This window comes from Labeo rohita, chromosome 16, assembly GCF_022985175.1.
Source record: "Labeo rohita strain BAU-BD-2019 chromosome 16, IGBB_LRoh.1.0, whole genome shotgun sequence".
Taxonomy (NCBI): Eukaryota; Metazoa; Chordata; class Actinopteri; order Cypriniformes; family Cyprinidae; genus Labeo; species Labeo rohita.
The window spans coordinates 19508842-19630737 of record NC_066884.1 but is presented as its reverse complement, the minus strand read 5'-3'; the positions used below and the strand labels follow the sequence as shown (position 1 = coordinate 19630737).

Sequence of the window (121896 nt, the reverse complement as noted above, 5' to 3'; positions counted from 1 at the left end):
GGGTTTTAAGATTAAAGGACTTAAGGAACAGCGTTCCAGCTTTGTCGCATCGTGTTGTTCTACGCTCGACGACCGCAGTGTGAACACAGCCACGTATATATAGCAGAATATCACTAAATACGAAGGTTCATTCTCACAAAGATGAAATAACCAAACCCCACGCCTATCAGCTTACATAATGTAATGATCGCACTTAAATGTCATTCAATTCGGAAGCGCGTATCTGTCCTCAAAGATAATACTTTCTTCACATGTAGAATTCCCTTACAGGCGTTTCGCATCATCATTTAACGATTAACAAGATCATACACGATATAGCCACTTACCTGACGGTTCCAGCAGAGTAATGTCTATTAAACCTGAACTGTCATTAGAAGTAAAGAACAAACACTGAAACCCCACAGGGAAACTCAAGTAAGGTGAATAACAAGGTTTAACATACTCAATTGGTTTAGCTATTTAAATTATGAGGTTACCTGAGGCTTACAGCAATTCTAGACACAAAACAAGAGACGGTTTGGGATTTGTTGTTGTTGTTGTTGTTTTGGCAGTATAAACACAGTTCCAATCAGAAGAAGACAAGCTACAAAGTTCACAAACGTGTACCACAAATATACAGTATACCTGGAGGGCATAACAATTGTAGACATCCATAAAGTATGACATCTTATTCAAGACAGCGCTCTTCTTTCTTGTAAAACCAGCAAAACTGCAAAGTCATTCAGTAGTTAAGACGTGTATTCTTAAGAAAAACTTTTTTTTCCACCTCAATTGTCTAAAAAATGGCCGTTCAAATATCTTGTATGCAAATATTGACCATAACTATAAATCACACATTGCATTGACAGAACATATGACTACATTTTGCAAAATGAAATCAGTAAATGTAAAAAATAGCATCGAGATAAAAGTATAAAATATTTTATGAGCAGTCTAAAACAGAGGCCTTCATAAACTGGCCATCATACATTTTCCAGTGTTTGAGATGTTCAGAGATATTTTAGCTCATGTTTTATGTGTCTAACTGGACATTTAATACATACTGATTCATCAAAATACTCTCGACTACACACAAAGACTCAGTAGGTAAAAAAATAAGAAAGGTACATCCAAACCAAGCCCTTTCCCATCCTCTGTCCATTTCATTTCGTCAGTCCTCTCTTTACCCTTCAATTGTACTTAACCTTCTGCTTGGAGAGTCTAGAATCACTGTTTTGCTGGTACAAAGAAACACTGTATGTGGCCATATTCAGAAACTGCATACATGTTTGAAAAACTGTCCCTGGGTGTTGCTCTGACACACGCAGAAGACCCGACTCAAAGAACAGCAGATTGTGAATGTGTTATTTGGCGCAAATAACAAGGCTCACGTCTTTGTGTAACAGTAGGGCTTGGGAACAAATGACAGGGTTTTCCAACAAGATAGTGATTCTAGAATGTTCCAGCTGTGCCACCTGAACAAGAGTGTGCTTTTACTCAGAAAGATACAAAATACATATATATATGCAAAACACAGAAACCTGGAACGTCATATACAAGCTTAAAGAAATCATTTTTACACCCCATGTTCACACATATTTTTGGTTTTGAAAACAAAATGAAAGCTGCAATGAATGACAGTACTGATAAAAAAAAAAAAAAGATAAAAAAGATTAGCACTGTGACAACAGTGGAGAAAAAAAAATCTGGCACTGTCCCTCAACTTTTACCAAGTTTTCTTGTTTATCTCCTTGCTCTCAGAACTTAAAGCAATGGTTCATTCATTTCTGTGTGAATTATGAAAGTATAAAGTCTTGACATTTTTCTCTAAATATAAATAATGAAAATTTAGTGATATGAAAAGTGTCGGAAAAAGATAAAACAAAAAGGTATATTGGGACAGTAAGTTCATTATGATTTCTGCTCAGTAAGTATATAATTTCCAATCATGCTCAGCACTTTCATAATCCGAAAAGAATAGTAGAGTTGAGACTATAAACTAGTGAATGCCTTATTCTATTAGGAGGCATTTTAAAAGACAAAGAAGATAGATCTGACCTGTCCCCTTACTAACCCCTGTGTAATAATTACAGAGTTAAAAGTCTTTGAACATGTTTGGGCTGTCAAATGGAGTTCAGTGCAGTACAGAGGAAATTAGATGATTGAGTTAGTTCTCTAACTCTTCCACAACTCGCAGACTTGAGCTAAATGGGTCCCATGTGTTCAGATACATGGTTTGAATGCGATTCTCACACACTCTCTTTCTTTGCATCACCACTGGCTTTTGGTTTTAGCTCAAGACATATACGTGTGGGACATGTAGGCATATTTGACTATATGAAGGCTAATATGAATGACAGCTTGATTATTTCACCAGTGTTAAATGTACAGTGTGTATAATGGCACATCCATATGCTCCATGCAGATCATGGCTAAAGCGTATAGTGGCCTGTAGGGTTTACTAATTAATGGCACGTGTGCAGTTCACAATCAAAAATTTACACAGTAAGTGCACTTTGTAATGCACAAAGCGGCTGCACTGCACTATTCAACAAAATGAGCTAATCGACATAATCAGGGTGCAGCACAGCCTGAAGAGCAACATCCAGTGTCCACAGTGATTTTTCTGCTTTGTTTTGAGTAGAAGAACACTGCATTGAGCTGTGCTCTGTATTTAGGTGTTGTACTACAAAGATTGGCTTGATTACACAATCAGGACACAGTATGCACCCATATCAAAATGATATCAGATTTACATGTATTGCCCCGCCCACTTCTAAACTGAAACCCACCCTCAGTTTAACATCATAGCCCCTCCCACAACTTCAAAAAAGAAAACTGTACAGCTAAAATGAATTCATCTTCTCTTTTCTTCCATCTCCTCTCTTCTCTTCCATCAGACCACTCTTAAATCCACCGCCATCCTCTACGTCTCTAGAGATCTTGTTCTTATTCGTCTCTTTTCTTCTTTTTTTAGCACTGTGAAAGAGTAAGGTTGTTAATGAATGCATACTATTTTTACTGACCATTATTTAGCTGCCTAAAGTAATACAATTTTTCAGATTATTTGTCTATTTGAAGGGATAGTTCACCCAAAAATGAAAATACTGTCGTTAATTACTCACCTCATGTCGTTCCAAACCCGTAAGACATTTGTTTATCTTTAGAACACAAATTAAGATATTTTTGATGAAATCCAAGAGCTTTTTTGATGAGTGAGTAATTAATAACAGAATTTTCATTTTTGGGTGAACTATCCCTTTAAGGATCGATACTATAATTTTAAATCTTTACCTATTTATCCCTTTGTCAGCAAGACGTTTTCTTTCATTTAGAGAAGTTTTTATCATTTGAATTTAGTATGATCACTTATTCTTTTATTTATTTTAATCTTGAAAATAAAGGTTCTTTATTGGCATTAGTGGTTCTACGAAAAACCCTGAACGTTCATGGAACCTTTCAAATGCAGAAAAGGTTCTTTATAGTTGAAAAATGTTCTTTAGATTTTTAAAATGTTCTTCAAAATTGTTCTTTTAGAAACTGTTCACTGAAAGGTTCTTTGGGGAACCAAAAATGGTTCTTCTATGGCATCACTGCAAAAACACCACTTTGGAACTTTTATTTTTAAGAGAGTACACGTAAGAATAAGTATGTTGCTTTGTTTTTACATATAGTGAGGGGGGGGGGGAATTATTTGATCCCCTGCTGATTTTGTACATTTGCCCACTGACGAAGATCAGTCTCTAGTTTTAATGGTAGGTTATTTTGAACAGTGAGAGACAGAATAACATCAAAAAATCCAGAAAAACGCATTTAAAAAAAGTTATAAATTGATTTGCATTTCAATGAGTGAAATAAGTATTTGACCCCTTCGCAAAACATGACTTAGTACTTGTTGGCAATCACAGAGGTCAGATGTTTCTTGTAGTTGGCCACCAGGTTTGCACACATCACAGGAGGGATTTTGTCCCACTGCTCTTTGCAGATCCTCTCCACATCATTAAGGTTTCGAGGCTGACGTTTGGCAACTTGAACCGTCAGCTCCCTCCACAGATTGTCTATGGGATTAAGGTCTGGAGACTGGCTAGGCCACTCCAGGACCTTAATGTGCTTCTTCTTGAGCCACTCTTTTGTTGCCTTGGCCGTGTGTTTTGTGTCATTGTTTTGCTGGAATACCCATCCACAACCCATTTTCAATGAAGGAGGGAGGTTCTCACCCAAGATTTGAGGGTAAATGGCCTCGTCCATCATCGTTTGGTGTGGTGCAGTTGTCCTGTCCCCTTAGCAGAAAAACACCCCCAAAGTATAATATATCCACCTCCATGTTTGATGGTGGGGATGGTGTTCTTGGGGTTATAGTTGATGCCAAAGAGCTTGATTTTGGTCTCATCTGACCACAACACTTTCACCCAGTTCTCCTCTGAATCATTCAGATGTTCACTGGCAAACTTTAGATGGCCTGTACATGTGCTTTCTTGAGCGGGGGAACCTTGAGGGGGCTGCAGGATTTCAGTCCTTCACAGCGTAGTGTGTTACCATTTTTTTTTCTTGGTGACTATGGTCCCAGCTGCCTTGAGATCGTTTGCAAGATCCTCCTATGCAGTTCTGGGCTGATTCTTCACCATTCTCATGATCATTGAAATTCCATGAGGTGAGAACTTGCATGAATCCCCAGACCGAGGGAGATTTGACAGTTACTTTGCGTTTCTTCCATTTGAGAATAATCGCACCAACTGTTATCACCTTCTCACCAAGCTGCTTGGCGATGGTCTTGTAGCCCATTCCAGCCTTGTGTAGGACTACAATCTTGTCCTTGACATCCTTGGACAGCTCTTTGGTCTTGGCCATGCAGGAGAGTTTGGAATCTGATTGAGCAATTGCTTCTGTGGACAGGTGTCTTTTATACAGGTAACAAGCTGAGATTAGGAGCACTCCCTTTAAGAGAATGCTCCTAATCTCAGCTCGGTACCTGTATAAAAGACACCTGGGAGCCAGAAATCTTGCTGATTGATAGGGGATCAAATACTTATTTCACTCACTGAAAATCCAAATCAATTTATAACTTTTTTGAAATGCAGTTTTCTGGATTTTTTTTTGTTGTTATTCTGTCTCTTACCGTTAAAATAAACCTACTATTAAAGTTATAGACTGATCATTTCAGTCAGTGGGCAAAAGTACAAAATCAGCAGGGGATCAAATATTTTTTGCCCCCAATGTAAATGTATCTGTTATGCTGAATGACGATAGAACATTATTTCACAAATTTTGGTACGGTGTTGCATGGCCAACTGATGTCCAATGTAAAATCTCCTAAATCAACACTAGTTGGGAACCACCATGCTAAACTTTGCCTTTGACTCCTCACCTGTTCTGCAGGCTGTTTCTCTAGCAGACAATTATCTTTCGTCTTCTCAGGTGCTCTGGAAGGAGAAAATGACAGATAAATAAAATATATATGAATGAATATATCAAAATGTGAAGACATGACCTGCAAATGTTGGTTATCATGGTTCATGCTACTCACTCATCCTTCTTGTCCTTTTTCCCACAGTTCATCTTGCCCTTCTTACTAAGGAAGAAGAGCGCAGCCACCAGGAGGAGAAGCAGGAGAACGCACACCACCACGGCGATCACGACCGCGCTCGAACCTCCCTGCTGTTTCTCCACTGAGAAGATCGAACGAGAAGAGAGTTGGTGAGAAGTTGATGGTTAAAGCTGAGTGTGAAGAATTGATGAGTTTGGGTAGGAGAGGAAAAGAAAGGGAAACACAGTGGGGGAATGGGTGTAATGAGGAGGGTGGGGAGGAAGTAAACTAGAAGAATAAGTAATTGTTCTTTTGTCCACATTAAAAGTGAGAACCAAGTAATCTGTGCTAAATAAGGTCACAGTTTGAGAAATTATATACAAACCCACACAAAATCTCAAAGCTGTAAGCAAACAGACAGTGGCATACATACGCACTGTTTTTTTCACAAAGACAGAAAAGCAGCAGGGGTTATACAGACCTGTTTTATACACAGGGTTTCCTTTGAGCAGCATTATGGGAAAGAGAAAGTTGAGTCCAATTGAACAGCACACAGGGAAAAAAAAAACTCCACCATTAACCCACTAACACACACAATGAGGCCCATCACAGAGATGAAGACGAACTCACACACACGCTAATGTGACCGCACAAGCTAAGCACTTGACAGCACGTTTAAAAGATGAAAGGAAAGGACGGTGGTATTTAGAGACAGACACCCAGACACGTAGAGGAAGGAAAGAGAGGAAAGTAAAATAGAACAGAATCCTTTATTGTCCCAAATGAGGGAAAAGTTAAAGGTGCAGCATCAACAAAATAGAGGACGGACATCATACAAAGATCACATACAGAATACAATATACAATATACACAGTGTTTGGTAACAGTACATAATATACAGTGTAAAGGGCTGGAAAGCTAGATCACGGAGTATGTACAAGAAAGAGTCCTGAGAGGGAGAGGAGGAGCAGAGAGAGCTGGGATAAGTGTCTACCTCGGTTAGCAGCATTGGTATCAGATGGTTTGTTTGGATCTGCACAGAAGAAATAAAAGACAAAGAGGTAACATTTAAGTATCAAAATCTGAGTCTGTGCAGATATGATACTGTTATTCAGCAAAAAGCATTAAATTGACTACAAAAGATTTCTATTTCAAATAAATGCTGATCTTTTTAACTTTTTTCTTTTTATTAAAAATGTCATTTTTTTGCAGCCATTTTCAACTGATAAGAAATGGCTGTGTTTATTTGTTTAGGGTACTTTTTCAGGCTTATTTGATGAATTAAAAAAAATTAAAATTATTTAAATAAAAATATTTTTTTCTAGCAGTGTACCACTGTTTTGAACTACCGTTTAAAGTTTGGGGTCAGTAATTTTTTTCTTTCTTTCTTTCTTTAAAAAAAATATATATATTTTTTTATTCAGCAAAGATGTGTTAAACTGATAAAAAGTCACAGTAAAAACATATTGTTAGAAAAGATTTCTATTTTGAATAAATATTGTTCTTTTTAACTTTTTAATCATCAAATAATCCTGAAAAAAGTATCACAGCTTCAAAAAAAAAAAAAAAAAAAAAAAAAAGAATGGATTTTACTGTTTATACTGTATTTCTGATCAAATATATACAGCCTTGGTGAACTTAAGACATGTCCTTCAAAAAAAAAAAAAAAGAAGTGTCTACAAAGCTGTGCAACTCAAGCACATCTGCACAGGTCATCATTTTATGGTGAATGGCTTGGTTCATGAATATCAATTCAGTAACACGATTAGAGATTTGAATGAGCAACATCAGGGCACATCAATTAATATTCATAAGCATAGTGTCTAGTTTTTCTAGATATTGATGTCACAACCCTTAGCCCATAATCCCACCCTCATTATATATCAGGTCAGAATGACCAATTACATTTTCTAAAATGTGCAGCATACAGCCATAGCACACTGCAAAAGACATGGTGTCCCACAGTCCACAGTGCACTTGACCATTAACTTTCAGTGTAAATAAACAGAAAGCAGTGTCCATGATTTTTTTTTTTTAATCTTCTCAACTTACTATTTGACCAGATTGCCAAAAATCAGATATTTTTACACAAAATGGGATTTAAAAAATCATAATATCTGCATTAATATACACTGCCATTTTTTAAAGAAGTCTTTTCAGCTCATTAAGGCTTCGTTTATTTGATTAAACGGAAAGCAGTATACAGCATATAAGCTGGGTTGCTTTTTGTCCAAGTTTGGTTTATATGTACCAAGCTAAACAAAACTGTAAGTTAACTCAACATGTTCTGACCAATATTTACCCATCACTGAGTTGCAAGTGGGTTTATTTTTAACCCAGTCATTTTCAGAGTGTAGTATTCCAGTCCCAACATAGTCTCAGTCTATAAGAGTTGGAAGCACTAACCTAATTTGACGGACACCTTGAAGTTCTTGGTGGCTCTTCCAAGCTTGTTGTATGCTTCACATATCACACCATCCTTCAGAACCGCAGCAGAGGCCTCAAGAGTGACGGTGCTGATAACCTTATTCCCCACTACCGTCACCGACTACACAAAGACAAATGCACAGATGAAAAATATGATAAATACAGTTTTCTGATGTAAAGATAAAGTTCAGACCTAATCTATCTGAAGCACATTCACGCACCTCTTTGCCAGAAGGTGTCCAGATGAATTGTGGAGCAGGATGACCAAGAGTAGAGCAGTTGAGAGTGACCATCCCTCCTTCCTTGTCAACAAAACCATTCACTGGAGCATCAATCTCAGGTGCACCTTCAAAATGAAAACATATGTTTATTGTCATTGGCCAATATTCAAGTTGATTTGCATTTAATCTGTCTTTGAGTTGTAAATTCCCAGTCTAACATCTGGCTTTTTCTGAGGATTCAGTAAAATGTCATGTTCATATGACATTATATTCCATGTGCTCAGTACCAGGAAGGAATTTATGGACCATATTATGAATGCCCCCACCATCCTTTCTTGGAAACCAGGAAAAGGTGTGAACTACACCCATGAATACAATAAATGCCATGTGGGTGTATAGAACAAAACCAGGAAATTAACTATAGAATGGAAGTTTTTTCCAATAGCATAGATGAGATATATGAGACTTTGCTTGGTGTTACAGAATATGTCTCATACTGCAGGTCAACTGTTAAGTGTTTAACAGCTTATGTTTTATTATAGGAATTGGTTCAACAGTAACTGCTCACATTGTTAGTGGCCTTGGAAATATATCTCCCTTTGGCATTTCAGGAAGTTGCCTTGAACCAAATGAAACAGCTCTGAGATAAATCGCAACATTTGATTTGAAGCAAAATGTCTATGATAATTAGAAAAAGGATATTTTTGTGTACTTTTGATGTAGTTTTTTTATTATAAAACATCTCTTTCATGCTTCAATGCTACAGCATCCCGTATTAGCTAGCTACACATTCAGGAATTCTTATAAAAATAAATGTATTTACAAGTTAAATGTACATGAGTGGTTTAATTAAAGTCTAAAGGGACTTTATTTGTTGTTTTGTTTACACCCTGAGTTGGGGGTGTGTAAATTAAATTTGTACGGCGGAAGCAAATTGTTATGGATCATAATAAGCTGTAAATGTGAATGTTGACAGTGCCATTTAGGTTGCAAGCATTTTGTTTACTGCCAGAAAAGCCAACTCATTTAGCTGGTTTATGAGGAGACTAAAATTTCCCATCATCCTCCATGCCAGCAAGAATGATGAAATGCACAGATGAGCATCAATTACACACCTAATGTGTATTCTTTACTCTTCATTACGGCGCATTAGTGCTACAAAGATTCCTGACTTTGTCGGGAATTAAAAAAAGAGAGATAAATATGAAACTGAAAAAAATGACTTGGCGCGCACATCATATCGTAATTATAATTTAAACAGACTTCCAAAGAGAATTTGAATGCTGCATCTGTTCTCATTGTTCATGGTAACAGAGACTTTGATTATAGATTACTTATGACCTCTACCATGTGACACTGAGTGAAAAAAACAACAACATTAAAATAGAAAACAAATATTTTAATTTGCATTAATAAGAGCTCCACCACAGGTTTCATGTCGTATTATATGGAGATTTTGAATTGTGTTTTTACTTACAACTGAGCTTCACTGGTTACTCTGAGCAGCATATAAATATTTTCAAAACAAACACACTTCACTGTTTTTTTAAGGCACTGAACTCCTACCTGTATCCAAACATAATATCCACACAACGGAAACCAGCTGGTATAACAACAAGTGCCGACAGTTTGTTGACAGGCCATAGTTTAGTTCTATCTCTTGAATGCAAGCTGCTTTGATACTGATGACAGCTTGTATTGACACTTTGCACTGATAAAGCACTATAAAGCTGTGTATGTCTGTGTTTGCACTTAGTACCTGTGACGGTAAGGGTGACATTGGCTTGTTTTTGGAGACCTGGAACTGAAGGTACAGCTCCGACACATAAATACACACCAGCGTCAGCCAGAGTCACTGACTTGATAGACAACCCACCCATCTGCGACAGCACCTTTGAGTCCTATGGTATACAGTGAGACAGAATGAGATGCTGAGTAAAATGAGATCTAGTACAGCATACTATTTCCATTTTTGTGTTGCTCCAAACCCATTAGGCTTTGGTTCATCTTCGAAACACAAAATAAGATATTTTATAAGAAATCAGAGAGGGTTCTGTGCCTCCACTGAAAGCTCAGGTTACCAAAAAGTTGAAGATCTAAAAAAACGTCATATAGGTGTAGTAGCAGTTTAATCCAAATATTGTGAAGAGATATGATTGTTTTATAAGTCTGTTGTTCATATTAAGCAATCATATACAGTGCCTTGCGAAAGTATTCACTTTAGTACTTTTTTCCCCCACATCAATCTATACTCCATACACCATAATGGCAAAGCAAAAAACAGGTTAACATTTTTGCACATTTATTAGAATTAAAAAACCTAAATGATTCCATTGCATAAGTATTCATACCCTTTTCTGGGACATTTTAAATTTAGCTCAGGAGCATTCATATCGCTTGTAGATGTTACTAAACTTCGAGTAGAGTTAACCTGTGGTAATACTTATGCAGTGGAATAATTTCAGTTTTTTTATTTCTAATAAATTTGCAAAGTTGTTACAAACCTGTTTTTGCTTTGTCATTATGGTGTATGGAAAGTAAACTGATGTGGGAAAAAGAAGTTATTAAAAGCAGTTTAAAATAAGGCAGCATCAAAACAAAATGTGAAAAAATATAAGGGGTATGAATACTTTCGCAAGACGCTGTATCTCGTCACAAGACTTGGATTATACCACTTTGATTCATTTTACAAAGACTTTATGGCTTTATTGGACATTTGTTTTACCTGGACTTTCAACAGACGGACAGAAATCTCTCAGGTTTCATTAAAAATGTCTTAATTTGTGTTTCAAACATTAACCTAAGTCCTATGGGTTTGGATTCACAAGAAAGTGAGTAAAATGATGGCAGGATATTCAGTTTTGAGAGAAATATCAGCCAAAATGAAGGGAAAAAATAAACTGAAAACTCCAAAGGCAGACACAGTGTAGCACCATTAGAACTAAAAGAACATTATTGAGAAAAACATCAGAGAGAAAAACATCACAGTAAAAAGTGAGGAAAAATTGGCACGGGTATGGAGGCTTGTTGAAATCGATACATGCCTTTTGCCACTGCAGGGTGTAATCATCAGAGGACTTGGTCTTACACTGAAGGTCCACAGCATTTCCTTTATCAGTAACCAGTGGGCCTTCTGGAGTCACTGCCACAGGGTCAAGATCTGACAGAGCGACAAAAGAATGAATATACGGTTGAAGTCAGAAACGTACATACACCTTGCAGATTCTGCAAAATGTTAATTGTTTTACCAAAACAAAAGGGATAAAAGATGTGTACATATAGTCAACAAGAGAAAATATGCTTGACATACGCTTGATTCTTAATACTGTGTTGTTACCTGAATGATCCACAGCTGTGTTTTTTTGTTTGGTGATAGTTCATGACCCTGATATTTGCACATCTGCAATGCTTCTATAGGACATTTCATATCAGATATCAAATAGACATTTATTAGATGTCTTTAAGATGTCTAGGATTTAGAATGTATGTAAAACTGACATCTTAAAGACATCTGTAAGATGTTTGTACACAGCAGATGCATTCCAGATCAAGCAATCTTTAACAGACATCTTGCAAACGTACGTATGCTTTCCGGGTAGTCCCTTGTTTGGCCTAAACAGTTAAACAGCCTGCTGTTCTTCAGAAAAATCCTTCAGGTCCTACAAAATCTTTGTTTTTTCAGCATTTTTTGTGTATTTGAACCCTTTCCAACAATGACTGTATGATTTTGAGATCCATCTTTCCACACTGAGCACAAGTGAGGACCTAAAGGATTTTTCTGAAGAACAGCAGGCACTTCAACTGTCAAAAAACCCCACAAAAAACAGCTGTAGATCATTCAGGTAACAACACAGTATTAAGAATCAAGCATATGTAAACTTTTGAACAGGGCCATTCACTTTTATTTTCTCTTGTGGACTATATGCACACATCTTTTATGTGATATATCTTATTCAAGTCATTACTAAATAAAAAATAACATGCATTTTGTATGATTCCTCTTGTTTTGGTAAAATAATTAACATTTTGCAGATTCTGCCAGGTGTATGTAAACCTTTGACTTTAACTGTAACTAAGACGTCAGAGGAGAGAGGTCAACAAAGTAGCAGTTATGTGTGTCATTTATTAACTCATCTGATTTGTTATATTTATTATATGTCTGGGACTGATACTTACAGTGCACAAATAAGCTTAGATTTTTGACAAGGTTGACACCTGGTGAGGCATAAAAGTCCTGTGCGTCACACTCATAAACTCCAGCATCCTTTCGAGTAACACTCTTCAATCTTAACGTTCCTTTCAATCCTTGCAGTTTGCTGCCCTTCTGAGTTAGTAAGTAAACACATGAGTAAGAATAATATGGTCAAACCACTACTAGATCTTTTAGTTGTGATTTGGCATAGATGGTCTCTCACCTCCTTAGAAAATTCAAACTCTGGCTGAGGGTTTCCATCAGTCTCACACTCCATCAGCACATCGTCCCCCTCTTTGACTGGCCCCTGATTCTTCAGTTTGAAGAACACATTTTCTGTTGAATCTGATTGGAGGAGAGCACAAGATGGGGCGTTTGAGCTAAATGAGTGTACAGCTGACACACGCAGCAGGGGTTACAGTTTCATTGTGAGTGTGTGCACGTCGGACTTACAGAGCAGTGTGAGGTTGAATTTTTCAGAGCTCTCCTGTTTGATCTGGTTGTTTGGCATGCTGTACTCCACCGTGCAGTGGAAGACTGATTTAGCATCGGCTTTAACCGGCTTCATGAACAGCGTGCTGGTCATGGTGAACAGGCCTGAGGCTTCCTTCACCACACTAGGTACCATGTATATTCCTGAGAAAGAGAGAGAAATTAAAGAGAGAGATCAACTTTACTGTAAGATGTCTAAAAGTCTGCAAGGAGTAGTGGAATCCTACTATGCTAATTAAAAAAAAAAAATTATTATAAAAATTAGAGCCGTTTTTTACAAGGTAAAAAGGATGTTGTTTTACACGACGATTGAGGAATTTTAACCAAAGTATTTTGTAGACATTTCATGAAGACGCTACAGAACGATACCAACTTGTAAAAAAAGGACATCCGATGTTGCCTTTAAATATATTTAAGAATATATAAATCCTGTAAAAACAGTGATGCTGTGAAAATATTTTGTTCCTGTGATTGCAAAGATAAATTACTCCTTTCCACAGTGTTACATGATCCTTCAGAAATCACTATAATATGCTGATTTCATGCTCAGGAAACATTTATTATTATCAATTAGGAAAACAATTGTGCTGCTTAATAATATTTTTGTGGAATCTGTGATGCATTTTTTTTCAGGATTCTTTAATTAATACGAAGTTAAAAAGAACAGCGTATATTTGAAACAGATTTTTGGGAGGGGAAATACTTTCACTGTCAGTTTTTATCAATTTAATGCAACTTTGTTAATTTGGTAACACTTGACAATATGGCTGCACAACTATGCATTAATTTGTGCTTATCTAATGCACAAATAATCATGAGTTAATATATAATTCATGAAGAACTAAACCATTTATTAATAATTATTGCATCAGCAACAAATGAATATTCTATATGATTCATAGATTAAGTAATCAATAAATTGTTACTAGTTAAATGTGTCATAATGTATTACATCCTTAATAACATATTGTATTAACTAATAGTGTAAATTCATGTATTAATAACCACAATGGCTTGAAGCCATGCATTTCAACTTCCAGTTGTCAGCTTTAATTAATCATTAGCTAATGATTTCATTATGTTATGACTTTACTTGCTGAGGCACAGGACTAACTAATTCTAAATCCATAACCACAATGACATATTACTTAACAGTTTTGTGCCTCAACAAGCAAAGTCATAACATAATGATACATTTGCAAAACATTAGCTAATGATTAATTAAAGCAGACAACTGGAAGTTGAAATACATAGCTTTGGCCACTGTGGTAATTAACATTTGAATTTACATCATTAGATAGTATAATGTTGTTAGGGAACTAATACATTATGGCACATTTAACTAGTAACTTATTTATTACTTAATCTATGAATCATACCGAATCTTCATTTAGTTCTTCATGAATAAATGCATATTTGTGCACCCCTATTGTAAAGTGTTACCGCTATTATGTATGTATTTATTTAATAATAATATTTTTTTGTTGTTGTTGTTGATTTGTCATCTTGCTGTTTTCATGTTTTTAACTGGGTGCGGGACACTATTGCTCATGTAAGTGAGGATAGCAAAATAAAGTAAACTCAAAAATTCTTCTTACAGTGGACTACCAGTAAAACTGATAAAAAACTGATAAATCTGGGACCAAAAATTTTTCTGATTATTTTTTAATCGCTAATGCGACCTTTTTACTTCACAGACTGAACAAAATTAACCATTGCTTGGTAATTGGTCAACAAAGTATTGATAGTTGTGTAAATATTGCCAGTTGTTTGAATAATTTTTGATGGATTGTAATCCATTGCATATCTTTCTATCAAAGTTATCTGACATTGTTAAGATTAATTTATTCTGGCACAGTTTAACTCTCAGTCTTTTGTCATATTTTATTACCATTTTCTAAACTATAGCAAATAAACTGATAATGTGAGAAATGTTGAAGGTGTCCATATAAATTTTGGTTTGACTGTATATACCATATCTTTTTTTGGTCTTTGCAGAATTCAGTGGACAGGAAAGACATTTTAAATATATATATATTTTTAAATGTCTTTAAAAAAAAAAAAAAAAAAAAAATCAAAGCGCACTTTTTTGATTCTGCACTTACCATCTCGGTCTTGGTCCTTTCGTTCAGGCAAAGGGGTGGCGTCTTTAAACCAGATAATACGTGGCTGAGGGTGAGCGTTCCTGCTGATACACTTGGCCACCTAAACAAACACACCACACATGCTGGATATTGTTACTGATTTTTGACAAACTTGATTAATGAATTTACATTTAAAGAATCACAGCTATCATAAATAGCTATAAATATCTACTCACTTCAGAGGAAGTTTTAGGGTCATCACTGACAGTGATAGCCTGATTATTTCCTGTGATCACTGGCTTCTCTGGAGCAACTGTGATAGGAAAAGAGAAGTTCATTAATAAATTAAATTCAAGCCAGAGATATGGTTTCCTAAAAAATACATGCAAACACCCACTACAGTCAGCCAAATAAATATGAACACAATGAGGGGGAATTCACTGAAATAATCATGACAGCTGATAACCGGCTCTTTTAAATCATTTGACTACACCACCTTGAATACATACCCAGGATGCCTAGTTATAATGCTCCTCTTTATCATTTAATCTTTTTTTTTTTATGAATAACTGCTGCCAAGATCAGTAGAAGTATACACAGAAAGTTCTTTTAAATAATATCCAGTTTACCACCTGCTGTCTGTGGGTGGTAACATTAAATTGTGATGAATTTTGTAAGGCAGGAACAATATAATGAGGCTAATTTGCATGCAAAGGTGTGTTTGTGCTGAGAAAAAAACGTCTTTCACTCAATTTAAATGTTTTGCCAGCTAAAACCGGATTGCAGCTAGTTAGTGAATAAGAATCAGGGTTTTTGCTTTGAAATACTGTGTGCAAAAAATTGTTTAGTAAATTTGCCCTAAATTTTGCTAATGAAAATATGAAAAATTAGCTAAATATGTATTAAAATCAAGCATTAATGTGCTACTATCACACTTCAATTCGCTTTTCAAATCAAGCTGCAACCTCTCCCCCACCCACCAATATACACACGCAAGGTCACCGTATCACTGCTCCCAGCTGTCATCTGGTATAAAAATAAACTGAATCATTCTTAATAACATTAGCAGTCATGCCATTCTTAAAACAGCGCTTAGTTTCTCAGTCTCTCTTTTTTCAGTCGCCAAAGCATCTCTCTCAAGTCTTAATCTTTCTCAAAATATATACAGACACTTTAAAAGCAGCAGAGAACATGTGTGAGTTTGGATGGAGATGGATGTCTCTTTCTCTCTCTACATAAGGACATGTCCCTCTGGTGCAGCCATTAGCCATGAAGCAGGCAGCAGCATTCGTCTCCTGGGAGGAGATGCCATTGTTTTCCAGTCCCACTGCTCTCATTCACAATTATTACAGCCATTACTGCCTCTCTCACTCCATGCAGTCTGGTGTGGAAAATGAACAAAGAGTCCGTTCTGCTGTTTTCTCTGGGCTGTACACACACGCACACTATCCCACGCAGCCTACGCCCTCCTACACACAAACAGTTGTCTAGTTTTTCATAAAGTGTACCCACCAATGACCCCATCACACACAACTGGGGGAGGGTCTCTAAAGAAATAATGAATTGCTGAGCAGGGGGCTGAAAGTTCAATACAATATAATGCAAGCCAATTAGTAACACGCTAAATAATAATATTAATAATAATAATAATAAAAAAAGAAATCTATAAACTGTGAGAAATTAAATATTCTATAAATCATGATATAAATATATATAACATATAATATACATAGTATTGAACCATCTTTTATAGTAAACTCAAGGTTCATTGTATGAAATGAATGCCATTTCAATTTTGAAAAGGTGATGTCCAATAACTGATGTGTGCGCACGCACAAGGCTGCATTTGTTTGATCAAAAACACAGCAATGTAGTCTATGGTCTATGTAAGTCTATAAAGTAACTGTTTTCTATGTTTTACTTTTTTTTTCCTGTAATAGAAATAAATCATTCTAATATGGTTATTTGCTGTTCTGGAAACATTTCTCATTATCATCAATGTTGAAAACAGTCGTGCTGCTTAATATTTTTGTGAAAACCTTGATAATAGGATTCTTTGATTATAGAAATAAAACAGAAAGCTCAAGCAAAAGCAATTATTTGAAATAGAACAAATTTTTTGTAACATTGTAAATGTCTTTGTCACTTTTGATCAGTTTTATGCATCCTTGCTGAATGAAAGTATTAATGTCTTAAAAAACATTAGTTTGACAAATGTATTAATATGGTATTGATAAACAAAATAAAATACTGATTAGAAAAATACGTTTTCGCTGTGAATTCTACAGTTGTCTGCAAATTTTCAGTTAGTTCTGGAAAAAACAATCTCAGTTTACATTTTAGTATATATACAATTAGGAACACACAAGGAACATCTTTAGAATATCTAGCTTGAGGGTTTGCATTTTACCTCTGTGCCAGTACTAGGGGTGGGCGATATATCAGTAGACACTCTTAACCAAAGAAATCTCATTTACACACTCATGTGATGTTGCTGTGCTGCATGCTTACAAAAACGTACGAGTTTTTAAGCCGTTGAAATGCAATCAGCAGCGAAAAAGAACTTATATTGCTATATGCGCAAGTTATTTTTGAAGCTTTATATGCCTTGAATGGTTAAATACACACTTGTATGTGTCAAAGTAATTAGGGAGTTAAGTAAAAGAAAAAAGCTGAAAAAGAAAACACATATGTAACAGTACAGTTGAGATCAAAAGTTTATATCCCCCCTTCAGAATCATTAAAAATGATTCCAAAATAAGAGGGATCATACAAAATGTATGTTATTTTATATTTAGTACTGACTTAAATAAAATACTTCACATAAAATGTTTACATATAGTTCAAAAGAGAAAATTATTGTTGAATCTATAAAGATGACCTCATTCAAAAGTTTACATCCCCTTGATTCTTAGTATTGTGTTTTTTTTTTGTTGTTGTTGTTTTTTTGTTAAGTGATAGTTGTTCATTAGTCCGTTGTTTGTCCTAAACAGTTAAACTGCCCGCTGTTCTTCGAAAAAATCCTTCAGGTACCACAAATTCTTTGGATTTCCAGCATTTTTGTGTATTTGAATCCTTTCCAACAATGACTGTATGATTTTGAGATCCATCTTTTCACACTGAGGACAACTGAGGGACTCATATGCAACTATTACAGAAGGTTCAAATGCTCACTGATGCTTCAGAAGGAAAAACAATGCATTGAGAGCCGGGGGATGAAAACTGTTAAACAGAATGGAAATGTGTACATTTTTCTTATTTTGTCTAAATATCATATCGTCTTGTCTAGCTCTGTGATGCGATCTCTGTGTAATCTTTGTAATCTGCGATCTCTGTGTAATCTGTGTAATTGCCCGACATCACTGTTTTATCTTTTTTTGTAAAGGGTATTTGACCCTCCTTGCACGTTCTCTTTGTCAACACTGGGTCGGTACTTCTGCAGCGATGAAGGACGATTTTGAAGTTGGAGAAGAAAATGAGAAGGGAGTATTTCGACACACCCTAACTAGACAAGCATTTGAGGTATATAAGTTGTACTTTTTTTTTTTTTTTTTTTTTAAGAAAATAACAAATCGTTTCGCTAGATAAGACCCTTCTCGGCTGGGATCGATTAGAGTCCTTTGAAGCTGCATTTAAACTACATTTTGGAAGTTCAAACTCACAGGCACCATAGAAGTCCATTATACGGAGTAAAATCCTGAAATGTATATCTCAAAAAACATAATTTCTTTTACGACTGAAGAAAGAAAGACATGAACATCTTGGATGACAAGGGGGTGATTAAATTATCTGTAAATTTTTGTTCTGGTTTTTGTGAACTAATCCTTTAAGAATCACGTGTATGTAAACTTTTGAACAGGGTAATTTTTTAAAATTCAACTATTATTTTCTCTTGTGGACTATATGTAAACATCTTTTATGTGAAATGTTTTATTCAGTTTCAGTACTAAATAAACAAAAACATACATTTTGTATGATCCCTCTTATTTTGGTAAAATAATTAACATTTTTAATGATTCTGAAAGGCGATGTAAACTTTCGACCTCAACTGTATATTGGATCAACTTTAATAAGAAGAAATATGTCTTTGAATAGAGAAGAATATACACTGTTTTTATACATTTGAATACTTTATACAATGTATGTAGCATTTCTTATTTGTTCTCCTGTAGATTTTTTTGTCCTATTGCTTGTAATTATTTTCTTTTTTTTTAATCACTGAGTGTTTACTTGTCTTCAGTGAGCTTGAGGTTTTTATTTTTTAATTTTTTTTTAGGCTAGTATTAGTATTTTTTTGTGATATTGACACTGGTGACAAGAATTCTGAAATTTCTATGGCATCAAAATTGAGATATAATAAGGACCTTATTTAAAGCAAAAATAAATATATTGTGATACATACCATTACAGTGAAATAAAATTACTAAATACATAAAATATTGTGACATAAAATTTTGTCATATCAACCACCCCAGCCAGTAATTACTTTGTGCAAATTCAGCAACACACAAGCATGCAGACTCCTCAAAAAACAGACCTCATCCCATTACTCATTAGATGTTCCTCCTCTAAAAGTGTTTTTTTTTTTTGTGTAAAATCTGACTCCCAGATCTGGGATCAGCGAGGCATGGACAGGGAGCTCTGCTCTCAGGTCAGTGGCCATTAGTGTACTCCTTAATGCACATGGAGCTCTTTGACTCTCATAACCCTTAAAATGACATCCATCAAACATGACAAGTGCAATCACTCTATTAATCAATAGTGTCAAATGCAATCTGTACAGCCATAATTGACCCAGGGCAAACTCATAAACAAGACCCAAGAATAATGAATAGGGGTAAAAGTGGCTGGCCATATGTCTAATTTAGTTTATGGAAATCGTAGAGGAGTGGACAAAAGTGCTCAGACGAAACATGCTAAGCTAATAAAAAGGAAAGAAATATAATATGTATTCATTTTCAATCAGACTTACAGAAAACCTTGACCTTGGTCTGAGCTTCAGAGAACCCTACAGGTCCTGCGGACACTTGGCAGATGTAGGTTCTCTCATCTTCCACCATAACTTTAGAGATGGTGATGGACATGTCCTCTTCCATGATTAAGCGACCTGCCATTGTTGGGTCTGGATCAACGCCACTATCTTGGGAAGACTTGTAAGCAATTCGCTTTCTTTCACTTGGGGACGATGGGGGCGACTGAGGACGATGAAAACACATATACATCAATGTAGCACTGCTTTTTACATGAAGAAATGCAAAACAAGAAAAAGAGATCAAATGAAAAAAGTCATATATTCTCATAATATAAAGTCATGTGCTTACAATGAACCACTGGACCACGATGGCAGAGGTCGGTGCATCGGCAGTGTAGCTGCAAGGCAGTTTGGTGGTTTCTCCTCTTATCACTTCCACCTCTGGAGTCACCTTGACTGTGACTGAAGCCAGACATACTGTAAAGAAAAGGGAAAAGAGACAAAAAAAAAAATGACATTCGTGATAGCAATGATGGCTATTTTACTGGACAATTGGACTTGGTTTTGGTGGGAAGGATAGAGGGCTGGATAGGCGACTGTGAACAACTCAATGATTTGGCAGACGGCTTTTCACTGCAGCCGCCTCAGAGTCACACGCAGTGAGAAATGATCCACACGCTGTGAGTCTGAAACAGCCATTGTGTTCCCGCTGCCTCCAAACATGAAGCCCAGCTGCCCAGAACCAGGTGCAAAAGAGCAAGAAAAAAGACTGTCGATAACCCTTTGCTCTCGTGAAATCGGGTAGTAGGAGTGTGTTAGTTAGAGAGTCCAAAGTGGTACTGGGCAATATATTTTAAAATTCAATATATTTTTAATGACTGATTTTCAAGGCGATATAAAATTAAGAAACATCATGAATATTTAATTGAAATGAATGCAACTTTTATTTCTCCAAATTCTCTTAAAAGTGTGGACTGTGATACATGACAGTTAAAGATAATTTGTTCCTAAGAAGAAAAATCTTTTGTTAAAAAAAAACCTTTATATTGTAAATGAAAAAACAAAACTTGATTTATATTCACTAGATTTTTTTACTTGATGTAGCAAACAATTTAAATCTTTGGTGTAAATAATAGATCGAAAAACAAGCACACATAAATAGCTGAAAACTTGGCACATTTTTGATCTACCTACCAAAAAACCTTAAACTCATTTATGTTTTTAAAAACACTTCCAAACTAAGGATTACTTTTCGGTGTGTAATCCAGAATGAAACCCTGATTAAGAGTCCTTTTGTGCGTATGTGTAATATGAGCACGAAGTTGCCTTGTTTAGAAAGATCACAGGAGTAGTGTGGCATCTAGACAGACAATAATCTCTTCTAGGATCCTCCCTCTTCTCTAGATGCCTCTGACTGATAGACAACACACACACAAACACATTCGCTAACAGATTCTCATGACTCCCACAGAACCCAAACAAACAGCTCATGACCACTGTAATGTGTTATACAGGAGAGGATGCCTGAGGGGTTAAACCAGTTCACAAGACAGAAGAAACAGTTAAATAAAAAGAGGCTACTTTCCCTTTAAAACTAAATCAAAACAACACAGAAACCAAAATACACCAGTCAGATCCAGAACGATTGTTTTAGTAGATTGTTTGAGTGCATTAAAACTATCTCCATGTGAATTATCCTCATCTACACTACCAGTCAAAGTTTTTGAACAGTAAGATTTTTAATCTTCTGCTCACCAAGCCTGCATTTATTTGATCCAAAGTACAGCAAAAACAGTAAAATTTTGAAATATTGTTACTATTTAAAATAACTGTTTTCTGTTTGAATATATTGTAAAATGTAATTTATTCCTGTGATTTCAAAGCTGAATTTTTAGCATCATTACTCCAGTCAGTTGATCCTTCAGAAATCATTCTAATATTCTGATTTGCTGCTCAAAAAAACACTTATTATTATTATGCTGAAAACAGTCGAGTAGAATTTTTCTCAGGTTTCTTTGACAGATATAGTTCAGAAGAACAGCATTTATCTGAAATAACATTGTAACATTATAAATGTCTTTATCATCACTTTTGATCAATTTAAAGCATATTTGCTAAATAAAAGTATTAATTTCTATCATTTCTTTCCCCCCTTTAGTTATACTGACTCCAAGCTTTTGAATGGTATAGTGTATAATGTTACAAAAGCGTTTTATTTCAGATAAATGCTGATCTTTGGATCTTTCTGTGCATCAAAGAATCCTTAAAAAAATGTACAGAATGATTTCTGACGGATCATGTGACACTGAAGACTGGTGTAATGATGCTGAAATTTAGCTTTGATCACAGGAATAAATTACATTTGAAAATATATTCAAATAGAAAGCAGCTATTTTAAATAGAAAAAAATATATTTGGATCTTTGGATCAAATAAATGCAGGATTGGTGAGCAGAAGAGACTTCAAAAAAAAAAAGATTGGAACAACATGAAGATGAGTAGGCGAATAACTGATAATATATATATATATATATATATATATATTTATATATATTTAGGTAAGCTACCTCTTTAATAATATGTTTAAAACTCCCACCCCAGTTCCACTTTTCTTTTTTATTCTCACTGCTCTCATCTAATCAATACTACTTGTCCACTCGTCTTTTCTGCCTAGGGGAGCAGCTGGACAGACAGAGGGGCAATTAAAGGGCAATTAGTGCCTCCTCTGTTCAATCTCCACCTCAGCAGGGTCTAGATGGGTGCGGTCAAGGGCACGTGCGGGTGGGTGCGAGCGATAGCGAGTGGTAAAGATAATCGGATTTAAAGAAAGAAAGAGAGCACGCGTGATGAACGGCGAGAGAAGCAGATGGACAGAAGACGTTCTGACTGTGAGCAGCAGACACATCGACAGACACTCACACTGAGAGGAGAGACACACACACACACACACACACTTATTCACATTCAGTATTTATGAAGCGCATCAGGTCGCCACACTGCATTCTGAAAACTCAAGGCAGTTTTCAGACGGATGGATTATTTTAGTGCCGCCAATTTCTGGCAAGAGAGTTACAGACAGAACTGGGCCAGTCAACTTCAGAAAGACGGAGAGCTGCCACAGTCAAAGGCTGCTGATGTACAGTCCGCCTGAAGTTCTGGCCCAAAGTGTTAACTGAATACTATCCCTCACACGCACGCACACACACAGTTGGAGAACAGACGCTGTTGTGAAAAGAGCCAGCTGCCTCTTTACTTCTACTTTTAATGTCTGTCTTTTCTATATTTTTTCTCGTGTCACTTCTATTTGTTGAAAAAATCACCATGTCTCTTGTTATACAACAGTACTTGACCTTGTTTGCGTGTTCCAGACAAGACTGTCAAGACTGTCACTTACAACATGTTACATCATTATGCCAGTAGGTGTTGACAAGTAAACCTCATTTTGAATGAGTTATTGAATCATTCATTCAAAGGATTTGTAACCACTGACTCTTTCAGAGACAAAAGAAGTGACTGTCTTTATGAGTGAATTATTGAAATAATTCCCCTGCTGAAAAAAACAATAGACACCATTACAAAATGTGTAATGGTTTTACTGGTTATAATGGGACTTGTATTGGTTTTAATGGATACTGTAATGGACTCTGTTGGTCTCTACTGGTAATTGGAAACATTTTATTAGTGGCTTGTTAAAACTAATAAATCCTAATGGAATATGTCCCAAAACACACTACAGAAAACCATTTTTTAATGGTTTTAATGGTTAAAAGTTGATGGTTTGTAATGTTTGTAATGGTAGTGGAAACCATTAGATTTTACAGTAATGGTTCTATTGTTTTTTTCAGAAGGGTTCTTACTATTTAAATTCACCTTGAAATGAATAAAAATTCTGTCATTAATTACCGTCTTGTTTTTCGAAACCCACCTTCGTTTATCTTCGAAACACAATAAATTAAGAGCCCTAACAACGCAACTACCATGTTCAAGGTTCAGAAATATACTAAGGACATCGATAAAATAGTCATGTGACATCAGTCGTCCTATGCACGGCTCAAATGTCGGTTGCTGTCAGTTAATGGAGATTTGACAGATGAGCTCGTGGCTCGATTGGACTCATGTCGTGTCAGAAAGTGTTAATACTTTCAGTTTTATGAACGTCGCCATTTTTTATATTACTTTAGTCACTGTCGCTATGTTACTGGTAAGGAATACAATACTAGCTTGACTCCCGTTGCACTTTCCTAAGGACAGTATTCGAGACGCTGCTATAAGCTGCTGTGTGAACAGGACATTTTGAGACTCACACCTGTACAGTGGTTGTCAATCCCAAAAACTAACGATGTGGACGTAGCCTATTTTATCAACGTCCTTACTGTCAGCCTTGAATGTGCTGTCATAGAAAGTTCTCGGATTTCATCAGCAATATTTAAATTTGTTCCGAAGATGAAAGGTCTTGTGGGTTTGGAACGACATGACTGTGAATAATATTGACAGATTTTTTTATTTTTAGGTGAAATTTTACTTAAAAAAAAAAAAGATTTTAGTAGCAATATTTGTTTTGTAAATTTCAGTTTTAAATCGTAAAGTTTACATGTTGTTCTGTAAACATGTTTACATTCTAAGAAAAGAGTCAGACCCATTTTTAATCTAACAATGTACCCTCCCCTCTATTTTATAACCTGCTTTCATTCATTTTCTGCCTGGCGCCGTACAAGCACATACAGAGGTTATGATGTACTATACAGATGAATGGTTTGTATACAGTACTTTTCCACTGGGCAGACATACTGTACACTCACCCTGACATACAAACACACACAAGGCCTGACAGGCGGAAAGGTTATCTTTCCCTCATGGCCAACAGCTTCAAATGTAAACTCAATTTTCCATTAACACCCTGTCATTGGTACATCATCAGTCCTTTCTCTGAGTGCTCAAACAACAGAAGCAGTGGTTATTGCATGTGCTCTGACTGCTGCTCATGTGGACAAAGCATGTTTGAGTCGGAATGGCATGTTTGGCTCGCAATAGCTGATTTGTAAAATCCTAGTCTATTCAAAATAGCCAATGAATATCACTCATTAAAGCTATTTTGTGGAAAAAAAAAAAACAAACAAAAAAACATTTTGGGAAAAAACCCCTACAAATTTGTAGTTTGTTTGGATCCTCCACACAGAGGTTATGAACTATGAGAGAGAATAATGTCTCATGAGAGAGCATTTCAGACGTGGTGTGTGTGTGGTTGGAATCAAAACCAAAGACTGTCAAAGGAGCCCTGTGGCTGATTTTAATGTTAGTACAAAAAGTCACATAAACAGAAACATTGCTCTCCACAAACTGCAGTGTAAATAAAGATAAGCTACTAATATGTCCTAACACTGCTCTCAAAGAGTTTTCACCATGCTATTTCTATATCTGCTTGGCCACTTTTAGTTTACTTCTATTTTCAAAATAAATCTTGACCTTTTACGCCTTTCATTTTATATTGACAACCTTCATTATTGCCAGTCCTCAGAATAACCTCACTGTTTAGAGAAGACTGAATGGATGAACTTGTCTGTCTAACTGCTTGTGACAGTAGGTCAGCACAGCTGAGAAGTTTTATTAAATTCAAAGTTTCTCAAAGTCATTTACAGAACAGAGAACATTTACGGAGAATGCAAACAACACCAGGCTGAAATCAACCTTTGAGTAGTCGTGAGCAGTTGTGATTTTATGCCCAGCAAAAATTGTAATGAAAAATTAAATCAAAATACACTACCAGTCAAAAGATTTTGAACAGTAGGATTTTTAATTATTATTATTATTATTATTTTTTTAATTATCTTCTGTTCACCAAGCCTGCATTTATTAGATTCAAAGTTAAGCAAAAATATTTAAGATATTAAATAAAATATATTTAAATAGAAAACAGTTATTTTAAACAGTAAAAATGTACTGTTTTGTTGTACTTTGGATCAAATAAATGCAGGCTTGGTGAGCAGAAGAGACTTCTTTAAAAAAAAAAAAAAATTGTAAAAAACTTTTGACTGGTTGTGTACAACTTTCTTAATCAATACATTTCCTCTTTTTGGTGAAAATCAAAAAGTTTGAAAAAGGATCAATTTACTTGAGAAGAAAAACTGCATGAACTACTATCTTCAACTTTTCAGAGAAAATTCATTTATTATGAATTAAACTTTCTTTTTTTCCATACCCCACTGGCACACTTTTTTCTTCTTAAGCATGTATTCAGATTTCTGCTTTTAAATTCTCTAATAAGCTCTGGTTTAACTTTAAACTTCATTAATAATTACTTATAAAAGCAGATATATATACTTTTACCCATATAGAATTTTAATTACCGTCAGAAACTTCAACCTATTTAAGAAGTTTTTAAAAAAAAAATACCTCAAGTATGGCTTCTGGATACTAACCCAAGCAGACACATGTTTATATTTAAATGAAATACAGAAACGCATACAGACACAAACCATGCATGAATATTCATGAGAAAACAACCACCCACATGCATGTACACAAACAGGAAAAGTGTTAACCTTGCTGATTTTTTATGGAGGGCTGTAATTTTCAGTGATGATGTTATTACTATGGCAACAGGGTAGCAGGGCTGCCGGGGGGATGCAATAGTGAGTGGGAAGGAAGTGGGAATATCAGTAGTTACAGCTGGATGACATTCACTACTGCAGATGCTGACAGCAGATGTCAAGACTTACATTTCAGTCTTTTTGAGTTATTGCATGTATTCATAACATATTTGAGTCATTTGGACCACTTTTCTGCAACACTTTTCTAAAACAAACTATTAAAAATAGTTGTGGTTAATTGAAATAAAGCAAAATTAATTGAACAGTAAGGTTGTAATGTTTTATACAGACAGGAATAAAAGTGTAAAATAAAAACAACACCAACCCATAATCAGCATGTAGACTAAAGACTCAGGACTTCAAGAAAAACATGTAGCGTACTTCAGGACAGGAAGTGGGTGGAAATGTAGAACTTCCTTCCTGACATCTTCAAATAAGCTGCCAAATACGAAATGAGCAAACAGTACATAAAGCAGGCCTACTGTGAGCGTGTGTGTGTTTAATGAATGTGGAGGGTGGAAAGGGGCATGATGGGTCCATGTACGGCCTGACATCAGTCATCACTGCCGTGATGAGACAAGAACAGGTGCAAGAGCGCCAACAGCAGCTGCTGGCTCTCTCACACTCTCAGTCACAAGGCAAAAAGAAAAGATCAGGAGGTGCAGAAAAAAAGCAGACAGATATAGTAAAGCAGGAGAGAGAAATAAGTTAGAGAATAAGAAGTGAAACTTGGGTTGAGTCATAAAAAGATATAAAGGTTGCAGGAAATTGCTGAAAGCAAAAAAGACACAATGGAAAAATGAAAAAGTCAACTTTGTTTAACCTACCACTATTGTAGCTTAGTAATACTTAAAAAAAAATCTAATTTTTTCCATTTCCCCAATAGTCATCTATAAGACCAGCAAACTAAGACAAATTGAGCCCATGTGAACTTAAGGTACCCTAGTCAGGCCTTCAAAGCATTGTCTGCATTTCTGTACACTTCCAAGTGCGCAAGCCAGCCACACACATCAAACGGAGACATTATACAACAAAAGAAGAGAAACCTAGTGATCGAGTCAAGTGCATGACTGCCATCGAACAGAAAGTGGTCGCATATGAAGCACATCTGTTCTTGGTTACACCACACACTTTCACTGACATAAACTGAGGTTTAACGTTAGCATTTAGGGTTAACCGACTGAGGTTTACAGACTCTAGTCTATGTGTGTGTGGTCAGAGACTTATGCTAAAACAGGACATCAAAAGATCGTGGGAATTTATCTTTTGGCCCCCACCGAGTGCTACATTCCTTCGCCTCATGCATCTCTCCCTGCCGTTCTGTTTTCATTTTGGGACCGTGGACCTGTGACAAATGACACTAGAGTATATATTTACAGTCATGCTGTTATGATTTAGGCACATTATTGGTTGTTAAACATTCAGTGATGCCTTACATCATTCACTAGCCTTACATGCTCCTCTGAACTTCACACTATCTTCTTCCATTCCACTTTCTTTGCTTGCTTACACATTTCACTTCTGTTCTGGTGCTAATTTAAGAATAAGTTGCGTTTTTGTGAACTCATCTGAATGGTGTACAATCACATGAGAATGTACTCATTTCCTTTAAAGGAGTTATAATTATATATATATCTTACTCTTACTGGCTGCTGTTTCTGTAGATACACTGATAAAACTGATGGAATAACAAATTAGACAACATTATTGTGCTTTACCAGAAGAGACAATGGAAGAATCAATACCTGAAGAGCCAAAGAAGCAGAAAAAGCCTAAAGCTAGAAAGTCACACAAAGACAAAAACAAGCATAAACATCAGTACGGCATACAAACGGAAGAATGATTTGATGACTGAGAAAATTCTGAGTAGTGATGTGCAAGTTAGCCAGCATGGTAGGCTATCTGTATATACAGTACACACAGAACACTGATGCTAATGCTAGATAAAGAGCTACTAAATTTACCTTTAAACAAAATGGGGAAATGATTTCCATCTTGTTCCATGTCTACGAGGAACTTACTGGATTGTGAAAACTGGACTTTTAATCCCAAAATGGAGCCAGATCAAATGTAAGGTTGCTTAATGTCACATTATGTAATAGCCCATAAGACCTAAGTTACATCAGCAGGAAAGGAAACCCTTACGAAAATTAACCATGAATCTGTATTTGGAAAGGCAAACAAATAACGCATTCTGCGGAGCCACTAAAGGGACATGGTTAGCCGCTTGCTAGGTGTAGCCTGTTACATTACAGTACATAACATTTCACTTACCACATAAACAAGAGTAGGGAGAGAACAGAGTACAGCTGAAGTCAAAAGTTTACACACACCTTGTAGAATCTGCCAAATTAATTGTTAATGTTAATTATTTTACAAAAATAATAGGAATCATACAAAATGATGATTTTGAGATCCATCTTTTCACACTGAGGAGAACTGAGGGACTCATGTGCAACTATTACAGAAGGTTCAAAGGCTCACCAATGCTTCAGATCGGAAAAACAATGCATTACGAGCCGGAGGGTGAAAACTTTTTGAATTTGAAGATCAGGGTAAATTTAACTTCTTTTGTCTCCTGGGGAACATGTAAGTAAGAAGGATAGTACTAAATGAAAATAATATGATATTTAGGCAAAATATGAAAAATGTACACATCATTTTGTTCAATAGTTTACACCCCCGGCTCATAATGCACAATTTTTCCTTCTGAAGCATCAGTGAGCAAAAATACACAAAATTGCTGAAAAACTAAAGAATTTGTGGGACCTAAAGGACTTTTACTGAAGAACAGCGGGCAGTTCAACTGTTCAGGACAAACAAGGGACTCATGAACAACTATCACTAAAAAAATGCTATGGATCATTCAGGTAACAACGCACTATTAAGAATCAAGTGTATGTAAACTTTTGAACAGAATAATTTTTATAAATTCAACTATTATTTTCTATTGTGGACTATATGTAAACATCTTTTATGTGAAATATCTTATTCAGATCAGTACTATTTAAAAAAATAACATGCATTTTGTATGAACCCTTTTATTTTGGTAAAATAATTAACATTTTGCAGATTCTGCAAGGTGTATGTAAAATTCTGATTTCAACTGTATGTGTAATGGCAAATATCGAAAATTAAGAGATTTCAATGATGCCCACAAATTTATACAGTATAATTACGCAGCGATATAATTACGAAAGAAAGTATTAAAACATATTTTGTTTCCCTCGTCTTGTATTTATTCCCTTTCAGGGGTTCTGCAATACACATCATTTCCTTTCCGAACACGGTATAAGGATTCGGCGGGTTGCGGGAGGGGGAGTGGCGGGAGGAATCACGATGCCTGTCATCCCAATATACCACTTTTACCCAGATTTTTGCCCCAATTTGTAGTTTGGAGAAATCATTGGTAGTTCCTAAAGTTATAACTAATCTGCCAATTTCTAGTAGTTGAGGTTTGACAAATTTGCCAAAAAAAAAAAAGTGTAGTGTACAATGGGCACAGACTTTGTTTAGCTTTATATTATAATTCCATCCAGTTTGAGTATATCAAACATTGTTTGATACTTAGAAGCATTGTAAACACATTGCTTTAGGAACACGTTGGTCTCATTTGATATGTGACTCTAGGCAACAAGTGTTGATTAAAAGACAAACTTCTGGAATACCTCATACATTGTGCATAATAAAAGCAAGAATGAACCTTAGAAAAGTAAAAACATGATTTAAAATTTAAAATTAAAGTCACTATTTTCCATGCCCTCTCTCTCTCTTTCTCTCTCGATGATATATTGTAGTTTTCCTATAAATAGGTAAAGAGTCTCAGTCTCTTGATCAGTGAGGATAAACTGTGAAGTAGGCTACAAGGTCAGTTCACGCTCGCTCTTTTGTTCTACCGGCATTCCCCCCCGCTACTACGGTAGTCCTGACAACAGCGTCACGAGTCAAACACATTCAACGTGAGGGCCAACTACTACAAATGACATGAAAGAGGAAAAACAACTTGGGAATCACATTTACACAAATTACACGTTGCAACGTGAGGATCGCATTATGATGATCTGTACAATGAATTAATAAAATATGAGAGTTTATTAAACATGCACTTTATCATCCTACACTAAATCTATGTACAGGATACTTTAAAAGCTATCCGAAACTCTGTTCTACATCTATAATTTATAGTCTGGGTAGTTAGGCTGGTGCATTTTGTCTAAGAAGGTTATGCTGCAAATTCTGAATTAATAATTCAGACAAAATATATCCTCTGCAGCCAACACAGCTGATGTTTAATTCTTTTTTTACTTAGTTCTCAAGTAAGTTCAAATGCCTCTAAGAGGAAAATATCCTTCTCTATCTTGTGAGCTAGCACTATGAAACTAAATATAGAAGGGTATCTGTTTGCCAAAATGACACAAATTTTATCAATACATATGACGTATGTCATACAAATCCGATCATAGTGGTCAACAAGCGGGATGCGGCACAATCTCAGTGCCCGTCTCAAAAGTTTCAAATTACTCGTTTGGGAAACTCGATTTGAAATCGCCTCTAAGGGACTGGAATGAAACTCACATGACATTGACAAAAATGAAGAGATGGGATTCTTATTAGGGCATGTCAGCAAAGAGCCAGGGATGAAAAAAAGAGTTAATATTTAATGCTGAGGGACAACTGTGGCTCTCCCGATCACCTCTCCGGCCCCCAGGCGGTGCAATTACAGCCCTGTATTACTAACTCCGGTTCCCAGAGCAGAACTGAACGTGAGAATGAAATCTGGGGAGGGAGATGGGGTATTCATTGGGGGTTGGGCGGTTACATTTGAGCGCAGAGTGCAAAAAACCCAAAGATGGATGGATGTAAATGGGGGAATATAAAAAGAAACAGACATGTCTAAATGGAAGGAGTCTAAACGCTCCAATTGAGTGCTTGTCTGCACTCCCCCCATTTATTTTAGCAAAAAATGAGCATCTAAAGCAGGAGCCAGATATATGCATTGTTTGGCAGCGCAATCAGTCGGGCTAGATGGCAGTTAATGGCAGAACAGCCAGTAATGGACATCTAAAATGAAGTGAATTAAACAGGAGAGCTCTGAGAGAGAAAGGGATGGAATAAAAACTGAAAATTGAAGCAGGCTGCAATAAAACAAATAACTTGATTGACAGCAGCGGGGTGTGTGTGGGGGGGAGTGGGGGGTTATATTAGCGCTGACAGTTACTGTACGAGAGCCGGCACGCTGCTGGTGTGTTTTAATGCTACAGCTGCTGCATCCACAATGCAGGTTCTTCCATCCCACCGAAACTCATTATTGAGATGGAAGGATAAGGAAAAAAGGGAAAGAGAGAGCTGAGTCAGAAGATAAATAGTAGGGCCATGTGAGAGAGACATTACGGCTTGAGTTAATCTCGCTAAAAGGGTTAGGACAGCAAGCGCTGCCCCCTCACTCTCTTTTTCTCCCTCTATCCATCCAGAGCTACTTCTCTACTCCATCTCTCTCTCTCTCTGTCCCAACATTCCTTCTGTGCATCATGGTTTTCTCTGATGGATGATAGCAAGTTGCATTTTTAAAATAGACAGTGACAGTAGACAGTGGTGTGTTTAGGGGTAGATAACCAGAAGGAAAAGGGGTTATCCTGGCTCAAATGAGACCAAATCAACAGGAAGAAATACGCTTCTAAGGGATAATAAATGTGAACCCATAACACTAAGTATGAAGTATCAACTTCTTGTTTCTCCTCAAATCCCTTGATAAGGTGAAATAATAAATTAAAAAAAAAAAAATCTTCATTATTAAAGGGATAGTTTACCCAAAAATAATAATAATAATCTGTCATTAATTACTCAGCCTCATCTCATTCTAAACCTATAAGATCGTCGTTCATCTTCGGAACACAAATTGAGATATTTTTGATGAAATCCGAGAGTTTTCTGAACCTGCATAGACAGTAACGCAACGGACACGTTCAAAGCCCAGAAACATAATAAGGACATCATTAAAATAGTCCATGTGACATCAGTGGTTCAACCATAATTTTATGAAGCTATGAGAATACTTTTTGTTTGTATGTGAAAAAAACTAGATTAACGACTTTATTCACCAATTTATACTCTTCCTTGTCAGTCTTTGACACGCGCGTTCACAAGAAATGGTAGTTGCATTGAGTTTAGAACAACGTAAGGGTAAGTAATTAAAGGAGAAGTCCACTTCCAGAACAACAATTTACAGATAATCCACTCACCCCCTTGTCATCCAAGATGTTAATGTCTTTCTTTCTTCAGTCGTAAAGAAATTATGTTTTTTTAAGGAAAACATTTCAGGATTTTTCTCCATATAATGGAGTGGTATGGTGCCCCAAGTTTGAGCTTCCAAAATGCAGTTTAAATGCGACTTCAAACGATCCCAAATGCGGTTGTTAATGATCCCAGCTGAGGAAGAAGGGTCTTATCTCCCATCTCATGTTCTCCCTCAACTTCAAAATCACCCTACACCGCTGTTTTACCTTTTTTTGTTAAGGGTGTTTGATCTTCTTTGCATGTTCACTTTGCAAAGACTGGGTCACAACGTCTGCATCGATGTAAGATGATTTTGAAATGATTTTTGACGTTGAGGGAGAAAATACGATCAGAGTTTTTCAACATACCCTAACTGCAAGACAAGACGGGCGTTTGAGATTAAAAAGTATTTAAATTGTATTTTTTTATGAAAATAATCAACTGTTTCGCTAGATATGACCATTCTTCCTTGGCTGGAATCGTTTACAACTGCATTTGGGATCATTTGAAGCCGCATTTTAACTGCATCTTGGAAGTTCAAACTCGGGGCACCACACCAGTCCATTATATGGAGAAAAATCCTGAAATGTTTTCCTCAAAAAACATAATTTCTTTACGACTGAAAAAAGAAAGACATGAACATCTTGCATGACAAGGGGGTGAGTACGTTATCTGTAAATTGTTGTTCTGGAAATGGACTTCTCGTTTAATGACAAAATTTTATCCCCAACTATTTGATTTATTAGAAATTACTCATGAGTAACAATGAATGACCTCCTTTTGATTTCCATGCCTTGGCGAAACTTTAGAGATATTAAAACATATCGTTTTCTAGTTCTTTTCTTCTTGTTTTCTTACAGGTCATTATGAACTTATCAAGTTCAAACGAAGGTCAGTCAAGCAGGCCACACACAAAAACATTTCCCCTCCTCCAGTCCTCTACTGCCTATGTCAGCTTTAATTCTAGTCTCCTGACTTCACTTAACACTTCTCCTTTTGTCCGCTCTTTCCCTCCTTCTTTCACCCTACTTAAGCTCTACATTTCTCACACTCAGGTGCTTTATTAACCGGACAATGGTGCGGGTGACTTTTGAAGGGGTTATTGGGGGAACTGGTGGCGTGGCTGGCACACAAACCCCATATATTTGACTAGCTTTACTATAAATTGAGGAAGTAACAGAGTACTGCTAACAAACAGATCTGCAACTTTCAGCCCACACAAATCATTTCACTCTTCTTCTTTTATAACAGAGAAGAACTAAAATGAATCTAAATTATAGCAAGTTTTTTAAAGAGATGGTTATGCAGTATACAACAATTAGTTTTAGATCACAGCATAGCATTTTATACAATACACATAACCTTGTAGTAAAGGCCAGTTTTAACATTAGGTTCAGAAGTGTTTCACATTTGTCATTTTGAAAGGGGGTTGGCAGCATTTCTAACCCTAGGGTATGAAGCTCTGCTGAATTGCTTTGCCAAAACTGTACAGTGTGAAACAATGCGCCGCTAGAGTGTTAGACAGCCAATCATAAATGATACAATGCCTGCCTCATTAAATATTCATGAGGTCTGTACAGCCACAGAAACTTTTGTGCGCTGTGTTTAGTTTCAGCGTCTGAGGAAACCTGTAAAAAATGTCAAACATATTAACTGGGAGGATGACATTTCATGGAGAAGCAGATACTAAAACAGGTTATATGCTTGTTGCATGCTTGTCCATATTGTTATTAAATCAATATTAAAAGTATAAATATGTAACCAGTATTTACCGTGTAAAATCTTAACTAACCATAAACATAATATACCATCACTTTTTTATATATATATATATTTTTATAGATAGATGGACAGATAGATATTTTTGGATTGGATAAGATAACCCAACAAAAAATGATCCTAGTTTAATAAAAGTGACGATCATTTTAATTAATATTTTGCCCTCAATTCTACACAGTTTCCCCCTCTCTCTCCCTCATCTTTCACCCAGTCTGGCAGGAGCCCCATTGTATTTAGTCAGGAATCCCTTTTCCTCTAATGAGCTTCGGTTTGGCAGCGGAGAGGAGCGGAGGGAGGGAGAGTGACTCCAATCCCTGAGGCTGCTGATGTTTGACTGTACATCCCCGGGCCTGCTTTCCTGTCAGCCGGCATGTAGTTAAGATGGTGTAGTTTTCCTTTCCCAGGTTGAGAGCAGGAAGAGAAGGAAATGAGGGCAGCATATAAGAAAATGAGCATCTGTTGTGGCCCAAGCGATAAACGTCGAATGACTGCGCGTAATTACATCTGCAATGCGTACATTAACAGCTTCACCCATGAGCGAAAATTTAATCAAATGATACGGTGTTAATCCGATAGGATTAAAGGAGAGTGTTATCGTAACATTGCACGTCTCCATGGTGAAGTAGAATAAGAGTCATCTTGTCAAACCGGTCCCGTGAAAACAGGGAAAGAAAACACCAGGGCGATCTCATGAGGTCCACTTACCGGAGGCCCTGCCGCTGTAGTGACCGCGGTCCATGTGTGCGTGTGAAGAAAAGATAGCAAAACGCACTGGCCCGTGTAAATCTCAGCTCTGATGGAGTATTGCAGAATCTGAGGGAGACTTTTAAGAATAGGAGGGGAAGAAGGGAGGATGGAGAGCTGATAAGGACGATAGAGGGTGAAGGACAGAGCAAAGGAGTAGAAGAGCAGGTCAGGGTTTGCCTGTGTCCTGCTGTTTTCTGCACAGTGCTATTACAGTCAGTCCTGCACCTGCCTTGCTCTCCCCCCCTTCCCCTTCGCTTCAATCTCTCTCGCTTCACTTTTTCTCTGCCTCACGTCTCTCCCTCTAGATTTTTTCTTTTCTTCCCGCTGCTTCTGCCTATCTCTTATTTTTTTTGTATTTTTTTTTTCTCTGAGCCTGTCTCCGGTATAAAGTGTGTTTGTTTACAATGTTGACAGTGCTAACAGCAGACTGAGGGCTAAAGGTCAGAATCACACACATTATACACACATACTTTCTACACACCCTTTCATCTTTCCTCTCAACTGTTTCACTCACTCTTCTGCTGCAGAACTGAAGAATTTTTCTAGTGCCCTTGCAAAAAAAGAAAATAGAAGTACTGTGGTGGTACCATGGGACTTCAGTGGGAATGCACAATATACAGAGTACCATACCAGAATTTTAATATTTTTTTAATAGCCGTTGTTCTGATATGGTCAGTATTTAAATATAGATTACAAATAGTATCAATTCAGTATTATTTTCAGATCTGAAAACAGGTTTGTTTTCATAGGGTCATGAATAGCAAGGAAAAGTGATGCTAAATGCAAATAATAAACACTTAATTTAATCATACCATTTAATCATATAATCATCCATTTAGGATAGTAAAATAAACATTTTCTCCTCACTTTAAAAAGTTAACATGTCTTTACATGTAAAAATAATTAAATTTTTGAATAAGTTTAATATGGTTAATACAGGTTTAGTACTGTTTTGGGTCACTTAAAAGAACATGAAGAATATATATATATTTTTTTTTTTGTTCAGTAACATAACATGATTGTTGTATTAGACAATATAATATAATATATTATAATACAATATAATATAATGTATTTAAAGGGATAAAAAATCTGTCATTTATTTCTCACCCTAATGTCGTTCCAAACCTGTAAGATCGTTGTTCATCTTCAGAAAACAAATTAAGATATTTTTGATGAAATCCGAGAGCTTTCTGACCCTGCATAGGGAGCAACACAACTACCACATTCAAGGACCAAAAGGTAGTAAGGACATCGTTAAAATAGTCCATGTGACATCAGTGGTTCAAACTTAATGTTATGAAGCTATGAGAATACTATGTGCACAATAATAATAATAATAATAACTGATATATAATATAAAGCATATAATAATAATGTGAGGTTGTACAAATTTGTAAGATTTTTGCTAAAGCATACAAATTTTATGAGTTCCCCAATCCTTATGAATTTGTACGCATGACCTACCCCTAACCCCTCTCCTAAACCCATCCCTGATGTTTTGAACAAAATGTACAAAATCGCACGAGTGGGGTTTGTACGAATTTATACCATTTTTGCTAAATTGTACATATTTCAAGTTCCCCAATTCGTATGAATTCATACAAATGACCTACCCCTAACCCCGCCTCAAACCTACCTGTCACTAGGGTCTACACAAATCGTACAAAATCTTATGAGTGAGGTTGTACGAATTTGTACCATTTTCGCTAAACTGTACATGTTTTACGAGTTCCCCAATTCGTATGATCTTGTACAAATGATCTACCCCTAACCCTGCCCCAAAACCTACCCGTCACTGGGGTCAAGACAAATCGTACAAAATTGTACAAAATTGTACAAAATCATACAAAATCGTATGTGTGAGGTCAAATGAATTTGTACCATTTTTGCTAAATCGTATATATTTTACAAGTTCCCCAATTTGTATGAATTCGTACGAATGATCTACCCCTAACCCCATCCCTAAACCTACCTGTCACTGGGGTCTAGACATTCGCACAAAATCGTACGAGTACGGTCAAATTAATTTGTACCATTTTTGCTAAATCATACGTTTTTTTACGAGTTCCACAATTCGTATGAATTCGAACAAATGTGACCTTGGACCACAAAACCAGTCATAAGTGTCAATTTTTCGAAATTGAGATTTATACGTCATCTGAAATCTGAATTAAGCTTTCCATTGATATATGCTTTGTTAGGATAGAACAATATTTGGCCGAAATACAACTATTTCAGTTTATGGAATCTGAGGGTGCAAAAAAAAAAAAAAAAAAAATCAAAATTTTGAGAAAATTGCCTTTAAAGTTGTCCAAATTAAGTTCTTTGCAAAGCATATTACTAATAAAAAATTAAGTTTTGATATATTTACAGTAGGAAATTTACAAAATATCTTTATGAAACATGATCTTTACCTAATTTCCTAATGATTTTTGGCATAAAAAAAAAATTATAATTTTGACCCATACAATGTATTTTTGGCTATTGCTACAAATATATCCCAGTGACTTAAGACTGGTTTTGTGGTCCAGGGTCACAAATGATCTACCCCTAACCCCGTCCCTAAACCTACCCGTCACTGGGGTCGAGACAAATCGTACAAAATTGTACAGGTGAGGTGTACACTGAGATCTAGATCATGAGTGAGGTTGTACGAATTTGTACATTTTTTTGCTCCCCAACTCGTATGAATTACCTACCCCCAACCCCACCCCTAAACCTACCTGTCACTGGGTCTAGAAAAATCGTACAAAATCATACGAGTCAGGAATTATCCATTTTGTAAAATATGTACGAATTGGTGCTGACACAGGAGCTGGCATTTTCACTCAAATTTATCAAAAACATCCTAATTTGTGTTCCAAAGTTGAACAAAGGTCATACAGGTTTGGAAAAACATGAGGGTGAATAATTAATAAGAGAATTTTCATTTTTGGGTGAACTATCCTTTTAAAAGCATATAAGGTAAGGAACTCACATGGTAATACAGTACTACTGCACTTTATTGCAAGTGTCCTTGCCCTTCTCCTTTCCCAAGTGATATTATCAGTGTATTTCAGTGTTTGGAGAGGATTTTTGTATGATTATGGCTAGATTTAGACTGGCGGGACAAAACATGACATGCCATCATCATCCGAGACTGTCGGTACAGGTTATCAGTGTCTCAAAGCAAAAACACAGCGCTAAGCCTCTAGTATGAAACCACTCTTCCATTTTATCCCTCTATTTTGCTTGCTCTCCTTCACTACTATACCAAGTCCTCTGTTTCACTCTCTCTCTCTCTTTTGCCTATTAGGATGGATTAGCTTTATAATGCTTGAATGACCGTGAGTAAGTGGAGGGTAACGAGTCACAGTCTTACAGGCGCGTCTCTAGCTCTGTAACTCAGGGCATCGAGTGTGTAAACAAGTCAGAGAGTATGACAGAAGGATCGATCCAGCTCATGGCCAGCTAATCCATCTTATCCCTGTTAGCGCAGCGAGCTCTACCTTTAATGATTCCACTTTTTCTCTCCTGTGCAATTACTGCACAGATTCACATCTTTCCTCATCTTTCTACTGTACTTTCTGTCTTTCTTTCCTGTCCCAAGCTGTCAAGGTCTTGTGAGCCACTTTGATTGATTAAAACAGAGGGTCACCAAGCGTAGAGGACGCTAAAACACACAACCACACACACACAGATGTAGAAGGGCACTTGCAGGCCTTCATTTACTTCAGCAGGAAATTCAATTCGTTGTAAACTGAACGTAATTATGCTAAATATTAGCAAGAGAGCATGTGAATGGTGTGGAGTGAAAGCAGAGTTGCATGATTTTGCCTGGAGTGTTTCTTTTGAAAATCAGAGTAATAATGACTGTCTGACAGTTCATAATGTTGTAAAATTAGATGTATAAATATACAAACTGATACAAAATACGAGTATGAGTTAACATTTTAATTTGATTCCGTGAGACTACAGAGTGCTACAAGAAACTGTAGAACTGCACTGGTCTAATATTACATTTAAAAATAACTGATTAGACAAAATTAAGCATTCCAGAGTGCCATGTAATAAATGTAGATGTCTGTGTTTCCCCCCATGTCTGTGTTTTCTCTCACTTTAAAATTGTTTCGAAACCTCTCCATCACCAGCTTAACACGTTAAGAGCCTATAATGGGATTGCACATCAGCAAAAAATTTACTACAGGTTAAACAGTGTTAATGGAGCAGTTTCATCACTTTAACAATGCGTCTCTCTGACAAATGTATACGGAAACTGCACAAACATGATTTTAGATAATACTGGTGCCCATGACATCTGATAAAACAAAAAATATATACTTTACAGAGGAACAAGTGCAAAGCGAGAGAGGAAGAGGAAATGGAATACTTGGAGCGGTGTTAAAGTGAACCGATTACAGAATGCTTTTAGTGCGCAAGGTAAATTGGAATCACTCCACTTATGTACTCTTAATTAACGACATAACACAAAAACTGCTTTGTTTATGTACGTTGAGTGCCAGAAAGGCCTTTTGTTTTAACATCTCGCCTAATCTGTAATGCGCAAGCATGAGATACCGAACTTGCATGTTCAATACAAATGTGATGACGTGACTATACAGTGTGTTTTTGCATTACTTGCGTCAGTTCTGTGTTCTGCGTCATGTGAGCAGCAGCATTCCACAAACTACATACATGTATGTATGTATTTGAATTCCATGCAAACTGATGTTAACGGATAAGACTATAGCACTGAGACACAGATAAACTGTAGGTAAGTGCAGACGTGTGAGTAGCCCCACAAAGCATTTCCCCTGTGTATCTGTGTGGAACATTCAAAGCTAATCTGTCTAATTATAAGACACCTGGCATCTATCAGTCTGTTAACATACACGCACTCAAACACCACGACCACTTGCCCTTTCCATCTCTGTCACAGAGATCAGCTATATCTATACATACATAAGAAATCAGATGCTTCCCGTTTTTAATCCGCTGGGAAGAGCCCTAAAATTTGAAGGGCGGAGAGGACAACAATGGAATGTCAACAAGGTTACAAGCAGGGGGTAATTGTCTTTGTGGGATGGTCACTAAGGGGACAGAGATAGATGGGGGAGGGTGTGTCCCCTTAGATGGAATAGAGGATTGAGGAGGGTGGCAGGGTCTAGGGAGGGGTCAGGTCACATACAGGTCTGTCTTCATTATTTGCTTTAGGTTCAATCGGACACTGCTGGAGGTTATAAAGCAGAGTTCGGTGTTAGGACATCACAGAAAAGATAGATGATCTTACACCACAAATGACTGATTTATATAATATTACCACAGAGTCCTAAAAAAATCAAGAAAGGTAGAAGAAATTGGTGAAGTAAAAAAAAAAAAAAAATTTATTAAATAACTGTAATATTTATTTTATAAAAAATAAAATGGCTGCTGATGTATGGAATGCAGATGTATGGAAGCTTGTTTCTGCAACAGAATAAAAAAAAAAAAAGGTACTTGTAACTGTCTCACAGTTTCCTCGCAATTGTGAGTTTACATCTCACTTTTTTCAGAGAATTGTGATACAAACTTGCAATTGTTGCAATTGAGTTTGCGAGATATAAACTTGATATTCTCAGAATTGCATGATATAAATTCACAATTGTGAGAAAGTCGCAATTCTGACAAATAAAGTCAGAACTGTGAGATATAAACTCACAATTCTGACGTTTTTTTCAGAATTGCAAGTTTATTTCTCACAGTTGTAACTTTTTTCCTCAGAGTTTAGATTTCACAATTCTGACATTTGAGAACACAGTCTTTTTCTCCTCAGAACTGGACTTTATATCTCACAATTCTGAGAAAAAGTCAGAAGTGCAAGAAAAATAGTCAGAATTGTGATATATAAATTTGGAATTGCAAGAAAAATGTTTTATCTCACAATTCTGACTTTATTTCTTACAATTGCGAGTTTATGTCTCGCAAAAATTCAGTATTGCGAGATATAAACTTGGAATTGCGAGAAAAACTCTTTTTTGCAAGTTTATAGCTCACAACTCTGACTTTACAACTCACAATTGCAAATTTATATCTCAGTTCTGAGAAAAAAAGTCAGAATTGCGAGTCTGTATCACAACTGGGATAAAAGTTTTTTTTTTTTTTTTCTTTCCAGTGGTGGAAACAGGCTACCATAAGGATGAGAGGTAAACAGTCTCAAAAAACTAAAAGAGAAGCAATGTATCATGGAACAATGTAAGGAGTGATCTATAAAATATGAGTGAAAAAAATTAAAGATGTAACAGTTAATGAATGGTAAGATACTGTTATGAGTAGATTCACATGCTAACTGTGCCTGTACGACTCCACACTAAGTCACGTAGACTACCACAGTTTTTGAACACCCAGCACATGCTCTGAGCATTGCACAGCCACCTGCTGTTTCTTATATATTTTGGCTAAATATGATTTCTGCTACCAATGCACAATAGTCCTCTCAGCTCCAGGGTTTAAATCCATTCCATGGAATTCTAAAGATTTTCCTTATAAAATCAGCAGTAAAACACCTACGTTTTAGTGAATAATAAAAGCACTGTAAAAGTTTAACAACACAGCACAGCCCAACCTGGGCAAGCTGCTGTGCAGATTGGGATCTGCTACGTGAACCGCAGAATCGCCCTTATCTGCATTACAGACATAACACGTCTCAACCTGCAGGAGTCAGGAACTAGAAAGATGAGAGATAGGGAGGGGGAAGTGGAGAGTGTCAGGGATAGAGCTCTATAATTAATGAGCAGAGCCAGAAAAGTCTGTAAACACAAAAATGGAGATGAAAATGAAGCGTCAACACTCAAACACACACACAAAAATAGTGAGGGGAGGTGGAATAAAACATCCTGCTGAGGACCACACATGGAATCCATGACACCATCCCAGACTGACATAATCACACACACATACACTCTCACATAGCTATTTAAAATCCGTCACTCAATGTCGGATGTGGAGGCAGGGGTTCCTCAAGGCTGTGGAAGGGATATGAGGATCGGATGTACGTATTATTACATCTTCCTCTCTTTTTATGATCATACAAAGAGGTTTCTATGTTTCTGGGACGCTGCTTGTTGCTTACGCCACCTTCTAGTACTGCTGTTGTCAGTAAACACAACTTCATCTCCATATTTGACTTTCAGATTCAGACTTAGACATTCCACTACTTGCTGAAAAAATGGTGAACTCCTGGATTTACCTTCCTTCTTTTTGACTTAATATTGAGACTACATATAAAGCACAACATAGAAAATTGGTTGTCATGTACAATGGTCAAACGTATAAATGTTTAACACCAAACCACACATAGTATTGATGGTAGAATGTAGAATGATTGACCAATCGGAATCAAGTAGACCTTAGTTTAAACACCATATTGAATTTTATGTGGATGAAAACAAGGCTTAAGGTCCTTGCTCACTGTGTCTGAAATTTTCACATGTTAAAAAATAAATACGACCTCACATTGTGTTTGCACACTGCCTCTGAAACATTTGTTGGATTGGGTGCAATTCTCTCCATTTTCGCATCTGTAGCAAATATTTTGAGAGGTGTTTTGACACCTTGAGGTTCTGTACACAATGAATTTTGACGAATATGAAAAAATGCAAGGAAAATTTTGGACTCAGTGTGCAAGGACCTTGAGAGTCTATACAATGCCATGCACTGTATAAAAGGTCCTACACAATAAAAAAATAAATAAATAAATAAATAATAAAAACAATTTGTTGAGTCTACTTAAAATAATTTGTTACCCTGCAGACTTAAAATTTTAAGTTCAGTCAACCCAAATAAGTTTAGTACACTTGAAAAAAGTTGTACTAAGTAAAAACTTGAGTTGACTAAACAATTTGGTTTGCTAAACTTAAATATCTAAGTTGTCACTTAGTACAACTTATCATTTAAAGTTGACTAAACTTTTTGAGTTGACTGAATTTAAAATGTTAAGGCAGCCGGGTAACAAATTATTTTAAGTTGAATCAGCAAATTGTTTTTTACAGTGTAGATCATGAAATTTTCAAAACTGTTATATGGAGTTTTGTCCTTGAAGTTTATTTTCAGAAAGACTTTTTATCAGCTAAACAAACTGTATGTTGTTAAACAACAGTACAGTCCATTAAACGCGCTGTACTTTTACCCCTCACAGCCTTGTTTTTATTACTTTCTAAAATTAAATATGGAGCTACCATGACTAAGGTTTATTCCAGAGCGGCACGTAATAATGAAATATACATGTCTTGTCTGCTCATACAAAAGACAATGACAGACAAGGACAAAACAATAATCACATGTCTGATTTTCAAGGTTAGCTGCAAAACTAAGTCATCACTGATTCAACAAAAACACCAACATACAAACAGATACAATACAGCTCGTCATACAGATAGAACTGACGATAATGCATACAACCACAAAATCGACTTATAAATATGGGTGCGAAGAGGACAGACAGGAAGAGACAGGCCAGGAGTTCATGGTCTCCTGAGAAGCAGATAAATATAAAGACAAAGATTAAGAACAAAGACATGAAGGAAGAACCAGCACTGCATGATCAAAAAAAAAGAGATGTTTATCATTAGGGCAGCAGGTGACAAATTATCGCTTTAATCTGAATTCCAGCTGGACAGGGAATGAACAAGTGAGAGAGAGAGAGAAAGAGAGGGTTTTACTTACTCTAGAAAATAAAGCTTAAATCCCCTCAATGGAAGTAAAAAAACCAAAGGTTTTAAAATAATATAGCGTAACAATCTTGTTCTTGTAAGTTACATTGAATTGTATGTTATGAATACATTCCCCACACAGCTGACTCATGAAGTTTAGAGATAACACTTTAAGTGAATATGAAAGTAAATAAGCAGACCATTTAAGAGTAAAACCTTAAACAGAGAAAACAAGTAGTTTTTATGTTTGGGTGCAGCCATCCGAAACGTCAGCCCTCCAACCCCCAGAGCAAACCCCCTTGAAAGTCATTGTGTAATGAACCCATGTTAAAACTAAAGCTTCCAGCAATAGTGGAAGAGAGATCTAATTGTAAAGGGAAAACAATGAGGAGAAAAACTATGAAAAAATGCACAAAATTGAATACAGACTGCTCTGCTTCAACTGTTCTGGCAGGATGGACAGAACCTCGGGCATGTGGAGATAAGAGGAGGGATAGTCGGAGAGCCATAGTGGAGAGCAGTGAGCTGGAACCTTGAGTGAAAAAGAGCGATAAGAACAGAGGCTACTGCTGCCTCCTCTGTGTCCCATTATATCTTTTGTAATTCAAACACATGAAATCAGATGGGTGAAGCTGCTAAACAGTTTGCTTGCAGCTCAAAAACTAATTCTTGAGCCGTGTTACCTAATTTGCATACTTCCGAACGGCGCTACCACAACGCAGACAGCGCATGCAAATAAACGAGACTATCAGTGGGCGCAAATCCTTTCTAACTAAATTATTTTTCTAGAAAAAGTACCAAGAGAACCTTACATAAGAGCAAACATGACAACATTTCAAAAGCAAAAGAAGTGACGCAGAGCTCAAATATGAGAAATATGTGAAAAAACATGATAAAAACAAACATTAAAGGATGTAAGAGTGATGTAATCTCTGTCTTTCTTCTGCGTTGCGACTGATTGTCTGACTGGTGAGGGAGGCAATACGCACACATCTGACATGAAAAGACATGTCACAGTTTATCTGCTAAACATCACACAAACACACTGTCGAGGTGACTGGAGCTCTAGACAGTGTGTGGCAGAATGAGAGGAAAGTATGTGTCAGTTATGGAAAATAGTTCTCCTTTGCTCTATTAGACCTGTCACTAAATCTCTGAAGAGCTACTGTGTCATGAACAATTTGCTGAGGGCCCTGGGGGTAGCTGTTTGTAATGCCCAAACGATAACATAAAAAGTATGTAAAAATTGTAATATTTGTGTACAGTATAGGTTAAGCTAACAGGCTAGTAGGCTAACGTTGTGCTTGTAGCATGCTTAGCTAGTACACTAAGAAGTAAGCTTTTAAAAAGCAGTGTATACTTTGATTTTATACTATTATGTGCAACAACTGAAAAAACATCAATTATCAAAATGCCAAAATCAGTCAACATATATGATTCTAAGGTATTTTTTGCATCTGAAGTCACATACTGTTCAGTAAAACTTCTTGAATTTGAAGATCAGGGTAAATTTATTTATTAAATTTATTAAAACTTATTTTGTCTTCTGGGAAACATGTAAGTAACTTCTGAAGGGCAGTACTAAATGAAAAAAAAAAAAGATGTTTTGGCAAAACAAGAAAAATGTATACATCTCCATTCTGTTCAAAAGTTTTCACCCCCAGCTCTTAATGCATTGTTTTTCCTTCTGGAGCATCAGTGAGTGTTTGAACCTTCTGTAATAGTTGCATATGAGTACTTCACTTGTCCTCGGTGTAAAAAGATGGATCTTAAAGTCATACAGTCATTAATGGAAAGGGTTCAAATACACAAAAGATGCTGGAAAACCAAAGAATTTGTGGGACCTGAAGGATTTTTCTGAAGAACAGCAGGCAGTTTAACTGTTCAGGACAAACAAGGGACTCATGAACAACTATCACTAAACCAAAAAAAAAAAAAAAAAAAACAGATGTGGATCATTCAGGTAAGAACACAGTATTAAGAATCAAGGGGATGTAAACTTTTTAGTATGAATGCAATTTGGACATACTACATCACAACTTCATTCCCATGGGCTCATATTCAGATGTTGCGTGTAATTTACTAGGACTAAAACTCTAGGAGAAGTTCATTTCCAGAATGAACATTTCTTGATAATTTACTGATGTCATCCAAGATGTTCATGTGTTTCTTTCTTCAGTCGCAAACAAATTATGTTTTTTTGGGGAAAACATTCCAGGAATTTTCTCCATATAATGGACTTCAATGGTGGCCAACGGGTTGAAGGTTGAACTACAGTTTCAATGCAGCTTCAAAGGGGTCTACATGATCCCAGCCGAGGAATAAGGGTCTTATCTAGCAAAACCATTGGTCATTTTCTTAAAAATATAAAAATTAAGAAACCTTTTAACCACAAATGCTCATCATGCACTAGCTCTGTGATGCGCATGAGCACCTTTACACATTGCATAGTCACGCATGGTTAGTTCTTCTTCTGTGTACTTTGGTTAAAAAAAAAAAAAAGGTAGGGTAGGGCAAAAAAACTCCATCTCTTTTGCTCCTCCAAAATCAAAATCGTCCGACAATTTGTTTTACCTTTTTTTGTAATAGGCGTTTGACTTTCTTTGCACGTTCGCTTGTACGTAAACACTGGGTTGGTTTTTCAATTGGCTAAAAAGTATATACATTTGTATTTTTCTTAAAAAATGACTGATCGTTTTGCTAGAGAAGACCCTTATTCTTCAGCTGAGATTGTGTAGAGCCCTTTGAAGCTGCACTGAAACAGCAATTTGGAAGTGAACTTTTCCTTTAAACTAGTAGCTGTATTTTGGTTAACTGGTAGACCATCTTTGGCCAGCAACAAACCACCTTCATGCTGTTCAAACTGGTCCTCTGGAATATATTACCTGCAACCAGCAAATAACTAGCTTGAATCAACTTGGGCCAGCTAAAAATTAGCTACCGTGTCCCATGTTCCAAAACAAAGCTGACATCTTAGGCTTGTTCACATCTTCGGGAACACACCTGGAGAAGACCGCACGGCCCCAGGCTGTGTCCTAACTCTGGATTTTAGTATGTTTACTGAAGGTGGGGGTTTTACGAGACTGTAGAGGGGAGAAGACAGGGTCCATGTCCAGGCAGGTATGAAGAAGAGAGACCAGAGTGACAGAAGAAAAGAAAGAGAGGAGAAAACTAGCCATCTGTCACCTTAAAAACAGGGGGTGCAGAGAGAAAAAAGGGGGAAGGGTGTTGGGGCACTTTCTGCCTGTCTGTCACTCAGTCTGCACCCTCTAGATTTTCCATGTGCAATACGCTCCATTCTTTATGAATGAATGACACGGCAGGGGCTTGAGGAGTCATGCCTTTAAAACGTGTTTCCATTTGAATGTGTGTGTGTGTGTGTGTGTTGACAGGGGCTCATGGTTACTGCCCCAGAGCAGTTTCATCCTGTTTTCATGACTTCATTGTTTAGTTGTGTTTTTGATGTCAGGCTTGAGCTCCACTCTGGATAAACCAACACAAGCTGCCAACTCTACCTTAACACATAGCACCGTGTGCGTGTAGGGAGTTTGTTTGACTGAAACCGAGCAATGGTCCGAGCGAATAAGAGAAGTGGAACGAAAGAGACGAGGGACAGAAAGAGAGGGAGACTGCAGCCAGACATGCCAGTGATTTTGTGTAAGCTGATCTTTGGAGCCATGAGTGTCCAGCTGTCTCCCTACCTCTCTGTCACTCCATCCAGAGCTCAACACAACACTTTAAACTGTAATTCGCAAAAAGAGAAAGATGGAAAGCTCAAGATGCAACAAGAAAATGACACCTTTTAGCTTTAAATTAACCATTAAAATTGAGTTTTGATGTTAAATGTGGTGTATATTCTGACTGAGAGCTATGGTAAGGAAATATTTCTAAGCAGTGAGCTTCTGGAATTGGTACATTTTTGATATAGGACACCCACAAATGTTAGATGGAGCCTCAACCCATTTGCCCAGCACATACAGGAAGCAGATGGAGAGGTGGGTGGGGATTCTAGGAGGGGTGAGGGCAGATCATGGGGTAGAGGAGGTTGACTTTGACATTGATTACACCACCTCATGTGTTGGAAGGGGAGTGTAGTAGTTACTGCCAGGACATGTTGCTGGTTGATGCCACCTGGCCATATAGCAGAGATGGCACAAATGACATTGGTTGGCAATGTGGCCCTCACCATGGAAGCACCAACAGGCAACCCCCGCCTTTCCCGCCTGCTCTCGTCCTCCCTTTCTCACACACACAGATCCATGGCAGATCCAATCACCAGCTGGTACTGCTATCGCTACGCTGGGACCTCCCAAGCATTTCACTTCCTATTTTTAAATGCGGTTATATCCAAATTCCTCTCTGGAAAGAAATCAGGCAATTTTCTCAAGCTCCTGTTTGATGGAAATGCACCCCACACACACATTTCAACCTCCAATGTCAACACACGCATGCTGTAAATACTGCAGTATTAGTTCTGTCAATAAAAAACACATTCCTGACGCTCACACAGTCAACACATAAACTTAAAGGGGGGACGTTTCCCCCCAAATTAATCCTCTGTTATCATTTACTCACCCACGTATCATTCCAAACCTTTGACTTTTCCTTCTGAGGAACAAAAGAAGACTTTCGTAAGAAAGTTTCCATGCAATTAGTCTATGGGGAATGAAGCTTTCAAAAAGGTCCAGGAATGTATCATAAAAGTGGTCCATATGATTTATGCACTATATTACATGTCTTCTGAAGTGATCTGATAGCTTTGTGTGACAGACAGGGTTTTGAGGAAAACATTACAGGTTTTTTTTATTTTTTATTTTTTTTCCATATAGTGGACTTCAATGGGGATCAATGGATTGAAGGTCCAAAATGCAAGTTTCAGTGCAGCTTCAAAGGGCTCTACACGATCCCAGACAAGGAAATAAAGGTCTTATCTAGCAAAAACGATCTGTCATTTTCTAAAAAACAAACAAACAAACATTTATATTCTTTCTAACCACAAATGCTTGTTTTGCACAGGCTCTGTGATGCGCATCTATGATTTTGCACATTATGTAATCACTTTGGAAATGTCACGCTTGGTTTGTTCTTCATCTTTGGTTCAAAAAGGTGAGGTAGGGTGTTTTTCAATCAACTTCAATCTCGCATGACCTTTTCATTGTGACTATGTAATGCTTGAAGTTGTGGATGCAGAGCTAGTGGAAGATGAGCATTTGTGGTTAAAAAGTATAGAAATTTTGTTTTGTTTTTTGTTTTTTAAATCAGACCAGAGACCTGTCGTTTCGCTAGATAAGACCCTTATTCCTCGGCTGGGATTGTGTGAAGCCCTTTGAAGCTGCACTGAAAATGCAATTTGGACCTTCGACCCATTGATCCCCATTGAAGTACGGCTTCAAAATATTTGAAATATCGCATGAGTCACATGGGCCACTTTTATATTTGTGTACTTTTTCAAGCTGGAAAGCTTTAGTTTTCATTCACAGTACAGTAAGTGTATAGCAAAAGTACTGTGATACAGGTTTGGAACAACATGACGGTCATTAAACAATGACAGAATGTTCATTTTTGATGACCTATCACTTTAAGTGTAGAAAATCAATGTGACCTTTGACTCTCACTCACTTAGATTCCACTCCACAGTTCTGTTCTGCTTCAAAACAATTCTCCTTCTGCAATATGTTCCCTCAGTCTGTCCCACTCTAACACTCCATTCTCCTTTCATTTTTCCCCAATCCAGACCTTCTGTCCTTCTTTTTTTTTCTCTTTCTGTCACACCCCCCTCCTGTCTGTGCTCGTTCTCTCGCTGTGTCTAATCACTCCGCATTAATACCTGCATTCCAGCAGCCCCAGGAATGTCTTAACAATGTAGCCTTGTCCTTTAACTGCTGCACAGGTACAAGAGCATGTGTGTGTGCACGTGCGTGGCCACATGTAGACAGAAAGTGAGAAGATAGAAGTGGATTTAGACGCCCTGGGCCCTACATAACCAATAAATAAACTAAATAATAATACACTACCATCAAAAACTTTTTTTATTTAAAAAAAGTTTTTTATTTTAATGTATTTTTACAAAAAATTCTGATGGCAAAACTGACTTTTCAGCAGACATTTCTCCAATCTTCAGTGTCACATTATCCTTCAGAAATCATTATAATATGCTGATTTGGTGCCAGTGTTAATTTCGTTGACGAATAATTTTCGGCGTCAACGACATTTTTTCACCGACGATAACGAAAAAAATAACTCGTTTTGAATGACAAAATCTATTGACATTTTCGTCAACATATAAAAATGAGACGAAAAATTAGGGAGGGACGATTTGGGAAGATTCATTCAGAACGAATCTGCTGCGTGGTTAGGAGGTTAGACGTGTAAATTTGAACTGTATCATAGACTATTGATCTATCCAATTCAAAATGCTGTTGAATTGTCAGTTTTGACGAGTGTTTTTTTGACACGTAAACACACCCGGTTACGTCTTAGGTGAACGTAATGGGGAGAACATTGGACGTGTATCAGTACACTGCATCTGTGCATTCGGTTTTAAAGTGACGGCAGCCTAATTTAGTTGCTATTGTCTGTGGCATTGATGTTAATCAAGCAACAAAAGAAAGACAGAAAATAACTCACTCCTCTTGACTGAATCACTTTAGTAGCCCTAATACAAATTAATCTAAATATATTTATATAAATAAATATGTCTGCTTGAAAGAATAAAGAATGTGGTAAACAAGCTGTTATAAAGAATGCATAATTAGCCTAACCATTTGGTATTTCGTTGAAAAGAAGACCATGTTCTTGTTTCTTTGTGAGAAGTGGTTTCATTTAATTTTAATATAAAGGCATGTTGCATGTCACAGCACATTAAATCTGTCTATCATGATAAAACCTTAATATCAAACCTATATAATGAGTTATTTTTCATTTTAGAGGAATGCTTAATAAATGCATTACACTGTAACTAAACCCATTAGATTTTGATATTTAGTCAACTAAAACTAAAAACAATTCAGATGACTTAAATATTACTAAAACTAAATAGCATTTTAGTCAAAAGACTATGACTAAGACTAAATCAAAATTTGCTGTCAAAATTAACACTGTTTAGTGCTCAAGAAATATTTCTGACTATTATTATTTTCAGATTATACTGACAATCACTTCTATCTGATTGTATTCTCTGTGTTCTAATTAAACCAGCTTGTATGTATGACTTTCACTGTCACTACTTGTGGGTTTTGGCGTTTTATGCATTTCTATTTAGATAGGACAGTAGCTCGAGGGGAGTGGGACCAGGAAAGGTCCGTGAGCCAAGACTCAAACTCAGGAAGCCCGAAGCGCAATGGTGCTAGATCTCGGCGCACTGCCCACGAGGCCATCGGCGCCGACATGATGTCACTGTTTAGAGAATATAGTGACTGGCCAGCTAAAAACAAAGGAGATGAGAAAACAGAGAGAAGGACAGGGGCTTCCCCAAAAGAAATGGAGAGATGTTAACAAAGCGACTGAGACTGAATGAAGGACAAAGGAAAGGGCAGAGCAGTGTGAGAAAGTTGCCTTCAGCCCGCTGAGATACAGTATCACACTCACAAACCAGCAACACTAGCATTTCAAAGAGACTGGGAGGAAGAAAGGGAGGGGGAAAAAATCTCCAGATCCACCATCTGATCCAGGATGGATGATTTTAATGAACATGTGTCCTCTGTTCTCACCCAATCAGCCCTCCCCGGCGCACCAGTCAATATGTGCCCACACGCCCTCTTCTACTCCCACCCCGACTGTTAATTGACTAGGGAATTCCACGTGCCTGTCGCCATGGTTACTTGGCAATGAACAGAGGGGTTAGACTGACCGCTGTCCCAAAAATGTTCAGCCGAGTCGGGGAGCGACAGCCGCCGCTGTCAGCGGGCGTTCCACACCCCATACGGGACACCAGGAGGACCGAAGACACCAACAAAGTCCCTCAAACATATGCCTAAACAGATTCTATCTTCCAAAGCGTGACGACCTCTTCCCAAAATAACAGTCTAATTAAGTCCGTCTTAAAGAGTTAAAGCCCTGTGTGTCTTAGCGCAGAACCATTTCACGAGCTTCTGTGTTTTTAACGAACTCAGCTAATCCATCGTAAGCCAAATGCCGTGTTGTCTGCATAATTGTCTTTTAAAAGATTCTGGACTCTGCAAGGAATAGATGGCAAACAAAGAATTACTGGCCCTCATGAAAGCTTAATTTGATCGCACAAAGCCCATTTCCTTTGATAATACATAACAAGATTTTCATATGTGCTATGTTTTAGTTCTTCAAACTCGATAAACTGGTATATTACGATCTTCTGAGATTCTAGCGCTGGTAAAAATATCCTTCCCGTCAGAGCTGAAGCATAATACCAGTGTAACAAACTTCATCTGAGTTCTCTGCGAAACGTAAATTGCATTCTAGACTGATTACAGGCCATTAACAAGATTTCATTTTAGAGCAAATGGATGGATACAAACTATAACAACTGACAAAGTATGAAACTTGAAACTCAATAGGAAATGTAGCCATGCAAGCTGTCAGTCATGCTAGTACTGTACAGGGAAATCACTGATTGGTTGAGATTATGCAGTGGGGAACCAATGCTGGGGCCCCGCAGGCCTGAATATGATTATCAAGCTGAGTGTCAATCAGCAGGGTAACAAAATTAGAGTTGGCACTGCGCTCCTTGGGGTCCATCAGACCACCTTTCTGATTAGCTATCAGCCTGGGACACTCATTAACCACACACTAAAGCAGAGCGTTTGCTAATCTACAGGGATGAAGGGCTTCGATACAGAGGAACGAGGGAGGGAGAGAGAAAAAGGGAGAGAGCAACCCAGAATCTTTTTCTTTGTCATGTATGAAGACATAGCCTATAAACATCTTTAAAACCTGATTAATTAAAGAAGCGGAATTGCATAAGATTTGTCAAATAATTGGTTAAATTAAGTTTATTCCTTTCCGTATTTCTTTCCGTATTCCTTTTTTTGTTTTAAAGGGTTAATTTACTTCCAGAATAAAAATTTCTGATAATTTACTCACTCCCATGTCATCCAAAATGTTCACATCTTTCTGTCCTCAATCGAAAAGAAATTAAGGTTTTTGAGGAAAACATTCCAGGACTTTTCTCCATATAGTGGACTTCAATGGGAGCCAATGACTGAAGGTCCAAACTGCCAAGGGATAAGGGTTTGTCTAGCAAAACAATTGGTCATTTTATAAAAATAAACAAATAAATAAAAATTTATATTTTTATAGACATTTTAACCACAAATACTAATTTTGCACAAGCTCTGCGCTGCACATCTACAACTTCACGCATTACGTAATGAAGTTCATGCGTGGTTAGTTCTTTGTCTATGTACTTGGTTTAAAAGATAAGGCAGGACGAGAACCTACATCTCATTTTCTTCTCCAACTTCAAAATCGTCCGACATTAATATTTTCCTTTTTTTTTTGAAGTCGGTTGTGTAATCAGTAGTAAATCTCCAGCAGGTGCTCTCAGACGAAACATTTAGTACACAGAGCAGTATTTTACTGAAAAGCTACACTATGTCGCGTTCATTATCACAGCCGATTTAATTGCGCGATTATGAAATTGAAAGAAATTGTTCACAATAATGACAGCTGTTTGCGTAGCTTCTCAGTGAACTACGGTTCTGTGTAGAAATGCTGCAACATCCGAAAGCATGTGAAAAAACCACATTTAATAACATGATTTTATTCCAAACTCACTTCATACCATCAGTCAAGTGTTTGAAATAAATCTTTTTGTGAGATGATGTGGCTTTTTACACAGAATAAGGCACGCATAGTATTTGTGGTATTTTAAGCAGTGATAAAGGCATATTTATTATATATTGTATTATAAGGAAAATTATAAGAAGAACTCGGATAAACCATATAGTGTCGTAGTCCTGTGTTTATTAGTCATGTTGAATCAATGAAAGCAGTTAAATCTTCTGTTATTTCCGTTGCAGCGATCGTGATTTCTTGGGTGTCTTCTTCGGGTGTATTTGGAGTTTCAGCACGAGAGCGCCCTATGGCCTTCAGATGAAGATTTACTGCTGATCACAGAACCGTGCTTCACTGAAACATACGCATGATAATCGCAGCTTTTGATTATTCGCGACAGCAAATTCAATTTGATTTATCGTGCAGCCCTACTAGGTCGGTACTTCCGCCTACATCACGCGTGACCTTTCCAACGTGACTGTAATGCGTTAAGTCAAGCTAGTGCAAGACAAGCATTTGTGGTTAAAAAGTATGTTTGTTTTTTTTTTTAGAAAATGACCCATCGTTTCACAAGATAAGACATTTATTCCTCAGCTGGGATCTTGTAGAGCCCTTTGAAACTGCAATTTGGAACTTTAAGCTGTTGGTCCTCATTAAAGTCCACTATATGGAGAAAAATACAGTTTTTAAAAAATTCATTGTAATAATATTTCAAAATACTACTGTTTTTAGATTAAAAAATAAACTCAGTGATCACAAACAGCTGTACACACTCTAAAAAAAACCTTGCTAATCAGCACATTTATCTTTTATATCTTCGTTTTAATCATATTCTCACAAAAAAAAAACAAGACATATACTGATTAAGTAAGTGATTTTTTTAAAGAGCGAGAGCAAAACGTTGGCCATTTAGATCTTCAGCTCTTTGCTATATAACAACTACTGCTGGTCATATTCAAAGTCATGTTCCCACAGGTTTTACAACATACAGGACAGCAAAGTGTGTGTTACAGACACAGAGCAGGTCGTGGGGGTTGAGGTTGAGTAAAGCGAGAGATACTCTTCTCCCGCAGGTAATCACCTGAACATGTGTCTACTAAATGAAATGTGATCTGACACCCAATCTCAGCGTGTGAACGGGGAAGCCCCAATCTCAAATACTCAAACCTTCCCAAAATGTCTGTCTGACTCACACAAACACAAAATCCCTCTGGCCATGTAATGTGCAAATATTATAAATGTGGTTCTTTCACTCATTTGAATAGCCAGAAACTACCTTGCTACTATACATCTTTCATTCATGCACCTCAGACACAAACATACTCTCAAACACACTCATTTAATCCATCTATGTGAGGACATTTTTAAATTCAGCAGAGGGTGTTGCGGTGCTTCAAGGGTCAAGCACTGTTAAAAGAACAATGCAGCTCGTCAAACAGTGACCGTTTTCGTTAAAGAGGTTAACAATGCCTGGCTAACCATTAACTAGATTAAAAAACTGCAAAATACCGTCTCAAGGAAAAAACGTCCTTCCTGTTAAAGGCACACGCTGTGCAAATGGAGAAAGAATGATTGTAAAGGAGATTGCTGATGATAAATCACAGCCGGAAACACATACACAACATTTAGTTTCACCCACTGAACTATGATTCACCCAAACAGTATTTAAACAGTGTATGTGTATTACAGTGTATTACAAAAGTATGTGATTTGTGGAAGTGAACACCAAACAAAAACCAAACTTGTCTAATAAAAGCACTTTTTTTACATTTCTCGCAACTCTTTGTGTGCATATTTTTCAGGTAGAACGAGTGCAAACAAAGGGTCAGGATTACATATAGTGTTTGTGTGTGTGTTTAATCTCCAGCGAGAACACATCTTGAAGGGTCTCTCGAGTGCGGGGCAGTGAATAGCTCAGCCCGGGGGTGCGCTCGACTAACCAAACAGCCGTAAGCTGAGGGCTATAAAGGCTTTTCTCTCCCTTGCGTCAGTAGACTGTTCTCCGGGGAATGTTTGCCAGCTGATAGTATGAGGACAATGGGCATAGTCTGTGTGAGGAAAGGGATGTTTGAAGAGCACTTAAACAAGCACTGTTTCAATATGACTGTGTTTTCAGGCACATCAGGCAAAGCTGGCACAGTTTAAACCAGCTGCAACGGTGGTCCAACTGAGATATGACGCAAATGATTGAGACTAAGGGCAAGAAAGTAGCCTGGGATATACATTGAATGATTCAATGTCTCAACTCATGACTTAAGACTCTCATTCAAAGTTTGGAGGAAATAAGTGTGATTAATGTCTGTGAATGAGCTCTGGTTCAACATTTCGTATGCAGCCTATAGTAGGCCCATTTGTGACCCTTGACCACAAAACCAGTTAAAGAGCATGGGTATATTTGTAGCATTAGCCAAAAACACATTGTATGGGTCAAAAGTATTGATTTTTCTTTTATGCCAAAAATCATTAAAATTAAGATTAAGATTAAGTAAAGCTCATGTTCCATGAAGATATTTTGTGAATTTATTACCGTAAATATATCAAAACTTAATTTTTTGATTAGTAATATACATTGCTAAAAACGTCATTTGGACAACTTTAAAGGTGATTTTCTCAATATTTAGATTTTTGCACCCTCAGAGTCTAGATTTTTTTTCAAATAGTTGTATCTCGGCCAAATATTGCCCTGTCATGACAAATACATCAATGGAAAGCTTATTTATTCATCTTTCAGAATATATATAAATCGCAATTTTAAAAACATTGACCCTTATGACTGGTTTTGTGGAATAAAAATAAAAATAATATGTGGAAAACACATTATTACTTATGATTTGACCATTTAAAAAAAAATATATATATATATATATATATATATATATATATATATATATATATATATATATAAAATCTACTAAATGGATGCATAGTGGACAATATAATACATTTCGAGGCAAACGTGAAATATGTGAGAAAAAAATAAAATATTAATTAATTGAAAAAAAGAATAATATGTATATGTATATATATATATATATATATATATATATATATATATATAATATTTTTACATTAACAATGCAATTAATATTCTGTTTATTAAAGCCAAGTATGAATCTCATCATGTTAGTGTTTTAAGTATTTGACATTTATTCCAATATAAACTCAAGGCAGTAACAATTTAATTTTTAATTTTTTTAATTTTTAATAGTTAACTTTTAACTATTTTTGAGTTTTTCGGATCATGAGTTATCAAAGCTTGGTAAATATTGGTCACAGACACAGAAATTTTATTCGAAATTTCACCAAGCTGATTACTCTCTAAAAATTCCCTCAGATCATGTTTTTATTGCATTTTAAGTCTTGGTTATATCTAAGTGTGTGAGTTAATTACTAACTTTTTAAATTTGTCTTCCCATTAACACCATTATATTGTTCATTCAGACTGATTCACAAATGCAGAACACTCACAAGAGGTGGGATTTATCGCATGAACCAATCACAGTCGAACATGACCAGTCATATCCATTCATATCGCGATGGAGGCTTTGCCTTCTCTCATGTGTTTTTCCCCTATTCACTCTCAATGACCCCCCACCAAACTCACCGCACACTTTAGGGGTCTTTTAAAACTCAATGGGCTCAGGGGAGACGTGAACAAAGACTATTGGACAATGTTTCTTTAGAAAAACAAGTGATTTATACACTTTTTAATGTTATATTTTGTAATATTGGCATTGTTTTGTTTTTGTGCAACAGTATTTTTTATCATCCAATATTCTGAGGAGACACTGCCTCCCTTCATATACGTATTCATTTTTTTAAGCAAATGTGTGAAAATAGAGGAAAATATATTGTAAAAAATGTATTTACTGTACATGTATTTACATGTGGATTTTTAAGTATTTTTTAATCGCCCAGTCCTATATATAATCACACCACAAAACAGACAACCTATGACAGCAAACAAGCTGTAGAAGTGCGTCTAGATGAAGCATTTCTTGTAAGCTAAATCCCTAAACACTGCTAGGATAAACAAATCAATGCAGAACAACTAATGTCCATCTCCAAATCGATACGGGTATAATAGAGCTAAGGGAGACGCGGCGATGTATTATAAGATGGACGATAGTATAGCACGACCTAAGTTCCTCACTAAAAAGCGATATTTTCCCCAAAAGGAAAACCATCAGCCCTGAATCCATTAGGAATGCCTGAGAGAGGCTTCAGGATTTGCGTCGACCAATCACCCTGCCGATCTCCACAGCTAAATGGATCAGCCTCTCTTAACCTCGTCTCCCCAAAGAGCCTCCGAAGCGCCTATTCTTCAAAGCACTATAGCCCAATACACAGATGTAGCTTTTCACTGCGCCTCATATCCTTCTGCTCCCCACTTTAGTATCAGGCCACTTCAACATCCTTTACAGAAAACAGCCATAACGCACACACAAAATATCTTCCACATATTCTGTTTCCTGTACGCCACTAATAACAGCCTTGAAGCTGCAGCCTTGGTGAAATCAAAGGCCGGCGGGCTACCGGGCTTCCTCTATCTCTGTTTCTGCCTTGCCCGGATGCTTTGTAGTGTGGGCAGAGTGTTTGAACGCTGAAGATCTGGGCAGGGCCCAGATTTCATGAAAGACGCGAGGATTGGTGGGGGGGCTTGAGTGCAGACGGCAAAAACGAAGGGTGGAGTGATGGTGGGATACTGCAAAAAATGACTCTATCAGCAGTGCTGGTTATAAATTCTGAGTGAAAAAGCTCAGTGGGTCTGCATGAATAAATTCTTTCCTGCCAGCAGAGAATCTATAGACACACTGTCTGTCCTCCCAGTCAACCTCTCTGTGTGTACAAGGGACAGTTATCTATGCCGGAGCACGTACAATACCAACCGTAAATCACCCAAAACATCAATGGTCGCCCGCTGATCGCAAACAGCACCGCCATTACTGAAAACAAAGAGAGAGACTAACAAACACAGAAGCAACCCAGACAGAGCTAATCCACAGCATTAAAACTCTCTCTGTGGGTTGTGTCTGAGTGTGGAACATCTGCAGCAGCATCTGAACTCAGTCAATGTGTTTATGTGTACATCAAAAGTTCAAATTCAGTTGGACCAAAACAATTTGTTTTTCCGAAAACTTTAGCCTCACTGAAATCTTACTTAAACGCATAGTTCACTCAAAATTGACAATTCTATCATCATTTACTCATCCTCGTGTCTTTCCAAAACACAGAAGAATATATTTGGAGGAGCTCTTTTTGTCCATTTTAGCCTGTTAAACTTACTATATAAAATCTTATAAATGATAAAGCTTCTCCATGGTTGCCATCATAACTGTTAAAACTTGTCAAACGCAACTCAAGCTCAAGTGTCTCCTTAAAGACAGAGGAAGGCAATTGTTTTTTTTTTTGTTTAAAATTGACCTTCTGTAACCTTTCATAACCTAATTGTAATGCTTCTCAACTTATACATTATAAAAGTTTGAAAAGTAACACATTTATGGTTTGGTATAGACGAAAGGGTGCTTGTGACTAGACGGGGTTGTGAATCAGATCAGGGGAAACTTGCTTAGATGATATTAAGATGAACAGACAGACTGCTTAGTATCTGGGCAAGCATGTGGTTGCTGCTGCTTTGTACCAGAGCAGTGAGCAATGAGCCTTCCTCAAACCGGCTGCCAAAAGAACTCCTGCCAATCCAAAAACATGCTTTCATGATGGGTCTCAAAACAATTAAAACAAGCCCAAAGGCTCTTGATTATTATTTAAGGCGTTTAAGAATCATTCAGCTGTAATTCTATTAGAGTTTCTCATAAGTAACAAATATGCATACAGTAGTTCCCTACTATATAGTAGGTGAAAAACTGTATGTTGAGAATAGTATGTCCAAATTCACAGTATTTGCAAAAAAAAAAAAAAAGTAGACAAGACGTACACAAATGACAGGCGAGATTTTAAAATGCACATCCAATAGACACTTTACCATCCCAGGAGGCCATGGGAGAAAATCGCAATGACGTGAAGATGCAACTGAAAAATCTAAAAGCATTTTCTCTTATAAAAATTGCCACTTAAAATACAATTTAAAACAATTTGCATGCGTTTTGCCTGTTCGTTTACATGACAATAGTGTTTTGGGGACTGAAAACACAATTTTCAAAGTGAACGTTTTTGAAAAAAACGTTTCCGTGTAAACACCCCATATGGGAATCTTTGAAAATGGTGACATCATGCGCATGTGTAGTACACGTTAAAGACTCTAAAAAAAAAAAATGCTGCACTCTAAAAACTGCTGGGTTAAATACAACCCAGCACTGGGTAAAATATGGACAAACTACAAAATATTTTTGTTTTGACCCAGCGGTTGGGTTACTACCCAGAAGGATGGGTTAAACATTTAAACCAACCGATGGGTCAAAACAACCCAATTGCTGGGTATCTCCATATTTTACCCAGCACTAGGTTGTTTTTAACCCAGCAGTTTTTAGAGTGTGGGTTATTTTTTTAACCCAAATGCTGGGTTCAGCCCGTTGGGTCATTTTATTGGGTTATTTTATTATTTTTTCCCCAGGTCCTGGGTAGTTTTTCTGTAACTAAATTATTTTTTTCTACCCAACCACTGGGTTGAGCCTGTCTCTGATGAAACAACCCAGCTGCTGAGCTACAATCAGTCAGAGTGTGGGCTTTTTGAGTCCTCTTCAGGAGAGAGCACCAATTTTTCACTTTTTCAGCGAAATAAAGGTTTGTATACATTTTATTTCTTTTATAAGGTCTTTACTGTGCTGTAAATTGTATTACTTTATACAACAGAACATAAGGACAAGATGTCAGTCAGCTGTGTCAGCAGCAGTTGTTTCACAGGATGGAAATCCCTTTCTCCTTGCATAAAATAATTTTCTTCGTTATTGTTTCTTGAAATATGTTTATGAGCAGTTTTTGGAATCAGTAATGGCATATCTCAGCTACGAATGAAACGCGAGGCCGCGGTTTGAAGTTCGCAGTTAACCCAGCAAACAGAAGCCTTTAACTGGCTCAGATTTCAGTGATACACCAGCATGATTTAGCACTATTTCAGTAAAAAGCAATAATGGTTGAATACACTAAAATTAAAATATTACTTTTATATAATACATTTCTGTTGAAAATGCTTGTTAAACGACTTTAAATGTATGTAATATTGTAAACTATGCTGAATTCAGCCAAATAAATTCAATTTGTCTTGTATTTTGTCCATGTGTTCTTGCTTATTAATAAATGTTCATCTTTTGATTATTGCTGTTGCCTCTAGTAATTCTATGTGTTTTTATAAATTCCAGTCAATGTTAAACCAGCAATATAATCATTTTTAAACAATAGTTGACTTGAATAAAATAACCCAGCATGTTTGATAAAAACACATTTAACCCAACCAGCTGGGTCAAAATAACCCAGCATGTGTTCTGTCTAATATTTACTCAGTGCTGGGTTGCCAAATAACCCAAGTCGGGTTGTTTTTAACCCAGCATATTTAGAGTGTCTAGACATGCGCAGTATATGTTTATTTTAAAGGCACGCATGAACAAACTGGCATACATAATACAGTGTTTTTGCTGTTTTCATGGATATGTGTGAAATGTTTTGAAAATGCTGTTGTGTATACGTAAAAATTTCTAAAAACGCAAGGGAAAAACTTTTCAATTTTTGACTATATCGTAAACGTAGCCTTAATATCAATATGGCTAAAATAAAATAATGCAATAAAATAAAATAAAGTATGAAGAAAATTTAGTAAAGTATTTAAAAAAATAATAATAATACAATAACAATTTTATATTACATTACAACTACAAAAGTACAATCAAAATATCTACAACTGTCTCAATTTTCAAATCACTGAACTGGTATTTTGATGGAAAACAACCTAAGTTGATGAAAAACAGTCTTAGTTGTGTCAGTTAAGTCACTACAGTTATGTAAAGTCAGTCTATAAATGGCACACTTTGATTAACTACCACATGCTACTAGATCGGGGAGCTATCAAACCGCTAAAATGTGATCGACGTGTAAAAAATGCTTTATGATCTAACAGCAAAGTGCCATATTGTGATCTTGGATTAAAACCAGTGTGTTGTGGTTGCGTGACTTGCTTTCACTGGCAGCCAGCGTGTCCATCTGTGCCGAACGAAAGAGAGACAGGGAAATAGAGACGGGATAGAGAGAGAGAGAATCCGGGGGGGTTGAAGAGTCAGGGGGCGAGATGTAACCTGTCCCCTGCTGAATGCTTCTCATTCCAAGCAGTGACTCCCCTCCTCACGGGTATGAATCACAACGAGAGACTGGGGCCCACTGCAAGCCAGCCCAATCATACACTTTACCGGCTCTTTCCACCACTACCATCATCACCGGCCAAATTAGCACCTTGCAGTTGCACAACGTGTGGGCTTACACTGCGCACACACAGGTGTGCGTGACTAGGTTCATGCACAGGTGTGTGCGTGATGGATATCTATAGGAGCTCGCAGAAGCCACCTCAGACACAAGATTGGCTTTTATCTGCTGGCCCAGCACAAAGAGCGGGGTTTAATTTGAAGCCTCCTAATTCCATAATAATTACTGCCGGCTGCAGGGGGTGATGTGTGTGTGCGTGCTTGCGTTTGATGCCGCTGCGGTTGGGGAGGTTCTGCTTAGGAGAAATTTTAAGCAAGGAAATGAGCTGGGGAAATAGACAAAGAAGGCAGGAGCGTTGTTTCTGCGCGGCTCCTTAAACTCAGCTGACAAGCTGTCTCGATGATTCTTTCCGCCACCTTCTGACATCCCACCACGATCAAACGCAGTCGCTGAGGTGCTGCACCAATACCTCCTAAGACTATGCAACCAGGGTTGAAAATGCAAATAATGTTGTTTAAATGTCATCTGAGAGGGTATTGCTTTGGTATCAGCGCTGGTGGTTACAGTAACAAGGTCATGTGGCTCCAATGTGAGGCTGCAAGGGAACCATTTTAAATGCTAATCACTGAGACTTCCATTATAAGGCAAATTATATGAAAGCTCCAGCAGAGGCTGGCGTACCTCTGGGAGAGGTAGGCAACAAATTGAAATGAGCGGGCAGGGTTCCAGCGGCTGTCATTTGGCAGTTAAACGCTACAGATCAATTGAAATGTATGCCCGGAAAGAGGATAAAGTCATTAAAAGAGGTTTTCCTGTTGACGCACTCAAAGAAAAGAAACTGCAAGACTTTAGCCTTGCTGAGTTTGAAAAGTCACGGATCATGTGGTATGACACTAGAAACTGCCAGACCAGAGATAGTTTGGCATCAGAAGAGAGTAACTGAGGATCCCATGATCAGCCCAATTAAAGCATATGCAAAAACGAGTAAATTCTTAATGACGTTCGAGTTACAGAGAGAGGAAAAACAGCTACTGAAGAGAAGATCTCAGAGGACCTGCTTTCAGAGCAACAGCAGCATCACAGATCAGTGTATTAAACCCAAACGCAGCACCCTGGAGTTCTGAGTGAGCTCATCAGAAGAAACACTTCTGTCTGTTGCTCCACACATATTTTCACACTGGACACGAGAAGAGCCTCAAACAACAGAAGAAAGGCAGAGCGCAGAGAGATAAGATAGGCAGGTAAAAAAAAAAGACTGCAGATAGCCACAGTATTGAAAGAAGGTGAGAATTCTGGAAGAGCCAGATACACAGTAGGGGAGGGGAGCGAGACAACCTTAAGAGCAGATAGAAAGATAAAACACAAGTACCTCTGGGATGGTGAAGAATGTCTGCCTGGGAGGGTTATTTTTTAGAGAGAGATTCTTTATGTGAGTGTTTTTACTCATACAGTACAGTCAGTCAGTCATGCTGAAGTGGAAAACATGCACTTTCAATATTGACGAGTCAAATCGTCAGTTGTAAAATTTGAATTTTAAATTTGGTGACAAAAAGAATTAAACCTATCTACAAGTCAAACATGTGGTAATTTGCATTAAGGCTTCATTTTAAAAGTGATAATACTTTAACACATACGTGAAAAAAGTGGTACAGACGGTCAGTTGGAAAACGGGCGGAGCTAGAGGCGGGGCTACAGTCCCTCAATGCTGAAAAATCATTGGTCATACACTTCAAAGCAGAACAAAACTCTAACCAACTGAACCGCAGCGTGCAGCCAGTTTCTGCGCAATGGCCTTGATAGCTCAGAGCAGGTTCATATATCCTCACAGAATATTAACAGATATTCAACAATTTTTTCCTTCCATCACACGCTTGACGAATAAAATACTGGTACTTGAAAAAACATTTCGAGCATTTAATAGAGGGAAGCTGATATTTGGGTTCATTACGGAGGTGCAAGAACTTGATTCTACTGTGTCTGTTGAAAATTCTTGCATATGCCCTATTTTAACTCAATGTATGGTAGTTTTATATTTACACAAGATATCTATCTATATGCTTTTATATATTTTAATTGTAAAAATAGCTTGTTATGATTTGAAATTATCATATTGTGAACCCAATTGCTCAGCCTAATGAATTAACGAAGAATGTTGAAATTCAGTTAACGCCATTTTTTGTATTTCATAATCTTTCAATGATTGTTCAAACATAGTAATACCTAAGAATCCGTGCATTTATATTTCCACAACGCACATTTATACTGACGTGATATGAATTTGGACTCTCGCAGCCGCACACTTGAACTGAAACCAAGCGCGTCTGTCCGGCGACAGTGCGCACTGAGCAGCGCTGATACCGCCGCTCTCAAGTGCAGCGGAGCTGGAGCGTCCCTCCCCTCCTCAAAAACCAAGACCATTCCGGGTTGTTAAGCCTTGAACCATTCCCGAACTCAAACATGAGACCCTCAAAGACGCCAACAGCCACAAAAACCTGTTTCATTTAAGTAAGCGTTTTTAAATGTCTTCTGCGCAACGTCTCATAGTCCCCAAAGTTGCTTTCGACACTTGCGCTCTCTTATTCTCCATATAGGTTACAAGGTAACAGGTTGTTCCAAGAACCAACAATAAAGAAACCTGTTCTTAATTTACTCCACGTTCAAACATGCTATTTACTTTTATACGTACACACTACGAAGCTTGTGATTAAAAGAGAAAAAAGAACTTACGCTTTTAATTATTTAGTAAACTCTCTATTAAAAAAAAAAAAAAAAGTATTATCATTACTACTTACCTTGCAGCGCTAGAGCAAGCGAGGTGCAGAAAATCCCGAACCGTCCCAACATCGTTCTCTCCACAGTTGCGTCTCAACTTAGCGGCTTTGTTTCGCGTCGCGTCGTTGTATTTGCAGCTTCTCGTCTCGATACAGCTCCTTCACCCTCTGCTTCGCGCTCACACGCAGTAGTGCAGTGCGCTCCCTCGTCCTTCTTGGCGCAAGAAATCTGATGCGGATGGCAGTGACTTGGCTGATATATTTGCACAAAAGGTGACCGTGCGCCCCTCCCCTCTCCTCTCCTCTCCTCTCCCTTCCCAAACGAGTAAAGTGCTGCTGGAGTGAACGCATACGGCCAAGAGACGAGTGACGTTTTCGCGTTATGGACTAATTATTAAAAAGGGTGATGCATTGGATATCAGTGATACGGTTTAATTTTGAAGTTACTAAATTAATCCAATAAGTTTTTTTTTTGTATGATCTATAAATAAACCTACTCTTGCACAAAACTAATTGGTAAACATATATAAAACATATAATAAATATTGTAAATCAAGGTTTTGAATGATTGACAAGGATGCACTGGTACAGTTTCAGCTCTTCCACTGGTTTAGATCATTCATTTGTGTGTCCCTTTGGTAATAATAGGCTCTCAGCTCACACTGGGTTTCAAACAGGCATTCCTGGGATAGCTGGAGTAAAACAGCTGCTTCACTTTTCTCAGGGCGAGAGTGGGATGCACAAGAGAGAGAGAGAGCGTGTTATCATACCCGATAAAAGGAGAGAGGCTTGGGAAATGGAATAGGGCAAAGTGATGAAAGAAGAGGAGAGGGAAGACAGGAGGGTGGAGCTTTTGTGTTGGATATAGAGGATACGGTCGGTGTGATATATTCAGCAGTGTCATTACTGTAACTTTGGGCTATTCTTGGGTCATGACAGCACAGCAGTGTATTAAACTGCTCATATCGTAACACCAGAAGTGACTCTTTGCACTTCAAAGACCCTCTGGCTTATGCATAGGCACTGCTGTCCTCCAGTCCTGAAAATACAGTGCAGGAAAGTTAGGGAATAGTAATAGTATCCTCTAGGAAAAATGGGTCAATCAGTTAAAAAAAAAAAACAGCCATATACTGATAAGGGAAGCTTTCGGAAATTTCTTAAAAAAAAAAGAAAAAAAACACATTTTCCAGTAACAACTATAAGAGATGACTGATAGCCTGATATGAACAGACTGGCTGTTAAAGATAGTTCACCCAAAAATGACAACTGTATTATCATGTACTCACCTTCATGTTGTTTCAGACATGTTATCTTCTACTGAATCCAAAAAAAAAAAAAAAAGAATTTTCACACAGCTCTATGACAGTACATAGTAGTTTGATAGCAGAGAGAATAGAAGGTTTTCTGACAAGCCAAAATCCTCACTGTCTGTCCTTCAACTTTCCAGATCCCATTCCCAAATATATAATAATTTTATTAATATATATATATATATATATTTATTTATTTTTTTTATATATATATATACACTTAAATACACTTATAAATATAATATATATATGGGCCATTCTACAGAACTGGTCCAAAGACAGAGTTGGCAATGTATTGGAAAAAAATGTCTTTTTCCAAAAAATTGTATGTATGCAAATCATATAATCTCCAAGGTACACATTTCTAGTAATTGTGCAGTTAATTTTTATATTATATTTTCATGAAGTTTTGGAATATTTGTCCTCTCCCCTAATTTCTCACTACTGAAACACAGTAATAATAATTTAATTAGAAGGGTTACATTGACCTGTTAAGATTTTGCTTGCATCTATATTGTAAATACATATTTTTGCTATTTTATGACATTTTTTCAGAGGTACAGGTGTATCTCAATAAATTAGAATGTTGTGGAAAAGTTCATTTCTTTCAGTAATTCAACTCAAATTGTGAAACTGTATTAAATAAATTCAGTGCACAAAGACTGAAGTAGTTTAAGTCTTTTTTTTTTTTACAAAAACCCATCAATTCACCATCTCAACAAATTAGAATACTTCATAAGACCAATTAAAAAAAAAAAAAAACATTATTAGTGAATTGTTGGCCTTCTGGAAAGTAAGTCCTTTACTGTATATGTACTCAATACTTGGTAGGGGCTCCTTTTGCTTTAATTACTGCCTCAATTCAGCGTGGCATGGAGGTGATCAGTCTGTGGCACTGCTGAGGTGGTATGGAAGCCCAGGTTTCTTTGACAGTGGCCTTCAGCTCATCTGCATTTTTTGGTCTCTTGTTTCTCATTTTCCTCTTGACAATACCCCATAGTTTCTCTATGGCAGTGTTTCCCAACCCTGTTCCTGGAGGCACACCAACAGTGCACATTTTGGTTGTCTCCCTTATCTGACCAGTATATTTCTGGTCCTTGAGTCTCTACTAATGAGATGATGAGTTGATTCAGGTGTGTTTGATCAGGAAAAGTTGGAAAATGTGTAGTGTTGGTGTGCCTCCAGGAACAGGGTTGGGAAACACTGCTCTATGAGGTTCAGGTCTGGTGAGTTTGCTGGCCAGTCAAGCACACCAACACCATGGTCATTTAACCAACTTTTGGTGCTTTTGGCAGTGTGAGCAGGTGCCAAATCATGCTGGAAAATGAAATCAGCATCTTTAAAAAGCTGGTCAGCAGAAGGAAGCATTAAGTGCTCTAAAATTTCTTGGTAAACATGCAGTGACTTTTCAAAAAACACAGTTGACCAACACCAGCAGATGACATTGCACCCCAAATCATCACAGACTGTGGAAACTTAACACTGGACTTCAAGCAACTTGGACTATGAGCTTCTCCACAACTTCCTCCAGACTCTAGGACATTGGTTTCCAAATGAAATACAAAATTTGCTCTCATCTGAAAAGAGGACTTTGGACCACTGGGCAACAGTACATTTCTTCTTCTCCTTAGCCCAGGTAAGACGCCTCTGACATTGTCTGTGGTTCAGGAGTGGCTTAACAAGAGGAATACGACAACTGTAGCCAAATTCCTTGACACATCTGTGTGTGGTGGCTCTTGATGCCTTGACCTCAGCTTCAGTCCATTCCTTGTGAAGTTCACCCAAATTCTTGAATCAATTTTGCTTGACAAGCCTCTCAAGGCTGCAGTTCTCTCGGTTGGTTGTGTATCTTTTTCTTCCACACTTTTTCCTTCCACTCAAATTTCTGTTAACATGCTTGGATACAGCACTGCCAGCTTCTTTGGCAATGAATATTTGTGGCTTACCCTCCTTGTGAAGGGTGTCAATGACTGTCTTCTGGACAACTGTCAGATCAGCAGTCTTCCCCATGATTGTGTAGCCTGGTGAATCAAACTGAGAGACCATTTTGAAAGCTCAGAAAACTTTTGCAGGTGTTTTAAGTTGATTAGCTGATTGGCATGTCACCATATTCTAATTTGTTGAGATAGTGAATTGATGGGTTTTTGTTAAATGTGAGCCAAAATCATCACAATTAAAAGAACCAAAGACTTAAACTACTTCAGACTGTGTGCACTGAATTTATTTAATACACAAATTTCACAATTTGAGTTGAATTACTGAAATAAATGAACTTTTCCACAACATTCTAATTTATTAGGATGCACCTGTATATCAAAAACAATTACATTTTTAACAATATTTCAAGTGTGATTTATGAGATTTGTTGTATTTTGAATCCAATTTTTTTTTTTTTTTTTTTTTTTTTTTTTTTTGTAAAAGGCAAAGTGTTGATCATACTGATTTCAAACTTAAGGATTCATTAGTCTGAATATACATTGAACCAAAAACTATCATAACATCTTAGTTGATAATTCAATATACTTTTATTTTTGACAAAACATCCCATGTTTTGGTAGTGACAGTAATGCTTCGGTAGCAACCACATCACATTACAGAATTTCAACTTTAACATGTTTTACACTAATAAAATACAAAAAAAGGTGCATATCTGTATTAAAATTTAGTCTTGTTTCTCTAAAATAAAGGATTATGTGTTCCCTTTTGTCACTACAGAAACAATGATGACATGTTTAGGTCGTGACTGTTTCAGGAGTGACAATTTTAAACTTAAACTTAAAAAGACATTTTTAAAAATAACAATGGAATAAAATGCAAAAATGATTTCAATATATTTTTTGTAAGTTTAGGCATTTGGGACAGCCACCTCCCAATTGAAAGTACCCAATAAATGATGATTTATATTAAATGATTTATATACTGTATATATTACGCTTACTGATATTTTAAAGATTATTGTGGGTTTCAATAGATAATTGAAGGATCTTAGTAAACATCTAAGATTTGAATACTTCTTTTTTATTATTATTATTTATTTATTTGGTTGTGGGACAGCAGTTTGCACTGTAGAATACTGTACTGTAGAATGGCTCATACACAAATAAATACAACATAAAATTAAATACAATTTTACATTTTCTTAAAAAAAGAAAAAGAAATAAATACTACTTAAAAGTTGTTAATCTATTTTTTTAATAACCTTTTTTTTTTTTTTTTTTTTTTTTTTTTTTTTTTTTTTTTTTTGGTATAATAGGTCATCAAATACTTAGTAAAAACTTCAGGTGTCCTGATGACTACAAAGAAATTGTGCAACTTTAATTTCCTTTATTTCTTGATTACCCCCCATCAAACTCACACCACTCCAAATTAATCAGCTCTACAAGGGAGGTAAGATAGACTGCTGTTATTTTTAGTCTATTTCATTTTTTATTCTTAGGTGATTTTCTTATACTTTATTTTCTGCCTCCCTCGCCTCCCCTGAGAACATCTCACTAGACAAATGTAGCAAAAACTAGTGTGCACAAGCCATACAATAACTTCTAACAAACAGACTAAAACTTTACTCACTAACAATCACACCACCACTAAAGCTCAATAATTATAAAACAGCTTTGATGTTATTGATGCCAAACGGTATTGGTTCTCATGTGACTAATTACAAACTGAATATGAAACAGATAAGATTTAAAGGAGTTGTTCACTTAAAAATTTTGTCAATATTTACTCACCCCCCATGCTGTTCCATAAAAAAAATGAAGATTCTTCAAAATGTCTCGTTTTGTGTTCCACTGGAAAGAAAAAACAAACAAACATTTCAAGTTTGGAACAACAGATAGGTCAGAAAACAAATACAGTTACTTTAATAGCAGTTATTGCTTTAAAAGCTGCTGTACGGCACAAGGTTGTGAGGTGTCCTGTCTCAGCCTGGCCAGGAAAACATACTAGTAACTGAAACCCACTCTGTGACCTTTCCAAAGTCCAGATTTTGCTCTTTGAAAACATCAGAGCTTTATGTTGACCCAGAATATTCTGGTGATTTAAAGTGCGTGTGATTTTCACTCAAAGTGTCATTTTCCTCTGGAACAATACCATCAGAAGTACGCTGAGATGTCGGGTTGACAGTGGGATGTAATGATAAAATGATGAAAAGGGAGAGAAGAGGTTAGAAGAACTCTTTGATTTTTGTGTCAGGGTGTGACTAGCATGGGGCCTGGGGGAACAACGGGGATACAGAACAGAGGAGCGGAGAAGAGAGAAACAGAATGATAAATTGGGGCTTAAGGGAGAGGAAAGAGGACTGCACACCAGGCAAGTAAATCAGCAGAGAATGAGCAAAGACAGACCAAAGAGAGCATGGACAGAGAAGACGTATTGAATTTAATGTGCTTTTATGATTCTTTTCGCAATTATTGGTTGTTACGTAAACTGCTCTCACACAAGCTCTCTCCATTTTGTATTTGCCTACATCTTTTCAGTTGAGTTTTTGTTTACCCTCCAAATCAATTTTATTGCAAATGGTATTCCTGCAATTTTGTTTTCTGGTAGAACCGCTGAATACAGAGAACACGCTGGGATGAAAAATCTTGTTACCAGAGATGGCTTTTTAAAATGTCTTTTTATAGACAAACCTCGTATGGAAGCAGGGAAAATAAACCTATTCAGAGTGCAAAAACACCATGGAAAAAAACCCTCTTGGTCACTGAAAGGTTGTTCACATCAAAAATACACATTCAGGTCCTCAACACCCTGTTTGGGTTTATTTTGAAATAATGACCAGCTGATGTACATTATAGTCCAGAGCTAAGACAATGACACTTTGTGTTCATCATAACACTTTCACTGTAAGTAAAAAAGTCTATTAGAAATGTATAAAACAACCAGAAATGCAACAAGATAAACACGGTAACAGTATTGCATTAATATTACTAGTAAAGTCATTTGAAGTCATTTTAAATAAAGTCAATATTAAATACATAAGTGTCAGTTGTGTTTGTAGACAGTCATTGCAACACTGTAAAGTGATGAAACCATGGTGCCATGCGTGTTTTACAACCATTTTCATAGGTTTAACATTATATTATCTGCTCTGAAAATATGTTTAATTTGACTATAAACATCAGACTGGAAACGTAAAGCATTGTGTCAGTCGGGCGAGACTTCATCGTTTAGGAAAAAGGGGGATAAGAAAGGAAGGAAATGTTTCAGTTACCTGGATCTGAATATGACAGTGAATATTAGGAATTATGGCAGTTGAACCAATCAATTTCCAATACAGTAGAGAGTGCAACCATGTTTAAAAAACAAAGGGCCCTCACACACAGGCTCACCACTACCCGGTGGCTTTAGGAAAACGGTGAGCAATATGCATGTAAAGTGGTAAATACAGGAGGAATATGTCAAAGTCATTTATATGTGCCAAACTTCATGTGCCAGCTAGTGGTGCTATGACTATAACTGAATATTGGCATGTAAATGTCTTCAAGCCAGGACTTTGGCGCTATGACTATAATTGAATATGGGCATGTGTTCAGGGGTTGTGGCTAGAGGGGATAAGCTTAGACCAGAAACTAACGATGAAATTCATTTTTCTGCCTATTAGATTGCGTTTTATTAACGTCTACACCTAAACCTTTCTTTCTTCAGTCGTAAAGAAATTATGTTTTTTGAGGGAAACATTTCAGGCTTTTTCTCTATATAATGGACTGATATGGTGCCTCGATTTCAAACTTCCAAAATGCAGTTTAAATGTGGCTTTAAACAATCCCAAATGTGGCTGTAAACGATCCCAGTCGAGGAAGAAGGGTCTTATCTAGCAAAACGATCAGTTATTTTCATAAAAATAATATAATTTATATACTTTTTAATGTCAAATGCTCATCTTGTCTCACTCTACCTGAACCGTTTTTTTTTCCTGTTCATGAAAGTTAGGGTATGTCGAAAAATTCCCATCTCATGTTCTCCCTCAACTTCAAAATTGTCTTATATCACTGTTTTACCTTTTTTGATGAGGTTGTTTGATCTTCTTTGCACATTCACTTTGCAAAGACTGGGTCGGTACTTCTGCAGTGATGTAGGATGATTTTGAAATGATTTTTGAAGTTGAGGGAGAACATGAGATGGGAATTCTTCAACATACCCTAACTTTCATGAACAGGAAAAAAAACAGTTCAGGCAGAGTGAGACAAGACGAGCGTTTGACATTAAAAAGTATAGAAATTGTATTATTTTTATGAAGATAACCGATCGTTTCACTAGATAAGACCCTTCTTCCACAGCTGGAATCGTTTACAACAGCATTTGGGATCGTTTGAAGCCGCATTTTGTTATGTATGTGATATTGCCATTCCCCTCAGTGCCTGTAAGTGGCACCACCACGTTATTAATTATTAGTAGTTGTGTTCCTTGAAATAAATCAAGTGAAGAAGTTAAGTACCCCCGTTGTGGCTGTGTTATTTATCGTAGTGCATTCAAGAGTGTATTCTAAATGTTGTGATAGTGAGAACATAACACATTTAAACTGCATTTTGGACGTTCAAAATCAGGGCACCATATCAGTCCACTATATGGAGAAAAATCCTTAAATGTTTAACTCAAAAAACATAACTTCTTTACGGCTGAAGAAAAAGAGACATGAACATCTTGGATGACAAGGGGGTGAGTACATCATCTGTAAACTTTTGTTCTGGAAATGGACTTCTCCTTTAACCCTGTTCAGGACAGGTTTGTTATCAAACGTGAATTTTGGTGCAGATTGGTAATTGTATGCCTGAACTTCCTGTTTCATGGCAAAACACTGAAGTTTGTCAGGCCACCATGGACACGCCTTTTAATAAAAAAAACTCAAGATGTTTGCAATTCACAAAAAAAATAATAATAATAATCACAAAGGGCTATAAATTACACTGACCAAATTTGGTGCTGATCTGTTTAAATCTCTAGGAGGAGTTTGTTGAAACACAACGCCTGAAAATTCTAAATAAAAGACTTCCTGTTGGATTTCGGACTTCATCCCACTTGCCACAACCACTTCTGAAACCCATATCAGAAGTAAATTTTTACCACTTCTGGCGCGTATGCCAAGTTTCATGAGTTTTCAAACATGTTTAGGCCCCTTAAAAATACAATTCTTTATGGATAAGAAAAAGAAGAACTGAGCAATTAACAATATTCCAAAAATGACAAAAATTGCAAAAATGATAAAAATAACAGATTCCTGTGGGGTTTCGTACTGAGGGACTTTTTCGTAGGTATTGGTGTGTTACATGTGTCTACCAAATTTCGTACATGTACTTTAAATGTAGCTTGAGAGGGCACTTTGTTGAAATTTTATAGGCAGTGCTATTGAGACATTTTGCCACACCCACTCCTGAAACCCATATCAGAAGTAAATTTTCAACATATCTGGCGTGTGTACAAAATTTCATGAGTTTTGGAGCATGTTTAGGCCCTCAAAAATGTGATTTATTTTGGAGACGAAAAAGAAGAAACTGAGCAATTTCAATAGGGTCATCGCACCACTGGTGCTTGAGCCCTAAAAATAAACAGACTCTGGTTACCAGAGCCACATATAGGTACAAGTATCATATGCACAAATGAGTAACACACACACATAACAATGAAATAATATAATAATAAATAACAATAAAATATAATGTAATTAAAACAAAATAACTCTAAATTGACTCAAAATAGAGAAAAAAAAAAATTAAAATAGCTAATGTTGAACATTTACATCTAACGTTAAAGTTCCTGCACTGGTTTTACTTTCTATATCATGTAGGGTGATACTGTACTAGGTTCCTGCAGCTGAGGGTTTAGTCAAGGACAGATCCACAATCTGCTCTACTTTCCAGGAAAGACTACCACCATACTAAACCCACTGGCTACACGTACCCAGCCTTTAGATCTAGCCATAACATCATGGCGGCACAGTGTCGGAATCCAACCTAAAAAGTTTGCATATTTGTGCCAGTCATTTAGGCATGGCACGTGGGCGGACGTGCTGACATTTCAGCTGCAGGGTTCATCCTCATGAGGGCTTTCAGTAGAACAATACAGCCTATCATTCCTTCTGCCCACAGCCTGACTGAACATCTTTCTCTTCACACAGAGCTGATTATCATAAACTACAGACCACACAGATCAGAGCTCAGTGTGTGTGAACTGACCTCAACTCATGCCAGAGGTCAAAGAGCAACTGGGGAAGACATGGAAGCCGTTGATGCTCTCAGTAAACACAGCAGATTAAGACTTCACGATGGAAACTCAAGAACAGCCTCATTAGGCACAGTCAGTGTACTACAGGATTCATACGGCTCTGTGCTCAAAGACATATACGTTTACTGTAAACTGAGATGACTCACTCAAAAGAGCTGTGGGTTTTAAATTCGCTGCTTGTGAAACAATGCACCTTATAAAAGCCTTTGTTTAATACTCACATACATACTAGAGAATTTATAATGGGTTATGGGATCATTTCATTTCATTATGGTGCTGAACATTATGACACCCTGAAGACCTTGGAAAACATAGAAGCAAATTTTTAAACAGATCTTATGTTTATTATCAAACCGCATATTTGAAGTCTAAACAAGTCTAAACAAGTACAGTCTCAAAAAAAACAAAAAACCTACATTTAGTGAAGTGGAAACTATCATTTTGGATTTGGGTGTCTGGCATGACACTCGCTGCGAGAAATACTGCAAGCAGAGTGATACAAACATTGAAACGGTTAGAGTTTCGTTATCACTAGAATATCACACTCCTGGAAAAGGCTTTTCAGCCAATCAGAGTCAATGAGCAGAGATTACTTTTTTTTAATTACAAATATGCTACTGGAAGATATACAGTTGAGGTCAAAATTCACATAGACCTTGCAGAATCTGCAAAAAATGTTAATTATTTTACCAAAATAAGAGGGATCATACAAAATACATGTTATTTTTAATTTAGTACTGACATGAATAAAATATTTAACATTAAAGACATTTACATATAGCCCACAAGAGAAAATAGTTGAATTGATAAAAATGACCCGTTCAAAAATGTACATACGCTTGATTACGCTTAAAGGGGTCTTATTGTGCTCTTTTTCAAAGTCTTGATTGCCTCGAACATGCTCTCATGCTTGGTGGTTCGAAAAACGCATTATTTTTCACATAATTTAAATTATTAAAATACCTTTCTCCCAGCCTGGCAAAAATAGCTAGATTAGTTCCGGGTTTAATGAAGGCCCGCCTTCCAAAAAAAGGAAATGTGTTATGATTGGTTAGCTCTCCCACTGCGTTGTGATTGGCGGACAGCTTAGATGGTGTTTCAGTACTGCCACGCACCTTGTCAAAGCAGTTAGTGCAAGCTAGATTAATAGTGAATCTTATGTTTTAAATATGGATATTTTTCTTACTAAAACTCATCGATTCAATACAAGAGACCCCCCGGGAGCTGTGTGAGGCAGTTTTTATTATGGATGGATGCACTTTATTAGACTTTATTAGACTCTGATTGCATTTGTCTGACAGAAGGAAGTCATATACACCTAGGATGCATGGAGGGTGAGTAAATAATACGCTACAGTAGTGAAGTCCCATCCTCAGCCTGCGTAGGCGGGATTTAATTAATGATATTCTAATGGACCGTGTTGTGACAACAAAACAAACGCTATAGTCCAAAGGAGCCGTTCATTGTAGTTCTTGGAAAGAGATTTTTTAAAAACGAAATATACTAATTTTGTTTTCTGAGGAAACTGTAGCTTCTGAAGGGCAGTACTAAATGAAAAAAATATATGTATATTTAGGCAAAATAAGAAAAATGTAAAGATCTTTATTCTCTTCATATGTTTTCACCCCCAGCTCTTAATTCATCGTTTTTCCTTCTGGAGCATCATTGAGCATTTGAACCTTCTGTAATAGTTGCATACGAGGCCCTCAGTTATTCTCAGTGTGAAAAGATCTCAAAATCATACAGTCATTGTTGGAAAGGGTTCAAATACACAAAAAAGCTGAAAAACCAAAGAATTTGTGGGACCTAAAGGATTTTTATGAAGAAGAGCAGGTAGTTTACCTGTTCAGGACAAGGGACTCATGAACAACTATCACTAAACAAAAATAAAAACAGTTGTGGATCATTCAGGTAACAACATCGTATTAAGAATCAAGTGTATGTAAACTTTTGAACAGGGTCATTTTTAACTCAACTATTATTTTCTCTTGTGGACTAAAGATATCTCATTTAGGTAAGTACTAAATAAAACATTTTGCAAATTCTGCAAGGTGTATGTAAACTTTTAACCTCAACTGCATATAAAAGCTTTCTTTTAGGCTTTACTGTAGGTTCCACATTTTTTTCTGCACAAGAAAATCATCAAATGTAAGGGTGTTTAAAGCAAAGGTAAGATACTTGAAACCAACTGAACCTCTAATTTAAAAACTGTACTGCAAACTTTAAAAACTTACCACACGCTAAATTCCATAAATGAAATCATTTCTCTCTAAAAAAAACATATTGAAATATTCATGCACTGAAACAACATGCCCGGAGAATTTAAGCCTTTATCCATTTTTAGCACTGTCTCCTTCCACACACATACGCCTGCAACACGCCTCAGGTCCATTTCAACACAGAGTCAAGAAAAAGTGTGTGTGTGTGCTGGAGTACAGACGGGGGTGTTGGGGCTCAAGGCGAATTCTATGAAAAATTCCTCAACTTACTTTAAAGAGAAATAATAAAAGTTCCATGGAATGAATTAAGAGCTAATTATGGATGAACCAAAGCATGACTGTTTATGTACGAAGCATATTAATGAAGCAGCCACTGAGTGCATCAATAAGTCAGCACCAAAGACAGCAGTCTGATCTGTGAGCACATCAAAACATATTTACACCTACAGTACAGCTCAAGTTCCCACAATTGCACACAACGATTAAACCAGTGCGGTACGCAACAGAAACAAGAGTGCATTTTTACGACTCTGAGCTCAAATTTCTCGTCTCTAGAGTCAGATCATGGCGGTGTTTGTCCACCTGTGCATCCATTAGTCTATGCGTGGAGCTGGTTCATATCGGGGCCCCATCTGTGTGCAGTGAGGCCTGTTTCGCTGCCAAACCCCACTGATGTCACCTCCCCTGAGTGGCCTCCTCCTTTGAGGAGACCCCCAAACCAGCACACACACAAGCTTCTGCTCTTAATCGACCCAACCGGCATGCTAATCCTTGCCCGTCGCTCTCTTTAGCCTAGTTTTCTGCTCACAATCTTATTTGTGTCCCCATTTCCTTAACCTAATCTCCTTCCGTGTTCTGCCTCCTCGTTCTGTTTATTCTCGTTTCTGCTTTCTCTGCCACCCAAAAGCCATTTCTCTATCATTCCATCTCTGCTTTCACCCTTTATTACTCATGATGATGGCCATTATCTTATTAGCTGCTGATGACGGTGCATTCATGGAAAAGAACCTATGACACACACTAGCATAAATGCCTGAGAATGAAGAGAGTGCTGGAAATCCCAGCCTGCAGCAGTCAGAGCAACCGATCCCCCCTTACTGCCATGATTTAGCACTGTGATCTCTGCTGCCAAGCTCCCAGCATGCCCGCTCTTTAGGACCAGAGTGGCAGTGCAGCGGAATGCCCACGTGCTCCTTTAATCAACTTACCAGCTGATTTACTCACATCTGCTGGCGGAAATAGATTGACTGGATTGCAGAGATCTGCAAAAACATGACATTATTCAGGCTAAAAGGAAACGCTGTACAGTTTTTTAAGAGCCAAGGACAGCGTAATGTACGCGCACTGCAGTAATTTCTTGAAAAGGGTTGAGACTTCATTTAGTGCTTAGGCACGGGAGCATAAATCAATAGGAATCATAATCAATATTCAGCATATGGTGAGGCACAGCGTCCCTGGAGAGCGTGTGTGTGTGATTGTGAGTGTGTTCATCAGGCTCGGTTGGCTTGAGCTGCTTCTGTCCCTTTGATCAAGTAAGCGGGTCTGTCAGCCCCCCTACAGGAGCAAATGCTCACTCAGTCTCTGTCTCTCTCTTACTCACACATACACACACACACACACACACATTTTTAAATGCTTTAGTTGGATTTACAGTGAAGTAAGCATTAAAGGATGACGTTGGATGACGAATTATTAAAAGTTAATGCACATTGTGGTAACACATCAACTGCGGTCACAGCTTGGGTGTGCATTAATTATCAATAATTGAACAGTCAGTTATTTCGCTTACACTGCAGTAAGCACACTGACACATGTTGTGTATAGATTACTTTCTTACATCATTGATTTAGCATATTGCTTAGAAAAAACACAAACTTTCAAGATATGGAACTACTACATGCAGCCATTCTAATAAACACCTTAAAGGGATAGTTCACCCAAAAATGAAAATTGCCCCATGATTTACTTACCCTCAAACCATCCTAAGTAGGGCTGTGCAAAACATTGGATGCGATTATCATTCGCATCTCATCAGTAATGCCGGTTCTGTGATTAATTGGAAATCTCCATCATGTGCTGTCGTATCGTTCACAAGAGAGTGGCGTTCCAGCAGATGACGTAGGATGTTGGCATATTGTAAGCTCCGGTGAGAATATTCTAGTTTTGTTTTGTTTACAGTGAAGGAAAACCAGTCTCCTCGTGGCTGATATCAAAATTCTCAGAAGTTTCTCTTTATAAACCGACGTTTTGTACTTCTAATTCATGACTGGTGTTTTGTTTTGCTCTCTCCTCTGCATTTGTCACTTCTCATTGGGGCTTACACTATGCCTACATCATTTGCTGAAACGCCACTTGTACATGCATACAACAGTTAGTGGAAGCACATAGATTTACTTCAGAAAGCCTTTATTAACCCCCTGGGATGGTTTGAGGGTGAGTAAATCATGGGGTATTTTTCATTCTTGGGTGAGCTATCCTTTTAAATGTCTGTCATCCAATAAGACTCAAGGATTCAACAGTGGAATATACTCTTAGATAATCATACAGATTATATACAGTGGTAGCCACTGACTTTAACAGTATGAAAAAACATGAAGTCAGTGGCTACCGTCAACTGTTTGATTACCTGCATTCTTCAGAACATCACCTTTTGTGCTTGAAAAATTTGGACTGACATAAAGGTGATTACATGAGGAATCGCTTTAAAGTTGCAATAAAATAGAGCGACCACTGATTTCATTCACATTTTGCCATTTATCTAAGTAAAACTATCAAAAAAGAAAAGAGTAGGGTAGGAACTTTCAGAAAAGTCTGATGTACATCAGCAGAGAGAAGCCTTTCATTTCACCGAAAGACATGTTATGATATTTTTATTGAAATGTGAAAAAAGATATGCTTAACAAAAAGATAAATTGCCAACAAAAATATACAGTGTCGTCAAAACGTATTTTGACACTTAAACGAATAGTTCACTGCAATTAAAATTTTCTAAACATTTACTCACCTCTATGTCATCCAAGATGTTCATGTCTTTCTTTCTTCGTTCAAAAAGAAATTAAGGTTTTTGAGGAAAACATTCCAGGATTTTTCTCCATATAGTGGACTTCAATGGGGATCAACGGGTTGAAGGTCTAAATTGCAGCTTCAATGCGGCTTCAAAGGGCTCTACACAATCCAAGAAATAAGGGTCTTAGCTAGCAAAACAAGTGGTCATTAACTTAAAAAAAATGTATACAAATTAATATACTTTTTAACCACAAATGCTCATCTTACACTAGCCCGACTTCACGCAATAAGGGTCGTATCTAGCGACACGATTGGTCATTTTTGAAAAAAAAAATATATATATAAAATTTACACACTTTTTAACCATAAATGCTCATCTTGCACTAGCTCTGTGATGTGCGTCTACGACTTTGCGCATTACGTAATCACTTTGGAAAAGTCACGTGTGATTAGTTCTTCGTGTGTGTACTCTGGTTCAAAGGTAGGGTAACTCCATCTCATTTTCTCCTCCAACTAAATTGAATTTCAAAGTCATCTGACATTGTCTACCTTCTTTCGTCTACATCACATGTGACCTTTCCAATGTGATACACATCATCTCTTCACAGCTACCAAACAATCTGACTCACATACTTACTCACATCATCAACATCTCTCTGACGTCATCAACAACAGATCAACTATTCTGTCATAGTGGAAACTGCTCACCACTTCCTACTAGAATAATGCTGTTTGATGCTCTAAGGTTATGAGGAATCTGACTCAGCATCTCTCACTTTTCCCGACAGTGATGACTTCACACTGCAGTCCACAGACCGAGCGCTACCACCGGCAGGAATAAAAGAAAAAAAAAAGGGAAAATACAAGAACAATCGATCTGTTTATAAGTGGAAATAATAGATTTTTCTCTGAGTGCTTTTTAAAAGGATACAAACGAATACACTCTTTCTCTTTCTTTCCTCAGTTCTCTTACCCTTTCTTCTCTTTCACTCCTCCCATAATCCCTCGTTCCCTCCTCCTGTCTGTTTGCTCTTTTTTCCCCATGTTGGGCTGATCCATTCTTCATCAGCATGCAAAGCGGTTGGGTTCCAGCTGTGAACAAGGGATTGAAATGGAAATAAAGGACAGCAAAAAAGCAGATTACTATCCTCCAGTGCACGTGGTTGGAGAAATTGGAAAGAAGGGTCAGAAGAAAAGTGGAAGGAAAGAAAGAGTGTTTAATTTAGGTCAGAACTGGACTTCTTAGGCTGCTACAATGCAGGGCACAACACAAGTAGAAGGGCACTAATTGTGTACTTAAGCTGCTAAGAGCACAGTGGAAGAGGTTAAAGAATGAACCGCATTAAAAGATGTTCAGAATGGTAGTTTAAAGGTAATTGGAAACTCTTGAAGCAGAATTAAAGTTAGTGTAAACTAGTGTAAACATTTTGTGGCTTTAGGAAACTGTAATATCTAGCGCTCAGTGTCTGTCACTCATTTGTCACTAACAACAGCAATTACTATATATGAAATTAATTACTAGAAACTACCATTCAAAAGTTTGGAATTAGTAAGATTTTTAATAATTTTTCTATTAGATTTTTAATGTTTTTCTAATGCTCATCAAAGTTCTATTTATTTGATCAAAAATACAGAAAAAATATTTCATATTATGAAATACTGCAATTTAAAACAACAGTTTTCTATTTTAATATATTTTAAAATATAATTTATTTCTGTGATGCAAAGCTGTTACTCCAAATTACTCCAGTCTTCAGTGTCACATGATCCTTCAGAAATCATTCTAATATGCTGATTTATTATCAATGTTGGAAACAGTTGTGCAGCTTAATATATTTTCTGAAAACTGTGATACTTTTTCAGGATTTTTTGATGAATAAAAAGGTAAAAAGAACAGCATTTATTCAAAATATAAATATTTTCTAACAATATATGTCTTTACTATCACAATTTAACACACGACTGTTGAATAAAAGCATTCATTTCTTTCAAAGAAAGAAAGAATTTACTGACCCCAAACTTTGAACAGTAGTGTATATTGTTACAAAAGATCTCTATTTTTAATAAATGCTGTTCTTTTTAACATAATATGAAAAAATCCTGAAAACAGTAATATAATAAATCAGTATTATTAAAAATAAACAATTATGCAATTACTACAATTCTTTGCAATAATAATGATATAATGTAAAATTAATAAATAATCAAATATAATAGTTTCATACTATTAAAAGAGTTACATTTATTATTAAATTAAATACATTTTACACATTTAATCAGGACAGGGTTATTATAGTTAACTAAAACTAAAATTGGAAAAAAAAAAAATATATATATATATATATATATATATATATATATATATATTAATTTAAAAGAAATTAAACATGAATTCTAATGAAAAAAAATAAATAAATAAATAAACAACGTTTTTATTTCAGCTAGTTGCCAAGGCCACATTTCTTATTTCGTATTCTTAACTTGTTTAACTTGATGTACTTAAATAACTAAAATGAACATGAAAAATAAAATAAAATAAAAATTACAAAAATGTAACTAAAATTAAAATGAAAATGGAAATAAAAATTTAAATACTAAATTAAAATGAAAAAAAAGAAAATACCAAAATAAAAAAAATAAAAACAAAATATTAATAAAACTATGATAGCATCTCAGTGATACTAGAATAACATGGAATCAGGAACAAGTGTACTTACATAATAAAATATAATGCACTTCCACAAATACAATACAATATAATACTGTATTTTTAATAATCAGAAAAATTTAATCTTGAAGTACCTTATTTCATGATTTAGTTTGCAGTCAATACGCACCACAATTATGTTTTTAAAGTTAAATTGATTTTAACTTGATGCTTTGTTTTACAGTTTATGGCACTCATTATGACAATTACATGTTTTTTTTTTTAAAAAACTGCGGAAATCATTGCTACAGATTTTAAACCATTCATAGACTACTCACTGATTACAATAATGTAATGTCTAACATGATTTTCTTCACTTAGGGGCATTTCTCAAAATAAATTATTCATAAAAATGATTAATTAGATTAATTACCATTTACATGACATTTTTTAATCGACTGACAGCCCTAATAAACAAATTCATTAGGCTGTTTAAACTTAATAATCAAATGCAGTAAGTATAGATCAATTTAAGTGCAGCTCATACTTATGCCAAAGACCCAAAGAAACTCATCCTGCTCCAAAGTCCTGGCTGGAAATGACACAATGGGTCAACAAACAGAATAAAACATGTTACTGCATTAATAAAGAAGAAAATTCAGACAGCAAGAGCTGAGTGGCAGTTATGCTTGCAGGTTGCAGGACACTTTAATGGGCAGAGTCTTTGTACCCACCCAACCATCACTCCCACAGGGCAAAGAATAGTAGCAGTACATTGTTATTCATGAAATGCTGTGTGTGCTGCGCTACAGATTTAAAACACGGGCAGACACGAGACACAGCTGTAACAGAAGCACCACGTTTGTGATGAAAAATGAAAAAGAGGGTCATTCATATATCAAAAGACAGGGAAGCACGACTCCCCATTACTGTAGAAGAGAAGAGCCTCAGGCAAACGCATAATGTAACACTAAATGTCTGTCTGTTACATTTGCGCAGCCCTAAAGCAGCTTCAGGCCTTTCATCTGCTTCTGAGTATGCAGATGACAATCGGAATGGGACAAAGTGAGAAGCTAAGTTATAATCTCTAACATGGTTTGCTCTGGAGAGCGCAAAAATCATTCAGGTACTTTAAATCCACATATTACCATTCCTGTTCTCAAAGTCATGTTTCCTAATTAACTTGTGAAATCAAAGTGAGGCATTTGCTACAATACAAGTTCTAAAGCATCTTCTGTCCCTTTGAAAAGACAACGATACGGTATGCGACACAGCCTGGCATGCTAATGGATCTCAGAGCAATGACACAATGTCTCTTTGCTGGAACACCGTCCCAAAATTTCACTGTCCTGACTTTGACTGTAGCATTAGCATTCCATGTGAGCTCTCTCCTGAGCTTTCTCCTTCAAAAGCAAGGGGACAGTCAGTGTTCTGTATCCAGACAGTGGTCTCAATGTCCCACTGTGGCTTTGCACTACCTGATAGACAAGCTGTAAGACTGAAAGATAAAAGATCTCAGACCTGGTCTCCCTCTCTCTCTCTTTCTGGCTCCACTCTTCCACTACTGATGCAGCTCAACTGTACGAACGTGCTACTTACAGATTGTTAAGTAGAATGAGAAAAGGAATGAAACGGAGAGCTCTATTGAAAAGACAATCACTGATGGCCACTACTTTTTGTGGATGCTGGTGTTCCTTCCAGGACTCTGACACTATTTGGCTTCTCCTTACTTTTTGTAATTTATTCCCGCAATTTCAGCAGCCATTACTCCAGTGTTCAGTGTCACTTAATGCTTCCGAAATCATTCTAATAAGCTGACTTGAATTTTTATTATCAATGTAGAAAACACAATATATATTTTAGCACTCTTTCATTCATAGAAAATTTAAGAAAAGAATTTATGTGAAATCATGTGATTTTGTTTCTTATGTAAAATGTCACTTTTGATTAATGTAAAGCATCACTGATGTATAAAAGTATTAATTTCTTTTAAACAAAATATTGACCACAAACTATCAAATGTTAGTGTAGCTACCTTAATTAAACACAGGATGGTATCCTTAATGAATGAATTAATGGTGTAGAAAATTCTTCTGATGAAACAGCTAGTAAATTTTACAATTAATTACAAAGAAATGACATGTAACACATTTAATTAAAGGTGACATATCATGAAAATCTGTCTTTTTCTGTTTAAGTGCTATAATTGGGTCCCCAGTGCATCTACCAACTTAGAAAACATTAAAAAGGACAACCCAGTAACTTTGTTTTGGTAAGCCTTTCTCTGCAAGCTTGTGAAAAAAAAAAAAAAAAAACCACAAGTGACAACAGTGTGCCATGACCTTCACAGACATAACCGACTGTTTTTTTTATAACTTATGTGTGTATGTGTGTATGTTTTATGTGTGTATTTGACAGTTTAAGTGCAATAAGACATGAAAGAGAACTTCGTTTAATACTGACGTGCCGTGTTACAGCCACTTTCTGTGCACATGCTTTGGATGTGTGCGCTCAGAAAACAGTGTGTTTATGCTTCCACTCAAAATATTTGCATTATTTTGAGATGAAACGTCAGACATATTCTGGGGACACCTGAGACTTCTATTATATTTTGTAAAAAGGGGAATAATAGGTGCCCTTCAAATGTGAAATTTTAAAGTAAAAGCCTGCAATAGTATTTTTTTGTAAAATGTATTCTAATAATCTTTATTTTAATACAGGTTATGACTTTTTTTTTCTTTTTTTTTTAAACAGTGGATGAGGAGGAATACTGATATTCATGATAAAAACTATACCTGATTAATCAGTGAGACAGCAAGCAAGGAATGAGCTTTAGGGTCATTCTACAGAAATGTCCACTTTTGGTATGGCAAGATGTCTTAAAATGGTTTTTTTCTAACATTTAAACTTAGACCACATTATTAGATTACCTTTTGACTTTATGAATACATATAAGACAGCTTATATGTATTATATGTAAGGGTATCAATTGACCCTTTGCAAAAACCTGCCCTCTTTAGTTACTGTAGTGATGTATGACAAACAAAGCCACTCTCATATTACACATTTTCACGCAATAAAAAATACATCGCGGAGCAAAGAGGAAACTGACAACACGCCGACAGACAAGACGGAGCAGGTTACTTCTGGTATAAAACAAGGTCTCAGATTTAAAATGAACTCATTTTTAAAAGAAATTTTATTTCAACCGTGGAAAGACATCTATACGCACAATGTTTCGAGTTTAAGTCCACCGCAGTTAATGTACTCTCCTGTCTGATTTCTTTGTCAGACAGAATGGCAGATTTGGAGTTATGATTGGTCAGATCAGTCTGTCAGTCAAGCTGTTTGTGAAGGGTCAAATATGAGTGCAGTTGCGCTTTAGATCAAACATGTAATTGTGAGTGTGTGCAACCTGGATGCCAGTGAATTATGGGATTTTTTCGTACATGAAATGATCCTGCCAAAAGAATTGCGTGAAAACGTGTTCTGTCTGTATCATCCAAGTGAGCTTTTATGAGGTTTTACACATGCACAGTAAAGTGAATGTAACGTTTTCCGATATTTCAGTGTGGATGAGAAACTTTCGGAAAACGCTTGAAAACACTAATGTGGACGGAGAGCGTTTTAAAAGGCAAATGCTGTTTTCAAATGTCTCTGGATTAATGTAGACATAACATTAGCTATAGTGAACCCCCACCATCCTACATTTTGGGAATTCATGCCTTAGGGGTGTTACCAAGATGGCCATCAAATGAACTGAATTGCCTTAAAGGAATTTTGGTGGCACTCAATTTGTGTCAGCTGCAAAATCTAGTGACATGTCAAGGCTTGTCTTGATTTTCAAATATTTTGTGTTTTATATCATTCAAAACATTTGCATGTGTAAGTCATAATTGTAAGTTGATAAACTACCCCTTTAAGTGCAAAATGACATTTAAAAACATGCATAGGTCAACCACTACAATAAAGCATCTTTCTTGAGTCGGTGGGAGATTTAGCGGTCAGAGAGAGAATGTGGCAATGTTACAAATACACCCTGTCCACTACACATACTTCACGAACAAATCCTCAGCACTGCATCCACCCAATTATCAGGCACTCCAACTTTACAAACAGCATGCCTGAACTCTGAAGGGACATGAGGGGAGAGAAAAAATGGGAGAACTTTGCCCCACAGAAGAAGAAATGTATTATTCCATTCAACGCATTGCTAAAGCTAGAGTAGAACTATCACACCATCAGCACTGACCATTACAGCAACCATAAATAATCCATTCCTGTCTTTCTAGAGAGTTCACCCGCTCTAATAATCCTAACTCATGCGTGTCTGTTCTGGCTGCTCTTACCAACTGCAGGGATCTGGACTGTCATATGAGACTTAATAAATAACTGCAGGTATGTGCATGGCTTATGTTCACATTCCTCCGGACACTGTTCGAGTAAATATTTAATACCGGGGATGTTGCAAAATTCATATTCCTGCACGGAGGAGTGGGATGGTGGATGTGCATTGTCTGAATAAGTGAACGGAAGAGGAATGGCCTGATAGGAGTAAACGAGAGCAGGACTCTGGGTCAGACGCTGTTAAGATAAGACCACACATACTGGGGTGGGATCAGAACAGCTGAGAGCTTACAGTGCACAATGGTTTAAGTTGAAAGAGAGGTGAAGTGATGGGAGCCACTGAGGGGGGCCAGCACAGGTGAGAGAAATACGACGGAAATAGGAGAACTGTTGGGTTATCGGTTTGTGTGATTACATCTGGAGGACTTGTTTGAGTGCAAAGACAGAGACGGATCCTTACTAACCCCAAACAAGCTTGCGTGTGACTGTTGGGTATTTGAGTGGGCAGGAACAGATTATCCCTCAGAATGTAGATGATTCTGATAATAGCGTGTTGTAAGAAGACATACTGGGTATCACTTCAAACCTTTATATATAATTCACTTCGTATTAGAATTATCTAGATGTTCACAGTTATCTCAGTCAGCCTCACCTTTATGAATGTGTGCCTGTTTTCTAAGGAGTTTTCAAACTTGATGCCAAGGATCTGCGAATATAACAATCTCTTGCAAGGGATCCACTTGCTGAAACAAAGAAAGGTATATATTTATATGCATTAAGACCCATGTGTAAGGCAAATAGTGTGATATTATAATGGCAACAATTATGCAATATACTAATAACATTTGTTTTGCCAAAGCTTAAAAAAATCTTAATCTTACGAAAAAATAATATATTAATCATAAACGGAATCATAGAATCCAGTCATAAGAATGGAGTTTACTGTATAATGTGGAATGTAACGGAATTTGGGATGAATAAATCAAAAGTAGGTCAGTACACTCAAAACAAAACGTGATATGAACTAGTGTCTGTGAATATTAGGCTGCAAAAAGCATATTTAAATATGAATCCATGTTCTACGTGCCTGTGTATGTGAATGAATGGCATAGATAACGTTTCAGTTTCGTTCTCACTGTGTTTTCAGCCTCTGCCGCCACAATATACGAGTACATAAACACAAGAACATTTTTTTAAATAAAATAAATTAATTAGAGATGCTTTTGATTATTACAATTACAATTTAATTAAACTATTAAAAAGGAATACAGAAAATTAATGGAAAACAGAATTTGAGAAAAATCAAACAGAATTTGAGAAAATATAAAACGTATTTTATAGGGCCTTAAAAATGTAATTTTTGTTAACTTTTAAATAGCTGATAACATTTTATGATTTCAACTAATAGTCTAATAATCTAATAGACATGCTTTTTGGTTAATATTTTAATTGAAAAAATTAAAACAGAGTCTAGAAAAAAATAAAATGGGGGATAAAACAGAATCTAGAAAAATTTTAAAAGTTTGGAAAAAATAAAAATGGAATTTGGGAAAAAATAAAACTGATTTCATAGGGCCCTAAATTACATGTGTGATCCTGAGGAGAAACATTTTCAATTCAATTCAAATTTATTTGTTTAGCAATTTTTACAATTAAAAAAATACAGGGTAGTACCTTATGACACACTGTAACACTCAGTGAGCATAAGGGACACCATGGCGAGAAGAAACTAAAAAAGATACAACACAAATTCAACCTATTTCTGAGTGTGATTAAAAAAAGGATCGATAGACAGAGAGACATTAAATAAATTAGATATCTTTTACCAAATTATGCAGGTTTTTGTTTACCGTTATAAAACAAGGGCAGTCAACAATCGATTCATTATTTCTGATTAGCAGTCTCTATGAAGCAATAAAAGACTGTAAAATTCAGTGCTACTTAATTGCTCTGAAGCTAAGAAAATTCCTTGTTATAGAGTATAGTCTTGAATAAATGTTAATGTATTTTCAACTATAGCAATAAAATGATCATTTTAATATTTATTAAAATTAGTTAATGCAATATCAATGTAATATTTACTTATTTCTTTCTATTACTTAATTATTTATTTATTTATTTATTTATTTATTTATTCTCCATCTGTTTTTTATTTATTTATTTTAGGGCTGTCAGCCGATTAAAATTTTTAATCTAATTAATTAGATTGTGTGTTGATTAATTAAACTAATTAATCACAAACTACATTTGGCTGTGAAAATACCCCCAAAATATTATTTTAAAGCCATTTTTGTGTTAAATGAGAAAGCATTAAGCAGATATAACAAATAGCAGCTTTAGAAAGAAATATTTCATTTGACTCAACATAAAATTTATTACACGTTTAGGCTACAATGGCCTAACATTAACGTTAAAATATTTAAATCACATTATTTTTTCATAACTAATTAAGTTAACATGTTAAACTGACAGCCCTAATTTTTTTTTAATATTCCCAGTCCTACTTTGTATCTTCCTAATAGTTTTTCTTTAAACTTGACTCTGGTCTATTCTTTTGACAGGTGTTTGACTATGTCTGGCAAACATATGAACCCAGATCAAGTGCCGAACAGACAGTCAAACACAGTGTTTCTAACCTGCATCTGTTCACTGCTCGCCTTTTGCCCTCAAAACAGGTGTTATGTCCAAGGGAGAAGGCCGTGCCATGCGCCTGTTGAGTAAAGACAACACAGGCTTGTCTGGCCTGAGGCTGTGCCACACACACAGGGAGAAATCACAGCCACATTTGCGCACACACGCAGAAGATTAATACACAAAAGCACCGGGACTTACAACACCACCTGCCCCAAACACAAACAGAGCATGATGGGTAGATTAACAAAGACGCCAAGCAGAAGCTGCGAGTGTCAGATACAGTCTGAGAGAGAGAGAAAGCCACAGAACGTGCTCTTGCATTTGAAAAAAAGCAAGACTGCAAGCTGAGGATTGAAAAGGAATTCACGTCTCAGTGCATATTTTTACAAGTTGCACTTCTTGTAACGATGCAGTCAAATGTGGCAAATTTTTGTGGGTGGAAACCAGTCATTTTAATAAGAATCTACACGGAAGGGCGAACATTTTCCAATGCAGATTTTGCAATGGTTTCAAATTAGCCATGCAGGTTTGCTCTCAAAATAATACACTTCTAACTGACAATACACCTCTAATTGAACAAACAATGAGTCCCGCCACTTCGCACACCATTGGTCAGAGTCAGAGTCAGTGTTGTTGCATAAGACTAGATGGGTCACTCAAAACAAACAGTCGAATTATAGTGCCACAGAGATATAGTGTTTAGAGATAAACGCCCAGCTTATAGTGATGATAACTTACAATTACTTTACTCTATTTATATTAAATATAATGATTTTTATATGAAGTCTGATTTGCTCACCAAGCCTGAATTTATTTGATCCAAAGTACAGCAAAAAAAGTAAAATTTAGAAATATTGTAATGTAATTTATTCCTGTGAATTTTAAAACTGAATTTTTAGCATTATTACTCCAGTCACATGATCTTTCAAAAATCATTCTAATATTCTGATTTGCTGCTCAAAAACATTTATTATTATTATTATAATTATTATGTTGAAAAGAGCTGAGTATCATTTTTTTTTCAGGTTTTCTTTGTTGAATAGAAAGTTCAGAAGAACAGCATTTATCTAAAAGAAATCTTTTGTAACATTATAAATGTCTTTATCATCACTTTTGATCAATTTAAAGCATCCTTGGTAAATAAAAGTATTAAATTGTAAAAAAATAATAATAATAATAATCTGTAATCATGACACTTAAGACTGGAGTAATGATACTGAAAATTTAGCTTTGATCACAGAAATAAATTACATTTTAAAATATATTCAAATAGAAAATAGTTATTTTAAATAGTAAAAATATTTCAAAATTTTACTGTTCTTGCTGTACTTTGGATCAAATAAATGCAGGTTTGGACTTCTTAAAAAAAAAAAAAAACACTACAAATCTTAGTGTTCAAAAACTCTTGACTGTATTGTACAGATACGATACACCAACAGATGAGGGATAAATAGATAGATGATAGATAGAAAGATAGAAAGAAATATAGATAACTCAATATAAATCTTAGTCACTGTAAATCATCTATATAGACTATATATCATCAACTCTGTATGTTTTTTTCCTTTTTGCTGTGAAAGTTCTTTGTATTTTTCATTACAATCTCAATTTCATTACAAACTGACTCCAGCTAGTATTGCAGTTATACTATGTTTCAGGTATGTGATTTACTGTTCCCTATTGCTACTTATGTCACCCTGTCATGTGCATTAATGAACTCAAGATTAAGGACTCAGTTGAGTTGATGATTAGCATTATTATACCAACAAATCCAGTATGGACTGGTTTGGTTTTGTCAACTTGAAACCAACCCTAACACCAAAGTTTGCTCAGCTACCCTCATGGCTCAAGCCCCAGAGGAAACACCAGCCACCGAAAGTGTTTACATATTGAATTTTGTGAGTGTTTCTACTCAGTTTGTTTGCTTTCTTTCCACAATAAGACATTCAACACCACCAACAATGGCTGTTTACTTCAGCTAAGGGACGGTAAGATTAGATTAGCAATGGTTAGGACAGAGGGAAAAAATATTTACCCACACTTCAGCATTGTGTGAAATGGAAGAGCTCCGTGTGAATGGATTTAGGACGGCTCATACACACGACCAAACAAAAGCTTTGTTTAACAGGAACATTCGATTATATCTTAATCTTATTACGTATTCTGTCCTTGTGTTTACCCGCCTGTCATCCTGACCCACTCATACAGATCTCTCTATCCTGTAAAAAGAAGGGTGTTGAGCTGCTTCGAGACTTCACTGATAATGCAGCTATTTCTGAGAAAGCAGCACGCTGTCCAGAAATACTCAAATCAACACATCTGCAGTGGAGCCACCGCTTAAACGATGGACCCCACACATTATTTATATTTCCCAGTTTTTTAAAAGGCGTGACGTATTACCTGAGAGTGCAATAACTTGATTATCTAATGCCATAATTGCAGTAATTATAGTTTTTAATCTCCTTTCTATACACCCCAGGCTCTATTATGAAAACAATGTTCTGGAAAAGTTAATAAATGTAACGCAAAGGCTGCAGGGGCTCAGACTGAGTTGACGTCTGGCGTCGTTGGAGGCCTAGCAACGTTCAGACAGTAGCTAGTGAACAAACAGTAACACCTTCTTAGCCAGCATTCTTGACATTCTCCTCTATCACTCAAAGACATGTTTATCTTTCTCTCTTGCTTCCAAATTACAGGGTAGAGACAGAGAGAGGGAGGGATTCAGGTGCTCCAGAACAGCTGGCGAGTTGAAGGGAGGGAGAGAGAGGTGAGTATGAAAATGTTACAAATGAATATCTCTTGAGAGATGAAGGGTAAACGCAGAACCGCTAGTTATGCTGATGACTGATTCTGTAGAAGGAGATTCTGTATACACATGGTCATAGATAAACTGGCGTGGAGCTGCACTGTGGACACAGAGAATAACACAGCTTTGTTGCCGAGGGAACATCTGAACACACAGTGTATCAAGCAAACACAGTACAGTAAACAACACAAACCAGCACTCAAACACAAATCACCCGTGGAACATTCCCAGTGCAGTAACACCAGCACGCAAGCAAACGTGCTGATATCATTTTCTGTTTTAAGGTATGTAATTTATAACGTAACAAGAAACTTCTACTTGCACCACAATAAAAAAATAATAATTAAAAGATAAGAGTAGATTCATATTGAGACATCCTCACTGCGCAGTACATAAATCTTGATCTTTGCTGCCCTCTGGTGTTTATTAACTGTAGTAGTTTACGACTACTTTCCAAAATTTACTAGACATATTTAAACATTTCCATGCTTGAACTGTACTATATAATTAACATCATATACGTTATCCCTGTTTTCTCTGCTGCAGGTCATTTCAAAATAGTATAATTACTATTTACGGCCCAAAACTATAAAAGAAAAAGCCAGCTCTGCTCCCCTGGTGAAAAAAACAGCATATGCTGGTAGGTGTGTTTTGATGCTGGGATGCTGGTTAGGTATGTTTTGGTGCTGGTTTATGCTGGTCCTTGACCAGCAAAATTACCAGCATAAACCAGCAAAGGACCAGCAAAAACCAGCAAAGGACCAGCATAAACCAGCTAAGGATCAGCTTAAACCAGCATCAAAACACACCTACCAGCATATGCTGTTTTTTTCACCAGGGTCATCAGCGATTTATCAAGTTCTTTAAAGTAGTTCACTTCCAGAATTAAAATTTCGTGACAATTTACCCCATATCATCCGAGATGTTCATGTCTTTCTTTAGTCGCAAAGAAATTGTTTGCAGAATATATTTCAGGAAATTTCTCCATATAATGGACTTAAATGGTGGCTAATGTGTTGAAGGTCCAAATTGCAGTTTTAGTGCAGTTCTACACTGTAAAAAACAATATGTGAGTCAATTTAAAATAATTTGTAACCTGGCTGCCTTAAAATTTTAAGTTCAGTCAACTCAAAAAAAAGTTTATTCAACTTGAAATGTTAAATTATACTAAGTGACAGCTTATATATTTGAGTTGAATCAACTTAAAATATTAAGGCAGATGGGTTACTTACCCATCTGTTAAGTTTAGCAAACACAAATATCTAAGTTGTTACTTAGTACAACTTAACATTTCAAGTTGAATAAACTTATTTGAGTTGACTGAACTTAAAATTTTGAGGCAGCAGGGTAACAAATTATTTTAAGCTGACTCAACAAATTGTGTTTTTTATTTTTTACAGTGTATACGACTCCAGCTGTGAAATAAGGGTCTTATCTAAATAATCGGTCACTTTCTTAAAAAATTTTAAAAATCTATATTTCTAAACCAGTGCTCCTGCTCATCTTGCACTAGCTCTGCGTATCTTCACGCATCATGTAATCACATCGGAAAAGTCATGCGTGGTTATTTTCTTTGTTTGTGTACTTCGGTTAAAAAAGGTAGGGCGAAAACCCCATCTCATATTCTCCTCCAACTTCAAAAATCGCCCAACATCGTTATTTTACCTCTTTTTGTGAAGGGCATTTGATTTTTTTGCACATTTGCTTTGTAAACGCAGGGTCAGTACATCTGCCCCCGTAACGCTTGCAAGACTACCATTTGTGGTTAAAAAGTATACAAACATACATTTTTCTTAGAAAATGACAGATCGTTTTACGAGATAAGACCCTTCTTCCTTGAGCCCTTCGAAGCTGCATGAAAACCGCCATTTGGACCTTCAACCCGTTGGCCACCACTGAAGTCCACTATATGGAGAAAGAGCCTGGAATGTTTTTCTCAAAAACCTTTCTTTTCAACTGAAGAAAGAAAGACATGAACATCTTGAATGACATGGGGGTGAGTAATACAGAATTTCTAGCTAATATATAGCTCAACTGTAAGGCTACTCCACTGAGGTAAAATATCTAGAGGAATTTCTCAAGTCTAGTTAAAGTTAGACCATTTCGACACAGCACTACCACAAAGTTTATTTTGATGAATCAGACAAAGCGCTGGGTTAAGCTGGAGGTAAACTCTTAAAAATAAAGATTCCAAAAGGGTGTTTTCACAGCAGTGCCATAGAAGAACCAGTTTTGGTTCCCCAAAGAACCTTTCAGTGAACAGTTTTTAAAAGAACCATTTTTTTAGTGCAAAGAACATGATGACATCTAAAGAACCTCATTTCACTGTAAACAACCTTTTGTAGAATGCAAGTTACATAGATAGAATGGTTTTGTGGAACCATTAATGCCAAAAAAAAACTTTATTTTTGAGAGTGTAGCTGGTTTTAGCCGGTCTCCCAGCCTAGCTTTCAGACCAGGTTTTAACTTTTTATTCCCCCCACCTGGGAATACCCATCATTTTCTTTTGAAAGCCTGTGACTGATAGGGTCATGTGTGTGAAGTGCCAACATTTTAAGGCTAAAACAGTTTCTTGCATATACCAAATAACAGTTCTGACACTTCCGACAAAGAGTACGAGTCAGACAAAGTTCATAAGCTTATTACTTACAGTAACTTATGTACAAGGTGTCAAAACAACATTTAAGTATTTTTTCACCAAAATTTTTAACTGTGGGATGAAAGGAGTTGCATCTAAATGCAGTGTTTCTATTACTTCCTGAAAAACTTAAGAGCAAGTGAAGGACAAATTCTTCAGAATTCAAAAAGCAGTAGGACTGGCATAGAAAAACACTTTTCAAAAGCTGTAATTGAATTCTTTATCATGACGTTACATCTCGAAGCTACAGCACAACATTAAAGAAACAGAAAGGAGCAACAGTTTTTACTTCCTTGCACCTGCGTGATTTGAATACCTTACATGGAGATGTTCTTGATTGGTAAAATGCAGTGGTTCTTTTACTTAATGGTTTTTCTTTTTTTATAACAGGTTTCAACATTTGAAAAATGGAAACAAAACTTCATACACTTGCAGCCAAAACATTCTGTGCAGCGAGCATGTACACAGACCTGCAATGTAATTACAGGATGATTTTGGCACAAGAAGTGGAGTGAACTCTAGCTGTCCTTACTAATCAAACGGATCATATCATACAAGCCCACATGATGGCACTGTTACCATGCAGCAGGCGCAGTTCAGCTCAATACACGGCTAGTTGACTCTCCTGCATTTGTCCATTAACTGCTCCAAATTCCTCTGCCAAAACTAGCAGCAGGGAAATAAAGACACTTGTCTTAATGAGTAAATCAATCAGCATCCTTGCCAAGAACTGATACAAATCCAGCCTTACAGTTCATCAGACTCTCAGATGATGCAAGCAATTTGCCTGAGGCACCTGAAACTGAATTAATGCAAAATATGACTCAAACATCCAGAATTGGAAGAAAAAAAAAAAAAAAAAAAAAAAAGACGTCAAATTAAAATATAGGAAGGAGAGAGAGAGAGAGAGAGAGAGAGAGAGAGAGAGAGAGAGAGAGAGAGAGAGAAAGACAACATTAAACCAATGGCTTTAGGAATGTTAAAGCATTCATTTTTAGCTTTTGTCCCTGAAGGAAACTTGTACAAAAAAACCATTAAATAAGACAAAGACACAAAGGTTGGTTTCTCACAAAAGTTTATTTTACACTTCAAGATTTCTTGCTTGCAGCAGCAACCTGCAACAGAGCATAAAGAAGATCAGGATTACGAGAGACACATCAATCACATCAATCTGCTTCTTCCCTGCACCGTCGCCTCAAAATCCTTGAGAAATTAATTAACTGTGGGGAAACATTCAGGAGCCTTTCAGGTCCTGGACGTGACCTTAGCCAGGAGATTAGGAGGCACATTCGGTTCTACTCTGACATTGTTTTTGCTCATGCCACCAACGAGAAGCCAAGCGTATCAACAGTGCACTGGGAAGAGTCAGAGTGCAGACGACAGCCAAGGCAAGCACAACACAAGAAAAATCACGTTAACTCATCTGAATTCAGCTCATTAAGGGGATCAGGCAGAATAAAACGCCGCCATACGGCAGCCCAGCGAGCATGAAATTCAATCGGCTTGTTTACTTCCTCCAGCATCGGATTGGCGCACAGCGGTAGCTCGCAGGGAAAGCGGAGGACCAACAGAGGGGCGAAAAGCAAGCGAAGGCTTTGGAGAAGATGTGCATGCATTTCCTTTTTGAAGATAGCACTGTGTCCACATACTAAATCAAAGCTACTGCAGTCAAAAAATAACCATGAGGCCTTTTAAGTGAAAATAGGTTCATTATATTCGGCACCTGAATCTGCTCTTACACATACCGCATGGTGGAAAAACATTTTAATTTCTTTGAAACTTGATTACACAACTGCGGTGAACAGAATTTTGTGAATTTTGTAAACCACCATCTGTTGTACGGTATCTGACTAACTTCAGAAGCCCGACTTTGAGACTAAATCAATAGCGCCTTAAATCCGATTTTTACAAAAATCGATGTTACATTTGCTCAAGCTCACAAATACAGTAACCCGATTGCACTTCTTACCTGCCCAGCAATTCTGTCCAGGTCTCTGGTGCCCTGAGGGGTCAGTCTACGCCCACTAGAAAAAGCCAACAATTGAGAGTTAGCTGAAGTCAAAAATAACACCACCTGCAATGATAAAATCTACTCAGGCTGCTCACCCATTAGGGTCTTTCTCCACCATCTTGAGTCCCTCGAGGGCCTGGAGCACTTTACGGGCAATGTTCTTGGAGCCCACACTGAAGTGAGAGGGGCATACGCCGTTCCTCTTACGCCCGCCGTAGATCTTGGTCATGGAGCCTACGCCAACACCTCCACGCAGGTACAGGTGACGAACTGTGGAGGCTGAGAGAGGACAGAGAGGGTCAGAAGAACAGATTTCTTCAGGGTAGTGGAGGACAACAGGAGGCAATATGCCAAGAAATACTCCACCTATCCTTCTAAAAGAAAGGTTGCAGCAGAAATACAACACGCATGGCATAAAATCTGTAAAATCAGTTCCTAACTACACAAACTCAGCTCTTAATTTTACACACAGTGCGTCAAGTGGGAACTTTGTTTTAGAGAAAAAGTTTCATCAGTTTCTCAGCACACACCAGAAACTGCTGATACATTAACAGGACAAGGTCATCAATTATTGAGCCCAATCCTGACACAATCGCTTGCGTTAACCATCAATTGTTTTCCACCAGATTCGCGTAAACATTTAAAGCCACTAAATGTCATCATTTGAAAAACACCACATTTTTGCTTACAGCACAAAGCATCTAAATGGATCAATCAATCACAAAACCGCAAAACAAAGTTAACTACACTCATGTGCATACTAGAGTGCAAGCAAAATGTGTTTTGGCTCCCTTTCACTTCTAAAATCTGCATGCATTTGAGTGGTTAAAGGATTAGTTCACTTTCAGAACAAACATTTACTTACCCCCTTGTCATCCAAATGTTCATGTCTTTCTTCTGTTGTAAAGAAATTGTTTTTTGAGGAAAACATTCCAGGAATTTTCTCTATATAGTGGACTTCAACGGTGCCTGCGAGTTTAAAACTCCAAAATGCAGTTTAAATGCAGCTTCAAAGGGCTCTAAACGATCCCAGCCAAGGAAGAAGGGTCTTATCTAGCGAAACGATCAGTCATTTTTCTTAAATTAATATTTATACACTTTTTAACCACAAACACTCGTCTTGTCAGTTGGCATGTCGAAGAACTCCCATCTCATTTTCTCCAACTTCAAAATCATCCTTTTTTGCTCGTTCACATTTTCATTTTTAAGAAAATGACATCGTTTCGCAAGATAAGACCTTTCTTCTTTGGCTGAGATCATTTAGAGCCCTCAGAAGCTGCATTTAAACTGCGTTTTGGAAGGTCAATCTCACAGGCACCATAGAAGTCCACTATAAGGAGAAAATTCCTAAAATGTTTTCCTCAAAAAAAAAAAAAATTTCTTTACAACTGAAGAAAGGAAGGCATGAACATCTTGGATGGTGAGTAAATTACCCATAAATTTTTTGTTCTGGAAGTGAACTAATCCTTTTAAATAATTTATTGACAAATGCACAACATGGCAATATATAGTAGTTAACACTTCAAAAGAACACTTGGATCACACTTGGATCAAAAGTGTTCATTAAAATTGTCCTAAGACAAGAACGGGTATTATTTTGGGTTTATGTCAACTTTGATGAAAGGTTTTGATCCACTTCAAATGTGGACTATTGATATAAATGTAAACTTTGTCAACAGTCTTAAGTGAATGTAAACAGGACCATTTTATGGATATTTTGAAGCATGCTGGTGACCAAAACGGTTCCGGTTTCATTATATGGTCAAAAAAAAAAAATACATTAAGTCAATGAAAAATGAAGCTGGTAACCAGCATTACTCCAAATATCTAACGATCCACAAGGAAAAAATAAAAATAGGTTTGGAATGATGTGAGGGTATATAAAATAAAATTTTTGTTTTAGAGTAAACTATTCTTTTAGTTTTAAACACAAAGATTTATTTCACTGCATTTCCCCCCAATAACTGTATTATTGTTAACTTTAACACTTAGCACTGCTGTTACATGCTTGAACTTAGGGCTGGACAATCAATCAAAAGTAATCAAAACCAAAATTTAGAAGCTCTAACCGACAATTTTCCAATGTCGATTTTTTTTAAATCCTGTTAATACTTTATATTTAAAAAACATACTACCGTGTGTATTTGTTTACAGGAGACGCAAGTTATTTTCTACGTCTCACATGACCATATTTCAAAATGTATTTAGTCTGCAACAGATGCTGGTTATTTTCTACTTCAACAGGAAACCCTTTAAAAGGAAACTCGCTTTTTACATTAAAACTGAAACGTGACTTTTTTTCCTATAAGATTATATTTCAAGCAATGCGTGCCTTTTAATTTTAATTGTTCAAAATATTTAATAAATATCCATAAATAGTTTGTACTTAATTCAAATATTTTATAATCACAAGGGTAAGACATGTAATTATATCCCACCCGGCTAATGAACAACAAAAAAATAAAAATAACTAGATAAGATGTTCAATTAATCAAGATTTTGATTTTAGGTCATACTGTCCAGCCATACTTAAACTTGAAGCATTGTTTATACAAGTCTGTTCATATCTATTATATTGTTTTTATATAAACCATCCCTTTCCATGTCGGACCGTTAATTTCCCTAATTAAAAACAACAATGTAACACTTGAGAAACACTTCCAAGTGTTCAACAGCATATTACGGTTTGCTATGCTTTTTAAATGATCAAGAATCATGAAACTATGTTATGGTATCAAGACAAATATAAAAATTACAAGTTTATTATAGACAACACTGAGACATATACCTTAGTAAGAATTTAATTTCACGCAACAAAACTGGGACCAAAGCAGAAACCTATTCCATACAGACCTGGCACAGATACACTGACTGCAAGTTATGATTTTATTAGCTTCTGACAGATGCAGAAAATTACATGTGATTTCCTGACATAAATATATTACATATCGCCAGTGCAGTGCATGGTTCAAGTTAACAGATGCACAGCCAGCATCTTGGTTCTACAGTATTAGAGGTTCTGTTTGGATGGATTTGCATAAAGTGCAAAGCATGAAAGTCTTAGTTTCATGCATGTCTATGAGTTTTTATAAAATACATATCACACTCACCAGCTCTGATGTAGAACCAGTTCTCATCGCAGGGAGCCAGCTCTTTATGCTTGGCCAGCTTAACAATGTCAACCCAGTCTGGCACCTTCAGCTTCCCCGACCTGTCAAAACACCAGGGTTCAAAATGAGCTTCAGTACACACAGCCAAAACTATTCTATCATGGTGCCACAAGCCTGTAAAGTATATAATCACTAAACACAAAGACAGCTGAACTGACTTTTTGAGGAAAGCTGCCAGCGCACGGACAAACTCCTGCTGGTTGACGTCTTTCACTGTTACACCACCGCCTGGCATCTGAAAACCATTATCAATTTTATATTAAAGTCACAGAGATACATTTTACAGTTCGTTTTAACAAAAGGAAGTCACATGTAAAACGTTAGCTAGCTGACATGAATAAGCTTTATTTAAGAATGCCTAGACATCATATTGAAGAAAACAACATTATTGCCCTATAGTTAATGGTAACAAAAAAATCTATATACAGCATAAAATAAGCGTAACAATTTGGTTTTGTATGCAATTTGATGTGCAGAAGCATCGTGTTAGCAACGCAGCTAACGACCACGTTTATTGTACCGCGGAAAAACAGACCATAACAATAAATTCTAGCGACTAACTACTAACAAAGAATAAGACTCGCGTGTTAATCGTTACATGATATTACTGTTATTACTACTAATAACGACTCTTATTGCAGCTAGGTAAAATGATACATGTTGAGCGGACCAGGCCTCAATGCGGCTGCATGGGCGCAGCCATTGAACACCGGGAATTCATAGCATGCGATCTAATTCTTAAATTTCACAAAACTACGCATTTCTGTAACATTTTATTCACAGTCTTGTAATAGAATGAGTACTACTACATAATAAGTTGGTTTGTATGAGAGAAATAGTGTCAAAGAATGCTTAAAAGTTACTTTATAACCTCGAAAGATGCGGAGTATGATTTACCTTGCTTGTGGACAGCAAAAGGAAGAGGGACGTGCAGGGTTTCCTAGGCGTGTTAACAGGGGCGAGTCGCGTTTGTTATCGCGAGATTTCAACAAGCTGCAGTGATGGACTGAGTTCTATTCAGCTTCACGAAGCATGCCAAATGTAAAAAAATTGGATGTCTAGCCAGAAGGTTTTGTAAACAAAAAATAACAACTATTGTTTAAATATAACAGTTATGCAATTTAGTGTAATGTCTATACACTTATGCACATATAAATAAAACGTTAGCGTTTAAAAGCTTTGGTTTTCATTTGAGGAAGTTCAGACAAAGTACGTTTAAACAAATATATATATATATATATATATATATATATATATAATCAATATATATGGTCTATAAACAGAGAGAGTAAAAAACTATATTTGCCAGCAAAAGTAGTGTAAGTAGCTAATGTTTAAAGCAGGATAGCCCAAAGAATAATTCTTTATATAGGCACATAACTTTAAATTTGTAAAATTAGGTCCTTTTGCTTAACATTTATATGTATAACTAGGTCAGGCATGCCTAATTACACCTTTGAGAATAGAATATAGTCTATTTTTACCATGTCAACACACTCATGTTCTTATGAGGTGAGTTAAATTTGCCACATTTGTCTAATATGTCTTAATATTGGCTAATGAGAGTTATTTTAGGTTGCATTTCAACTGAACTCTTTCTTTGTGGACCAGTCTTAGTGCTAAATTTTTTGGTTATGGATTAAAATTTTATATATAAATAAGCTATTTTTGAACAAACTAAAGTCAGTAGCATTAAAGTGGTTTTCATTATCAAAAACATGCATACAGTTGCATATAAGTGTTTTTTCAACAGACCAGTTAAATATGTTTATATTTATGTATGTGTGATTCTTATTCATATGCATTTCATGCAGTAAAGTAGATTGTCTTCCACTATAAAGAACTAATAAAGGTTCTTTATTGGCACTGATGGTTCTGTGAAGAACATTTAACATTCATGGAACCATCAGTGACAATAAAGAACCTTTATTAGTAGAACAACCATTTTGGGTTCCACAGTAAACATTCATGTAATAATTTAGTAATCTTAAAGGGATAGATCTCCTAAAAATGAAAATTCTTCCATTAATTGCTCATCGTCATGTCGTTCCAAACCCGTAAGACCTTCGTTCATTTTCGGAACACAAATTAAGTTATTTTTGATGAAATCCGAGAGCTCTCTGACTCTCCATTGACAGTTAGCGTCCTACCATGTTCAAGGTCCAGAAAGGTACCAAGAACATCAACAAAACAGTCCATGTGACATCAGTGGTTCAACCTTAATTTTATGAAGCTACGAGAATAATTTTTGATGTGCAAGAAACTGAAATAAATTTATTCAACAATTCATCTCCTCCGTGTCGATGTTCTTGGTACCTTTCTGGACCTTGAATGTGGTAGGACCCTTGCTGTCTATGGAGGATCAGAGAGCTCTCGGATTTCATCAAAAATATCTTTTGATATATTTGTGTTCCAAAGATGAACAATGGTCTTACAGTTTTGGAATGACACGAGGGTGAATAATTAATGACAGAATTTTCATTTTTGGGTGAACTACCCCTTTTAAAACCTTCTGTGCAACGAAAATTTTCCATAGATGTTAAAGGTTCTTCATGGAACAATAAATGCCACAAATATCCATTTAAACCATACCAATATTTTTAATAACCATTAAAAATAACCATACATAAGCATTTAAATGACTTCCACAGGCCTTTTGCCATGTGCAAGTCTAACATCTGCAGCTTGCATGTAGGTGGAACCTTGATCAATTCACAGGATGCCCACCACTGCATCCATCACTTTAGACCAGGGGTGCCAAATCCTGTTCCTGGAGATCTACCTCCCTGCAAAGTTCAACTCCAAGCCTGATCAAATACACAGGATAGGCCACCCCTGCTGTAGACCAAGGGTGTCCAATCCTGCTCCTGGAGGGTTGAAGCCCTGTAGAGTATGACTTTAATACACCTGCCTGCAAGTTTATAGTTAAGTCTGCTAGACTAGCTGGCTGTGTGCTTGATTAGGGTTGGAGCTAAACTTTGCAGGACAGTAGCCCCCAGAAACAGATTTGGACAACCCTAATATAGCCCTCCTATATGGACACTTTTCATATTTCTGGGATTCTCAGAAACAGAAGTTGTCATAGTTAGGTAAACTAAACTCTGCAGGACAGTGGGTTCACAGAAGCAGGATTGAATACATATGGGTTCAACTATTTATTTCTTCTTAGATGTCTAGCTCATAGCTGACTACGATTGTGTTATGACTAGTTTGTATGCAATTCACAAAAATCAAATGAAAAACAGAAAAGAATGAGGTAAAAAAAAAAAAAAATCTGCCTTTTGAAAAACCTTTACTGTAGCTTGTCAAAAACTAAAATACAAAATACATCAGAAATTTAAACCTTGAAGTTTACTCAGTTAAGAATTCAATCACATCAATCTTTTTTATTCACTTCATTTAGACTCTTCTGAAACATCTGAAGGAGAATTTACCATTTCTTCATCTATTTGAGTTTCATGGTCAAAAAATCTATAAAATGTTTTTTGTTGTTAGTTTTCTTCTGCCTCTCTATTACTAGTCTGTTGCAGCATTAGAAGTAAATGTGAGAAACCCATTTTTCCCTCACAAGGGTTTGTGAACCAGACAATAAAAAGCAGTCTACAAGTCTGGGTCAAACTGGCCTCTAACACAAAGTGACTTATTTTTTAACAACAGGAGTTCATATTTTCTCATATTTTATGTTCCTCGTCTTTGATAAGCTAAAGGGTTATACATTTTAACATGCAATGAGTGTTTTTCACAGAGTTAAGTTTTGGCAAATTGCTTAGAAATCCAAAGAGGGACGTTTTGACCTCCAACACAAATGGTGTGCCCTTAATTTCAAAACAACAGAAGGTCTAGAAACTTTCCTAACCTTAAGCCTGTCTAGTGAAGTTCAAAAGATATTGTGTATTAGTACAACCTGTGTGTTTTTTTCTTAAAGAAAAGCAATGAAGCAGCTTTATTGAACCGTGGTAGAAATCTATCATTTCATACCCTGCTGAGAAGTGAATTAGTTCATGTGCATCGACACCAAAACTCCCAAACAGATAAGCTCTTCCTCTCCCCTTCATTCTTCTTTCTACCCAATCATTCTTGCCATATCTGTTTACTTTAGAGATAGAGTCCCGGCGTGTGCAAATCGGTGCTGGTGTGTGTCTGTCTCAGACTGTGCATATCTAAAAGTGTGTATGTGAGCTGGAGTCTTTATGTGTTCCTGAATGAAATTGATGTATATTTATGGTGGCGAGGCTGCTCTTTGTACTGGCCAAATGGAATGGGCAGTTTTGCTTACACAATTGAATGGACTGATAAGCACACACTGTACTGAAGGGAGGAGTTGTGGTAAAAAAAAATGGTTTTAGTTATGCGTTCGCTCCGTCCATCAGCGCATTTGAGACCCGCGGAGCGTGTGACCGGAATTAGCTCTGGGTGACGGAGAAAACTCTGAGCTGACAGATTCATAGTCATCTTCGCGTCCAATTACGGTATTTCAACAACTTGTTTCTCTCACCTTTCATTCAATTGTAAACGTTCTGATTTTTTAATTAAACAATTTCCTGTTGTTTTCTTCAGTGGAGGGCCGTGAATCCGCGACTGTTTGTTGTATCGCTTGGTTCGTAGTTGATTAGCCGGAGAAATTAATTGTGCGGAGTGTGAAGTGCAGAAGCATTACAATGGAAGCGGCACAATGAGAAGACTTCTAACTTTTACACCATTAATTATTTCAGCTAATCAATTTGTATGAGTGGGGAAAACAATGAAAGAAGAGCAGACCCAGCGGCCCAGCCCGCGCTTGTGAGGAGCACTGGATTAAGAGATTGCGCAATCATTGTTCATTACTATGAAGCACTCACGGGCTTTCTCCGACTGATTACTGTCAGTGGCTGTTGAAAAGGTCAAACTCATTATGATAAAGAGACAGGTGGCATATTGAAGCGTTTTGGGGATATTTTAACAGCTTTTTTTTTTTATCGCAAATATGTATTTTCCATTGTCTGGGCGCAAAATGAAATAACCTGTCTGTCAGAGCAGCGAAGCAAGTACGTGATCGGATTGTCGTAGCGGCTGTTGCTGCGTGCGTGACTTCTCAGGCTTTTCCACGCTGTAGTTTGTGATCACATCCGCTGTATGGATGCACTGTCACAACAATCTCCGCTAACCTTTTCAATGGAGTGTAAACCGCAAATGCCATGAGGAATAATGTCTTTTATTGTCTTCCTGTATGCAGCTCTCTTGTCTTAAACGCATAGGGGTGGAAACATGCTATAAAACTTTTTTTTTTTTTTTTTTTTTTTTTAATCCAAGGAAACAAATTAAAAATTTCATTAACTTATTTTTCCGTAACCATCGGCCATCATCTGGTAATGGAAAAAAAAAAAATCGCCCTGACTAACCATATCCACCTTATTCTTCAACACAAAAGTAAGCCTATATGGGCGAAACTTCCGGTTCATTATCCGCCATATGGAAATAACGTGCAGTGAATAGTAAAACTGTTTGTACTGCAAACCAGTGTGTTTATAATTAGCATAATACATTAAAATAATATGGTAAGACACACTAATTTGCGATATCAAGCAACATAATGAGTTGTTTTGTACAGCTAAAAATAGCTGGACTCGGATGAGACCGGAAGCCAGACCCATAAAATTTACAAATGGCCACGCCCACTCTTACAGATACAATGTAATGTACTTTAAAGCATCAGTTGAATGACAACATGAATAAACATGCTTAAATATAATGACATATGCAGACAATGTATTTAACTGTGTGAAACCACATGTAATGCATACCATATTAAAAAGATGGGTCATGTACAACCCACAAACATTAAGACAGTGATGCAAATTTTGCTATATGAATGTATTATTATTTATTTTTAAATTCATATTGTATTGATATTACTTATTATTAACATTACTGATATCATTATTACAATTGTTATTAATAGTAATAATAATATACAGTTGATCATTCATAACAACATATGTAAACGAATAATACCTGTTTACCTGTGTAAAATCAAATGTAATGCATACCATATTAAAAATATGGGTCATGCACAACCCACAAATGTAAAGATGGTGATTTTTATTATTATTATTATTACTGTTGATTTTTTTAAATTCACATTGTATTAATATTAGTTATTAACATTACTGATATTATTATTAGCATTGTTATTAAAATTATTATTATTAATAGTAGTAATATACAGTTGATTATTTATAACATATGTAAACAAATAATGTACTTACCTGTGCAAAACCAAATGTAATGCATACCATATAAACACATAAACTAGGGTAGTTATGCACATTCATTATTGTTATTATTATTGTTCAATTATATTATTATTATTAATTTATTTGTAGGCCTATTAATATTTCTATTAATATTACTGATAAATGAATCAACCACATATTATATTTTTTCTTAAAACAAATGATAAAATATGGTTGGTTATTTATAATAATGACAGTAATGATAGCCATCACTTTAAATTATAATATAATATATTTTTAATTATAATATTTTTAATGTATTGTCATTATAAACATCCAATATTCATTATAATATTAATAAATCCAGCTAAATGTGAAAAAAGTCTTTTCTAATTGTCAAAATACCCTAGCTGGAGACTGCCTGGAGTATACATTTCTGATCCACTTTTGTGACCCTGGAAACCAGGGACCACAAAACCAGTCTTAAGTAGCACAAAAATGATAATTTTTTCTTTTATGCCAAAAATCATTAGGATATTAAGTAAAGATCATGTTCAATGAAGATATTTTGTAAATGTCCTACCTTAAATATATTAAAACTTTATTTTTGATTAGTAACATGCAGTGTCCAGGGTTACATTTAAGTTTTAGTGTCAACTTCACCTGCACTGTATTAAAAAAAAAAAATCTTTCAAAAAGTTGTTTCAGCTTAATATAATTTGTTATCCCGCTGACTTAAAATGTTTAGTTTAGTCAACTTCAAATTTGTAGTTACTTAATGTTAATTTAAGTGACAGCTGGAATATTTAGCTGACTGAACTAAAAATTTTCAGACAGCGGAGGAACAAATTATTTTAAGTTATTTTTTTTTTTTACAGTGATATCCCCAAAAAGACATTTATTCATTTAGCATACGCTTTATCCAAAGCCACTCTTTAATTAATTAATCTTTAATTCTTAAATTCATATTTCATCGCTCTCTCTTTCCTAGGGGTCATGTATTACATCTGGCTGTATTCCCTGATTCAGTGCATAATAGCGGTGCTGGTGATCGGCGTCAGTGTGCGGTTGTGCTTGGCTGCTGGTTTTGCTGCAGCTGGGCCAGGAGCTAGAAGCTGGACCACATCTGCATGCCTGCAGCTCTGCCTTGGCCTGGTGGGCTCAGTGGGCAGCATTGTAGGCACTCCTGTCTCTGTGCTTTTGAACCTAAGGAGCTCCCAGTGCCAGTACACCTGTATCGCTATGGTCTCCTGTCCCCTCCTGCTCAGGCAGTTCACTGTGTGCCTTTTGCTTCTACTCACCCTCAATACACACCTGCAGCGCCGCCTGGGGAACAGGTGAGTGTAAACATCCTGACCTTGCTTGCAGTGCTAACGTTTCAGAAGTTCAGCAAGCCATTTGGATTTTTGCATATGTGAAATAACATTAAAGATTTGTGCTGACTATAAAATCAGCGTATTAAATTGTGCTGAATATACTAAATAGTAAAAATTCAGGACGGAGCTTATGTTTCTTTCAGATATGCAGGCTTAGTGACTCGTAGGCGGGTTCTGTGCTCTGTGCTGCTCTGCTGGGTCATTTCAGTGATCATCGCCTTCGGCCAGTTCATCGTTTCTAACTCGTCTGATACCTGGGGAGCTGCTGAGGACGACGATACGGCTGGACTGGGGGTGGATGAATGGCCCGAAGCCAATTATACCACCCCTGCCCTCCCTCTCAAACGTCCCTACCCAGAAGATCGCTCCGTAATTGGGAAGTTCTTGCCTTACGGAGGTTTTCTATCCAAGTTCCTGGTGGAGGACAATGAGAACTTTACATATGCAGAGATCCACGCCAGCCACTGGGGCGTCTGTGCCACCGACACCATGCTCAGTCCGGTCTTCCTGGTTTATGTTTACGCCGTCTCTGTGTTTGTTATCCCTTTGTTGGTTCTGTCGGGCGTGTATGTGGACTTGATGTGTTTCACACCACAGCAGGTTCCCACGAGCTCCACGTTTTCTCAGAAACGAAGCTCAGTGCGCGCTTGCTCATTGGCTCTCTCGATTTCTCTGCTGGTAATGCTTTGCCTGCCCCTGCACATCACCCACGCTTTGTTACTCTTCGCCCCGAGCACTGCTAGACCCAGCTGGACCTCTCTGATGGCCTCTGTTCTCTTCCAGATGTATAGCCTAGTGCCCCCACTTCTCTTCACCAACACCTCTCAGCAGGTAGGCTTCGAGTGCTCCTTGTTATCTGCGCCCAACCTGACCTCGAGGGTTATCTCCTCTCGAGTCAAATCGGTGGGGAGCGCTTTCCGTTCAGTGGAAGATTTCAGTCACCCTGGACCGACGATAAAAGTCAAAGTTGCTCCAGAGATATGACGGGATGTCATGTGAAGAGGGCACTTACACCAAAAGTTATCTGTAGAGTTCTTGCATGGGTTACATAAAATTATATTCAGCAGTAGAGTAAAACTAATCCAACACTAGCTCATGGCAGATTCCAGGCTTTTTGCAGTGTATTTGTGTTAGGGTCAATCCATGTCAATCCATTTCAGATTGAGTTTAAGAAGTGTGTTGCTGCACAACCATTTCGTTCAAACTTTTTTGTGTGTAACCTCAAACTAAAGTATGAACAAAATGGTCATATTTTTTAAGCCCCCTGAAATTATAGACCTACATGCTACGTTTCTCCAAAATGTGCCCATTTAAATTCAGCTAATGACTGTAGTCATTAGTTCTATTTAAATGGGCACATTCTTTATTCTCAATGAAGTCTTTTCGATTGATGATTTCAGACTCTATTGTTATTCATCTCTGCTATTTGACCGCTTTTGAAAGTCCAGCTTTAATGCTGTGATTCACATATTGTCTTATATACTTTGACAAACTGATTTAAAGCAATGTAAACTGCACCTTGCTGCTTTGTTTTCTTCAGAAAAACATCTCTTCTGTGATTTTCTGAGAACTTGTGCTTCTGCATTAAATAAATAGTTCAGCCAAAAATGAAAATTCTGTCATTAATTATTCACCCTCATGTTGTTCCAAAACCGTAAGGCCTTTGTTCATCTTCAGAATGCAAATTAAGATATTTTTGATGAAATCCGAGAGCTTTCTGGCCCTGCATAGACAGCAAAACAACTTGAACAATGTTAAAGACTCAGAAAGGTAGTAAAGACATTGTTAAAATAGTCCATGTGACATCAGGTTCGACCTTGTGTGGAAAGAAAATAACGTCTTTATTCAACAATTTCCCCTCTTCCGTGTCAGTCTTCATGTAATCAAGTAAATTACATGTTTAGAACCAAAATGACGAATCTGCAAAAAGGTCATGAGTTTTTAGTAAATATTTTACTTATAAAATCATAATTATTAATGGTAAATATTGGTTTTTAGAAGCTGCATTCAAAATCCATTTGTCCTCAGAACTGCAAGACCCATTATATTATATTATAATTATATTAAGTCCCAGCTGCAGAAAACCATCTGATGTAATGTTTACACATCTAGGCTAATATTATCAAAGGTTCACAGAGTTTGCATGCGCATGCGCATCGCTAGACAAAACAAGCATTTGAGGTTAAAATGTATATAAATTGTAATTTAAAAAAATAACCGATTGTTTCGTTAGATAAGACCCTTCTTCCTTGGCTGGGATAGTTTAGAGCCCTATGAAGCTGCATTTAAACTGCATTTTGGAAGTTCAAACTCACAGGAACCATAGAAGTCCACTATATGGAGAGAAATCATGAAATGTTTTCCTCAAGAAACATAATTTCTTTACGACTGAAGAAAGAAAGACACAAACATCCTGGATGACAAAGAGGTAAGTAAATTATCAGTAAATTTCTGTTCTAGAACTGAACTTCTCCTTTAATTATAAATGCATGAAATTTTAATCACAAATGGGCAGTTAATTCTACATAGTAACATGAAACATTTTTATTCAGACTGGGCTAAATAAGTGGCTAAAAATGAGCAAGTACCGAAGTACCGAGCAAGTACTAAAATATTAACAACTCACATTCTGCTCATGAACTTGCAAATTTGACAAAGCCAATCAAAACTTTTTGGTTTCAAGATCAAAACACATTTATTTGTATCCTTGGTGTTTTTATTATTAAGGCCGCAATACCACCCACATCTAAAAAGTTTTCACTTTTTCCCAACTTTAGGGGCCAATTATGAAAATACTTGAACTCAGCGGGGACACCCGAACCATTCGGATTTGAAGGAAACAAGTTTGTGTATGTATCTTCCAATTCCTGTGAGGCTGGCAATCGTAATTCTTGAGTTAACATACCCTGAACATGGCTTCCCAGATAAGACTACTTTTCTTGGCTTGGAAATAATGAATTCTTCAGGGGGCTAAACAAAAATGATCAAATTGTTACAATATGCAAGAAATATGTTTCAGACCTTGGTTTTATGTCACCAGCATTAAATAAGCAATCTATGGTGCAGAAATAAATTTGTAACGAGTCATTAGAAAGCACTTTGTAAATTCCTGTTGTGTTGAAAAAAACTCTGATAAATATTCCATCGTTGCCACGTTTAATCCCAGTGATGCTCCAGGATTAACTGTAAAATGCTTTTACTAACAATCTCAGAAGACTGTTGTACGAATACATCAATATGTTTGCATACTTATACATAATTAAATATAGTACATTCAAATGTGTCCCATCAATGTTGAAACCCAGCGCAAGCTTCTGGTTTGATCTGAATGTTTAATTATAAGAACTATAATAGCATATCAAGTGGGAGAGACTGTTTGAATGCATCGAGATAATTAACCACTCAATAACTCCCAGGGAAAACAGGATTCCATAGCTGTTTTGATTAAACGCGTACTTCTTATGTGCAGCTCGAATAAAAGCCCTGTTTTATACTAATTGGATTATTCTTTTTGCTCACTTGTGCCAGTGCTGGTGTAAGAAATGACTCCTTTTGTATCTGAATATTTGTGTTGTGATCTCCGTGTCTCCCTTCCCCAATCCGCCCATTATCCATCCAAGTTTCAAGCATGAAATCCTCCGTCTAACGTTACTTTCAGTCACTTTGTCTTTGTAAAGGCCTGACTTTGATTCGTCTGGCGCTTTTTTCCCCTTTCTTGATCACTGTCTTCCACTCGTTTTTCTTGCAAATGCTTTTTTTCTCTCATTAAAGTCTGCACTAACCTCCAGCGCCGAGGTGAATTATCGAGTGAAGCTGGACTGTCAAAAAGGAAAAACAAGTAAAAGCTCTCCCTAACTGAGAGCTCATTCGATTGTTTTCTCCGCTCGAGAGCCTTTAGCTTCCTGCCGATATGACAATCTTTCATCACTACAGCGGCTTCGGTCAATTCATCGCACCTGCTCAAGTCCACATCCGCTCGAATGGGGTCATTACAAGGAGCTCGGAAACTTCATATCCGTCACGCGCAGAACGTAACCGTTCACCGTCCTTGGGATAAAGTGGAGGAAAGTTGACGCGATGTTTGACCAGCATATGGTTTATTACCCACGGATCTGCCAGGCGAGGTCCTATAAACAAAATTACAAGAGATTGATGAAGTTCAAGATGAAGTCTACGGCTGTCATTTTTCATTTGAACTCCGCGTTCGGAGGTTGCCGGCTCGCTGAGGCGTTACTCGCTTCTCCGAAGCCCCAAAATTAGCAACGCATGATGCTTTGTGAAACATTTATACTCATACCAAATGGAAATTGCTAGCATATGTCCTCCTTTATCTAAGGAGCCGCTCAAAGCGAGCAGAACAGCAGGTAACGCAGTGCGCGCTTTGATTGCCATGTGACAGTTAGCGTTTATGACAGGCTTCTGCAGAGCCTTCCCATCAATAGAGGACAAACACATCGATCAGTCATCCTCCCCTCGGCTTTTAAATGTAGACCCACCACTCCCGGAGCGCTCAGCAAGTGACTTCTGACACAATCGCATATTGATTGCAGTGGAATAATGGAGGAGTCCTATTTTAATGCACCTGCTTTCTCTCTTCGGGCGCGTCTCTGCTCTTTTGTCATCGGAATCTTATGATTCATCATCTCAGTCACACAGCTTTCATCTCTGCTGGCTGCTTCTGCTAATTAAAATATCCTCCCCTTTTTCCTTGCTGCTTTGCTTTATTGCCACTGGTGAAACGTGATTGTGTAAGCCTGTGAGTCAGAAAATCAGTCTGATTCTTTAAGTATTTTTTATTTTGTCGTGCTTGGTATCTTTCCCCTATAAAGATGTACAGTTAGCTATATCAACAGCGACGCAAAGACTACAAAATAAACAGGAAGTGAAAGACGGAGAAGGGACGGACAACTAGAAGGAAAGACACAAAGAGGATCAAGAAGAGAATGAAAGAGGAGAGAGAAAAGTGGGTACACGGCTGTTTCTACTGGTCAAACTAAAGCATGGGAAGTATACAATTTATAACATTTACAATTATAATAACAGTAAGAATAATAATAATAACAGTAACAACGATCATAATAGTCCAAATAATAATTAATAAAAACAATTAAGACCTCTGATATCTTTTAAAGACAAACGAAATATATATTTTTTTGGAATTTTGAATTTTTCTCTTAAAGATGACGTAACAGTAGTTTGTTCAGTTTTGCACCTCTAAGCTAATATTCTGTGTTAGTACGATAGCATCGCTCGGTAATGCGCGCAAAAGTAACGTTTTTGTCTTTTTTCTTAAAAGAGTCGTTTAACTTACTTCGTAGACTTTTTCATACAAATAATGACTTTAGAGATATGTTTCATTGTGTAAGTGTTTTCGTGTTGAGCAATCAAAAAAAACAAAACCTTGAAATTCTGACATGTTCTCTACAAACTCCCTTCCTGTTTTTTTCTCACCCAAGTCAAGCTCCTCACGGTTTCACGTTTCCAATGACTCTGCGATAATTAAGCCCCTTTTACAGCTTCAGAGTGAGCGGTCCGCTCCAATTCATTCTTCTCATAAAAGAGAACATGTCTAATCCCTTAATTATTAACAAACAATAGTGGAGCGATAGCGGAGGGAGAGGAAGGAGCACTGGAGAGCGGGAAACAGAGAGAGGATCAAAACGAGAGGAACTTTCTTCACAAGTCAACAGGTTTTGGCCAGCGTGAGCAGATAAAGGAGTCGCCGGATAAAAAGCGCAGATGAATACTTTATGAGGACGGCTTTGAGCTCTCAGCACTGTCATTGGTGGATTTATTGTCTACCATCCCAGTCTCTGAGGCCCAAACGCTTTGGCAAATGCTGGGAATTTCAATTTGCTCACGTTGGGACATTCAATAGCACATAAGCCCTTTGCGGCTTCCCACAGAGACGCCGTTTCACCCGGTTATGGATCGGCCTGGTTTGAATAGACACTTTTCTCTCCTGGTCCTACAATTATGGCTAGTTGTCTGTCGCACGCGCAAGTAAAAACAGAATGAGTGTGTGTGATGGTCTCTTTCAATCATAACAATTATCCTCTCCTCTCGACTCTCTCGCTCTCCACCCCGCTCCGTTATTTTCTCCGCCCTCTCCTTCCCACTCCATCTTCATATGGCACGATTGTGATTCCCTCTGGTTGTCGTTGTGGTTGTGTGTAGGTCTGTTTGGGAACAGTGTGTGTTGTGGTGTGCACTCTGCAGCGGTCCAGTGTTTCTTATGAGCTCCACTAGGGCGGCGCTACAGCAGGTACTCCTTCTTGCCCTGGCTGGCATCATTACCGTTGAGGAAGGCTTCCTGAACCTCACCGTGTTCATCCAACCCACTGGCCTCGTGAGTCAAATATGAGCCTAGAGAGACAATTGAATCAGAATTAGGTTTGTACTTCATTGCAGGAATTAAAGGAGTAACAACAACAAAAACATATTAAATTGCTAGCCGGGTGCAATTAGATGCATTTTAACCTGATGCTTTTTCATTACATTCATATTGTACTACCTCGTGTGATACTTTTATGACTTATCTTAATGATAAAATTAAGAGGGCATATAGTACATGCTTTTCTTTTCAAGCTGACTTTAACAGCTTTTTCTAGTTTATATTTGCCTATGGCTGATAAAATAGCTGAGTGTTTCAAAAATACTAGTCTGACTCTATTCCTACACATCTGGTTAAGTTCTGTCTTACTTCCTTGTTACTCTTGATAACTCAAATCATACATTCTTCCCTTACTACTGGTATTATTCCTAATGTAGCAGGTGTAAATCCCATACATAAGAAACCTGGTGCGGATTATAACAACCTAGAAAAATTTCAACCTATTTCTGTTGTAAAAAAATATATATTTGCTTGACAGGTACATGCTCATCTAATAGAGGATAACTTGTTTGTTTGAGCAATTTCAATCTGCCTATCGTCCATATCATAGTACAGAGACTGCACTTACTAAAGTCATGAATGATTTGTTAATGGCTGACGATTCTGGATTTCTATCGATACTGATATTTCTTCTTTTGACACCATTTCTCATAGTATTGTCATGGACAGGCTGATTTCCATTGGAATCACTGATACTCCAACTAATTAGTTTAGAATTATCTGGTCGGGCTCAGTTTGATTACATTAAAAGTTTCAAATCATGAATATCTTAGATTGCTAGTGGTGTGCCTCAGGGCTCAGTTTTGGGCCCTCTTCTGTTTATTATTTATCTGTTGCCTTTAGGACATACTACTGTGATCTATGTTAATTTTTTATACAACAACATTTAAAAACTGCAATCACATGTTTTGGACTTGACAAATGTCTACTGTCCATCTATGTATGTATTGATTATATTGCTTGTTATTGTGAAGTGTCCTTGAGCTTGGGAAAGGCACTATACAAATGAAACCTATTATTATTATTATTATTATTAACAGCAGAATTTACAAAAACTAATTTTTACTTAAGAGGTGTTTGAAACCATCACACAAACACACTGCTAGAAGAACATTTGGGAAAAAAAAAAAAAAAAAAAAACTTACTGAGATGTAAACCTTGTGAAAATAATACAACATCAGTGTTATTTTACTATTATTTATATATTCTATTTATTTACTTCATTTACACTACCAGTCAAAAGTTTTTGAACAGTAAGATATTTAATGTTTTTTAAAGAAGTCTTTTTTACTATTTAAAATAACTGTTTTCTATTTTAATATTTTAAAAATGTAATTTATTCCTGTGATTTCAAAGCTGAATTTTTAGCATCATTACTCCAGTCACATGATCCTTCAGAAATCATTCTAATTTGCTGCTCAAAAAACATTTATTATTATTATTATTATTATTATGTTGTTTATTTGATAAATAGAAAGTTCAGAAGAACAGCATGTATCTAAAACTTTTATAACATTATAAATGTCTTTATCATCACTTTTGATCAATTTAAAGCACCCTTGCTAAATAAAAGTATTCATTTCTATGATTTCTCCCCCCCGCCCACCAAAAAAAAAAAAAAAAAAAATAAATAATTAAATACTGACCGAAACTTTTGAATTATACAGTAATGTTACAAAAGCTTTTTTATTTCAGATAAATGCTGATGTTTGGATTTTTCCATTCATCATGGAATCATGAAAAAAATGTACTCAACTGTTTTAAATATTGAGAATAATAGTATGTCTGTTTCTTGAACAGCAAATCAGCATATAAGAATTATTTTTGAAGAATCGTGACACTGTAGACTGGAGTAATGCTGCTGAAAATTTAGCTTTGATCACAGAAATAATTTTAATTTAAAATACAATCAAATAGAAAGCAGTTATATTAAATGGTAAAAATATTTCAAAAATTGTACTTCTTTTGCTGTATTTTGGATCAAATAAATGCAGGCTTGGTGAGCAGAGGAAACTACTTTAAAAAACATAAAAAATCTTACTGTTCAAAAACTTTTGACTGGTAGTACATATAAAGTAAACTCTAACTCTGTGTATTCTCATTTGTAAGCATAACAGTCAACATAACTTTTGCACGTTCCCTTGTGTCTTCACCAATACATGAGTGTCCTCAATCAGTATGTCTCAAACTAAACTATCCCCCGAGGGTTGATGCTGTTGTATTAGATCGCACACATCTAAACATGCATCATCACGATTCTGCCAGTTAGAGCTTCTTTTGCAGGGCCAGCAAAAGTCATTGCTGTAATTGGGGAGAACTTATGCAGATCAACTTTTAATTATTCACAAAATTCATTAGGAATAATCACCGCTGACATTTTACTGCACAGTCAGCGATTTGGTAGAGTGCGACCTTTTTTATTCATATCATTATATGACACAATGGTTTTGCCTCTGTGGCCGGGAGACAAATAACTGAAATAACTCGGCCAGAAGTGACTCTGTGGCACCGGCACGACACCGCTTAATTAAAAAAATCGATCTTATGTACGTGCAATTTTACTTTCCTAAAATGCAAGTGTACAGCAGAGGCTGATGGGGCCATTAAAAACAGTGATGTCGTGGACCGTGCAGGAGCGGCACAATGCATCAGAGCTGTAATGTTCCTCTTCCTCTGCCCTAAGATTAATCACTTCCATTCTGCCTTTCCAGCCACCCCAAGGTTAGACAGGATCAACCCTAATGCTCTCTGTCTCTGCACCAATGGGTGAACTAACTGCATCTGACTTTGACTGGCAGCTCAGCTCGGGTTCCTCCCCGCCCTCTGCCTCCGCCCCAATTTGCGGGTGCCGTGATCTTTATTGGAAACGGTGACACACAGAGATGGCCAGAAGTTCTTAGAGTTCGGGGATGAGGTAATTAAGTTTTCTTTATAGATGCACCACGATACGGTTGACGAAAAAAGGCAATTAAACACGAGGGCTGTGTCCACATTTCCCTGGGCTACATCTCTATATACCAGGTCTGCCACAGTCCTCTGAAGATGTTCTTCTTTCTTTCTTTTTCCCTTTTCTCATCTAAACACATTTACACTCAAACTTTCTATGTGCCCTTAGGAACAAAAACAAAAGAAAACACCTACACCAGCTATTTTCTCCTGATTTTTTTTTTTTTTTTTTACTGAACCATTACATCATCTTAGGGGTGGGCGGCAGGATCAAAATCTACAACAAGATCACTAGTGCGATATTGGTTGTATACAACAGTTCCATAACCAAAAAGTGAATATCAAGAAACCTACATTTCAGAGTACCAACAGACAATTTCCAAAAAAGTTGAGAGATTAAAGGCTATTTAGGAACAAAGTAACAGTAAAATAGTAAAAAAAAAAAAAAAAAAAAAAAAGTAAAATTTTTACTAAAACACTACCGTCGAGAAGTTTGTGGTTGTAAAGTTTTTACCAAGGCTGCATTTATTTAATCAAACATAATAGAGAAATATTATTGCAATTTATAATAGCCATTTTCTTTTATAATACATTTAAAAATGTAATTTATTCCTGTGATGCGAAATTGAATTTTCATTTATTTTATACTAAGTATAGTTCAAGTCTATTTACTGACATATCGCTTGAGATTTACTGATATAAAATTGTAATTAAACTTTATTTGGAGTACTACTTGTGCTCAATGCACATTTCTTAATATTAAGCTTAAAATATGTTTCAATTTCACTACTGATGAGGACTGTAAGATTTTAAATAACAAAAGTCTTTAAATGCAAAACATTTAAAATATTAGAATTTATTTTATCTAAAGTATACTTGCAGTAGTTCCACTTTAGCACAATTAAATATACTTAAGCATATCTTTAGTTGGAATTCAGCACTTCTTCTGAACAATTAAAGTGCATTAAGTACAAAATTAGTTGTTCCAATTTAGCAGACTTTAAATGTACCAGTTTAATATACCAAAAGTACAATTGCAGGGTATTTTTATTAGAGTAGTTCACTTCCAGAACACAAATTTACAGATAATGTACTCACCCCCTTGTCATCCAAGATGGGCATGTCTTTCTTTCTTCAGTCGTAAAGAAATTATATTTCTTGAGGAAATGATCCAGAATTTCTCTCCATATAATGGACTTCAATGGTGCCCCGAAGTTTGAACTTTCAAAATGCAGTTTAAATGCAGCTTCAAATGGCTGTAAACGATCCCAGCCAAGGAAGAAGGGTCTTATTTATCTTCAAAACAAATTAACAGTTTATATACTTCTTAACCTTAAATGCTCGTCTTGTCTTGTCTTTGCGATGCACATGCATAGTTTGTGTAATGTGGGTCAATACAGCTGGGTAGGTCGAAAAACGCCCATCTCATTTTCTTCTACAACGTCAAAATCATCCTGCATCACTGTTTTATCTTTTTTTGTAAAGGTTGTTTGATGTTCTTTGCATGCTAACTTTGTAAACACTGGGCAGAGGTTAAAAAAGGTATATAAATTGTCAATTTGTTTCAAAAATGACTGTTTCACTAGATAAGACCCTTCTTCCTCGGCTGGGATTGTTTAGAGCCCTTTGAAGCTGCATTTAAACTACATTTTGGAAGTTCAAACTTGGGGGCACCATTGAAGTATACTATATAGAGATAATTCTTAATTTTTTTTCCTCAAGAAACATAATTTCTTATTGACTGAAAAAAAAAGACACAAACATTTTGGATGACAATGGGGTGAGTAAATTTTTTTTGTTATTATTTTTTGTTCTGGAAGTGAAATTCTCCTTTAAGTACATAATATGTTAATGTTTTATAGTATTTGTAGTATACTTGGCATGAAATAAATGTATTTTAAATACACTTAGGTGTTTATTTTTCACTAGGGATAGAAACGTTTTTTTTTCCTATGAATGTCTTTACTGTCACTTTTTATCAAATTAATGTGTCCTTGAATTAAAACTATTACTTTTGAATGGTAGAGCTTATAACTGATATTCAAAAATACTCTGAAACTAAAATTCCGATCGGATGAATGTAAAATAATGGATATACAAAACAATTGTTGAAACGTAGGAATAAGTAATAAGTTGACGTAGCTAGAAAACTGTAAACAACAAAACTACTTTGCATTTCTTGCCTATAACAAACAGCCTGTGATACTGTAAGTCAAATCTTGCTTTGTATTTTCACATTACTCAATGTTTCTTCATGGCTGTCACATGAGCAGTTCTACTCAACTGATAAGAATCCACTGCAGTATAAACAGTAATATTTCTGCTGTCACATTTCAACCTTATAACAGCATCTACTACTGTTCTTTTTCCAATTCTTATTGATGCTGGGCCTGACTGCACCAAACACCAACAAACTGGATGAGTGATTGAACCAGGTTGATGTTGGTGCAGTCTGAACCATCCTTTATCTTCTCTAGACTCTCTCTCTTCCGCTTTGATATCTGTTACTTTCTCGCTCTCTTCAGAAGGTGAGGTGCCGCATGTCAGTGTGTCACCACGGGTTAAGTGTTTGTAGAGAGAAGAGGTCACCTTTCTGTCGGACGGAGCACCAGATGGTGACGATGAGCACACAGATGACAGTGAAGACCAGCAGAGCCAGGATGCCCCCAATCACTGCATACGGAACGGCACTGTGGGTTTCCACCACTGCCCCAGGGTCTGAGACATAAAACATAAAAGTTTTAACTTTAGCATTTGAACTATAAAAACAAGTCGACGTGACTTGTGAAAACAAGGAAATATTATTAAAGCATTCTGTTATTTTACTGCTTGCATTTATTACTTAAAAAAGGCTGTCTGTGGAGAAAAGATGCCATCGGAGTCTGCGTGTGAAGTTTACAGTAAAGTTTTACCTAAACTGACAGATAGGAAACAGTGAGAGGCAGACAGACACTCTGAATCATCAACACATGAGGCTGGACAGCACTCTTAAATATTTAACGACCTGTTTACACCACACAGCAGTGGATAGAAAAGCAAAATAGGAGACATGGAGACAGAGTGAATGAAAGAAACAGAGAGACACATACATAAAGAGAGCAGAAGAGAGAAAGTGACATACAAAATAAAAACGGGGGAAAGAAAGAGTAAGGAGCGAAAGTGCTGTATGTTGGCTTGCAGGGAAAGAGTCAACAACACCTATAAGAAAATGTTTTCATGAGTGGCTGAAAAACAAGACAACGACTAAATCTTAAAGGGATAGTTCAGACAAAAATGAACAATTCTGTCATTGTTCTTTCACCCTCACTTAGTTCCAAACCTGTATGACTTTATTTCTTTGGAATGAAACTGTAATAGCTCAGGACCAAGGCTGTTAAACTCATCACTCATTACAGTCAAGGTTACTTTCATTAGCTAAAACTAAAACTATTCAATACATTTTTGTTCATTTAATTAAAGCTGAAAAATATATAATGTTAGATTAAAAACCTGAACTAATAGAAATGTTGCTCTAAAATCTGAAATAAATACAGCTGTATAGTGAAAAATTACTAAAGCACATAACAAATTAGTACAAATAAGCAAAATGAAAACTATATAAGTATATGATAAAAAAATATTTAAACAGTATATAAGTAATGTTAAAAAAACACTGTTTACAGCAGGGGTGGCCAACTTTTGTCCTAGAGAACTAAAGACAGGTAAGCTTTTATCAGGGTTGGAGCAAAATTCTGCAGGATTGTGGCTTTCCAGGCCCGAAGCTGGCCACCCTTGCAATAAGGTCTTGTTTGTTACCATTAAAAAAGGATTAGCTAACATGAATTAAAAACAGCGAGAGTTTAATAATCATTATTCAAGTTCATTTATCTTTAGTAGTCATTAAATCATTTACTCACCCTCATATCATTCTAAACCTGTATGATTTTTTTAACCAAACCATTTTGTTTACTAATGTCTTTTTATTGTATCCTTAAATTATCTTTTGTGTTTCACAGAAAAAAGTAAGTCAGACATGTTTGGAAATTAAGCGAGTATGGAAGCCCACTGAATAAAAAAAAAGATAATTGTGACTTTTTATATCTCATAATTCTTACTTTTCTTCCTCAGAATTGTGCTATATATAAGTCAGAAAAATAAAAATGTAAAAAATAAGGTCAGAATTGCAAGATAAAAACTCACAATTCAGATTTTTTTTTTCTCAGAATCGCATGTTTCGTTTTTTCTCAAAATTGCGAGTTTATGTCGGCGCCGACAGCCAAACAGATACAAACTTGCATTTGTGAGAAAAAAAAAGTCAGAATTGCAAGATACAAATTTGCATTTGCAAGACAAAAGAAGTCAGAATTGTGCGAAAAAAAGTCAGAATTGTGAGATACAAACTTGCATTTGTGAGAAAAAGTCCGAATTGCAAGATACAAACTCATATTTGTGAGAAAAAAAGTCAGAATTGCAAGATATAAACTTGCATTTGTGAGAAAAAAGGTGATAATTGTGAGAAAAAAAGTCAGAATTGTGAAAAAAAAGTCAGAATTGCGAGATACAAAGTTGAATTTGAAAGGAAAAATCAGAATTGTGAGAAAAAAGTCCAAACTGCAAGATACAAACTCATATTTGTGAGAAAAAAGTCAGAATTGCAAGATATAAACTTGCATTTGTGAGAAAAAAGTCAGAATTGCGAGATACAAACTTGAATTTGCAAGAAAAAAATCAGAATTGAGAAAAAAAGTCAGAATTGCAAGATATGAACTTGCATTTATGAGAAAAAAGGTCATAATTGTGAGAAAAAAAGTCATAATTGTGAAAAAAAAAGTCAGAATTGTGAGAAAAAAAGTGAGAATTGCAAGAAATAAACTTGCATCTGTGAGAAAAAAGTCAGAATTGCGAGATACAAACTTGCATTTGTGAGAAAAAGTCAGAATTGCACGTTTATATCTTTTTAAAATTGTGAGGTAAACTTACAGTTGTAAGTTATATAGTAAAAATTGTTAGATATAAACTCTCAATTCTGAGAAGAATTGCAATTGCAAGTTTGTATTTCCCAATTCTGACTTAATTTCTCAGAATTGCAAGTTTATCTCTCACAATTTTGACTATTTAACTCACAACTGCGAATTTACATCTCACAACTTA

At 36.6% G+C, this 121896-nt stretch overlaps 4 protein-coding genes across 8 annotated transcripts in view; 1 reads left to right on the top strand and 3 right to left on the bottom strand.

The window, feature by feature from the left end:
* Window positions 1-571: 571 nt before the first annotated feature.
* On the bottom strand, window positions 572-65098 carry bcam (basal cell adhesion molecule (Lutheran blood group)). 2 transcript variants are annotated; one of them, XM_051130777.1, is made up of 17 exons: window positions 64855-65098; window positions 20241-20368; window positions 19892-20114; window positions 15156-15232; window positions 14941-15040; window positions 12797-12979; window positions 12567-12688; window positions 12328-12475; window positions 11196-11311; window positions 9911-10052; window positions 8152-8276; window positions 7910-8051; window positions 6498-6536; window positions 5985-6005; window positions 5504-5645; window positions 5345-5399; window positions 572-2958 (listed from the first exon to the last, which is right to left on the bottom strand). In XM_051130777.1, exons 1-17 carry the CDS (start codon window positions 64904-64906, stop codon window positions 2953-2955), a joined length of 1821 nt encoding a protein of 606 aa, XP_050986734.1. In that variant the 5' UTR covers window positions 64907-65098; the 3' UTR covers window positions 572-2952. The 2 variants fall into 2 exon arrangements, with proteins under 2 accessions (XP_050986734.1, XP_050986735.1); XM_051130778.1 differs by lacking the exon at window positions 5985-6005 and having other exon boundaries at window positions 64855-65097.
* A 30617-nt stretch (window positions 65099-95715) lies between these two features.
* Window positions 95716-100803, bottom strand: rps19 (ribosomal protein S19). Its single transcript, XM_051130796.1, has 6 exons — window positions 100736-100803; window positions 99997-100073; window positions 99779-99879; window positions 96764-96947; window positions 96627-96681; window positions 95716-95772 (listed from the first exon to the last, which is right to left on the bottom strand). The coding sequence occupies exons 2-6, from the start codon at window positions 100071-100073 to the stop codon at window positions 95746-95748; spliced, it is 444 nt and encodes a 147-aa protein (XP_050986753.1). The 5' UTR covers window positions 100736-100803; the 3' UTR covers window positions 95716-95745.
* A 3355-nt stretch (window positions 100804-104158) lies between these two features.
* LOC127178112 (adenosine receptor A2a) lies at window positions 104159-108938 on the top strand. Of its 2 annotated transcripts, XM_051130783.1 has the most exons (4): window positions 104159-104307; window positions 107042-107387; window positions 107570-108104; window positions 108210-108938. In XM_051130783.1, the coding sequence occupies exons 2-4, from the start codon at window positions 107047-107049 to the stop codon at window positions 108408-108410; spliced, it is 1077 nt and encodes a 358-aa protein (XP_050986740.1). In that variant the 5' UTR covers window positions 104159-104307; window positions 107042-107046; the 3' UTR covers window positions 108411-108938. The 2 variants fall into 2 exon arrangements, with proteins under 2 accessions (XP_050986740.1, XP_050986739.1); XM_051130782.1 differs by having other exon boundaries at window positions 107570-108938.
* A 3266-nt stretch (window positions 108939-112204) lies between these two features.
* cadm4 (cell adhesion molecule 4) overlaps window positions 112205-121896 on the bottom strand; it is a 193073-nt gene continuing 183381 nt past the window's right edge. For all 3 annotated transcript variants that reach the window (XM_051130780.1, XM_051130779.1, XM_051130781.1), the window contains 2 exons: window positions 119356-119484; window positions 112205-113792 (listed from right to left, as the gene is read on the bottom strand). In XM_051130780.1, coding sequence (XP_050986737.1) covers window positions 113683-113792; window positions 119356-119484 — 239 coding nt within the window. In that variant the 3' untranslated portion in view covers window positions 112205-113682. The remainder of the gene's footprint in view (window positions 113793-119355; window positions 119485-121896) is intronic.

Bases quoted from the DNA above. Each gene is read 5' to 3' on its own strand.
- rps19 (XM_051130796.1), bottom strand. From the start codon at position 100,073: ATGCCAGGCGGTGGTGTAACAGTGAAAGACGTCAACCAGCAGGAGTTT. The intron at 96,948-99,778 runs GTGAGTGTGATA...GTCCTCTCTCAG, and splicing joins CTGGTTCTACATCAGAGCTG to CCTCCACAGTTCGTCACCTG. The intron at 95,773-96,626 runs GTAAGAAGTGCA...GCTCTGTTGCAG, and splicing joins TGGACAGAATTGCTGGGCAG to GTTGCTGCTGCAAGCAAGAA.
- LOC127178112 (XM_051130782.1), top strand. From the start codon at position 107,047: ATGTATTACATCTGGCTGTATTCCCTGATTCAGTGCATAATAGCGGTG. The intron at 107,388-107,569 runs GTGAGTGTAAAC...TGTTTCTTTCAG, and splicing joins CAGCGCCGCCTGGGGAACAG to ATATGCAGGCTTAGTGACTC.
- bcam (XM_051130777.1), bottom strand. From the start codon at position 64,906: ATGTTGGGACGGTTCGGGATTTTCTGCACCTCGCTTGCTCTAGCGCTG. The intron at 12,980-14,940 runs GTAAGTGCAGAA...TCTCTTTCTCAG, and splicing joins AAAGGACCAAGACCGAGATG to GAATATACATGGTACCTAGT. The intron at 12,476-12,566 runs GTGAGAGACCAT...TTACTAACTCAG, and splicing joins AGTTTGAATTTTCTAAGGAG to AAGGGCAGCAAACTGCAAGG.